This window comes from Pinus tabuliformis, chromosome 7 (assembly GCF_031772625.1).
Source record: "Pinus tabuliformis cultivar Carrire ecotype Pingquan chromosome 7, CPIR1, whole genome shotgun sequence".
Classification (NCBI taxonomy): Eukaryota; Viridiplantae; Streptophyta; class Pinopsida; order Pinales; family Pinaceae; genus Pinus; species Pinus tabuliformis.
In genome coordinates, this window is record NC_142293.1 from 1953143292 (window position 1) to 1953287470 (window position 144179).

Below are 144179 nucleotides of genomic sequence, written 5' to 3' on the forward strand. Positions count from 1 at the left end.
CTGATACCACATCCTTGGTGATTGTTTTAACCCATACAGAGACTTATTTAACTTGCACACAAGTTCTTTCTTACCCTTCAACGCAAAGCCTTCAGGTCGCTTCATGTAGATCTCCTCTTCCAGATCCCCCTGAAGAAATGTTGTCTTCACATCCATCTGTTCTACCTCAAAATCAAAAGCAACATCAACAGATAAAAGTAATCTAATAGAAGTCACCTTGGCAACAGGAGAAAAAATATCACCAAAATCAATTCCTGGCACCTATGAATAACCTTTCGCTACTAACCGAGCTTTGTATTTCTCCACCTCTCATTCTGCATTTGTCTTCTTCTTGAACACCCATATGCTGCCAATTGGTTTCCTTCCAACTAGCAACTCCACCAAATCCCAAGCCTCATTTTTGTGCAGAGATGCCATTTCATCAACCATGGCCTCTTTCTAGAGGTTTCCATCCTCTGAATCTACTGCTTCCTTCACAGTTCTGGGATCATCATCAGTAATAGATAAAGAAAAATTTGAACAGAAAGCAGATGGACTATACATTTATGGCTACCTTCTTTCTCAAATTGATCTTCTCACACCCAGAGTTTGTGGCTCTTTATCTTCTGATTCCTCCTCTACTATAAAGTCTGATTCTTCATCCTTTAGCTCAATCTCTATCTTCTCAGGTTCATTTGGTCGGAATTCATATTTAATAACATATTTTACCTCTCTGAACACCACATCTCAGTTGTACACAACCTTCCTTGTTACTAGGTTCCAAAGCTTATAACCTTTTAAACCATTCTTATACCCAATAAAGATGCATTTTTCAAATTTACTATCCAACTTGGTTCATTTATGCTTTGGAACATGTACATATGCATCACATCTAAATACTCTGAAATGTGAAGGAGAGGGTTTCTTACCAGTCCATACCTCTTGTGGAGTCCTATCCTCCAACACTGATGAAGGTGATCTATTGACCATGTAACATGCTGTCTCCACCACTTTTGCCCAGAATTCCTATCCTAACTCGACACCACTGAGCATGCTTCTTGCCCTTTCCATCAGTGTCTTGTTCATTCTTTCTGCAACGTCATTTTTCTCAGGTGTGTATGGAGTAGTATTCTACCATGCTATACCACACTTCTTAGAGAATTATTCAAATTCCTTACTACAAAACCCTCCACTGTTATCTATCCTCACCACCTTTATCTTCTTCTCTATCTGGTTTTCCACTAGAGCCTTAAATTATTTAAACATGTCAAAGGTTTCATATTTTTTCTTAAGGAAATATATCCATGTATTCCTTGAGAAGTCATCTATAAAGGATAAATAGTACATAGATTTACCCAGTGGTGGAACCTTCACAGGTCCAAACACATCACTGTGCACAAGCTCTAATATCTGTTTCGCCCTCTTACCACCAGAGGGGAAACTCACTCGATTTTGCTTCCCATATACACAATTTTCACAAAAATCAAAATCCAAAGAGCTATTACTCATACCTTCTACCATACCTTTACCATGAAGTATTCGAAGGCCCTTCTCTCCAATATGTCCAAGCCTTTGATGCCACAACATGGTCTTCCCTCTAGAGACCACTAGATTTTTTACTCCACTTTCCGAAACCACAAAACTGTTGCACCCATCAACAATAGTGCCACCTTGCAGCTTGTACAAAGTTCTAATTCAAACTCCTTGCATCAATACCAGTGCCCCCCGAACCATCTTGTAGGTATCCTTCTCGAATAATTTTTTTACACCTGCATCATCCAGCTTGCTTATAGAAATCATATTTCTGGCTAATGGAGGAATATGCAGAACACCTGAAAGTGTTCTAACCCTTCCACCTTGCAATTTCAACTTTACTTTTCCATAACCAATGATTCTAACCTTCCTGTCATCCCCTAGGAAGACATCACCATCATCATATTTCTCATACTCGCAGAACCACTCTCTATGGGGAGCGAAGTGAAAGGATGCACCTCAATCAATCAACCATTCCTCGTGATCTACTTGTTTACTTAAACAAGCCTAGTACACATCCCCACCTTCATCTGAGGTGGTTTTCGCCTCTACAAAAGGAGCATCATCAGATCCCTTTCCTTTATCAGGAGCTTTAGATTTACAGTCCCTTTTGTAGTGCCCTTCCTTTCTGCATTTCCAGCACACCACGTTTACAGGTTTTTTTGGAGATTTATATCTCCCTCTAGATTTAGACCTCCCACTCGATGACTTATTGTTGTTCCTGTTTTGGAACCATCCTCGTACAACCAAGGAATCACCGTTATGACTCTCCATATTTTTTTTCTCATTTCCTCCGTCAGCAAGGATGAGACTATTTCATCAAACTGAAAGGCAGTTGCATTGCTACCTATTGCAATAACAAGACTATCCCACGAATCTCGTAGAGAACACAACAAACCGATGCACTTATCTTCATATGAAATTTTAATATCAATAGATGATAACTGACTTACCACAGTATTAAATTTGTTCAGATGCTCTATCACCAAGTCTCCATCTTTCGTCCTTAGGTTATATAGCTTTTTCCATAGGAACAATTTATTCACCAGAGACTTAGATTAGTACAAAGTCCCTAACTTGTCCCACAAAGCCTTCACCGTAGCTTCTATTGATACATTCAACAATCCTGAATCTAAGACACACAATCGTATTATGCTCTTTGCCTTCCAATCCAAATTCTTCCATTCTTCATCAAACACTCTCGTTGGTTTAGTACCTAGAACTACTGTGATTCACTGATCTTTATCCACCAACACATCCTCCATCTTCAGTTTCCATAACTCAAAACTCTGACCATTAAAGTTCTCGATCTCTATCTTTCCACTGCTCGCCATATTCTTTCACCACCAGAATCGATCCCGTAGATCTCCCACTGAATAGGATCTACCACAGGCCTAAGCAAAACCCCTCAGCAACAAAGGTGTCCCCTTGAAGCCAAAACAGCTCTGATACCAAATGTAGGTTTTAACCCTGTATAGAAATTACCTGCATATGATTTCTAAACCACATAAAATAAACAATGCGAGAGCATAACACATAAATCACATATACACAGAGATTTTCTCTTGGATCCAAAAACTGGGACTACCAGCTTGATTTTTCATTATGTTCCATTCAATGTTACAATACATATTTATACATGTCGAAACATCCAATACCATGGAACAAAAACCATCGCGTCCAAAACCATGCACCGAAAACCATCGCGTCCAAAACCATGTTTGAAAAATCATGCAGAAACCATAGGTAGGTTCGTCCAACCTAATATAGGGTCCAAAAACAAAATTTTCTGGGGCGCTACACCAGACCCCATAGAGTGGGCTCACTTGCACCCCTCAAACACCGTGTGACCCCCCCCCCCCCACTACGCAATTGGCACAACGAACAGGCAGCTCCGCCACCCTTCTAACCCCCTGGTTAACTACGTGGGCTAGTCGTGGAAAGAATATAACATGGGACATATGTTTTCCTTCAAGTGAACGGACCAAGATGATTTGGGAGGTATAGTACAGTTGGTTCGTTGGATATTTCGGAGTAGAGAAAACAGTGGCGGTATTGCAGAAGTATTTTTATTGGTCGAAACTTTGTCAGGATGTTGGTAAGTACATTAGATCCTGCATTGTGTAGGCCATTGCCAAACCAACCATCATGAAGCAAGGAATGTATACTCCTCTACTTACTCCTACTCAACCTTGGGAATTTGTCTCCATCGATTATATGTTGGGAATTCCTTCTACTAAGCACGACAATGATTGGGTTTTTGTGGTCGTCGACAGATTCTCTAATATGGCCATCATGGTAGCCTACAAGAAGAGTTTCACAGCAGAGGCCACTCCTTAGCTCTTCTTTGGGCGAGTGTGGGTACACTTTGGGATCCCACAGTCCATTATCTTAGATCGGGACAACAGATTCTTGAGTGCATTTTGGTCAAGTATCTGGTCGATGATGGATATAAAACTCACTAAGTCCATGACTTTCCATCCCCAAACTAATGGTCAAACAAAGGTTGTCAACAGGATGATCGTACACATTTTGCACATGTATAACTCAAACCATCCATGCACATGGGATGAAAGTCTTCCCTATGTCCAACACACCTACAACAGAGTTATCCACAGCTCAACAAACCACAACCCCTTTCAAGTAGGGCTGGGATTTTAGTCATTATGCCTCATGGATGTCGTCATACCATTTGTAGCCACTCATGTAGATTTGGCTCACGTGCAGTCCGAAGGTAAAAGGGCTAACAACTTCATTGAGTGTATTCAACACATTCTCCAACAGGTCCATGATATACTGTATAGATTCGATGCTAAGTACAAGCAATGCCATGATCAACGTTTAGTGTCGCACAAGTTCCAGGTGGGTGACAGAGTTTGGCTTCATTTGCAAAAAGAGCACCTTGCTAGACCCCATTATAAACTTCGCCCACTTCGATATCGGCCATAAACCATCACTAAGGCCATTGGTGGAAATTCTTTCGAGCTTGGCATCACATCATTCCTTGGTCTGCACCTAGTGTTCAATGTAGATCACCTTCGATCATACTTCCCACCATTGTTGGAGACATCTCATAATGCATAACAACTCACACCAACAGAGCTCAACTTGGACTACATGGAACATGACACAACTCATCAGATCATGGACACATAGATAAATAACACTCAACAATATAGGACACAACTATATCGAGTTGTCAAAGTAGGCCAACTTCGTCACTAGGGCAAGTGGTTCACCAGGGACCAGGTTCAACAAAAAATTCCTCACCTAATGGAGGATCTACACGCAATGGGGACCATTGCTTCCTAAGGGGGCAAGAATAATCGAGGTGAATATTGGTGGCCACCGGCCTATTCCACCTAGACCCCCCAGTCAGTCTCATTTGTTTCCTTAATTGTAGCACAATTTACTATTTATGGCATTTTTTTGGGTCCTGAACTTCCGTAGCTGTTTTAAGGCCCTAAACGATGTTTTTTTCGGAAAATTTCTTTAGATATTACTATGGAAATTGCTTTAAAAATTGTAGTCCTTGGAGAGATCTTTCCAACGAGCTATCATATGCATCAAATAGAGATAATATGACCAAGTTAGAACCCCATGAAGTTGGCTACCTAACTAAGCCCAACGGGGCCCATAAAATGTTGGTGTTACATCTCCTCGAGTTAGGGTTTTGGTTTTTTAGGGTTTTCCATTATTGTTCAATAATAAAAAGGCCACTGAGCCTCATTGTAACTCAGTTCAGAGGCATGTAACCTCCACATCTCTTCTCGGAGATAATCTACCATCACCCGAGCTATCTTATTTCCATTTTTTTTGTACACATATTTCAGAATTTTTCTATTATTGAAATGAAGTTTTTTTTTGTTGCATCTATGTGTTTATGATGATATTTGTAAGTTTTTTTGTTCCTGTTTAAGCTCGAATCATCTATCACCAAATTATGTCATGAACCACTAATTTACTTATATTTCTATGTTCGTTAATTGGTTCTGCACCTTTTACAAACAAAATAAAAACTACTTAATAAAGAAGTTAACAAATCTCATAGCAACAAAACTAATAATCATGAAACTATCCATTGTCATCTGAGGAGAAAAATGTTTCCTAATCCCTCCCTAGTTCATCATATATAAGTGTCTCAATGTTTCATCTTGTCTTAATATTTATCTTGGAGTTTCTCTTCTTAAAAAAGAATTTCTTAGAGTGATCCATTCCAACAAACTTCCACTCACATATTGAGTTGGCCAAACTCAATATGTCTAAAATACAAACTCCAAATAATTCTGAAATTCAAAAGCATACCATTTGTTTCCATAGAGATGATGAACAACCAAGAACTGGTCCTCTTCCTCTTCACTAAAAGGGTTATAGTTGATTTTGGGGCCAACTAGTTAAACCACCACAGCTTGCAAATTTTATGAAGAAGCAAAAAACACACTCGAGATGGGAGAGTAAAGGGATCAGTGGAATATACATCAAATTGTTCAATGTCAAATCCAGATCCCCAAATACAAAGAAGATTCAAAGCAAGGGAACGAGAAAGGAAGAAAATGGCTTGAGCCAAAAAAATTTGGTGCCCCACCACCACTATCTTGATAGGAAGTTGTAGTGTTCAACAATTATGGGATTATAATGAGTCATTTATAGATAGTTGTTAGGCACCTAGGTTCCTCATTCTCTTCATACAGATAGTTGTTATGCACCTAGGTTCCTCATTCTCTTCAAAATAACTCTCCAAAATTATTTCTCGCCTTTGCCTAATACCTCTACTGTTCACGTAGTTTTGGGAATTTCTTGTTTTCAAATCTATGAAATGTCAAACTTTGTTAATCCAATCCTTCATAGGGAGCATTCAGAGATGATACGGTGGATAGCATGAGCTCTATAATCAATATTTTGTCAGATAATCGGCTTCTGTCAACTAGAAATCCTATTGGATATTTCCCCTCCTATGATCTTCATTCAGGGCCATTTTCACATTGGCAAGAAATAAGGCACCGCTATGTCTTGGAATGAGAGAAGTCCTCAAAAAAAATTATCTATACTATCAATGGTAGATAACCATTTGATTAGATTGTGTAGAATGGGCCACCTTGGGTGGTTTTGTTTCCATTCTTACATGCGCACAAAGGACTCATTCCCTACAACCATCACTGCAACTGCATGGAAAATGCGAGAGGAAAGAATGGGCACTAGACTTACACAAAAAACATATAGGCACAGTAAAAAATCTCACAAAATAAACTAATTTAATCTCACATTCTATCCTACTCTATGTACATAATATGAATTTAGTCCAAATTTCTTCGATCTTCCTAGACCCTCCCCTGAGGGAGTCAGACCGATATAGGCTTCGATACTAGAAAAGAAATTGAATTTGGAGACATAGTACTCATAAATTCACAAAAAATAATATTATTTATTGCACTCTTGCATCTAATCACAATACAATTATATACCTGGGCTTAGATCCAATTAATTCTAACATCAGAGATAGGAGTTGAGAGGAACTCTCAACAACCACTTACAAATCTCAAACCAACTCCAAACTTAGCATGGAAGCATTATCTCCAAGCATGTGCTTATTGAAATAATTATTTATTTATTCATTGATATTTTTATTTGAATTTATAGATTTAGAATTAGAATTAATAAATTTAAGTTAATTTGTTTTTTAAATGTTGTCTCTCTCTCTGTAACACCTATTTTGGAGTAGAGCTTTTAGAATTTAAATTTAATTATTAATAATTACTAGGTGGAAGTAGTAGGCATTTTAAACTCCACAAAATATGCATGGAATATTTTTAATAGTAGTAAGAGATAGATTGTTTAGGTTTATCTCAAAAGTAGTTACACATTTTTCTCTTTTGAATATAATTAAAAAAATGTCATATCCAACGGTCAATTGCAAGGTTGAAGTATCCAATGCTAGACTTCACTTCTTTCTTAGTGACATCAAGGAGGTTGCTAAACTAAATGTGGAAGCTAATGCTCTGTAAGAGGAAGTTTTAGTTGTTCTATTTGGAAATGTAGTCTTATATGAATTTGCTTATTGAGTTTATGGGTACTAATCTCTCATTTCAACATTTGTTCTTTCTTTAACTATGTAACCACTATGATATAGGTTGTGTTGATCTATACACATTGATATCATGGTAAAACCATCCCCTTTTGAGTTTTAATGATTATAGAACTTCATGTATAAATATTTTTAGGATTGTCTAGACTAATAGATGTTGTGAAAATATATCTATATATAAATATAGATATATTTTACTTCACAAATATATATATAATTTTTTCTTATATATATATATATGTAAATTTGGTGGGACTACATCTTTATCATGTCCAATATATCACTAAAAAAGAGATAGAGAGTAAGAATTGAACCCTTGACTTCACATCAAAAAATTCCTTAACAAAACACCCAATCACCATTTATCTAAAACTCCATAAACTCAAAAAACAATAATATATTAAAATTCACTTCTAACACTAATTAATTCAATTAAAAATAATATATTAAAAAATATCATATTTGCAACGAGAAAGATGCTTTAGAAATTCTTTCCCAAATATCCTTACATAATAATGTGGGCCTAAATTTCACCCATTGCAATGAGAAATATGCTACCTAGGTTCTTTCTCGAGTATCTGTACTTAATAAGGTGGGCCTACATTGCAGACATGCTTTCCTTGTTTGCTTATGTTAATAAACTTGCTTTACCTAGGCTTCATTTTTCTCATGTGTTAGTTTGACTACACACTTGTTAATACGTTGATTCGAAGTTCCGTACGTGATAATACATGGAGAAGAGTGCAGATTTCAATGAAATTTTGGAGCGTAGATTACACAGCAAGTTTTTAATGAAATTATATTTATACAGTGACTTGTGATGTATATCAACCGCTAACGAAATTATATGTATATACATGGAGTAATTTATGGCTTTTTGATGTATACCCAAAGTAATAATTTAGTGGCGTTTATGATATAAGAGTTGTTTTTGAGATTTTTTTGGACTTTTTAGTATGGGAATTTTGTAAAAAAAATTTATGGTGAAATTTTGACTTGTGTTATTTAAACTGGTTTTTTGGTGCTGAAAATCTCTTACAACACTTCGATTGTGTAGGGGTTACCATCAAACTTGTGATTTCCATAAATTCCTTCCAGATTTTAGAGAAATTAGAGTCGCAAAAAACCCACCAGAAAAGCTTCCAAAAAATCGCACTAAAGACAACTAGGATAATATATACCAAAAGCTAGAAAACTACAAAATAAGTTATTGTTAATTTTAGAGAAATTAGACTAGGAAAAATCCACCATAAAAGTTTCCAAAAAATCACACTAAAGACAACTAATATGATATATTCCAAAAGCTATAAAACTATAAAATAAATTATTGTGAGAATTAACATTAGTAAAACTGATATATGTGTTATTTTTAATTTATAAATTAATAATATGTAAATAGATATGAAATATATTTATCAAATTTAAATAAAAAAAAAATTATAATTATTTTTTATATTATAAAAAATAAAAAATATTATTAATTATTATAAAATAGAATTTGTTTTGATTTTCCATAATCAATATATATTTTGAAAAAATATTTGCACGTGCATCATATATAATTCCATTCTAAATATAAAATGCATTATGATATGAAATTTATATGATATAATCCAGAAATTCAATTTATATTAAATATCATATTATATAATTTATAACGTATAGTTGATTATATAAAAGAACATTAAAAAAAGTGTTATTTTAAATATAAAATTATAAGTTGTGTGGTTATAAAAAATTTCACATGTTATTTCAAATATAAAATTATAAATTTTGTTTTTATATATACTTTTATTTGAAACAATTTTTAAAGAGTTTTTGACTTTGTAAATATTATAATTTTTCTATTTCAAATTTTTGAAATATTCAGAAATATATAATTAAATAATTGTAAAATATATATTTTTTCAATTTCCTAATAGAATTCTAATTCAAATTTTATTTTAAACTTGTAACTATAGTTTATTTACTAATAAAATTTTAAAATTTCCATAAATTAAAAATTACAAATTAAAGAAAAAAAAAAAAATACAAATTTAAAAAAACTATGAATAATCTAGATTTAATCTTTGAAAATATATTTTAAACTGTCCAATCTATTTCAGTTTTTGATAAACTGAAAGATTCCAAACTATTTTTCATTTCAAAACTGATGTCAACAAAGCCATTATGGTGGTATTCATGGGCGGTGAAATCATGGGTACCGTATCGTCAGTCTGGCAGAAAGCCATAGATGCAAAACGTTTTGAATGTTTCTGGAACATTGCATGAGTGATACAGAGTTTTGCGTATAAATTTGGATTGCCATATCCCACGGAACTGTCATCGGTGACTCTTAATTTCCTCGTGAGGTTCACAAGCTCAAGTGCAGAACATTGAACGCATGAAGTTCCTATCATCATCTTAAAAGAGAATAATTTATCGATTAGCGTATTGTTCCGGGCGGCGATTCCTATTTCCAATCCCATAGGAAATTTATTGCGCCCTGACACGCGCCCGAGATAGCCATATATAACACACCGGTGGTGATGGGTACAGAGAAAAAAAATACTGGCGTGTTATATATGGCTATCTCGGGCGCATGTCAGGCGCAATAAATTTCCTATGGGATTGGAAATAGGAATCGCCGTGGGCGGAGGATTGTTGAGGTGAACCACTTTCTCTGACGCTTCTTTCAGGACTTATTGAAGAAGGACGGCTTCCAGGCCAGTGTACTCTCATTTACAAGGTATTATTGGGGAACGAGATGGGCAATGCCGACCGACACGACATCCCACTATCAAACAAAGTCGATGGGACCGATCGCAAGACTTAAATCGACTGACACGAGATACCATTCTCAGTCCAAATTCTGTCGGATCAATGCAACACCCATAAAATTTGAATTCCTAAAATGTTGATTTTGTGGGGGCTTTAGGCAATCTCTATCTGCATTAATAACAAAGAGAAAGGTAACAAAGAGAAAAGTAACGAGTTATATATATATATATAATTAGAGTTATCAATTCATGATAAACATCACTATATATATTAAAATTAACTAAGTTATATATTTATTTTAAACTGTTATTATTAATTATAAAGGTGACATTATTCACACTTGTAATATCTATTTACTGCATAAAGGTTGTTTTTGTTTTGTTTTTTCAGCTTTTTAACATTGTCTCTCATTATTAACTTACCTTCGGCTTACACCCGCGGAGCATATGTATAAAGATTCAACCAGAGTATGACTATACTCTTACAAGATATGATGCTCTAACAACATACCATGATATTATTTGGCGGATTGATTTTATAGTTTAGACTTAAGTATATAGAACATTCTCGAGTTCGATGAGTTGTCAACCTTCCTACTGTCGATTCCTCAAATGATAGATAAGGCGGTCGTGGGTTTTTTTGACCCATCTTCCTAGACCCTCCCTTGAGGGAGTCAGGTCCATATAGGCTGGGATACTAGCTAAGAAATTGAATTGGGAGACATAGTACTCATAAATCTATAAAAATAATATTCTTTATTGTATTATTGTAGCTAATTACAATACAATTATATAGCTGGTCTTAGATCCAATTAATTTTAACATTAGAGATAGTAGTTGAGAGGAATTCTTAACAACCTCTTACAAATTTCAAACTAACTCCAAATTTAGCATGGAGGCATTAATCTCAAACTAAGTCCAAACTTAGCATGAAAGCATTATCTCTAAGCATGTGCTTATTGACATAATTATTTATTTATTCAATGATATTTTTATTGGAATTTATACATCATGACATAATTATTTATTTATTCAATGATATTTTTATTGGAATTTATAGATTTAGAATTAGAGTTAGTAGATTTAAGTTAATTTGTTTTTTAAATATGTTCTCTCTAACACCTATTTTGGAGTAGAGTTTTCAGAATTTAAATGTAATTATCAATAATTACTAGCTGGAAGTAGTAGGAATTTAAACTCCACAAAATATGCATGGAATATTTTTAATAGTAGTAAGAGATAGATTGTTGAGGTTTATTTCAAAAATAGTTACACATTTTTCTCTTTTCAATTTAATTTAAAAAATGTCATATCCAAGGGTCAATTGCAAGGTTGATGTATCTAATGTTGGACTTCACCACTTTCTTAGTGACATCAAGGAGGTTGCTAAACTAAATGTGGAAACTAATGCTCCGTGAGAGGAAGTTTTAGTTGTTCTATTTGGAAATGTAGTCTGATATGAATTTGCATATTGAGTTTATGGGTACCAATATCTCCTTTTAACATTTGTTCTTTATTTAACAGTGTAACCACTATGATATAGGTTGCATTGATCTATACACATTAATATCATGGTAAAACCATCCTCTTTTGAGTTTTAACGATTATAGAACTTTATGTATAAATATTTTTAAGATTCTCTAGACTAATAGATGTTGTGAAAATATATCTATATATAAATATAGATATATTTTACTTCACAAATATATATAATTTTTCCTTTAAAAAATAAGTATGTATTTTTTGTAAACTTGGTGGGATTATATCTTTATCATGTCAAATATATCACAAAAAAAGAGTGAATTGAATTCTTGATTTCACATCAAAAAATTCTTTAACAAAACCCCAATCACCATTTATCCACCCAACATAAACTCAAAAAAAATAAATATTAAAATACACTTCCAATAAATATTAATTAAATTTAACATGGATTAATTCAATAATAAAAAATAAAATATTAGAAAATATCATATTTACAACGAGAAAGATGCTTCAGAGATTCTTTCTCAAGTATCCGTACATAATAATGTGCGCCTAAATTGCACCATTGCAATGAGAAATATGCTACCTAAGTTCATTCTCAAGTATCTGTACTGAATAATGTGCGCCTACATTGCAGCCATGCTTTCCTTCTTTGCCCTTCCCTTTCATTGATGATATTAAAAAACTGGCTTTACCTAGGCTTCATTTTTCTCATGTGTTAGTTTGACTACACACTTGTTAATAAGTTGATTCGAAGTTCCGTACGTGATAATACAGGGAGAATAGTGCAGATTTCAATGAAATTTTGGAGCGCAAATTACATAGCAAGTTTTTAATGAAATTCTATTTATACAGTTATTTGTCATGAATATCAACCGCTAATGAAATTATATGTATATATAAGGTAACCTGTGGCTTTTTGATGTATACCAAAAGCAATATAATCTAGTGAGTTTATGATATAGGAGTTGATTTTGGTGTGAGTTTTTAGATTTTTTTAGTGTTGGAATCTAGCATAAAAATTTGAGGTGAAATTTTGATTTGTGTTATTTAAATTGGGTTTTTGGTGCTGAAAAACTGCTACTGCACTTCCATTATGTAGGGGTTACCATCAAACTTGTGATTTCCATAAATTTTTTCATTTTAGAAAAATTAGACTAGAAAAAACTCACCAGAAAAACTTCCAAACAATTACACTAAAAACAAATGATATGATATATACCAAAGGCTAGAAAACTATATAATAAATTATTGTGAAAATTAACCTTAGTAAAAATGAGATATATATCTATATATATAAATTAATAATGTAGAAATATGTATGAAATATATCTATCAAATTTAAACAAAAAAAAAATTATCTTTTTATATCATAAAAAATAAAAAATATTATTAATTATTATAAAATAGAATTTATTTTTATTTTAGATAATCAATTTATATTTTGAAAAAATGTTTGCACATACCTAATATATAACTCCATCCTAAATACAAAATGCATCATAATGTGAAATTTATATGATATAGTGCAGAAATTCAATTTATATTAAATATCATATTATATAATTTCTAAAATATAGTTGATTATACAAATTAACATAAAAAATTTACGTGTTATTTTAAATATAAAATTATAAGTTTTATGGTTATAAAAAATTTCACATGTTATTTTAAATATAAAACTATAAATTTTGTTTCTATATAATTTTATTTGAAACCATTTGAAGAGTTTTTGACTTTGTAAATATTATAATTTTTTATTTCAATATTTTAAAATATTCAAAAAAATATATATATATATATACTTAAATAATGGTAAAATATATATTTCTCATTTTCCTAATAGAATTTTAATTAAAATTTTATTTTAAACATATAAGATAATAAATAAATTTAATTTTTATATATAATTTTATATAAAAGAATTTTTAAAGAGTTTTTGAGTTGGTAAATATTATAATTTTTTATTTCAAATTTTTAAAATATAATTAAATAATTAAAATTTTATTTTAAACATATAAAACAATAAATCAATTTTGCTTATATATAATATTATTTGAAACCATTTTTAAAGAGTTTTTGACTTTGTAAATATTATAAATTTTTCATTTCAAAATTTTAAAATATCCAAAAAAAAATATAATTAAATAATTGTATTATATATATATATATATATATTTCTCAATTTCCTAATAAAATTATGTTTAAAATTTTATTTTAAACTTGGTAATTATAGTTTATTTACTAATAAAATTTTAAAATTTCCATCGATTAAAAAATACAAATTTAAAAAATTGTATAAATAATCTAGATTTAATTCTTGAAAATATTTTTTAAACTGTCCAATCTACTTCAGTTTTTGATAAACTGAAAGATTCCAAAATATTTTTCATTTCAAAACTGATGTCAACAAAGCCATTACGGTGGATTCATGGGCGTTGAAATCATGGGTACCGTATCGTCAGTCTGGCAGAAAGCCATAGATGCAGGCAAAACGTTTTGAAAGTTTCTGGAACATTGCATGAGTGATACAGAGTTTTGCGTATAAATTTGGATTGCCATATCCCACGGAACTGTCATGGGTGACTCTTAATTTCCTCGAGAGTTTCACAAGCTGAAGTGCAGAACATTGAACGCATGACGTTCCTATCACGATCTTAAAGAGAATAATTTATCGATTAGCGTATTGTTTCGGGTGGAGGATGTTGAGGGGAACCACTTTCCCTGACTTATTTGAAGACGAAATGATTCTGACTGCGGCCAGGCCAGTGTACTCTCATTTGCAAAGGTATGGTTGGGGAACGAGATGGGCAATGCCGACCGACACGACACCCCACTATCAAACAAAGCCGATGGGACCGATTGCAAGACTTAAATCGACTGTCACGAGATACCACTCTCTGTCCAAATTCTGTCGGATTCAATGCGACACCCATCAAATTTGAATTCCTAGAATGTGATTTTGTGGGGGCTTTAGGCAATCTCTCTGCATTAATAACAAAGAGAAAGGTAACGAGTTAGTTATATATATAAAAGGTTACAGAAATATATAGAGCTATCAATTCAGGATAAGTATCACCATATATATTACAATTAACTAAATTATATATTTATTAAAATTAACTAAATTATATATTTATTTTAAACTATTATTATTATTGTAATATCTATTCACTGCATAAAGGTTGGTTTTCTTTTTGTTTTTCCGGCCTTTTAACATTGTCTAACATTATTAACTTATAATGGCAATAAGAAATTTCGCCAATTGTGGCAAGCTAGGGTCATCTCCTCTCAACTCAAAACATAAAACATTAATCATTGAATTTATGATTATAGGCTGAAGTAATTTTATAATGGATTGATTGCTATATTCTCATGCATAGTTATGTAACACTTTTGGCTTACACTGGGGAAGGATATGTATAAAGATTCAAGCAGAGTGTGACTATACTCTTACAAGATATGATGCTCTAACAACATCCCATGATATTATTTGGCGGATTGATTTTATAGTTTAGACTTAAGTATATAGAACATTCTCGAGTTTGATGATTTGTCAACCTTTTTACTACAGATTCCTCAAACGTTAGATAAGGCGGTCTTGGGTTTTTCGAACTGGTTAAGGGTAAATACCCTTTTTCCCATTTTTCCCATCCACACTTCGAGTCATTTGTGCCCTAATGGTTGCTCGAAAGCGCTTTGCATCAAACCGTTATTGATCTTAGGGTTTGTCCCATCATCACTGTAATATTCTCAAAAAGCTGTAAATATTTTATTTACCGCAGTAAGAACAAATTGAATAATTGGTGTTATTATTTGTTTGAATTAAGTAATATTTTTATTTATTGAAAAATGAGAAATGATTTCTAGTGGCAGAAGATCATGTACCTTCTCCCCTAACTGTGCAAGGCTTTCAGAGGAAAAGGAGGTAAGGGGAGGAAAACGTGCCCTATAGGGACAGGCAGTGAGAGGGAAAAACTTGCTATGTCTGGTGATGATCAGATAGCAAGAGCGTTGTGCGCAAGCAACGTGGAGAAGACTGAGGGTCTTATGAGCAAGCTAGGGGGGAGATTTGGTCCTAAAAGACAATCTCATGGACGAGAGGTTTGACTAGCTACGAAACCAGAGGTGACCTCTTCCATTGGAGTTACTTACTTAAAAGAAACTCAGGTATGAGGTACCTTCTGGAATTTACACTAATACTTCGAACTGAATTAGAGGTTTTCTACTGTGAGTGAAAGGTTGTTAAGATGATAACTGGAAAAAGTATAGTAGGACTCAATTGCACTTTTATTTATTGTCTACAGAAGAACTTATTGATAAGTGACTGCTATTTTAAAAGAACTTAGAAAATGAAACTGTTGAAGCGAGACATTCTCACTGTAAAATTAGTTAATTTTTATTGTTGAAAAACTTAGTTCCTACATTTTATAAATGCAGGAAGAATGACAAAACAATTTTACAGTTCAATTAAATGATGGAATAAGAAAATAAGACCACAATGGAAAAGCACGGTTAAGCCCCACCTCGGCTAAAATTTACAAATTACAGAGGAAATATAAATTGTTATAGCAATAGTAAGAAATTATAGAATTGTGTACAAACTTTAAAACACCAAAGAAAAACGAAGGAGTTTTTGTACATAACCGTAGAAAGAACTAACAATTAAACTTCTTTAATTATATGAATCCTTAAGATTATTTATGGAATAATTAAGTTCTAGAGAAGTCGCCAGGCCCCAAAGAGTGTGCATAGAAGGGGTCGCTCAGGCCAGGGTTCACAGATAAAAACCCTAGGCAAACCCAGTCAAAATTCCTGAGTTTGGACTGTCAATAACAATACCTACCTGGCTGTACTAAAACCCTACGAGGAGTTGAATCCCTTTGTCAATATTTTCATAGAGCTAGCAAACAACGAACGAATACACTAAAAGAAATGGTAACCAGAGAAACGAATTACATTATAAACATGCATGGGTAATACTCAGTAAATTATAACCCAGAATCAGGCAACAACATGCGTAATGGTAGAAACCCCAAATGCGAGTTTCCGAAACAACTCTATTTCTAACATTTGGAATTTACATCTTAAGAACAAATTAACATGTTGGTCCGAGGGCCACATTACAAGCAAGGAAACCATGAATCTAACAAAAACGCTTCCCTAGAACTGAATAAACTTTACACAACAATCATACAAGGATATTGTTTGACCAATCAATGAATTATATATAAACAAAGGAAAATCATTCGATTCATGACGGCATCGTTTTGGCTACAAACCCAGGTAACCAAAATGAAATTAGGAAAATACAATTCAGTTTTGTGAGCAAAAAAATAAATAAATCTTTAGACAGTCCAGTGCTGTAGGAAGTTCAGAACCCGCATCCGGTAGCAAAGCCCTCTATTTTCAGGGAATGTACATAAGAATACCCCAACACCACGGAGGGTGTTCGCATGAAAAGCTTAAAGGAAAACCCCAAAATACCCTTAATCATACTTTGAATGCAATATAAACATCTGGAAAGGAGCCATAAAATTTGCAGAGAGACAAGACCTAGTCAATAGTCTAGGGCAATATTCCTCCAGGTAGTGAGCACCAATCCGGGATGGATTCTTACCCAGAAGCCTTTGAACACAGAAGCTTGAGAAGAGCCTCCCCACCAGGTGTAATAGAGAGCCCTGAACCTGGAATCAAGCTTCCTACAAGGTAAATCAACCAAAGATGACGATAAGAGTGCCTAGCAACATAATTTATGCATAACTGTGATATACAAAGAGATATAGCAAGGAATAGCTTCAAACACTAAACTTACCCAATGGAAGCTCACCAGAAACCAGGCCATGAAGCTGAGACTACAAAGCCTTCCGCATCGTGGATCTAGTTGTCAAACTAAAACGGAACTGCAAAAGGAAGAGCGCCACTAGAGCAGGCTCTAAGGAAAAGTTGCCTAACAAATGAAACCACCTTCAACGCTAACTGGAGAAGAGTAAAACCCCATGAGCAGTCCAACCATTGGATCGTGAGGCAGGCTCTACACCGTCGACAAGGATGGGAGTTCTGAGAGGTGTAGGCGAGGCAGGACGGCCTGCCTGTGCCACGTGCAGGACGGAGAAGAAGGATTAATGACAGACAACATCAAACGAAGTAAGACATTTGAAGGCAGTGAATTCGAAAATAGAAAGAGAGTGGCTGGAAGCTGCCTGGCTCACATGTCATTAATAAAATCCACCTCAATATCAACACAAATCAACTAATTAAGCATGACAACCAACCTTTAATCAGGAAAACAAAAATCATGGGTATGATGGTACTGAAACCATTAATAGTAAGGCATAGAGTTTTATCATCTCGAGATAGGAGCAAATGAATGAACTATGTAATATATATATATATTGCAATTATTGTAAATGTGATATGTCAGAGATGTTACAAGTGGTATCACAGTCCAGGTGATAAAATCTATGGCCTCTGGCAAGTATATCCAATGGAGATAAATAGATCATGTGTCATTCCTTTGTTTTCCTAAAAAAAAAACAGTTATTGTGCTTTTTTTTTTATATTTAACTTGTGTGTAGCTTAGGAAACAGACGACAGCAGATTATGAGGAGAATAGACAACATCCCACACAGAATTGTGACCGGACAGGGACCTGCAACAGGCCCTGAAACTAACCCTGAGATATGGGTACAGCTAGGAGAAGATACCCGCAACACTAATCTGGTGATATTAGAGACAGTCCAGGAATTAAAGAATGAGATGGCTCGCCTACGGGAAGACAATGCGAGATTAACTATGGAACAGGAAAAGATCATGAAAAGCCTATCTGACAAGCAGAATCAGCGCCCGCCGAACCCCAGCCCTGAGCAGCCACGAGTGTCAGAAGAACAAGGCTACCACATAGATCAGGAAGAGTCAGAAGGAAGGGAAGAGAATCGAGAGGAGAAGTCAGATAATGCCTCCGAGCACCAGACATCGAAAAGACAATGGATAGAATTACAAGGGGAGTTCCGGAAAATAAAACCACCACACTTCGATGGAGAGCTGGAGGAGGCAGTTGAAGCTTGGTTGATTAACATGAACAAATATTTTCAATTATATGAATACGATCACAATCTCAAGGCACGGCTGGCCATTTTCCAATTGCAAGGGAAGGCCACCCTGTGGTGGGAAGAGGTCAAGATTGTACGGGGGTAAGTGAACAAAATATAACTTGGGAAAAATTTCAAAAGTACTTCAAGGAAAGATACTTGACTGAGCGGTTTTACGATGAGAAAGTAAGGGAATTCCATGACCTGCGACTCGGACAACAAACTATGGATGAGTTTATCACCCGATTTACCTCATTACTCCGCTATGTGCCTTACATACGAGAGGAGAAGGCTAAGGTACAGCGGTTCGTCAGTAGTTTACCCTTGGCGATGAGGGAGAGAATTGAGTTTGATAACCCAAAAACGATGGATGAGGTGATACGAAAGGCCAGGATTTGTTATCAGAAAAGTAAGCATAAGGGAGAGATTCTATGAAATAGGTGGGCTGACAAGAGAGGTAATAAGGTGACTGGGAACACTAAAGGGAATTTTGGCAATGTTAATAAAGGATTTTCTAGAGGGTGGAATAATAGAAATCTGCAAAAGAACCTACTCAGATTAAAGCCACCCATTGAATCTAGAATCAACGAACAATCTAGAAAAATTGACAATGAAGGGACAGCAAGGCCTCCAGTACAATGCTGGGGTTGTGGAGGGCCTCATTATGTCAAAAATTGTCCTCATCGAAAAGGTACTGAACAAGTTTTGCAGATCCATGAAGCATCTACATTTGGCGACATGGGCCGGAGTTTACCAAGAATTAATGCTGCTCTAGAAGATTGTCAAGCAGACTACTAGCCGACTATGGTGGAATTTGAAGGTAAGATCTTTGATTATACTATAACTGTTTTAATTGATCCTCGAGCTACATTAAGCTATGTTATTCTTAAAGTTATGGAACAATGTAAGTTTCCAACTGTTAAGTTTAAAGACCCTTGGCTAGTACAGCTGGCAATAGGGGCAAAAAGACGTGTGATAGCTAAGGTCAATAACTGCCCCTTGAAGATAGCATGTCAGCCGATAATGGCAGATCTAAATGTACTTCCCCTTGGTTTGTATGACATGTTGATAGGCATGGACTGGTTGGAAAGGTGCTGGTCCATTATAAATTGTAAAACAAAAACTATCTGTTATAGGGATGAGCTCGGGGAAAAGCAGGAAATGCAAAGTATTAAGAGGCCAGTGCAAATTCGGCCAATAATTGCCTCGCAGTTGGCAAAATGTATCAGAAAATGATGTCATATTTATGCCTTCCAAGTGGGTTATGACAACACAAAAGAGAAGACTGCCACATTGGAAAATATTCCACTAATACGAGAATCTGTAGATGTGTTTCCGGAGGACATACCGGGATTGCGACCCAAGAGAGACATAGACTTCACTATCGAATTGGTGCCAGGGATAGCCCCGCTATCCCAAGATCCTTATCAGATGAGCACGCCAGAATTAACAGAATTGAAAATGTAGTTGCAGGAGCTGTTGGATAAAAACTACATCTGCCCTAGTGTGTCACCCTAGGGAGCCCCTGTGTTGTTCATTAAAAAGAAAGATGGGACCCTTCGTATGTGTGGGGACTATCGTCAATTGAATAACTTGACAATCAAGAATAAATATCCTTTACCCCGTATTGATGAACTTTTTGATCAGGTAAAAGGGGCAACAATATTCTCAAAGATTGACTTACGATTAGGATACCACCAAATCAGAATTAAAGAGGAAGACATAGCCAAAACGACTTTTAGAACACGATATGGACACTACGAGTTTGTGGTGTTACCATTTGGGTTAACCAATGCCCCCTGCAACCTTTATGTGCTTAATGAACAACATATTTCATTAGTATTTAGACTAGTATGTGTTAATTTTATTGAAAATATACTGATATATTCCCGGAACATGGAGGAACACAAGGAGAACCTCAGATTGGTATTGCAAACCCTCGAGACCATAAATTATATGCTAAATACAACAAGTGTGACTTCTTTAAGGAACATATTCAATACTTGGGGCATATAATCAGTAAAGATGGGATCGCTTTGGATCCTTAAAAGATAAGAACCATAATGGAATGGCCAGTGCCAAAGGATGTGACGGATATAAGATCGTTCATGGGACTAGCAAGTTACTATAGGCGGTTCGGGGAAGGATTTTCAAGAGTGGCTTACCCCATCACTTCCTTGCAGAAAAAGGGGAAAACTTTTAAATTGACAGCAGAATGCCAAAAGAGTTTTGAACAGCTCAAGCATCTTCTCATCACTATGCCTATACTAAGCATAATTGATCTAGGAAAGGGCTATGTGGTGTGCACAGATGCAAGTAAGGAAGGGATAGGGGGAGTACTTATGCAAGAGGGAAAAGTAATCACCTGTGAGTCTAGGAAATTAAAAGAACATGAGAAGAAATATTCCGCTTATGATTTGGAGTTGACAGCTGTTATCCATCCCTTCAAGATGTGGTGCCATTATTTAATGGGTAAAAATTTTCTATTACTGACGCACCATCACAGCTTGACTAGCTATTTTAGTCAGCCTACCTTAAATGCTAGGTAGGTAGGTGGGTAGATTTCTTAAGTGGTTTTGAATTCAAGATTAAGCATCTGAAAGGGAAGGAGAACCTAGTGGTGGATGCTTTGAGTTGAAAAGTACAATGCCTCTACGAGATTTCTTGTAGTAAGGGGCGAAGTGCCTTTGATGAAATGATTAAAAATGTAGCAGAACAAAATTCAAGATATCAACGAATAGGATAGCAAGCTCAGAATCCAACCAGCAAGGATATACTATGGATGCTGCTGACTTGCTGAATTATAAAAAACGTTGTATGTGCCCAACCAAAGTAGCATTAAAAGCTTGATTTTAGATGAATTTCATAAAATTCATTATGCTGGGCGTCTGGGGTATCAGAAAATGATTACTACACTCCGAAAGGAATACTATTGGCTGGGGATGAAAAAAGATGTAGCAAAATATTTAACACGCTGCCTGGAATGCCAACAAGTTAAATTGGAACACCAAAACCCTACTGGGTTATTACATCCGCTACCAATCCTGGAGTGGAAATGGGAAACCATTTCTATGGACTTCATAACAGGATTACCCAAGTAAAAAAGAAACAATGATTCCATCATGGTAGTGGTGGACAAGTTAAGCAAATCAACTCATTTTATACCAGTGTAGTCTACCTACAGAGCTGTGCAGATTACCCATATCTTTATGAAAAATATTTTTAGGTTGCATGGGTTACCAAAGACTATAATCTCTGACCATGACGTAAAATTTACGTCAGTCTTTTGGATAACTCTGTTTGGGGAATTGGGGACACAACTGAACTTCAGTACTACATATCATCCTCAGACAGATAGAAAAACGGAATGGGTGAATCAGGTGGTAGAAGACATGCTCAGGGCATATGTAATGCAACAACCATCTAAGTGGGAAGATTACCTACATTTGTTCGAGTTTTCATAAAACAACGACTATCATACGTCCTTGCAGATGAGCCCATTTGAAGTGTTGTATGGACGGAAATGCTGCACGCCCTCAAGATGGGGGGGGCTAGAGGAAAAGTTGATGCCGGGCCTCGAAATGCTTAAGGAAATGGAGGAAATGGTCAAGAAAGTAAAAACAAATTTAAAGCCAGCCCAAGATAGGTAAAAGAATTTTGTCGACCGAAAGAGGAATTTTAAGGAATACCAAGTAGGAGATCATGTGTATGTGATAACTTGAGCTAAAAAGAGCACACTGCAATGGAGTGGGAGCGCCAAACTGGCACCCCGGTTTCGCAGACCATTTTAGATATTAGCGAGAGTTGACCCAGTCGCATACCAGCTCGCTCTGCCAAGTCATATGTGGGTCCACAACGTCTTCCATGTGTCAGTACTAAAAAAATATGTTTATGATCCTAAGCATGTAATCAGTTGGCAGGATATACAGGTAAGAAAGTATCCTAGGTAGACCAATTAGATTTTTTGACTAAGGAAAAACTGACCTAAATTATTGTATGTTTCAGGTCGAATTACAAGGAGAAATCTTGGTCAAGCCACTGAATATACTAGATCATAGAGAAGTAACGTTGTGGAAACAAGCCATCACCCAGGTTAAAGTGCAATGGCAGCACTTTGGGCCAGATGAGGTCACCTGGGAGGATGAACAACTCATGGGAGAAGTTTATCCCAGACTATTTGTAGCTGGAAAACATCGGGAAGATGTTTGATTTTAGAAGGGGGAGATGTAAAATCCACAGAAAACTATAAACATTTTATTTACCGCAGTAAGAAAAAACTAAATAATTGGTGTTATTATCTGTTTGAATTAGATAATATTTTTATTTATTGAAAAATCAGAAATGATTTCTAGTGGTAGCAAATCATGTACCTTTTGAGCGAAGGAAGTTAAAAGAAACAGTTGCTAGGAAAAACCCTAACTACCTCCCCTAACTGTGCAATGCTTCCAAAGGAAAAGGAAGTAGGGGGGAGATAAAACTACGTTGTAGTGACAGGCAGTGAGAGGGAAAAACTTGCTATGTCTGGTGATGATCAGATAGTAAGAGCGGTGTGCGCAAGCAACTTGCAGAAGACTGAGGGTCTTGTGAGCAAGCTAGGGGGGAGATTTTGTCCCAAAAGACAATCCCATGGACGGGAGGTTTGACTAGCTATGAAACCAGAGGTGACCTCTTCCATTAGAGTTACTTAAAAGCAACTCAGGTATGAGGTACCTTCTGTATTTACACTGATACTTCGAACTGAATTAGAGGTTTTCTACTGTGAGTGAAAGGTTGTTAAGATGATAACTGAAAAAAGTATAGTAGTACTCAGTTGCACTTTTATTTACTGTCTACAGAAAAACTTATTTATAGTGACTACTGTTTCAGAAGAATTTAGAAAACGAAATTGTCAAATAGAGACATTCTCACCGTAAAATTAGTTTATTTTTATTGTTGAAAAGCTCAGTTCTTACAGTCTATAAATGCAGGAAGAATGACAAGTATTCTAATTGTAAAGAAAACAATTTTACAGTTCTATTAAATGCAGGAATAAGAAAATAAGACCACAATGGAAAAACATGGTTAAGCCCCACTTGGGCTAAAATTTACAAATTACAGAGGAAATATAGACTGTTATAGTAATAGTAAGAAATTACAAAATTGTGTACAAACTTTAAAACACCAAAGAAAAATGAAGGAGTTTTTGTACATAACTGTAGAAAGAACTGACAATTAAACTTCTTTGATTATATGAATCCTTATGATTATTTACATAAGAATTAAGTTCTGGAGAAGTCACCAAGCCCCAGAGAGTGCGCATAGAAGGGGTCACTCAGGCCAGGGTTCAGGGATAAAATGTTGGGTCCTTATAATACTAGTGAATACCCCATTACTATTGTAGTTGTACCCCTTATTAATATTGTTGTGCCCCTATTGTCCCCGTATTGTTATTACTGTGCCCCATAGAATCCCTCTATTGTTATTTTTGTGGCTTTAGATTATTATTGTTAGGTTGGCTGGGCTATATTGTGACTCCTTAGACTCCTATATATAGAAAGGAGGTTTCGTCATTTGAATCATCGAAGAATTGTCCATTTTTGTAATGTAAAGGAGGTTTTTCCTTTGAAGAGGCTGAATTCTAAGGCTTTGCTCTATCTTTTCTATCTTTTTCTTGAGTTGGTTTCATAACATTTGGTATTAGAGCTTTGGATTCTAGGGTTTCGTTGCTCCAAACAGGTCATCGTGGAATTTTCGCTATAACTTTTTTTCTGCAATGTTTCAGAAGCTAAAAAAAAACCCATTTGAGAAGACATCGCGCTGAATCTTGGGTCTGAATTTCAGAGCTTTGCGCACTATATTTGGGAGATATAATCTAAGGAAGTTGGTCTTTTTGCAGACTCCTGAATTACATCCCAAAAAGGTGACCTGGTGAAAATCATCATAACTTTCTCTCTGCACATCGGATTGAAATTTATTAAGAAGTTGCAGAAAGAGGATGGACTACAGTTTCTTGTATATATTTTTCAGTGCCAAAGGTCGAAACAGTGACTCGTGGCACGTTGTACAAGTTTGCTCTACTGAACTAGTCTATAATCAGGTCACTGTCGGAGATTTCACATCTCTTCCTTGGAAAATCCACTTTAGATCAAATTGGTGGTATTGGAAAGAGGAACTAGAGGGCTACTACAAGTCACAATTTTAGAACTGGATGATTTTAAGGTACAAAGATACATCAGAGGCAATATCGAGCTCCTACCAAGTGAAAAAAGGTGTGTAGATTTTTTTAAATTTTTGCTTAAGCTTGGTTTGAAAATTTATTTTGAAGGAATTCAAAAGTCTTAGTAGAGCATTATTATCGGTAACTGGTGCCCTGAGGAAAGAAAATGCAAACACCTAGTAAGCAACATAAAAGCTCTAGCATGACTCATGAAGAAGAGGAAGAAATTCTACATAATATATCAAAATTACAAGACCAAGTGCAACAAATGTCACTCTCACAAAAGCTAATAGAAGCTAAGATAAAAGGTGTGGAAGCTAAGACGAACGATTTGAAAATAGATTTGAAGACAAATTTGAAGAGAGACATGGTAGATTTGAAGACAGATTTGACAAATTTTCTACAAGAAATACTTACTAATGGTGAAAAGGTAGTAAAGGAAACTCATGATGCGAACAAAAGAAATGTTAATCATGATTTCATAGACTCTAATGTGGGATCAAAGACCCACCATATTCCAAAAATCGATATGAGGAAGTTTGATGGCAAGGATCCCGCAACATGGATATTACGTATGGAGCAATCTTTCGATCTCAATAATGTGCAAAACACACAAAAGGTACATATTGCAACTTTATATTTGGAACCAAATTAGTTTGTATGGTATCAATGGCTTTGCTCTCATAAACAAATTATCAGTTCGGAATTTTTTACGGAATAATTAATAGCACATTATGAGGATACAAAAAGCAACACTTTTTTTAGCCAATTGTTAAGTCTCAAACAAAAGGGTTCAATAATGGAGCACATTGAGGAGTTCCAAAAATTGAACATAAGGTAAAAAATATTCCAGAGGAGCATAGGATTGATGTGTTCATAGGGACTTTAAAGGATAATATTCAACATGATGTTCGCCTTTGGGAACTTGATTCATTAGAGAAGGCATTCTGGTTAGCAAGAAAAATAGAAAGTAGAATTATGGAAACTAGGAAGGATACCACTCAAAACTATAAAGATGGAAGTGTTGTTGCCCCTAGTCTTCCACAACCTATAATGTTGACACCACAACAATTGGAAGAAAAAATAGAAAAAGGGCTTTGTTACAGTTGTGATAGCAAATACACTAAAGGTCATAAGTGTGATGAGAAGAAATTATTCTACATAGATTGTGAAGAGGAAGACGAAAAGCTGCAAGAAAGTTCAAAAGAAGAGGATATACTCCAAGAAAAAATCCTAGATAAATAAGAAATGAACCCGACCATATCTTGTAATGCATTGGAAGGAATTACCACTCCTCAAACCATCAAGATAGAAGGACAAATCAAGAAGAAAAAGGTAATAGTGTTGATTGATTCCGGAAGTACCCACAATTTCATTCATTGTAAGGTAGCAAAAGAATTGAATTTCTTCTTATATCTAGCACCAGAGTGTCAAGTGATGGTTGCAAATGGACGAACAATAAATTTCTCTGGAAAGTACCATAATATCAAGCTATCCATGGGAGAATATGTATTGACTAGCCCAATGCTTTCCATTCCAATGGGAGGTGCTGATGTTGTACTAGGAGTCCAATGGATATAATCCTTGGGTACAATAGATTTTAATTTTCAAGAACTTTTCATGAAATTTTCTATGGAAGGAAAGGAAGTTGAATTAAGTGGTATTGCAGGGAAACCGGGAAAGATAATTAGCTCTAACGGTATGACAAAGCTTCTAAAAAAGGAACAAAGAGGTGTAATTGCACAATTATGTTTGCTAGATGTTTCCACATTGGAATCATCTATTTCTCTAGATCTCCAAAAAGTCTTGGACAATCATTCCAAGGTATTTGAGACTCCCAAAGGTCTCCCACCTATTCGTGATCGTGATCATTCTATTCATCTGATTCCAGGAAGTGTTCCTCCAAACATCAGGCCGTACATATATCCATATGCCCAAAAGAGTGAAATTGAACGTATGGTTGTAGAAATGCTAGAGGCTGGTATAATTCAATCGAGTCAAAGTTCTTTCTCTGCTCCAGTAGTATTGTGCACAAGAAGGATGGATCATGGTGCATGTGTTCGGATTATAGGGAGCTCAACAAGCTCACTATTAAAGATAAGCTTCCCATTCCTGTCATTGATGAATTACTGGATGAATTACATGGATCAATTTAGTTCACCAAGTTGGATCTTCGTTCAGAATATCATCAGATCAGAATGAAGACTGAAGACATTCCAAAAATATCATTTAGAACTCATGAGGGTCATTATGAATTTTTGGTCATGCCTTTTGGCCTTACCAGTGCACCTTCAACATTTCAAGGTTTGATGAATTCAATTTTCAAACCATTCCTTAGAAAATTTGTGTTATTATTTTTTGATTATATACTAATCTACAGCAAGTCTTGGAAGGATCATGTTGAACATGTTGACAAGGTGCTACAACTATTAGAGGAGAAACAATTATATGCAAAAGGATCCAAATGTTTCTTTGGAGTACAAGAGGTGGAATATCTGGGTCATATTGTATCTCATGAAGGAATTAAGGTAGACCCTAACAAAATTAAAGCCATTAAGGAATGGAAAATCCCCACATCCATAAAGCATCTGCGAGGATTTCTCGGGTTGACAGGGTATTATCGCAAGGTTGTTAAGAATTATGGGAAAATAGCAGCACCTCTAACAACATTATTGAAGAAAGATATAGTTTCATGGACTCCAAAAGCAACAAAGGCCTTCAAACATACTAAAGAGGCAATGTGCCAAGCACCGGTCTTAGCTACACCGGACTTCACAAAAACCTTTATTGTGGAATGTGATGCTTCAGGAACTGGAATTGGTGTTGTTTTAATGCAAGATGAAAGACCCATTGTTTTTGAAAGTTGTCCAATCAAGGGAAAGTTTTTACACAAAGCTATTTATGAGAAGGAAATGTTGGAAATACTCCATGCACTTAAGAAATGGCAACCCTACCTAATGGGAAGACACTTCAAGGTAAAAACGGATCATGATAGCCTTAAATACTTCTTAGAACAAAGATTATCCTCTGAAGAGCAACAAAAGTGGGTCACAAAGATGTTGGGTTATGACTTGGAAATCATCTACAAAAAAGGGAAGCAAAATGTGGTGGCAGATGCACTCTCAAGAAAGGATGAGGATGTGGAAGCATTGTTCTGCGCCATTTCTATTATCCAACCAGATTGGATAAACGAAGCAAGGGAGGAATAGAAGAATGACGAAGAAGTTTGGGCACTTATTCGAAAGTTACAACAAAATTCTAGTACATCTGATACATTTAGCTGGCAATGGTACAAATATCGCTTATACCTCTGTAAGAATTCCCAGCTAAAACAAAAGATTCTTGTGGAATTTCACACTTCTCCCTTAGGAGGGCACTCAGGATTTTTAAAAACTTACCACAGGGTTAAGAAGGAATTTTTTGGGATGGCCTTAAATCAGATATTCAAAAGTTTGTGGTGGAATTTTTGGTTTGCCAACAAAATAAAGTTGAAACAATTAAGACACCGGGTGTATTACAACCTTTAATCATTCCAAGCCAATGTTGGGAGGAGGTTTCAATGGATTTTATCATAGGTTTACCCAAGTCTAAGGGAAAGAGTGTCATCGTGGTGGTAGTTGACAAACTTACCAAGTATGCACACTTTTGTGCATTATCACATCCATTTAAAGCCAGTACAGTTTCTACTGCATTTATGGAAACAATTCAAAAGCTACATGGAAACCCAAAGATTATTGTAAGTGACAGAGATCCCATTTTCACTGGAAATTTTTGGACATAATTATTTTATTGTCTTAGTACTCAGTTAGCTCATACCTCACCTTATCATCCTCAATCTGATGGGCAAACTGAGATAGTAAACAAATGTTTGGAAGGATATCTTCGTTTCTTTGTATATGATAAACAGACACAATGGGTCAAATGGTTGCCTCTGGCTGAATGGTGGTATAACAATTCCTTCCATACAACAACAAAAATGACCCCATTTATGGAACTTTATGGGTAACAGCCACCATCCATCACATCATATTTAAGAAAAAATTCTAAGGTTCAAGCAGTGGAACATCACATCGCACATCAACAACAAGTCCTCCAACTCTTAAAAGATAACCTCGTGTTGGCACAGAATAGAATGAAACAACAGGTAGATCAACATCGTAGCAAAAGAAGTTTTGATGTAGGTGATTGGGTATTCTTACGGCTACAACCATACAAGCAAATGTCCCTCAAGAAAGCTAAGAAGGATAATAAATTATCACCAAAGTATTATGGTCTGTACAAGGTGTTGCAAAAGATTGGTACGATGGCATACAAATTGGAGCTTCCTGCAGCTTCTTAATTGCACCTAGTTTTCCATGTTTCATGTTTAAACAAGGTTATAGGTGACAAGCTCCCAGTTGAAACAATATTGCTAGAACTTGACGAGGAAGGAAAAATTATATTGGAACCGGAAGTAGTCACAGAAACAAGAACTCGACAGCTACGAAATTGATCAATTTCGGAGTATCTTATCAAGTGGAAGAACTTATCCACTGAATATTCCACATGGGAGGATGAGAATTTTATACATAAGCATCCAGAACTACTCAAGCGTTGTGGACAACACTTTTTTGAAGGAGAGGGGCATGTTGGGTCCCTATAATACTAGTGATTACCACATTACTATCGTAGTTGTACCCCTTATTAATATTGTTGTGCCCCTATTGTCCCCATATTGTTATTACTGTGCCCCATAGAATCCCTCTATTGTTATTTTTGTGGCTTTAGATTATTATTGTTAGGTCGGTTGGGTTATATTGTGACTCCTTAGACTCCTGTATATATAAATTAGGTTTTGTCATTTGAATCATCGAAGAATTGTTCATTTATGTAATGTAAAGGAGGTTTCCCCCTCGAAGAGGTTGAATTCTAAGGAATTGATCTATACTTTCTATATTTTCCTTAAGTTGGTTTCATAACACAAAAATCCTAGGCAAACACAATCAAAATTCCTGAGTTTGGATTGTCAATAACATTACCTACCTGGAAGTACTAAAACCCTACGAGGGGTTGAATCCCTTTGTAAATATTTTCATAGAGCCAACAAATAGTGAATGGATACACTAAAAGAATTGGTAACCAGAGAAATGAATTACATTATAAATATCCATGGGTAATACTCAGTAAATTATAACCTAGAATCATGCAACAACCTGCGTAATGGCAGAAACCCCAAATGTGAGTTTTCGAAACAACTTTGTTTCTGACATTCAGAATTTACATCTTAAGAAAAAATTAACATGTTCGTCCGAGGGCCACATTATAAGCAAGGAAACAATGAATCTAACGCAAAGGCTTCATGGAACTCAATAAACTTTACACAACAATCATACAAGGATACTGTTTGACCAATCAATGAATTATATATAAACAGAGGAAAAGCATTCGATTCATGAAGGCATCATTCTGGCTATGAACCCAAGTAACCAAAATGAAATTAGGAAAATACAATTCAGTTTTGTGAGCCAGAAAAAAAAAACAAATATTTAGACAGTCCAGTGCTGTAGGGAGTTCAAAACCCACAGCTGGTAGCAAAGCTTTCTATTTTTCAAGGAATGTACATAAGAATACCCCAACACCACAGAGGGTGTTCGCATGAAAAACTTAAAGGAAAACCCCAAAATAACCTTAATCATACTTTGATTGCAATATTAACATCCAGAAAGAAGAGCCATAAAATTCGCAGAGAGTCGAGACCTAGTCAACAGTCTTGGGCAGTATTCCTCCAGGTAGTGAGCACCAATCCAGGATGGATTCTTACCCGGAAGCCTTTGAAGACAGAAGCTTGAGAAGAGTCTCGTCACCAGGTATAACTGAGAGCCTCGAACCTAGAATCAAGCTTCCTACAAGTTAAATCAACCAAAGATGTCGATTAAAGTGCCTAGAAAAATAATTTAAGCATAACTGTGATATACAAAGAGATACAACAAGGAATAGCTTGAAACACTAAGCTTACTTGATGAAGGCTCGCCAGTAATTGGGCCATGAAGCTGAGACTACAAAGCCTTCCGCATCATGGATCTAGTTGTCAAACCGAAATGAAACTGCAAAAGGAAGAGCGACACCAGAGCAGGCTCTGAGGAAAAGTTGCCTAACAAATGAAACCACCTTCAATGCTAACCAGAGGAGAGTAAAACCCTAGGAGTAGTCCAACTGTTGGATCGCGAGGTAGACTCTACACCATTGATAAGGATGGGAATTCCGAGAGGTGCAGGCGAGATACGACGGCCTGCCTGTGCCACATACAGGATGGAGTAGAAGGATTAATGACAGATAACATCAAACGAAGTAAGACATGTGAAGGCAGTGAGCGCGAAAACAGAAAGAGAGTGGCTGGAAGCCGCGTGGCTCACATGTCATTAATAAAATCCACCTCAATATCAACGCAAATCAACTAAATTAAGCATGGCAACCAACCTTTAATCAGGAAAATGAAAATCATGGGTACGATGGTACCAAAACCATTAATAGTAAGGCGCAGAGCTTTATCATCTCGAGATAGGAGCGAATGAATGAACTATGTAATATATATTTTTTATTTTTATTTTTTCAATTATTGTAAATGTGATATGTTGGAGATGTTACAGTCACCCCCCATCAGTCACAGGTATGCGCAAGGTTTCTAGTTTTGATTGTATTATATTCCATTGTGTTTTATTTACACTAATTTTATCATTTGGTTAATTTGATGAGCTCGATTTTCAGATCTAGAGCTATGGCAATGTTAATATAATTAATAATTTCTCAAGAGCAAGTTATGGGATACCAACACCCCAGGTATGAATAAGAAGGGTTAATTCTAGTTCGCTTTTTCCGTTGCACCTAGCATTATGAGAATTCTAATTTTGTTCTTTATTTTTCTTGAAGCGTGGGGTTTTTTGGCTCAATGGCAGACTATTATAAGGTAAACTGCGCAATAGTTTTGTTTAATGTTGTTCAATTATTCGTTTAATAAAATTTACTCAACCCTTCACTAATTCCCATCATCGACCCCCCATCAGTCACATGTATGCGCAAGGTTTCCAATTTTGATTGTATTATATTCCATTGTGCTTTATTTATAGTAATTTTCTCATTTGGTTGATTTTATGAACTCGATTTTCATGTCCAGAGCTATGTCAATGTTAATCTATTTAATAATTTCTCAATAATTTCTCCAGAGTATGGTTTTGGGGTACCAACACCCTGCGTATGAATACGAAGGCTTAATTCTAGTTCGCTTTTTCCATTGCAACTAGCATTATGAGAGTTTTAACTTTGTTCTTTATTGTTCTTGAAGCGTGGGTTTTCTTAGCTTGATGGTAGGCCATTACAAAGTAAACCCGACAATAGTTTTGTTCCATGTTTTTCAATTATTAGTTTAATCAAATTTACTCACCCCTTCACATTCACTAATATTATTCCTATGTGATTGTTTGTGGAGGTTAGGGTTAGGGTTCATTTCTTAAGCGATGATTTACAAGATATTTATAACTTGTAGCATCTTACTCTTTTCATTCTTTTGTAGGTTCACAACTTCTTTCTCCTCATTTGGACCTCCTCTAACCAAGTACCAAGCCTTAAATATTGTTTTAGGTTTTCTCTCCTCTCACACTCTTGGTTTCCTTGTCCCAACTAAGATTATTTATCTCTAGAGAGAGGATTAAATGTTTTTTAACTCTCTGGAGAGTGAAAACTTTTTCATTCAGTGTCTTTTCTGCTTAAATTCCTTGGCTGATCATAACCAAGTTTTAAATAAAATCAAAATAAACTTTAAACATTTAAATTTTCCACCAGGCTTCCACACAACCCACAATTTACCAAGTTACCTCAGTAAAAGTAAATTAAATATTTATTTTTCACTGATGGGTATTACATCTTTCCCCCTTGAGTGAAACATCATCTCGAGTGTTTTGTGGAATTTGCTTCACACATAAAATATTTATTCTCATCTTCAAGAGTAGCCTCTCCAAGTTATCTTGCTTTTATAGCATGATTTCTCTCCAATTGAGAATACACAAAAGCTCCACGAGGAAATCTTTGTCAAGTTCAACCTACATTTACAATTATCAAGGTTGTCATTAGTTTCGATCATTATTTAAGTTATCTCTCTCTCTCTCTCTCTCTCTCTCTCTCTCTCTCTATATATATATATATATATATATATATATATATATATATATATATATATATATATATATATATAACTTAAATAAAGATCGAAACTAATGACAATCTTGATAATTGTAAATGTATATATTATTTCAAACTTTATCGTAGATATCTTCAATTGTTATTTATGTACCCAAGAAGGGTCAGCAACCTAATCCCAGTAAGAGTTAACAACATCATTATAAACTCATCATTCTAAATTCTTTCACTTATTGAATGACTAACATCAAGTTTTAAAAGCTAAAACTAAGATAAACCTAAAAATAAAACTAAAAAATCATTTTTTTAGAAAATCAACTTTATCTTACCTAATTATTTGATCCCTATCCATTATTTTCTATCCATATCACCAACATCATAATAGCAAGTTCCAAAACTAGCTGAAAAGAAGAAAAAACTTAAATGCGTTGCACAACAATTCCACAGTAGGCTCCAACTTAGCATCAACACAGGCTTCACTAAGTCAAACTAAGTTGATGGGAATGATGACAAGGCTCTTGAGTTTGAGTAGGACCCATATGCTACCTCTTTCCATGCGTGCAAAGCTCAGGACTACCCAATCAACACTTGCACATCAAAATTTTAAAATTTTGAGTTTGACTATCGTTTCCCACTCCAAAATACAACAATGTCTAATAGATTATCATGTGTACCTTATGACTCCCAACAAGCATCAATATACCAAAATCCTCCAATGTTTTCCTCAAAAGCATGTAACCCTGGGTAACTACAAAATGAGCTTAGCTACACAAATTGAACTTTCAGTAAATGAGACAGAGTATGTTATGAGGCACCCAAACTACATCCTTCTCTTCTTGCTAGATGATGGTTTGGCATTGCTAGATGATGGTTTGGCCTCTTTACTAGAGGTTGCTTCAACTTCTTCAGTTGGATGTGCTAATTTAAGGAAGTCACTAGGTGGTTGTTTTGACTGTTTGAATTTCTTGAGATGTCTCCTAGCCTTTTCCAGTTTCTGCTTCATCATCCTCAATATTCTCTTCAAAATCAAATTTCTCATGTAATAATTATTTATATTTCTATGGAGGGGAAGAGTCCATTTCATGAATTGTTTGGCTCCATTAACTACATCAAAATCTTCTAAAATTTGAGTATCAACTTCTTTGATAGTATCATTGATGGCCTTCTTGTAGTTTTCACTATTCTCTTCTATATCGTTAGCTTGCCTTTGGCAGACTTAAATCTCTTCCTAAAACCACTGATACTCCTTCCATTCATCAAACGCTCGCTTCTCTATTGTTTGAAAGGTTTCTTCCATCTACTCTTTCCCTTTAGTTGTTGACCTTGTGATAGGTATCCTTAGTGGCATGCTGGTTTCTTTTATCTCCTCCACATCAATTACATGCTTTTGTTTTTCTTAAGTTGTAGGCTTAGAAGGCCTCTTGGACAAATCCCTTTCTTATTGTTGGGCTACCTATTCTGTTGTGTGCCTAAGTTGTCTATTTTACTTTTGGAAATAAGAAATATGAAGGTGGGGTTTGGCAAGATTTTCTTGCAACTTTGTGAGTTCAATATCTTTGTCCTCCTCCATATGAACATATTGTTCCTCCTCTGTACCTTTTTCTGTCTTATCCTTTGAGATATCAAATTGAGGAGTTGGCTCCTCAATCAATTGCTTCGCAGAAAATCTAGTCCTCTGTCTAGTCCTTGGCATATGTATAAGTTGTGCTTCTTCCAATGCTAAATTTCTTTTTTTTTGCTTGCTTATTTCTTATCCCTCCTTGTTTCCTTAACTATATCTGCATCTTTAGGTACCTCTACCGCTTCCACTATCACTTTGGATTTAGATGCCCCTGTCTCTTTAGCTTTAGGTTTTTTTCATGTGATTCCATTGGAGAAATGTATATAGTAGCCAACAAACCCAAGGATGACAAGAAGATATCCCAAGACATATATCTCTTCTCTATCTCATGAAAAGCCAGCAGTTTGATCAGTGAAAAGTGAAATAGGCTAGGCAAGTGTTTGTCTCCTTTTGAATGAACCCTCTCTGCCATCCTGCCTAATCTTTTAAATAGGTAATAGGGAAAATTCAATCTCCTTTTACCATCCCTCTGGTAACAACATTATCCTTTAATTGCAACACCTTCAATTCTACCCCATGTTTGTTCAATTCTTCTTTGATCTGATTTATAAAAGTTTCTCTCTCATTTTCCTCCCACCTATAGTCATTTTCAAACCGCATGTTGGAAAATTCTTCTTTCATTAACAAAATTTTTTCCAACTGCTTATCATTCTCAAAAACTTTCCAAGCTTGAATTTTCTCCCAAATCACGTCCTCCAAGCTCCAAATCATGCAAATATCATTTCCTAGTAATTTTAACATTCCTAAGTGCCATTGCAAGAGTTTTCATCAACTTTGATGGTGTGAAAATAGGTGAAAAGGAAAACCCTAGTTTGTTGCACAGTTTTATTTAAAACGGGCTAGGGTTTGCAAAGTTGTAATTTTTGTTGTTGTCCCTTACAAATCATTTTCATTTCCCTCCATTACACTTATATAATTTCATTTTCACATCTCCTCACTACATTTCCCTCATTTCATTTTCCCTCCCCTTTCTCATTTACACCCATCCATTCCCCTATCCCCAAAACTATAAACCCTAATACGTAATCCCACTACTCCCAAACCCTAATTGGCATCTCTAAACCCTAATCCTCATTCCCCAAACCCTGTCACTTCCCAAAACCCTACAAATAGCATCACAGTCCCTCATTCATAGTCCCCACTCATCAACCCCTTTCATTTAACAGCAAACACCTATTGTTGATATAAAATCTCTTCATAGTCATCATAGAACATCAAACAGTGGAAAACATGGAGACAGACTCACCTTATGACAAATATGAAGAAACAGTAAGTGATTCCTCCCAAGAAATTCAAGCACCAAGAAAACCTCACAAGGGAGGAAAACACATCCGGGAGGAGCCCACTACACTTACTGAGCCATTGGCTTGCCCACTTGCTATATCATGTTTCAAACATCAGTCTTGCTATCAGTTTTGTGAGATGGTGGAAAGAGTCAAATACCATCATGAGCTTGCCAGAATTTTTGTTCTTCATCTTCACAATGGTCAGGTCAATTTGGCAGGTGTTACATTCACTTTGACACCTGAAACTATAGCTGAAGCAACAGGTATTCCGAATGTGGGTGAACAATGGAACAAGGGACAGCTGGTGGACAAAGAGCATTATGAGCCTTATATCAAGGCTGGCTTTCAGAGGCATATTAGTAGGGTCTTCCCTTTCAGATACCTATAGGATAAATATGCTCCCCTTATGAAACTCATAAGCAAATATTTCAGCTGAGAAGGTAGATTTTCTTGCTTATACACCTATCATGTTAGATTATTGATGCATTTCACTAGGGTGAGAATGTTGAACATCCCCTATTTCATGTGCTGGAATATTGAGGAAATGACCACATTGGTGCAAAGGAAACCTCCTCATCAGTAGTATAACAATATCTATCGCTTTGCATTGATCAAGATTATGTTTTTGCATCAGCTAAGTTTGCTGAATATGTCACGGGATGATTTCATTTCACATGAGGTTTTCACAAGTCCTCAAATTCCCCCATCAGTTTTTCATGAGGCAGGAGAGCGTTCACATCAGCAAGAGGTGCATGAAACTCAAACGACCAGTGTGCTAGTGTTTGTCACTCACCAAAAGGGCACAAGAAGATTATTTGCAGTAGCAAAATGAGTACTATCTCCACCTGGGGTGGAAGGGGTCTCGTTTCCTTCAATAGCAGAGCAGGTATAGGACAAAGGTAAACAAATATTATATGATGAAGGGCCTTCAGAAGGTCATGAGAGGGAGTTAATTCTCATTCAGGATGATGACATTGATTTGGGCTCCCAAAGCTCAAAGCTCAAGGAGATCATCTAGGAAAAAGAAGCTGACATTCACGACTTGTCTCTCAACTTGGAAAGAAACAAGTGGGTAATAAAATATTTTGAGCAAAGGAACAAGCAGTTGGAAGACCAACAGACTATCATGGAGTTGCAAAACATAAAAGGAAACTGGCAAGCAGCAAAGAGGAGAAAAATCAAATTTCCACCGCTAGAGCAAGAGATTGAAGATGATTGAGAATCTTGGCTTGAAAGGGAAAATATGCACTTGGAGAAGAAGATGGAGAAGGCTAACAAAGAGAAAAAGATGTTGAGGCACATGGCCTATCACTATTTGACAAGAAACAAAGTTTGCAAAGCAAGAATAAGGACGTTGAAGGTGAAGTTGAGGAAAACTTTGAGGAGGAAGAAAGAGCAAGACAAGCTCAAGATTTTGGCTGAGTCTTCCTTAGCTCAACATAGCACTTGATGCAGGTCACTCAACCCAAATTTCAAGAAATTTGGCACACTTTTTGTCAATTTTGAATTTTTGAAGCGAAACACAGATTTTTCTGCTTGGTGTGTAGTGCCACCCGGCGCTCGCTTTTGCTAGGGACCTCCTCTGGATGAAAAATCTACATTTTTGGATTCCTCATGAAAATTATGAATGCCCAGAAATGTCTAGAAATTTTTGTCAAGTTTTGAGCTTCCAAAAGGGTCAAAACACCTCAAAAATGCCCTTTCTGCCCCTTTTTGGCTACACAGGAAGTAGTGTTGGGAGAAATCATGTTTGGAGGGGAAAATGGACACCAAATTCAGAAATTATACCTGTTATGAAAAGTAGACAGATAGACCTTTCTAGAAAGCCCACTTGGAGCAAATTTGGTGCAAAGGAAGGCCTCCAAAATTATCTGCAAAAAGGTGCTACGCACAGGGAAAGTGGTGTGACACAGGATGGAAAATTGTCATTTTTGCCAGAAACTCTGTTTTTCACCTAGTTTTTCTCAGTTTGACTTTTCTCTCTGTCATAGTCAAACTCATGATGTAATTTGATGTAATTTGATGGAATTTAATGTAAAAATGTGAAAAATTCACTCATGGAGGTAGATACGTCATGAAAAGGTAGTTTTGAACTGAATGAATCAGTTTCCTAGGTTTTAGAAGTAAGCTGTTCCACTGCATACTTTTTAGATATTAGTTTAGATCTTATTGAAATAGCTCCTAAACTCATGAATTCAACCCCTAAAGCCTAGCATGATTTTTTTGTGTCATACCAGGTAGTAACTCCATAAGGAAAAAACGATTCGTGTATTATTCCATCATGTAGGTGTTTGTTATATACATGAGGGAGAGACTGTTCAATTCATCTCCCGATGACTGTTCATATTTCTAATTTATTTATTTACATAAATTCACCCAATCACAAGTATTAGGTGTCAAAATTCCCCCCCTTAATCTGAAGGGATGTTGGTGAGTACAAGCATCATTCTGAATCGTTCAAGATTTTCTCTTCCAAGCTCTTTGGTGAAGATGTCTGCAATTTGCTCATTTGTGGAACAATGATGGAGATGGATTGTTTTGGACTCAACATGATATCGAACTAGATGATATTTAGTAATGATGTGCTTCGTTCGATCATGGAATTTTGGGTTCTTGGCCAACTTTATTGCAGAGGTATTGTCAATCATGAGTGAAGTTGATTGTACTTGTTTTACCTGCAAGTATTCAAGAATTTTCCTGAGCCACATAATTTCTTTTGTTGCTTCAGTTGCTGCCATGTATTTTTCTTCAGTTGTGGAATCTGCTAGAACTGATTGTTTGCGTGATCTCTAGGAGACAACTCCTGATCCAAGACTCATAGCATATCTTGAAGTTGATACCCTAGTTTCTTTGCCTCCATCAAAGTCTGAATCAGAGTATCCAATCAAGCTGAAGTATTCCACCTGTGTATATTTGATTCCAAAGTCTTGAGTTCCCTTCAAGTACCTTAGAAATTATTTTACAGCAGACCAATGTCCCTCACAAGGCTTTTGCATAAGCCTGGAGAGATTCCAACATCAAACAAAATGTCTGGTCTAGTAGTAGTTAGGTAGTTGAGACTTCCTACAAGTTGTCTATACTTTGTTGCATCTTCAAATTCTTTTCCTTCAATAGATGTGAGCTTTAAGTTTTGTTCCATTGGAGTAGTAAGAGGATTGCACTCTGTCATGCCAAACCTATTCAACAGATCTCCAATGTATTTCTTTTGAGAAAGAAATATGGACTTTGGATGTTGGGTTACTTCAATGCCAAGACAGTAATGAACATATCCCAAATCAATCATTTCAAAACATTTCCCCAATTCCTTATTTATGGATGCAATGTAGCTTTCATTGTTCCCTCTCATCAAAATATCATCTACATATACCACAAGATATACAACTATTTTGCCAACTTTCTTGACAAATAAAGTTGCATCATTAAGATCAAAATGTTTGAAATTGAGTTTCAGAAGATGTTTAGTTAGTTTTTCATACCCGGCTCACGGTGCTTGTTTGAGGCCATACAAGGAATTCAAAAGTTTGCATACTTCATTTTCATGTCCTTTCACAGCAAATCCTTCAGGCTAGGACATAAAAACATTCTCTTTTAGATCTCCATTCAATAAATAATTTTTTACATCCATTTGATGGACTTTCCAACCGTTCTGAGCTGTTAGTGCAAAGAGTGTCCAGATGGTGGCCCATTTTGCTGTGGGAGCAAAAGTATCCTCATAATCGACCCCTTCCTTCTGTGCAAAACCTTTTTCCACAAGCCTAGCTTTGTTCTTGTCAAATGAGCCATCAGCTTTATACTTGTTCTTGTAGACCCACTTGCAGCCAATTGGTTTGGTTCCTAATGGAGAATCAATTAGCTTCCAAGTGTCGTTCTTTATGAGGGAATCATACTCCTTTTGCATCACTTCTTTCCATTCATCATGAGAAGCAACTTATTTGAAGGAAATTGGTTCAAAATCTGTAGGCAATTTCAATTCACAATCATAAGAAACATCCATATCAACAGGTGAATTAATCATCTACATCACCTCCATTTTGCCGGTTTTAATTTCTGGTTCCTGTCCTTTTAACTTCATCATGATGAACACTTTCAAGTGTCTTTGTCACCCACTTTGGGGGACCTTTTTTATATGGTCCAAGCTTCTCCGCTGATGGAGTTGGGACTTAATCAAGATTGAGTCTCCCAATTCTATCAATCACATCACTTAAAGCATCATCCGTAGTTGGAGTTTCATGCGGGGGAGAGTGTTCTTAAGAAGAAGATTCCACATGTTGATCTAGTATAGGAATCCGCCCTTCAAGATGTGGAATCTAATTATCAAATTCTTGAAATGATTTTGCTTTTGAGAAGCTATCCAAGCGATCAAGTTGCCGCTCAACAACATTGTCAGTTTTGGATGATTAAAGAAAAATTACATCTCTAGATACAACAAACTTCTTATTTACTTCATCATAGAGGTGGTATGCTTTGGAGGTGTTTGAGTACCCCAGGAAGATACACTTATGACTTCTAGCACCAAGTTTGTTTCTATGTACCTTTGGTATCAAGGCATAACAGGTGGAACCAAAGACCCTGAGATGCTTTACCGAAGGAACATGTCCATACCACATTTCATATGGAGTCTTGTTTCTTATAACATTAGATGGACATCTATTCTTTATATATCCAACACATAGAACAACATCAGCCCAAAACATTATCTTTACATTTTTTAAGAAGAGCACGGATCGTACCATATTTAAGATTGTCCTATTCATTCTTTCAGCCACACCATTTTGTTGAGGATTATAAGGCACAATTGTTTGATGTTTGATCCCATGTTGGTGAAGATAGTTTTCAAATTCATTTGATGTGTATTCTTTTCCATTATCAGTGCGAATAGACCCAATATGAGATTGTGCATCATTTCCAATCCATTTATGAAAATTCTTGAATGTTTGAAAAGAATCAGATTTGTTCTTCAATAAATAAACCCAACACATTCTGGTGTAGTCATCAATAAATTTCATGATATATTTATTTCAATTTGCAGAAGGAACAGGCATTGGACCACATAAATCTGAATGAATGAGTTCAAGTTTTCTATGTGCTCTTGAATGTGAATCATGAAAAGACTGTTTGCTATGCTTTCCTAGAATGCAAGCATCACATTGCTTAAGTTTCCTAGGAATTGTATGCAAACCAACAACGCCATTTTTCTTCAACAAGTGGAGACTTTCAGAGTTCAAATATCCAAATCTAGCATGCCATAATAAACTTGATGGAAGTGTACCTTCTTCATGATAAGAATTGTATGAGAAATTTTGTGCATGAGCAAAGGTTCCTTGCAGTTTGATAAGCCTTTCTTCTTCTATTCCCCTCATGACAATTGAGTGGTCAGATGCTTTTCTTACCTCAAGCTTGCCATCAAACATATGAATGGAGTGACCTTACTGGCGGATGTGGACCAAGGAAAGCAAGTTTCTCTTGAGCTGTGGGAGATATAGAACATGATCCAGAAGAAAGTCTGGAAGACCAGGCAGTTTTAGATTGATTGTGGCAAGCCCTGATGGCTTGATTTTTGATTGATCTGCAAAGCATACTACTCCATCAACATTGTCAGTGAAATCTTCAAAAAAATATTTTCTATGAGTCATGTGGCAGGTTGCTCCTGAATCAAGAAACCAATCATTTTTCTAGGAAGAAAGTGAAGCATTTAATAAATCTTCATTTACTCCAATGTTACATTGTGCCACAACATAGTGAGCGAATTTAGGTTCTTTACCTTTGTCTGTATCACCAGTTTTACCTTTCTGTTGGTTTGTTTTCTGCTCAGTTTTTTCCCATGGTAGCTTGCATGTAGAGGCATCATGTGATCCATTTCTTTTGCAGCGAATGCAGTGAAAATCTGTCTTTTCTCCTTGAGAATGTCTGCCCTCCCTGCCTCTGAAATATCTTCCTCTTCCTCTTCGACCACCTCTTCCTATTGTAGAATCTTGAGCAGGATGATTTTCTTTATGAGCAAGGCACACAAACTCTTTATAAGATTCAGGGGCTGTCTTCTTTCCAAAAGCTTTCTCTCTTTCAACAAACTCTTCATTTACAGATGTTGCAATTAATGCATAAGCTTTGTTGTTCTTGTTTACCCAAATGACAAGCTCTCTGTCTGAGGTAGGCTGTACTGGTTCATTGTCTCCATCTCTGACACACACGCCTTTCCATAGCTCATTGAAAATGAGGGTGTTTTTTATCATCCGAGACCATTCAGGATAGTTCTCCTTGCCAGTGAGAACTATTCCCATCATGTATATGATTGAATGCATTCAGCATTCAACAGAGCAGCGTTTAAATCAGCGGAGCAGTGTTCTTCACAATTGCTGCTAATCTCATATATCCAGCGTTCTTCAAAACAAGAGCAGTGTTCTCCACCGGAGCTTCCTCAAAAAAATATTTTAGAAGTTGTCCCTCTCTCAATGCCTATTGAATTTAGGCAGTAAGAATAGTGAACAGACTATGAACACACTGCATAGTAGACAGAGAGGAAAAAGGGCGCAGTAGATAGAGAGGACAGAGGGCACAGTAGACAGTGGAGTTACATCTATTTTTGGAGATGGCTCTGATACCATGTTAGACCAGGCAGTAAATCCATAAGGCAAAAATGATTCATGTATTATTCAATCAGGTGGGTGTTTGTTATATACATGAGGGAGAGACTGTTCAGTTCATCTCCCGATGACTGTTAATATTTCTAATTTATTTATTTACATAAATTCACCCAATCACAAGGATTAGGTGTCAATAGTTTTATGCCTATATCTAATAGTTTTTTAGTCATTTGTAATGGTTGGAATCTTGTGAATGCTTTGAGCATTATTGTACATTCATCTCTGCAGTTTAGCAAAGGAATAGACTAAGGTTTGCAGCATTTTGTGGGATTCTTGTGGTAAGTTGATTTGGTATTGTTTTTCCTTCTGTAATTCAAGTTTACATGTGTTTATGTATGCCATCATCTCTCTCTGTTCAGCTTAACTAAATGAATCAAGGATAAAGGTAGAATTCATTGATGTTTTAGTGCCCTACCTAGGATTTGTTTAGTTTTTCATGTTTTCAACTGTTTGAAGAAGATCCCTGAGACTTTCATGCCCTCTCCAACTCCTCACCAGTCTTAAGACTCTCCATCTCACTCAATTCAAAGTACTAAACCATTTTCCTACCTCACCCCATAGAAACCTCTGCAAGACTGAGTCCATTCCCTGGACCCAAATCTGCCTTTCACAATTGAGCTAGCAAACCAACATAAAATTCAATCAAATCCCTCTGAGAATATACCTAGAAAATTAGTCTTTATATTAGTCATCTCAAACCTCATTGATCATATTTTCCTAAGATTGACAAGGAGAGAGCCCTCTCCAAACCTAGTAGGGCTAGCTACTAGGTTAAGCATGGTTTGATGTTACCCTAGATCCTGCCTTTCTCAGCCTGAGGTAGATTTAGGCCATAAAATATTGGTGATCGTACTAAGGAAGAAAAGTTTATTATCATTGTTTTGCTTTGTAGACTACAGACGGAGCCTGAAGTTAGCCAGGTAGCCTTCGAAATGCTCTTGTTTTGAATTATCAAAAGTCGATGAATGCCTCTTCAAGAAATCTCCAGTCTAGTTTATAAACTGAACATCTGATCTAAATGATTACCCCAGTATCATAAAGCAATTCTAGACTTTGGATGATGAGTTTAGAATTTGATAGGCTAAACAAGTTGATATTGTTCATTTGATTTTTGGGAATAATTCAACACACTGGCTTCCAGACGATACACCAGGGCCAATCCTGATCCTGATCCTCCTCCTGTGTATGAAAACCCAAATCTCATCCCAAGAATTCTCCGACAAGAAAGTTTTGTGATTCTCGTGTTCAGATCTCATTCATGTCCAATTTTTTTTAATATCTTGAAGTTCTTGAGTTTGAAAAACATTTTGATCTATCGTTGTTTGAAACTAAGTCTGAAAGTGTTGTTGGTTCTACTATTCTAAATCCATAATTTGTCAAAGATCTTGAAACTAAAAAGACCAATAGATCAATTGACAATTACATCTTGAATCTTCAAACTTCCATTGTGGCTACAAATATTCCTGAGTTCTTAGAATCCACATCTGCAACTCTTGGTTCATCTACTATTGCATCTAGTTCAGAAATTCCTACTGAAACTCCTTTCATTCCCACCATTCCCGTGCAACCCACTATATCAGATGAGAGACCTCCTGTCTCTTCTCCTCCATCGACCCCTTCAACACCTCAAACATCTCATATTTCCTCCCCTCCTTCTACACCTCATACACTAATTACATCATCTGTTATTGTTGCTATGACTCCTCCTACATCCCCAAGGCCAGTTTCAAATCCACCTAGAGCAATGGCTGCCCAATATGCACCTCTTGTTTTGCCACAAAACTTGGATGCCATGCCCGCTGATTACCAAAGAAAAATTCCATTGTTTGATGGTACCCCCCAAGGTATTAGGGCTCAACAGCATGTGGATAAGATGACTGATTTCTTTGACCTTCATGAGATTGATGAAGAAAATGTGACTATGAGACTATTTGTACAAACTTTTGGAGGAGAAGTGCGGAAGTGGTTCAAAGCTTTGCCAGCTATAAGTATCACTACATTGGTTGTTCTTCAAAGACAATTCTTGGATCGTTGGGAGGTAAAGAAAAGTACTCTTCAAATTCTTTCTGAATATGAAAACATAAAGAGGAATGCTGGTGAGAGTGTCCAAGATTATTGTGTTAGATTCAATACTGTTTACAATGCAATTCCTGTTGATATAAAAACACCTATGGGGCTGGCTTTGATTAAATTTCTTGATGGCATCGATCCCGACATGGCATATCAATTGATAGAAAGAGATCCAACAATGATTTTACATTTTGTGGTTTGGTGGAGGAGAGCAATGCTAGAGAGTGTTAGCCTCCTGTTGCAACAGGTTTCATATTTCATGATTGACAGTGGAAGTGCCAAAAATGTTCATCTTTTCCATACTGCAAAAGTTCCATTTTTGAAAGATTCCTCGATTAAAGGAAGGCCATACAGCATAATCTTGGCTTCCTTAGGTTTAAATTTCTTGTTTTAGAGATAGAGAATAAGGTGCCAGGCAGATCAGTAGCCAGGTATAGAAAATAAGGTGCCCAACTGTCTAATCTAGGCCCCTAGAAGCAATAAGGGTAGTTTTAGATAGGAGGATAGTTAATAAGAAAAAAGCTATCAGGATCTGCAAGTCCAAGTGCACCCTTCCTGAAGTAACAAAAATGTTAGGTGTATTAAGCTGGGTAGGTAGCCTGGGGTTGCAGAAGCGAGATTATCTTCAGTTTGGCCTTGGCAAAGAAAGCTCATCTCATCAATGGCAGAGATACCAAAGTAGTGTTTCGATGACAGAATTATGAAAATCATGTCTAACTTCCCTTCACTCCCCCAAAAAATTCTCTTACTAATATCCCCTTAAAAGGACCTTGGAATCTACCCAACAAGTCCTAGTTTTACTTCATTTTTGTGAAACATCAAGTTAAATGTTGACTTTCCTCAAAGAAAAGAAACCACATTTCTTGTGTAAAATCAGTCGCCCACTCTCATTCACTCCTATGTCTGAGTTTTACTTTTCAAACTTGGCCTTCTGCCCTACACTTCACCCCACAAATTCATATTAACTCCTAGTTTCTATTATATAACTCCCTACATCATCTTCCCTATCCCTATTATACTAAAACCATATAAAATCCCGAAAATAATAATATCCCAACCCCTTGGAATTGTAGCCATATATCCTAAAAATCTGGCGAAATGTCAAATCCATCTGGGACTTGCATTTAACCCTTCCCCGTTTGTCCCTTGGGATCAGTCAGCCCCTGGTTGAACTGATAACCATTTATTCCCCCCTCATCAACCATTTTCTATCACACTTCGCGCTCACATTTTGGAATATAACTGCCTTAACTCCCACCCATGCCGCATTAACCCAAAACCCGCTTTACTAAGGTTTCCCCCCCCCCCCCCCCCCGTCGGATTAAACAACTACTAATAAAGCGCTATGGGCCCCGTATCTATCCATCCACCGCGTTAACTGTCCCACCGACCGTCAGATCTGGCGCGCCCAAGATCTATGGTGGGCGGGTCTTTTTGTGCCCGAACATGTCGAGGGTTAGCGTCCGAGAGATGGGCGGTTTTCCCGTCGTACTCCCACCACGTGTCGCCCTCCCATTCTGTGGCAGAGTCCCTCCCTTCGAAACCGCCTACGCACAAAAGCGGTGCGCCTGAAACCAGATACCGCCCTCCCCTGCGTAAACGTCGGTGCTACGTCTCCCCATGACGTCACCTCCATGCCTCCGCTACTCTGCCCGATTGCTGCCATCTCATCTCTTTCGTACCAGTTCCCTGCCACCATGTCATTACCACGTCACCACCCCATTAGCTCCCATGTCACCTGTCCGTATCCGAGACCCACCGATGACGTCGTGCTGAAATCATCCCGAAAAAGTGCCAAAAGTGCCAAAATGTCATTTTTTGCATAAAAAGCGCGCAAACGACCGTTGTATTTCACTTTTATTGGTTCATTTGCAAAGCTCTGGCTCACTTTTTTTACCATTTTCTCATTCCCAAAGCTTGAAATCGACCAACCAAGCTGCTGCGACCTATTATTCGATGCCATAGCTTGCCATTGCACCAGCTCGTCCCCTCTCGCCACCGTTTCAACCAGGTATTTGGCAATTTCTCCCCTCTTCACTCCTGTTCTTCCATGTTTTTCCAATGTACATGCTGCAAACCTGCAAAATTCCTCAATAAGCAATTCTGCTACACCTAATACTTCACTAAAATCCACTAGTAAGCCCTTATTTCAAAAGCAATCTTGTAAACCCGCACCGGTTTACAGTTTCACTGTCAAAAACTCCATTTAAAGCTTGGCCTCCAGACAAAACCTTGTAAGAGCTCAGCATTGCACAATTTTACCTCATTCCACTGTATAAATCAGTCCATTTGAAATCATAGTAACTCCTTCCCCTTCTGCATTGCTCCTCGCATTCCTTAACTCCAGAAATTTCACTAAGAGAAGGGAAGTTGGCGCACAAACATTGCAAAGATTGTCTCTCTCATAGCATAAGTGCCAAGCAGTCAAGCTATCGTTACATTTGAGTTCAGTCCTAGGTTCCTCTGCTACTCCATATAGACAACTTTGTTAGCCAGCTATTGCATTGATCTTCCTTCCAAGCTCAAATAGTGAAAAGTTACATAATGGCCACTCCATTGGTTCTGAGCATCACTCCCATGAATCCAGCAAGCAAAGAGCTTGAGTCAATGGCCTTGGCTGACACATATTAACTCATTCAAGACCTAATTGAGAACAAGAATCATTTGCATACCTACTGCCAGCTAAGAAACAGCTTTATAAACAACACTAACATCTATGGCATATGGGAGTCCAATTTGCCACATTATTTCCTCCCCTCTGTCAATATTTTTCTTGAGATTATTCACCTGTGTGCTACAAACTATGATCCAAATCAGAGGGCTGTTAATTCTCCATCTAGGAGCATACTTTTCTACATCACTCCTGACTCCATCAACCAAATGTTACATATCAAACAGACTGAGCTACTATTTCCCTTGTCCATGAAGCACTTGCTGGATGAGGCCTCCTGGCTCCTTGGCCCCAGGATTGAGAGAATTGCTAAGACATTTATGAGGGCAGATTGCCAACCTAAGGAACCACCTTCATTCCTTTATGTCCATTTCAATGAGGTGGGCAAGATACTTGTAGACATGATATCCTATGTGTTAGGCTCCCAAACAAGTGAACATGTGGACGAGACAGTGTTGGTTTTGTTGTCTTCATTAAGCCAAGGACAACCTCCTGCTATCAAGTGCAATTATGCCAAGTTCATAGCAAACAAAATTCATGACCAGCTCGCTAAGCTAGATAGGCAGGGAGTTTTCAAATATTCCTCATACATCTATCATTTGTTCATGTATTACCAGTCTGAATGTTTCCAATGCCCTATCAAGAAATTGAATTCAAAGGGAGAAAGAAGATCTGTTGTCTTCTAGTCATCAGTATTCCATCAAATCCAGCATTCTCCTTACTCTTACTGTGAGTTCATTGACCAGTTTGTTTATCCAGTCTCTTGCCTCTTAATGAAGGCACCTCATCCCAGAATAACTTATGAGATGCAGAAGATATTGCAGCTATCTAAGAGCTACAAAGTAGGTGATTGGTACCTATACCAGAATCACACTGTCATTAGAATCTATGGCTGTGCGCTTTGTCCCTACAGGCTCCCAAGATATGTACCAATGAGGTTGTTTGCCTTGGAATACTACAGGCAACTTATCAATTCATATCTGACTCATTTTCACAGCACCAAGAAGAAGGCTAGACTGAAATTTAAAGACCACCTAGGCCCCTTTATCATGAACAAGAAGGAAGGGTGGCAAGATGCTGACCTGATACTCAAGGATCAACTTAAGCTGAAAAGAAGTTTCTGGTGGGTCCCTTATGACCCACTTGGCTTTATTAATGCCAGAAGAGTCAAATATAGATTGACACCCTATGATCACTGCAAAACCCCACACATTGAAAAATATGCTAATCAAGATGCATGGGCACAAGGAACCTTAGTTGAAGAATTCACTCAGGAGGAAATTTTGGAGCAAACTACTAAAGATCTTGAAAGAACTCTTGACTTGGATTCTGCTGACCAGGTAGCTTTCAAACTGCCATACCAAGTTGAAGAGGGTGCATCCACAGCTGCAGCTTCACAAGCTGCCCAAGGAGCTTCTACATCAGCAACATATATAGCTAAAGGAAAAGAACCAATGGAGACAGAGCAAGAAGTGGTCACAGATCAGCCTGCCACTTTAATAGAACAAACTCAAGGGCAGGCCCCTCCTCAACAAACAGAGGCGCTACAGGTGCCACCTTTGCAAACTCCTGTCAATGAAGAAAGAAGCAAGAAGTGAGATAGGGAAGAATTTACACCAGCTAGTGGCTCTGCATAGCAGCTCGAAGCTAAAAGGAAAAGAGTTGATCCTCCATTTGAGGAGTGAGTCAAGAACTCATAGAAAGCCCGAGAAGGGAAGCAAGCTAGCATACAGCTACAAGCTCTTTCCAACAAGAGCAAGACAGACAACATGCCATGGAGGTATCTTCCTCCACACAACAAAGCAAGAGACCAACTAGCGTCAAAGCCAACTTTAAAGAAATTAAGGCTCAAAATGAGTTGCTGAGAGTGCAATTGTATGACCAATTCCTAAAGGCAACACCTGCCAGGCAGGAAATATTGATGGCAGCATATGACATTAAAGAAGAAAGGATGATTCTCACTCACTTCAAGCCCAAGGTTCAACAGCCACAGTCAGTTGCAGACTATGTCAGGACAAGATTAGAGGTCCTAGCCAAGGACATTCACCCCATGGATCAAATAGAGTTACATAAGTAAACAGGGGAAATGGTTTATGCCACCCAGGTAGACAAGGCCACATTGGCCCATGAGTTGAAAGAATCTCTAAAGAATACAAACACTCAGCTGGATTTAGAAAGAATGTCCTCCACAACTAAATAGAATAGAATTGAAACATTGGAGGATATCATTATTGACTTCGGAAATGATCCTAAGGATCCTAAAGGTGTGAGGGCACTTGTGAAAAGGAAGGATGATGATATTGCTACATTAAAAAAGCGATTGAGGTTGCTTCCCACTGAGCACCCTCAAACAAGAGAACTAGTGAAAGAGAAAGAAACTGAGGATACATTGGACCTGCTAATGCAAATGAACCAAAGAATAGTTGAGATGGAAGGGGAGTTGGAGAAAGCACTACAAGGAAAGCAGGGAGAGTCAATTTCCCAGCCACCTCAAACAGTTCCAACTGTTGTTATTGTTCCTCCTATGCAAGCTGTAGCGACCCCTCCAATTATTCCAGCTACTACAACAGCTACACAAGCTACAACAAAAACAACAGCTCTTGACTCCAGCATGAGCATGGATGAATTGACAAAAGCTGTCAAGGAGCTAGAGGTTCAAGCAACAGAGATAAAAGAGGCCAAAGAAAAGTTAGCCAATCTTGAAGGAAAATATGATAAGTCCAAAATGACAGTGGCTGAGCAGACAAGGGAAATTAAAGCCCTAAAGGACAAGGTAAAGGCCCTGGAGAAGGATCTATCTTTGGACAAAACCCTGGCTGAAATAAAAAAGATTCTGCGGACCAAGGTTAATCAGTCAATCACAAGCCAATGGAGGTCAATTCAGGCCATGTATGAACAGGTAGAACTAATTGGCCTAGCTCAGTTTGAAACTTAGAGAGCCAAAGCAGCATTGGGAAACATGACTGAGCAGGCCAACAAAATGATCAACTTTTTAAATCATCAGACTAAGGAAGAGCTGGTAGCACTACATATCATGAACAAAATAGATGCCATATTGATAGCAAAGAGGGTGCTAGTATTAAGAGGCTTTGTGCAAACCCTAGAAGCAAGATGTCGGGAAATACAAAGGGATGTAGACAATTTTGAAGTAAAGCTTGCAGCACTACAGACTAAAGGATTGCCCAGCCTACTGACCAATGCTAGGAAATTATTGACACGTGACCAATATGCAACCATGCTCAATAATTATATCACAAATCAGCTTAATGCTTCATCAGGTTCTCCAGCACAAGCACAACCTCCTTCAGGACAGACTCTCTATGACAAGCTGGAAAACTTATTTTACATAGAACATGAAGTTAACCATCTGTTTGAGATGCCACCCAACTATTACAAGTACACAGAGGTTGATGAGACACTCGTCAAGATACAAAAGCACCAGTTGCCTCCCGAGGATTGGTGGCAGGCAATGCTGGCCATTTTGCCCAGGTAATTTCATTTTTTGCCCCTTTTTGTTTATTTCAAATCTCGGTCAGCTATGAGTCAGCGAAAGGAGGCACGAGAGCACCGGATAGAGCGGTCAAGGAACGCGCAAAGCAGATTGGAGTAGTGGAAAAGCAAAGAGTTGGGACGGCAAGCCTAAAGGTGCGGGTTTTTGAAAGCGTAGCCCAGCCGACTCAATTGGACTCAAAAGTCAAATTTTTCTGATAGAATGAACAACTGTTACATTCATAATTACTGCGGCACTTATTCTTTCAGCTACTACTCCTTAAAAGTTGGTGAAGACGTTATGAGCTATTAATTCATCATCTAGATATTTTGTATATATACCACCCTCTGCATTGTAAAAAGGGTTGGTTGGTTGTATAGCTCCAAGAGAGACTCGCTCTATATACCTGATGTTTTACTTAATCAAAGACTGCCGAAAAGCTTGGAGGAATGACTGTGTGTTGTGTATTAATGTTTTGAAGAATTGAATGTGGAATTCTTGTGCTGCAACATGACTCAATAAGTGTTTCTTACCTTTGTTTTCCATTGATGTACCATCTAAAATAGTAGAAAGAATGAATAGTTTAGAATTGGTTTAAATTGCCCTCTATGCTCAATTTCAACTGTTTCTTTCTGTTTTCATCTGAATTAGTAATGAATATGAATTCCCTGTGGCTCATATTTACCCTAATTCACCCATGTTTGACATTTATCTAGGGATTCTTCATTGCTCCTAGGTAGAGCTCATTCACCTTCCCTCTGCTAAGTTGAACAAGAGATTCTTAACTGCCTCTTATTCCTGGCCCTCATTCCATCCTTTTAGCTTGAATCTTTGTTTCATGTGCATCTAGCTTGCTCCATATTCCCTCTTATGACCAAGAAAACGCACCATCAGTCTTACTCCTTGACTCCACGCCCAATGGCTCTAAAACTTTCATGCTATCCCTGCCTCTCTACTTGAAAGCATCATCCTTCCCACCAAAACTCAAACAAAACCCCTTGAACCCAAAAACTAGCCTAAAATCATCATCAACAAAGCTAAATTCTAAAGAGAGAGCCCTCTCTGACTGCTGGTGGGCTAGCACCTGCAGTCCAAAGATTGGTTTGTGGTTACCTCGGCCGTATCCCTTGAGGAGCCAAGGGACAACCTGAGTGATAACATAATGGCGACTCCACTGGGGACTATCCTCAGTTAAATCTCACAAATCAAGTTTGAAAGCTCCACTGAGAAACTTCTAAGAGAAATCCAAGAAACAACTTGGAAGGATGCTTCAAAGAGGAAATCTTGTTATTTGATCTGTGATGGTGGACAGGGATCAGACACACCAAAAGGTAAATCATCCACCTAGCGACTCTACTTCATTTTCAATCAAGACGCCACTGGAGGAGCGAACCTGAAAGAGAGATATATTCCAGAGCTTCAAGTTTTTTAAATCAAACCTACAAATAAACAGTTCATATGCCAAAGAATTAATAGGCAAGACATGATGATCGGGTGTGTGGAAGATCTTGCAATAGATCAAGCTTTAGATGAATTCAGGAAGCTATTATCTGAATATGAGCTTGATGAAATTTTTTTGAGATTGGTGTTGTTAAAGGTCAAAACAATACAAAAGCCTCAAATCAGTATGTATTTCCTTGATTTAGTTGTGGAAGAACATGAAAATGAAATTCAACTTGTGCATTCTCAAATTAAGTCGTTTGACTTTCATGATCCTAAAGAAATCTTCCAAAATCTTCCTTCTCCGAGTCATGAGGAAATTGTACTACATTGTGACTTACACATTGAGGATAATATAGCTTTCAAGACAAAGACTGAGGTGTTGGTTGCAAGATTTGTTACTGAGGATGTAGCTGTTCCATCAGACCAAGAAGGTCCATGAGAAACTATCCCACATAATGCTTTTGTGGATCCTGTAGCAGATTACATGGAGGATCTCCTCAACTCAAAATATTTAATATGTTTTCTCTATAAGGACCAAGTATATCAGCAGTGGCCTTTATATGTCACAATTTTGATTATGGGGGCACATGGCTGAATAATGTTTCTAATTCCACCAAAAGTTGATCAAGCATTTTGTTTCTTTCTACAATTGCTTAAGTGGTTGCACTGGTTGTTTCATTTTACCTAACCAGCAAACAGAAGGCTGATTAGTGTAAATAGGTAGGATTTTGGTTTTTTGTTTAGATAGCAAATTGTTGTGGTTGAAGCCCGAAGTGAAGGCCCTAAGCTCTTCAAGTCTGCTGTCATATACATAAATAAAGCAGCCAGCAAAGGAAAGTTTTCAGAGTACAGAAACAGTTGAAGATCAAGGCAATCTGACCTGTTGTTCTTGACTTTTCATAAGGAAAGTCATCCCCAAGTGGAGCCACTGTTAGCCTCCTGTTGCAACAGGTTTCATATTTCATGATTGACAGTGGAAGTGCCAAAAATGTTCATCTTTTCCATACTGCAAAAGTTCCATTTTTGAAAGATTCCTCGATTAAAGGAAGGCCAAACAGCTTAATCTTGGCTTCCTTAGGTTTAAATTTCTTGTTTTAGAGATAGAGAATAAATATCTGTCCAAATAGTTTAAACTTGGCAGATCAGTAGCCAGGTAGAGAAAATAAGGTGCCCAACTGTCTAATCTGGGCCCCTAGAAGCAATAAGGGTAGTTTTAGATAGGAGGATAGTTAATAAGAAAAAAGCAATCAGGATCTGCAAGTCTAAGTGCACCCTTCCTGAAGTAACAAAAATGTTAGGTGTATTAAGCTGGGTAGGTAGCCTGGGGTTGTAGAAGCGAGATTATCTTCAGTTTGGCCTTGGCAAAGAAAGCTCATCTCATCAATGGAAGAGATACCAAAGCAGTGTTTCGATGACAGAATTCTAAAAAGCATGCCTAACATCCCTTCACTCCCCCCAAACAAGTCTCTTACTAATATCCCCCCAAAAGGACCTTGGAATCTGCCCAACAAGTACTAGTTTTACTTCATTTTTTTGAAACATCAAGTTAAATGTTGGCTTTCCTCAAAGAAAAGAAACCACATTTCTTGTGTAAAATCAGTCCTCCACTCTCATTCACTCCTATGTCTAAGTTTTACTTTTGAAACTTAGCCTTCTGCCCTACACTTCACCCCACAAATTCATATTAACTCCTAATTTCTATTATATAACTCCCTGCATCATCTTCCCTATCCCTATTATACTAAAACCATATAAAATCCCGAAAATAATAATATCCCCACCCCTTGGCATTGTAGCCATATATCCTAAAAATCTGGGGAAATGTCAAATCCATCTGGGACTTGCATTTAACCCTTCCCCGTTTGTCCCTTGGGATCAGTCAGCCCCTGGTTGAACTGATAACCATTTATTCCCCCCTCATCAACCATTTTCTATCACACTTTGCACTCACATTTTGGAATATAACTACCTTAACTCCCACCCATGCCGCATTAACAAAAAACCCGCTTTATTAAGGTTCCCCCCCCCCCCTAGCCGGATTAAACAACTAATAATAAAGCACTGCGGGCCCTGTATCTATCCATCTGATGCGTTAACTATCCCGCCGATCGTCAGATCTGACGCACCCAAGATCTATGGTGGGCGGGTCTTTTTGTGCCCGGACATGCGAGGGTTAGCATCCGGGAGATGGGTGGTTTTCCTGTCGTACTCCTGCCACGCATTGCCATCCCGGATTAAGCGGAGTCCCTCCCTTCGAAACCGCCTGCGCACAAAAGCAGTGCGCCTAAAACCAGATACCGCCCTCCCCTGAGTAAATGTCGGCGCTACATCTCCCCATGACATCACCTCCACACCTCTGCTACTCTACCCGATTGCCGCCACCTCATCTCTTTCATACCAGCGCCGTGCCACCGTGTCATTACCACGTCACTGCCCCATCAACTCCCATGTCACCTGTCCGTACTTGGGACCCGCCGATGACGTCGCATTGACGTCATCCCGAAAAAGCGCCAAAAGTGCCAAAATGTCATTTTTTGCATAAAAAGCGCGCAAACGACTATTGTATTTCACATTTATTGGTTCATTTGCAAAGCTCTGGCTCACTATTTTTACCATTTTCTCATTCCCAAAGCTTGAAATCAACCAACCAAGCTGCTACGACCTGTTATTCGACGCCATAGCTTGCCATTGCACCAGCTCGTCCACTCTCGCCATCGTTTTAACCAGGTATTTACCAATTTCTCCCCTCTTCACTCCTGTTCTTCCATGTTTTTCCACTCTACATGCTGCAAACCTGGAAAATTCCTCAATTGGCAATTCTGCTACACCTAAGACTTCACTAAAACCCACTGGTAAGCCCTTATTTCAAAAGAAATCTTGTAAACCTGCACCTGTTTACAGTTTCACCGTCAAAAACCCCATTTAAAGCTTGGCCTCCAGACAAAACCTTGTAAGAGCTCAGCATTGCCCAATTTCACCTCATTCCACTGTATAAATAAGTCCATTTGAAATCATAGTAACTCCTTCCCCTTCTGCATTGCTCCTCGCAGTCCTTAACTCCAGAATGTTCACTAAGAGAAGGGAAGTTGGCCCACAAACTTTGCAAAGAATGTCTCTCTCATAGCATAAGTGCCAAGCAGTCAAGCTATCTTCCTTCCAAGCTCAAACAATGAAAAGTTACATAATGGCCACTCCATTGGATCTGAGCATCACTCCCATGAATCCAGCAAGCAAAGAGCTTGAGTCAATGGCCTTGGCTGACACAGATTATCTCATTCAAGACCTAATTGGGAACAAGAATCATTTGCATACCTACTACTAGCTAAGAAACAGCTTTATAAACAACAATGACATGTATGGCATATGGGAGTCCAATTTGCCACATTATTTCCTCCCCTCTGTCAATATTTTTCCTGAGATTATTCACCTGTGTGCTGCAAACTATGATCCAAATCAGAGGGCTGTTAAGTCTCCATATGGGAGCATACCTTTCTACATCACTCCTGACTCCATCAACCAAATGGTAAATATCAAACAGACTGAGCTACTACAGCCCTTCTCCATGAAGCACTTTTTGGATGAGGCCTCTTGGCTCCCTGGCCCCAGGATTGAGAGAATTGCTAAGAAATTTATGAGGGCAGATTGCCAACCTAAGGAACCACCTCCATTCCTTTATGTCCATTTCAATGAGGTGGGCAAGCTACTTGTAGAAATGATATCCTATGTGTTACGCTTCAAAACAAGTGAACATGTGGACGAGACAGTGTTGGTTCTGTTGTCTTCATTAAGCCAATGACAACCTCCTGCTATCAAGTACAATTATGCCAAGTTCATAGCAAACAAAATTCATGACTAGCTCACTAAGCTAGATAGGCAGGGAGTTTTCAAATATTCCTCATACATCTATCATTTGTTCATGTATTACCATTCAGAATGTTTCCAATGCCCTATCAAGAAATTGAATTCAAAGGGAGAAAGAAGATCTTTTGTCTTCTGGTCATCAGTATTCCATCAAATCCAGCATTCTCCTTACTCTTACTGTGAGTTCATTGACCAGTTTGTTTATCCAGTCTCCTGCCTCTTAATGAAGGCTCCTCCTCCCAGAATAACTTATGAGATGCAGAAGATACTGCAGCTATCTAAGAGCTACAAAGTAGGTGATTGGTACCTATACCAGAATCACACTGTCATCAGAATCTATGGCTGTGAGCTTTGTCCCTACAGGCTCCCAAGATATGTACCAATGAGGCTGTTTGCCTTGGAATACTACAGGCAGCTTATCAATTCAGATCTAACTCATTTTCACAGCACCAAGAAGAAGGCTCGACTGAAATTTAAAGACCACCTAGGCCCCTTTATCATGAACAAGAAGGAAGGTTGGCAAGATGCTGACCTGATACTCAAGGATCAACTTAAGCTGAAAAGAAGTTTCTGGTGGGTCCCTTATGACCCACTTGGCTTTATTAATGCCAGAAGAGTCAAATATAGATTGACACCCTATGATCACTGCAAAACCCCACACATTGAAAAATATGCTAATCAAGATGCATGGGCACAAGGCACCTTAGTTGAAGAATTCACTTAGGAGGAAATTTTGGAGCAAACTACTAAAGATCTTGAAAAAACTCTTGACTTGGATTCTGCTGACTAGGTAGCTTTCAAACTACCATACCAAGTTGAAGAGGGCGCATCCACAATTGTAGCTTCACAAGCTGCCCAAGGAGCTTCTACATCAGCAACAGGTACAGCTAAAGGAAAAGAACCAATGGAGACAGAGCAAGAAGTGGTCACAGATCAGCCTGCCACTTCAATAGAACAAACTCAAGGGCAAGCCCCTCCTCAACAAACAGAGGTGCTACAAGTGCAACCTTTGCAAACTCCTGTCAATGAAGAAGGAAGCAAGAAGTGAGATAGGGAAGAATTTACACCAGCTAGTGGCTCTGTACAGCAGCCCGAAGATAAAAGGCAAAGAGTTGATCCTCCATTTGAGGAGGAAGTCAATGAAGAACTCATAGAAAGCCCGAGAAGGGAAGCAAGCCAGCATACAGCTACAAGCTCTTTCCAACAAGAGTAAGACAGACAACATGCCATGGAGGTATCTTCCTCCACACAACAAAGAAAGAGACCAACTAGCGTCAAAGCCAGCTTTAAAGAAATTAAGGCTCAAAATGAGCTGCTGAGAGTGCAATTGTATGACCAATTCCTAAAGGCAACACCTGCCAGGCAGGAAAGATTGATGGCAACATACGACATTAAAGAAGAAAGGATGATTCTCCCTCACTTCAAGCCCAAGGTTCAGCAGCTACAATCTGCTGCAGACTATGTCAGTACAAGATTAGAGGTCCTAGCCAAGGACATTAACCCCATGGATCAAATAGAGTTACATAAGAAAATAGGGGAAATGGTTTATGCCACGCTGGTAGACAAGGCCACACTGGCCCATGAGTTGAAAGAATCTTTGAAGAATAAAAACACTCAGCTGGATTTAGAAAGAATGTCCTCCATAGCTAAAGACAATAGAATTAAAACATTGGAGGATATCATTATTAACTTAGGACACGATCCTAAGGATCCTAAAGGTGTGAGGGCACTTATGAAAAAGAAGGATGATGATATTGCTGCATTAAGAAAGCGATTGAGGTTGCTTCCCACTAAGCACCCTCAAACAGGAGAACTGGTGAAAGAGAAAGAAACTAAGGATACATTGGACCTGCTAATGCAAATGAACCAGAGAATAGTTGAGATGGAAGGGGAGTTGGAGAAAGCACTACAAGGCAAGCAGGGAGAGTCAATTTCCTAGCCACCTCAAATAGTTCCAACTGTTGTTACTATTCCTCCTATGCAAGAAACATCGACCCCTCCAATTATTCCAGCTACTACAACAACTACACAAGCTACAACAACAACAACAACTCTTGACTCTAGCATGAGCATGGATGAATTGACAAAAGCTATCAAGGAGCTAGAGTTTCAAGCAATAGAGATAAAACAGGCCAAAGAAAAGTTGGCCAATCTTGAAGGAAAATATGATAAGTCCAAAATTACAGTGGCTGAGCAGACAAAGGAAATTAAAGCCCTGAAGAACAAGATAAAGGCCTTGGAGAAGGATCTGTCTTTGGACAAAACCCTTGCTGAAATAAAAAAGATTCTGTGGGCCAAGGTTAATCAGTCAATCACAAGCCAATGGAGGTCAATTCAGGCCATGTATGAACAGGTAGAACTAATTGGCCTAGCTCAGTTTGAAACTCAGAGAGCCAAAGCAGCATTGGGAAACATGCCTGAGCAGGCCAACAAAATGATCAACTTTTTAAATCATCAGACTAAGGAAGAGTTGGCAGCATTCCATATCATGAACAGAACAAACGCCATATTGACAACACAGAGGGTGCTAGTATTAAGAGGCTTTGTGCAAACCCTAGAAGCAAGATGTCGGGAAATACAAAGGGATGTAGACAATTTTGAAGTAAAGCTTGCAGCAATACAGACTAAAGGATTGCCCAGCCTACTGACCAGCACTGGGAAGTTATTGACACGTAACCAATATGCAACCAGGCTCAATAATTATATCACAAATCAGCTTACTGCTTCATCATGTTCTCTAGCACAAGCAGAACCTCCTTCAGGACAGACACTCTATGACAAGCTGGAAAACTTATTTTACATAGAACATGAAGTTAACCATCTGTTTGAGATGCCACCCAACTATTACAAGTGAAAAGAGGCTGATGAGACACTCGTCAAGATAAAAAAGCATCAGTTGCCTACCGAGGATTGGTGGCAGGTAATGCTGGCCATTTTGCCCAGGTAATTTCCGTTTTTTCCCCTTTTGTGTTTATTTCAAATCTCGATCAGCTATGAGTCAGCGAAAGGAGGCACGAGAGCACCGGACATAGTGGTCAAGGAACGCGCAGAGCAGATTGGAGTAGTGGAAAAGCAAAGAGCTGGGACAGCAAGCCTAAAGGTGCGAGTTTTTGAAAGCGCAGCCCAGCCGACTCAATTGGACTCAAAAGTCAAATTTTTCTGACAGAATGAACAACTATTACATTCATAATTATTGCGGCACTTATTCTTTTAGCTACTACTCCTTAAAAGTTGGCGAAGAAGTTATGAGCTATTAATTCATCATCTAGATATTTTGTATCTTTTTTTCTGTATATATACCACCCTATGCATTGTAAAAAGGGTTAGTTGGTTGTATATCTCCAAGAGAGACTCGCTCTGTATACCTGATGTTTTACTTAATCAAATACTGCCAAAAATCTTGGAGGAATGACTGTGTGCTATGTATTAATGTTTTGAAGAATTGAATGTGGAATTCTTGTGCTGCAACATGACTCAATAGGTGTTTCTTACCTTTGTTTTCCATTGATGTACCATCTAAAATAGCAAAAGAATGAATAGTTTAGAATTGGTTTAAATTGCCCTCTATGCTCAATTTCTACTGTTTCTTTATGTTTTCATCTGAATTAGTAATGAATATGAATTCCCTGTGGCTCATATTTACCCTAATTCACCCATGTTTGACAGTTATCTAGGGATTCTTCACTGCTCCTAGGTAGAGCTCATTCACCTTCCCTCTGCTAAGCTAAACGAGAGATTCTTAATTGCCTCTCATTCATGGCCCTCATTCCATCCTTTTAGCTTGAATCTTTGTTTCATGTGCAGCTAGCTTGCTCCATATTCCCTCTTGTGACCAAGAAAATGCACCAGCAGTCTTACTCCTTGACTCCACGCCCAATGGTTCTAAAACTTTCATGCTATCCCTGCCTCTCTACTTGAAAGCATCATCCTTCCCACCAAAACTCAAACAAAACCCCTTGAACCCAAAAACTAGCCTAAAATCATCATCAACAAAGCTAAATTCTAAATAGAGAGCTCTCTCTGACTGCTGGTGGGCTAGCACATGCAGTCCAAAGATTGGTTTGTGGTTACCTCGGCTGTATCGCTTGATGAGCCAAGGGACAACCTGAGTGATAACAGATAGCTTGAAGCTTCTGAAATGGTTCTCCTTGTTTGTACACCTGCCTCTTTCTGCCCCAAAATTTGAGATTTTGGATTATTCTTCTGAATGTATCTGGATGGAGTCTTTTCTTCTATTCTTATTTGTTCTTCTGGTGCCTCATGGGTTTCTTCTTCATCATGAATATGATTTGACGTTGAGGGATAGTCCTCATCATCTTCGAAAACTTCAGATCTTTCCTGCCTAGAGGTATTTCCTTCTTCATCAATCACTACATCAATATTTTCAATAATTTTTCCAAGTCTTTTATTGTAACACTTATATGCTTTGCTATGGGAAGAGTAACCAAGGAGAATGCCTTCATCTGCTCTAGGTTCAAACTTGCCAAGATTGTCATCAGTCCTTTTAATGTAGCATTTGCTTCCAAAAATTTTGAAGTATTTTACTGTGGGAGTCTTACCATACTAAAGTTCATGAGGAGTTTGAGTGCCGTTTACCTGGACATTTGTCTTGTTAAGAATAGTTACTGTAGCAAATGCGCCTTCACCCCAGAAGGTTGCAGGAATTCCAGATTCATCGAGCATAGCATGAGCCATTTGTTGAACCGTTATGTTCATCCTTTCCACTACTCCATCTTGTTGAGGTGTCCTTGCAGCAGAAAATTCCCTTCTTATGCCATTTTCTTCACAAAAATTGAAAAAATCATTTGAGGTAAATTCTCCTCCTCAATCAGATTTGAGGCATTTGATTCTGCGATCTGATTCATTTTCAACCAAGGCTTTGAATGATTTGAAATTTTCGAAAGCTTCATCTTTATACTTCATGAGTCCTATCCAACACATCCTTGAAAAGTCGTCAATGAACAATATGAAGTACTTTTCACCTTGAGGTGACCTTTTCCTAGTTGGACCACATATATTAGTATGGACAAGTTCAAGTGGCCTGCTAGCTGATCCTTCCTTCTAAGGGAAATTAGTTCTAGTTTGCTTACCAAACTGACATGATTTGCATACTGTATTGTCTGGAATTCTGATGTCAGGAAGATCACGAACCACCTGATATTTGCATGCTTTCCTTATCTAAGAGAAGCTAAGATGCCCCAATCTTCTGTGCCATAGCCAATGTTCATCATTCTTTCTTAGATAGCGTTGATGTTGTCCTTCTTTGAATATGTATAAATTATTTGGAGTTCTTATGCCTTTGATCATTGTTTTTCCTATATCAAGATCACGAACACTACATCCATTTGATCAAAATATTACCTCAGTTCCTTGATCGCACATCTGACTAAAACTCAATAGATTATGCTTTAATCCATCAACATACATAACATTTCCAGCTTTGACCTTTCCTTTCAACTGAATAGAACCTTTACCTTTTATGAACGCAGGGGTGTCATTTCCAAATGAGACCTTCTTTTCCTTTTCTAAGGCACTATATGATTGAAGTTTTTCTTTATCACCTGTCATATGTTTCAAACATCCACTGTTGATGTACCATTGATTTTCCTGTCCTTCTGCATATAAGGCTATCCCACAACTTTTTGGTTGTGGTCCTTTCTTTCTCCATGTTTTGGGGTTCAATGAAGCTTGCTCGTTCTGAGTTGTTTGACGGAACCTGCTCCTGCATTTAGACTCTACATAACTAAAGTTGTTGCAAATAGAACATTCTATTTCATTTTGAAGAGCAGTAAAGTTATTGTAGGTCCTTTTCATGTTCCCAGTCATACTCCTTTGTTTTTGAGCTTCCCTAGCCATGATGGTCTTGTAGGAAACACATTGAGCGGCTTTATGACCAAAGTTATGACAAGAAAAACATTGGCCATTGAAGAAAGTCCTGTGATTATCAAACATACCAACCAATTGACTGTAGTTTCTATTGACATCCATTCTTGAGAAAAATTGAGAATGATTTACCTATGGTTGATTGAAGCTTCTATTCATCCTTGAAGTAGATTGGCCCCGACTTACTTGGTAATCTTTTTTCATTCGTGAACCCAATGGTCCCTGATTTACCTGGTAGTCTTCATTATGCTTTTGCTGTCAATTTTGAACCTGTTCACTTCTCCTTGCTGCATCAAGATAACTTTTAGAGGTGGATGGTTTCTGTGCTTGCTTCTGTGTGTGAGCCGTTTCTTCAGAATATCCGAGACCTGTCTTGATTAGAGGAGAACGCTGTACTTTGATAATCTCATCTAGAGTTTCAGATCCTTTAGCATATCCGAGATTAAGGGATTTTGTTTTGTCAGTTTCTTTTCTAAGTCCCACAATTTCACATTCTAACTCTTCATTGTGTTTATCCTTTTCAGCAAGTTGGAATGTTAGAGTATCTATAATCATATTATTTTCCTCTAAACAAACTTTAAGTTTAGAAATTTCTTCATAAATACCTTCTTCTTTTATAACATCTAAGAAATCATCATCTTCAAAAGCCATCAAAAGTTTATCATCATTACCTTGTTCATCTTCATCACTATTTGACAATCCATCACTTTCTTCATGCGTGTAATATCTCTTCTTATTTACATTTTGTTTTCTGTTCCATCTAACAGGGTCCTTACCTTTGTCTAGTTTATCTTTCTGAGGACATTTTGCAACATAATGACCGACTCTTCCACAAGCAAAGCATTTGAAAGGCAGCTTACCTTTGAATCTTCCAGTTCCCCATTGAAGGTTCTTGACAAAATTTGGTTCTCCTCTTCTTCTGACATATGTCCTGACTCATAGTAATCTCCTTCACCTGAAGCCTCGAATGCAGCTTCTCTCTTGTCTGATGGTCCTCCTTTCCTCATTTCGTAAGCAATTAGAATTCCATGCAGTCGTGACATGGTAAGGCTCTGTAGATTCTGATTTTCTTCTATGGCAGAAACTTTTGAATCAAACTTAGGAGACAAAGATCTTAGAACCTTTTCAACCAAAACAACGTCTTTTATTTCTTCACCCAAGTTCTTCATACAATTTACGATCTCATCTATACATAGGAAATAGCTAGCCACACTTTCATCATTATGCATTCTGAGACTTTCATATTGAATTCTAAGAGTTTGTAATTTTGCTCGTTTTACCTGTTCATCTCCTTCATAGCTCAGAACGATCTCGTCCCATATTTCTTTTGTGATTCTGAGCTGCATAACCTTGACAAATTCTGATTGAGATAGACTTGCTAATAGAGTATTGACAACTTTTTCATTTGTTTCATACTGCTTTTTACCAGTTGCATCTGTAGGAGTTTCTGATGGAAATGTGTATCTTGTTTCCACAATATCCCAAACTTCTGTACCAAGAGATTGAAGATAGGCAGTGATTCTTACCTTCCAATAGACGAAGTTGCTCCCATCAAAAACGGTGGCCTGATAGATGCTTCTTTTTCATAGTTGCTCATGATGATAGATCTTCATTCAATCGATCAACCTTCTTCTGAACGACCTGCTCTGATACCAATTGTTGGAAATAATACTAAGAGGGGGGTGAATCAGTATTATCAAGTCAATTATTTTTCAATTCAACCACAGATCTGTATACGCTACTTTAGTTAGAGAAACCAACGTATATACGCAACTTCAGATAAGGAAAACAATGTATAACTCACAGACTTGTAATTTAGTTATTCTTCAGATGTTAATCTTAAATTTGTGTGTCAGAACCATATAGACATCAACCAGGAACAGAAAAATAGTGCAGACAGTCACACACAAGAACACAAGATATAAGGTGGAAACCCAATGTGGGTGAAAACCACCTGCTGCAATTCGTCTCTATCTTCTTTCAATTAGAAACTTCTTTTTACAATGTTTCTGTACTGGTGCAGTCTTATACCAGTACGCAGGCTGCTACCTGCAGAAGGCTCCAACCTTCTCTTGTTCTCCAGCTTCACTTGGAAGGGAGCTACAACCCCCTTAGCTCTTGTACTAGCTGAGGTACTAGTACGCAGGCTACTACCTGCAGGAGGCTACAAACTTTTCTTCCGGGGACCACATTTCATAAATTTTCAGACTGGATCCATGAATAGCATCAATCAAAAATCAAGAATTTCTGAATCAAACAATCTCCTTTTCACTAATCAAAACTGAATCAAATAGATACTTCTCTGACAGCTGTACCCAGAACACAATAACAGTAACCCTACACCAATTCGGAACCCAGATCACTGCAGTAATCAACAGAAGCAGCTAGAACATAATTTAAGAGACATACGCTACTTCAATATTCAGAAACCTGCATGCATACGCTTCTGTGTTAAGATCAACCTGCGTATACGCACTTTTGACTTACAAAAATAGCGTGTATACGCGCCTTCGCTTCACTGAACCTGCGTACAGAACTATAAAGATAATTCACTGCAAATATTTAGACATTAGTTAACGCAGATTATCAGATTTATAGATCAAGCGTGCGCCACATATAATAGATCAAAATCATACAAAGATACTATTATTCAAGCCTTAAGATTTTGACCCATCAATAGAACTTATCCTTTTCCTTGCGCTTAGGTTCCTCCTCCATTCAGGTCCAGCTCTGCACCATAACCCAATCACTAGTATTCCAGATCTAGCACTTTATCAGATATTCAATAATCCAGATCATAACCTTGCCTAATGATGTTGAAAAGTGTGCAACAAGAAATTCTTGTTGAGATTGCAACAAGATGATGGAGCTTAGTGAAAAGAGTCGCCTTCACTAAGTGGGCCCGTAGGCTATTTTTGGCACAAGTCTATTTTTAGACTATGTCTATTTTTAGACATATGGATCATGTCTATGGATTGCAGGTTGCTGTTTATGGATGATTGGTCAAGTTGGGAAAAATAGATGGATTTCTATTTTTGATCAAAGCGTGAGTGATCACAGTGTGAGTGATCAAAGTCTATTTTTAGACTGGTTGTCAAAAATAGAAAAGTCAAATATTATTGTCTCATAATAATATTTGGACTATAAACTTGATCTTATTCTCTTGGAGCACTTCAGGATGAGCTACGGATGTGGTACATGCAGATCCCAGAGGGAAATACGTGGTTACCTATGGGATGACTAATATTTGCATGCAGGACTTCAGTTAGAACTCAAGTGAGTTGAGTTTAGTGGACTGGAGGTGCAGTTGATGGAGTTGTGTTCAGTTTAACCTTGTTAAACTAGTTGTATTTAGTCTAACTGATCAATAGACTAGAGATGAGTTGGGTGAATTAGTTATTAATTAATTCACAAGTTATTAACTCATAATGCAACTATAGAATACATCAGTTAACTCAGTTGCATGTCAGTGCATGTTCACTTCAGCAGAGACATGTGTTAGAGAATCAGATTGCTATCAGTTGTGACTATAGTTGTGCATCAGATCTTGCACAATCAAGGGATTGAGTATGCCAATGAGTTTTCTCACGTATTTGCCCAGTATTGTAGCCTGTGCTCACGTCCAACAAAGTGTGAGTGATTATTTTGAGGTGAAATACGAGTTTGGGAAGCCATTCTCATCAGTTCTTGAGCAGGTATTGAGCAGTGGAGGCAGGCAAGCAGTGGAATAGATTTGGAGATCAGATCTGAGCTGTATTGTGTGTAACAAGTGGAGATACTTGTGAGAAGTATTATGCTTTGTAATGTTAGATGATTCAATCAATATAATATACAGATAGTTGGGGTTTTTAGCGAGATGCTTTCCCCGGGATACATACTGTGTTTATGAGTTTGATTGATGCTTCTATGTCTGCCTGTGAATGTTTCTGCTTCTGTAAATTGATGATCAACATAGAGGAGATTATGTATTATACATGTTCTGCTTATAATTGTATGATCAGGATAATCTCTGTGAATATGTGTTAAATTATTCAAAATTTCTACATGGTATCGGAGCTGCTTGATTTGTAGAAGAGATTTTTACAGGATATCAAGCGAGGATTGATCATCTGATCTACTATTTAGGAAGTGTTTACATTCTATTTCTTCAGGCAAAGTCTATAATCAGGCCAGGTAGCCTCGGGATTCATCCTTCTTTTGGAAGGTGAAATATCCGGTGAATGCCCATACAGTCGATCTCTGTGCAAGAAATATTGTGTTCTCACGAATCTTAGATCTGAGGCGGTTGAGTTTTGAGCTGGTGGAATTCGAATTTAATTCCAAAGCAAGAGATAAAACTCAGAAACATTCAGTGTGAGAATGGAGACAGTATGCCCAGGTATCTCACGAAGTTCACCCAATGCCTGGATGAGCTGGGAAGTATGGGGGTGACTGTCGGATGAGGATGGTGAGTCTAGCACTCCTTGACCTTCCTAAGAGTTGGAATAGCTACCAGGACTCGGTGAATGGAAGGGAGAAACTGCCAAATTGGGAACGACTATGGTCGGATTTGATGCAGGAGGAGATTAGATGGTGCACCAGAGACGGTTCTTCATTCATGCAGGATGAGGAGAACTGTGCCTTAGCGAGTAAGGCGAAGAACGGGAAGGGGAAGGTTTCTCTTTCCGAATTCAATTCTTCTAATGATGGGAAGAAGGTTGACAAGGCGAAGGTGAGATGCTTTTGTTGTCATGAGTTGGGTCATTATGCTACTAATTTCCCAAAGAATAAGTCCAAGAAGGGATCCGGGGAAGGATCTGAAGGTGAGGCAGCCTCACTTGCTTCACAGTTTGAGTTGGACTTCACACTCTTCGCATGCATGGTTTCATCCATGGTGGGAAGTGGTTGGTTTCTTGACAGTGGAGCTTCTTTCCACATGACCGATGACAAAAGTTTGTTCAGTACTTTGGAGGAGAAAGATCTCCAGATACTCATAGGGATGGGTAATGATGAGAATTATAGTGTCTCAGGTGTAGGCACGTTTTTTTTCAGAGGGAGCATGGAGCTTGCCTTACCTTGACCGATGTCAAGTATGTACCAGGACTGAAGAGAAACTTGGTGTCGATCGCGATGTTGGAAGACAGAGGCTATGATGTGGTCTTTAGTAAGGGAAAGGTTTTCCTTAGACACATCATCACTAGACAGGTGAAGCAGATTGGTTCACGGGTCAAGAACCTGTATGCTCTTGAGGTTCAAGATGCATGCAAAGCCTTGAGCAGTGAGGCAATTGATGGAGACTTGGTGGTTGAGAGGGAGCGTATATTACCACTCAACATGCAGAGCCAGAAGAAGTCTCAGACGATTGTGGAGGAGCCACGATTGGTGCAGCAGCTTCAGGAGGTTGTGGAGGAGCCACAACAGGGGAAGCTGAGAGGAGATAGAGTAGAGACATCTACTCATCCAGAGATCTCCAATAGCGGGAAACTTCGAGCCAGGTGGGCTGGAGGATCGCATGCAGCCATACCTCGAGGTAGGAGGTGGGGTGATGTGGATTGATTTCCCCAAGGAGGAGGGGTAGGATCCTTGAGGTACCCAACCTCTTGGATGAGACCTTGCTACGGGAGCCCCGATGTGTAGTAGCAAGAACTAACTGATTGGGTAGAGACAGATGCGGATGGAGCGACAGAGAGAGCGACAATGTAGGGAATCCCAGGACAGCGCATAGCTAGCAAGCTGCAGCAATGCGAGAGGCACAAGTGTTTTGCACAGTGCTAGGTGGCACAAAGAGGTGTGCAATGGTGCGAGATGCATGGAGATGTTGCAGTAGCGCAGATGTCAGAGAGGGAGCACTTGTTAGCAGTAGGTAGAGCTTCAGCATCAGAGGATGTTTCTATCCCAACAGGGAGGTCAGTTGGGAGGTGCAGTGCGGATGCAATGCTGGGAGATAGAACCAGCAACAGCACGGATGCAGTCAGAGATCAAAGTGACAGAGGCTAGAGCAGTCAGATACTGAAGAGCGCAGAGATGCAGAGTTTTAGTCGACAGAGGCAATAGCAGTCAGAGACTTTGATGACAGAGAAAGTGGACCGGCCAGATGTGTTGCATGGAGAACATTCCAGAGTTACAGGAGCGGGTTTGAGAGGAAGCCTTTCTTGTTGAGAGGGAGTGTTGAAAAGTGTGCAACAAGAAATGCTTGTTGAGATTGCAACAAGATGATGGAGCTTAGTGAAAAGAGTCGCCTTCACTAAGTGGGCCCGCAGGCTATTTTTGGCGCAAGTCTATTTTTAGACTATGTCTATTTTTAGACATATGGATCATGTCTATGGATTGCAGGTTGCTATTTATGGATGATTGGTCAAGTTGGGAAAAATAGATGGATTTCTATTTTTGATCAAAGCGTGAGTGATCACAGTGTGAGTGATCAAAGTCTATTTTTAGACTGGTTGTCAAATAGAAAAGTCAAATATTATTGTCTCATAATAATATTTGGACTATAAACTTGATCTTATTCTCTTGGAGCACTTCAGGATGAGCTACGGATGTGGTACATGCAGATCCTAGAGCGAAATACGTGGTTACCTATGGGATGACTAATATTTGCATGCAGGACTTCAGTTAGAACTCAAGTGAGTTGAGTTTAGTGGACTGGAGGTGCAGTTGATGGAGTTGTGTTCAGTTTAACCTTGTTAAACTAGTTGTATTTAGTCTAACTGATTAATAGACTAGAGATGAGTTGGGTGAATTAGTTATTAATTAATTCACAAGTTATTAACTCATAATGCAACTATAGAATACATCAGTTAACTCAGTTGCATGTCAGTGCATGTTCAGTTCAACAGGGACAGGTGTTAGAGAATCAGATTGCTATCAGTTGTGACTATAATTGTTCATCAGATCTTGCACAATCAAGGGATTGAGTATGCCAATGAGTTTGCTCACGTATTTGCCCAGTATTGTAGCCTGTGCTCACGTCCAACAAAGTGTGAGTGATTATTTTGAGGTGAAATATGAGTTTGGGAAGCCATTCTCATATGTTCTTGAGCAGGTATTGAGCAGTGGAGGCAGGCAAGCAATGGAATAGATTTGGAGATCAGATCTGAGCTGTATTGTGTGTAACAGGTGGATATACTTGTGAGAAGTATTATGCTTTGTAATGTTACATGATTCAATCAATATAATATACAGATAGTTGGGGTTTTTATCGAGATGCTTTCCCCGGGATACATACTGTGTTTATGAGTTTGATTGATGCTTCTATGTTTGCCTGTGAATGTTTCTGCTTCTGTAAATTGATGATCAACATAGAGGAGATTATGTATTATACATGTTCTGCTTATAATTGTATGATCAAGATAATCTCTGTGAATATGTGTTAAATTATTCAAAATTTCTACAAATGATCTCCTTCCTCTTTTATAGTCTTAGGCCTTTCACAATACCATGGTCCAAAACCATAACAAATCAATACCATGGACCCAATACTTGGGATCAACACTTCGGACGAGATACCATGGTCCAAAACCATAGGTTCAAATACCAAGGACTAAATACCATGGACCAAACATAAGTTCTCCCACATGTACGCACTTTTCCTTGTGTGAAAGTGTGTGTATACGCATACGCATCTTTGGAATGTCTAACCCGCGTGTATACGCGGCTTGGTCATGATGAACCTGCGTATATATATTTTTCCTTCATTCTGAGAGCCTGAACTGAGATCTGTCACCAGAGTGAGTTGCCATCAAGGACAACACCTATGCCATAGTGCCAAACCTGTGTCATAATGCCAACAAATGGATCACAAATTTGTTAGAATATGAAGTGGAGATCAAACCAACAAAGCTCATCAAGGGTCAGGGGTTGGCCAAACTGATGGCAGAGTCTAATTTGCATGCCTTGGACATAAATCTGATTGCTGCTATGTTCGAAGAAGATGAAGAAAGTTCACTTGTTCAGGTATCTGAAATGTTTCTTCTTTCTCCTTGGTATTTGGATATTGTCTATGTGCTCCAACATATTTCACCGCCACCTGGGATGGCTAGGAATAAAAGTAGGACTCTGAAATTAAAGGCTGCCAAGTTTTGTATTATGAATAATGCGCTCTATTGGAAAGATCCTGGCGGTGTCTTGCTTAATTGTTTGGTTGAGGATGAAGGAAAACAGTTCATGGATGATTTTCACAAGGGAGATTGTGGAGGTCATCTATTTTAGAAGACAACAACCAATAAGATTTTGAGAGTGGGATATTATTAGCCAACCCTCTTTCCTGATGTGTATAAAACTATTACAAGCTACCACAAATGTCAGATTTTTCAAGGTACGAGAAAATTACAGCCTTTGTGCCTCAAGCCGGTTGAAGTAAGTGCTATGTTTCAGTAGTGGGGTTTAGATTTCATTGGTGAGATCCATCCTACTTCTTCAACACAGCACAAGTGGATCGTCACAGTGACAGACTATTTCACTAAATGGATTGAGTTGATTCCCACTCAGTAGGCCACTGATTCGGTAATAATTCAGTTTCTTGAAAATAATATTTTGTCACGTTTCGGCTGTCCTAACAAGCTGATTATAGATAATCTAGAAGCTTTTAAACCTAAAAAGATGATTGATTTTTGTAATAAATATCAAATTACCTTGGGGCACTCAACTGCATACTATCCACAAGGTAACGGATTGGTGGAATCCTCAAATAAATCATTGGTCAACATTATCAAAAAGCTACTGGAAACAAACAAGAAGAGCTTGCATAAGAAATTGGTCAATGCACTATGGGCACATAGAGTAAGTCTGAAAAAATCAATAGGCATGTCCCCTTTTGAGATCGTGTATGGTGTTGACATGGTGTTCCTGACATCTCTCGTAGTCTCGGTTGTTAAAATTTTGTAGGAAGTTGGCAGCAAGGAAGATCATTTACAACGAAGAATGAACCAAATGATCCATTTACAACAGATGAGAGAGGAAGTTTTTTAAAATACCTTCAGGCTGCAAGAGAGAATCAAGAAAATATATCATCGGAAGGCATAGGCAGACAATTTTTAGATTGAAGACATAGTGTTGAAATGGGATTCTAGAAATGAATACAAAGGCAAGCATGGCAAGTTCGAGAATCTATGGAAGGGACCTTTCAGAATTGCTGCATATCAGGGTAAAAATGCTTTTGTGCTAAAAGAGATGAATGGAGAAGATTGTCTCGGTGGGCCGGTCAATGGTCGGCTGCTGAAACGGTACTATATTTGAAATGTTTTATGCTGTCATATGTATCACTGTGCATACCATTTTATTTCCTTCATTGCAAGTGTGTACTGTCATCATTCATTTATTTTGGGGCCCGAACTGAAGGCTATAAAACTGAAAGTCTGATTTCAGTTTTGGTGTGGATTGTTTAAGTCAGTTTTCAGTCAATTTCAGTCTTGAAATTGAGTCAGTTTTGTGTTAGATTTCAGTCTTGAAATTGAGTTAGTTTTGAGTCAAGATATTGCTTTTGGTTTGTCGAAGTTATTGACTCCATAGCCCAATGGAAGAAGGCACTGTCTACTTTCCAAATATCTATAGTTCTTAGCACCACCAAGGAGCTACCATCCCCATTGGAGCCAATGTTAGTGTCGGTATCTTCATCCCTCCATCAATGATCAAATTCTCTTGTTGCATTGCATTTTAGGTGTCCCATCCAATTAGTTGCATTCCATTAGGGTCATGGATCATCTAATGGCAGTGGCATATTATCAATTTTCCCTCATTGTCTTTACCTGCTAGCCTATTTTCATGAATTCAGCTCATTTACAGTCATTTTTTGTCTTTACAACTACAAAAGTCATTTTTAGGGTTTTAGGTCTCATTAGGTCTAGGGTTTTGTCATCAAAGTCTTGTAAAAGCTCAATAATGGTCAACAGGCACATGAGGAGGTCAAATAAAGTCTCAGCATCAAAAATTTCAATAATCACATGCTCAGTGATTGATTTTTCCTCAAAACCCTGTTTTGAGGAAAAACAGAGTTTTATTGTTTTATGTATATAAATTTCATGTAATTTCATTTTCCTATATGTAATAAGTCCGAGATGCAGCCCTGGTCACCTTGCCAAGCTCTTGCACTCTAGCTCTTGCAAAAGAGTCAAAAAGTCAAAGCATTTAGTCCATCAAAGGCAAAAAGCAATTCAAACTACCAAAACAGAGTTTTAAAGAGCAAGTGAATAACAAACTTTAGAAAAGTGGGTTTTTGTAAATAAAAATTAAATTCCAAGCATATATAAAGTGTTTCTTATGTTCAAGAGTTCATTTGTGTGCCTAAGAGAGAGAAACAGAGCCAAATCATATTTTTGAGGTGAAGAAGGTGATTTGTAGCAAAATTTAGCAGTCACACTAGGCGCACCTGGGTTGAGGTGCGGCGCACTTGGTCAACGCGGCACACAGGAGCTCAGAAATCACACTGAACCTTCAACTGGCACTATGCACTAGTGTGGCGCGACGCACCTGTTAGTGGGCATGGTGCACCTACCTCCAAGCCTAAATTTTCTACCAAATCACGTCCTCCAAGCTCCAAATCATGCAAATCTCATTTCCCAAGTAAGTTTAACATTCCTAAGTGCCATTGCAAGAGTTTTCATCAACTTGATGGTGTGAAAATAGGTGAAAAGGAAAACGCTAGTTTGTTGCACAACTTTATTGAAAACTGCCTAAGGTTTACAAAGTTGTAATTTTTGTTGTTGTCCCTTACAAATAATTTTCATTTCCCTCCATTACACTTCTCTAATTTCATTTTCACATCTCCTCACTACATTTCCCTCATTTCATTTTCCCTCCCCTTTCTCATTTACACTCATCCATTCCCATATCCCAAAAACTATAAACCCTAATACCTAATCCCACTACTCCCAAACCCTAATTGGCATCTCTAAACCCTAATCCTCATTCCCAAAACCCTGTCACTTCCCAAAACCCTACAACCAACATCACAGTCCCTCATTCACAGTCCCCACTCATCAACCCCTTTCATTTAACAGCAAACACCTATTGTTGATATAAAATCTCTTCATATTCATCATAGAACATCAAACAGTGGCAAACATGGAGACAGACTCACCTTATGACAAAGATGAAGAAATAGTAAGTGATTTCTCCCAAGAAATTCATGCACAAAGAAAACCTCACAAGGGAGGAAAACACATCCGGGAGGAGCCCACTACACTTACTGAGCTATTGGCTTGCCCTCTTACTGTAGCATGTTTCAAACATCAGTCTTGCTATCAGTTTTGTGATATGGCGGAAAGAGTCAAATGCCATCATGAGCTTGCTAGACCTTTTGTTCTTCATCTTCACAATGGTCAGGTCAATTTGGCAGGTGTTACATTCACTTTGACACCTAAAACTCTAGCTGAAGCAACAAGTATTCTGAATGTGGGTGAATAGTGGAACAAGGAACAACTGGTGGACAAAGAGCATTATGAGCCTTATATCAAGGCTGGCTTTTAGAGGCATATCAGTAGGATCTTCCCTTTCAGATACCTACATGATACATATGCTCTCCTTATGAAACTCATAAGCAAATATTTCAGCTGTGAAGGCAGATTTTCTCTCTTATACACCTATCATATCAGATTATTGATGCATTTCACTAGGTTGAGAATGATGAACATCCCCTATTTCATGTGCCAAAATATTAATAAAATGACCACATTGGTGCAAAGGAAACCTCCTCATCAACAGTATAACTCGCAAAGATAGATATAATTTCTCAACTTGTCCTGATGATGAACCACACTTGTTTGTTCGAAACACGTCGACAATGATTTTCTGAATGTGATTTATGCTGAAATTTCTTCTTATAAGTATCTATCACTTTGCATTGATCAAGATTGTGGTTTTGCATCAGCTGAGTTTGTTGAATATGTCATGGGATGATTTCATTTCACATGAGGTTTTCACAAGTCCTCAAGTGCCCCCATCAGTTTTTCATGAGGCAGGAGAGCCTTCACATCAGCAAGAGGTGCATGAAACTCAAACCACCAGTGTGCCAGTGTTTGTCACTTACCAAAAGGGCATGAGAAGATTATTTGCAGCAACAAAACGAGTACTATCTCCTCCTGGGGTGGAAGGGGTCTTGTTTCCTTCAACAGCAGAGAAAGTATAGGACAAAGGTAAACAACCAGTGCATGGTGAAGGGCCTTCAAAAGGTCAAGAGAGGGAGTTCATTCTCATTTAGGATGATGACATTGATTTGGGCTCCCAAAGCTCAAAGCCCAAGGAGATAATCCAGGAACAAGAAGCTGACATTCATGACTTGTCTCTCAACCTGGAAAGAGCCAAGTGGGTAATAAACTATCTTGAGCAAAGGAACAAGCAGTTGGAAGACTAACAAACTATCATGGAGCTGCAAAACATAAAAGAAAACCGACAAGCAGCAAAGAGGAGAAAAATCAAGTTGACACTGCTAGAGCAAGACATTGAAGCTGATCGAGAATCTTGGCTTGAAAGGGAAAACATGCACTTGGAGAAGATGCTAGAGAAGGCCAACAAAGAGAAAAATATGTTGAGGCACATGGCCTATCACTATTTGGCAAGAAACAAAGTTTGCAAAGCAAGAATAAGGACCTTGAAGGCCAAGTTGAGGAAAACTTTGAGGAGGAAGAAAGAGCAAGACAAGCTCAAGATTTTAATTGAGGCTTCCTTAGCCCAACATAGCACTTGATGTTGGTCACTTAGCCCAAATTTCAAGAAATTTGGCACACTTTTTGTCAATTTTGAATTTTTGAAGTGAAACACAGATTTTTCTGTCTGGTGCGTAGGGCCACCCGGCGCTCGTTTTTTGTAGGGACCTCCTCTAGAGGAAAACTACAAATTTTTGGGTTCTTCATGAAAAATTATGAATGCCCAAAAATTGCTAGAAATTTTTGTCAAGTTTTGAGCTTCCAAAAGGGTCAAAAACACCTCAAAAATGCCCTTTCTGCCCCTTTTTGGCCACACAAGAAGCAGTGTTGGGAGAACTCACTTTTGGAAGGGAAAATGGACACCAAATTTAGAAATACCACCTGTTTTGGAAATTAGACAGACAGGCCTTTCTAACAAGCCCACTTGGAGCAAATTTGGTGTACGGTAATGCCTCCAAAGTCAGCTGCAAAAAGGTGCTACACACAAGGAAAGTGGCGCGACGCATAGGATCGAAAATTGTCATTTTTGCCAAAAAACTCTATTTTTCGCCTAGGTTTTTCTCAGTTTGACTTTTCTCTCTCTCATAGTCAAACTCATGATGTAATTTGATGTAACTTGATGGAATTTGATGTAAAAAAGTAAAAAATTCACTCATGTAGGTAGATACATCATGAAAAGGTAGTTTTGAACTGAATTAATCAGTGTCCTAGGTTTTAGAGGCAAGCTGTTCCACTGCCTACTTTTTAGTTCTTAGTTTAGATCTGTTGAAATAGCTCCTAAACTCATGAATTCGACCCCTAAATCCTAGCATGAGTTGTTTGATGCCTATATCTAATAGTTTTTCAGTCATTTGTAATGGTTGGACTCTTGTGAATGCTTTGAGCATTATTGTACATTCATCTCTACAATTTGGAAAAGGAATAGACCAGGGTTTGCAATATTTTGTGGGATTCTTGTGGCAAGTTTATTTGGTGTTTTTTTTCCTTCTATAATTCAAGTTTACATGTGTTTATGTATTCCATCATCTCTCTTTTTTCAGCTTAACTAAATGAATCAAGGATAAATATAGAATTCATTGATGTTGCAGTGGTCCACCTAGGGTTTGTTTAGTTGTTCATGTTTTCAACTATTTGAAGAGGATCCTTAAGACTTTCATGCCCTCTCCAACTCCTCACTAGTCTTAAGACTCTCCATCTCACTCAATTCAAAGTATTAACCATTTGCCTACCTCACCCCACAGAAACCTTTGCAAGACTGAGTCCATTCCCTTGACCCAAATCTGCTTTTCACAATTGAGCCAGCAAACGAAAATAAAATTCAATCAAATCCCTCTGAGCATATACCTAGCCTAAAATTAGTCTTTATATCACTCATCTCAAGCTTCATTGATCATATTTTCCTGAGATTGATAAGGAGAGAGCCCACAGATATTATACTCATCATACACTTATAAGTGGAACATGTATAATACATAATCTCCTCTACATTGATCATCAATTTACAGAAGCAGAAACATTCACAGGTGCACATAGAAGCATCAATAAAACTCATTAACACAGTATGTATCACGGGGAAAGCATCTCGCTAAAAACCCCACACTATCTGTATATTATATTGATTGAATCATGTAACATTACAAAGTACAATGCTTATCACAAGCAATCCAGTACCATCTCCACCTATTACACACAATACAGCTCAGATCTGATCTCCAAATCTATTCCACTACTTGCCTGCCTCTCCAGCTCAATACCTGCTCAAGAACTGATGAGAATGGCTTACCAAACTCGTATTTGACCTGCAAATAATCACTCACACTCTATTGGACATGAGCACAGGCTACAATTCTTGATATTGGCCAATTCATTGGCATACTCAATCCCTCTGATTGTGCAAATCATCATGCACAACTATAGTCACAACTGATAGCAATCTGATCCTCTAACACCTGTCCCTGCTGAACTAAACATGCACTGAAATGCAACTGAGTTAACTTATGTATTCTATAGTTTCATTATGAGTTAATAACTTGTGAATTGATTAATAACTAATTCACCCAACTCATCTCTAGTCTATTGATCAGTTAGACTAAATACAACTAGTTTAACAAGGCTAAACTGAACACAACTCCATCAAATGCACCTCCAATCCACTAAACTCAACTCACTTGAGTTCTAACTGAAGTCCTGCATGCAAATATTAGTCATCCCATAGGTAACCATGTATTTCCCTCTGGGATCTGCATGTACCACATTCATAGCTCATCCTGAAGTGCTCCAAGAGAATAAGATCAAGTTTATAGTCCAAATATTATTATGAGACAATAATATTTGACTTTTCTATTTTTGATAGCTAGTCTAAAAATAGACTTTGATCACTCACATTGTGATCACTCACACTGTGATCACGCACACTGTGATCACTCATACTGTGATCACCCACACTGTGATCACTCATACTATGATCACCCACACTGTGATCATCCACACTGTGATCATCCACACTGTGATCAAAAATAGAACTTGTGCCATAATTTTCCTGCGGGCCCACTTAGTGAAGGCGACTCTTTTCACTAAGCTCCATCATCTTGTTGCACTCTCAACAAGCATTTCTTGTTGCACACTTTTCAACACTCCCTCTCAACAAGAAAGTCTTCCTCTCAAACTCGATCCTGAAACTCTGGAATGTTCTCCATGCAACACATCTAGCTGGTTGACTTGCTCTGTCATCAAAGTCTTTGACTGCTATTGCCTCTATTGACTGAAAACTCTGCATCTCTGTGCTCTTCAGTATCTGACTGCTCTAGCCTTTGTCACTTTGATCTCTGACTACATCCGTGTTGCTGCTGGTTCTATCTCCCAGCATTGCATCCGCACTGCACCTCCCAACTGACCTCCCTGTTGGGCTATAAACATCCTCTGATGTTGAAGCTCTACCTGCTGCTGACAAGTGCTCCCTCTATGACATCTGTGCTACTGCAACATCTCCATGCATCTCGCACCATTGCACACCTCTCTGTGCCACCTAGCACTGTGCAAAACACTTGTGCCTCTCGCATTGCTGCAGCCTGCTAGCTATGCGCTGTGCTAGGATTCCCTGCACTCTTGCTCTCTCTGCCACTCCATCCACATCTGTCTCTACCCAATCAGTCAGTTCCTGCTACTACACATCTGGGGCTCCCATAGCAAGGTCTCATCCAAGAGGTTGGGTACCTCAAGGATCCTGCCCCTCCTCCTTGGGACAATCAATCCACATCACCCCACCTCCTACCTGGAGGTATGGTTGCATGCGATCCCTCAGCCCACCCGGCTCGAAGTTTCCCGCTACTGGAGGTCTCTACATGAGTAGATGTCTCTACTCGATCTCCTCTCAACTTCCCTTGTTGTGGCTGCTCCAAAACCTCCTGAAGCTGCTGCACCAATCGTGGCTCCTCCACAATCATCTGAGACTTCTTCTGGCTCTTCATGTTGAGAGGTAATATACGCTCCCTCTCAACCACCAAGTCTCCATCAGTTGCCTCGCTTCTCAAGGCTTTGCATGCATCTTGAACCTCAAGAGCATACAAGTTCCTGACCCGTGAACCAATCTCATGACAACGAAAGCATCTCACCTTCGACTTGTCAACCTTCTTCCCATAACTGGAAGAACTGGATTTGGAAAGAGAACCCTTCTCCTTCCCCTTCTTCACCTTACTCACTAAGGCATAGTTCTCCTCATCCTGCATGGATGAAGAACCATCTCTGGTGCTCCGTCTAATCTCCTCCTGCACAAGATCCGACCAAAGTCTCTCCTATCCTGGCAGTTTCTCCCTTCCATTCACCGAGTCCTGGTAGCTATGCCAACTCTTAGGAAGGTCAAGGAGTGCTAGACTCACCATCCTCATTCGACAATCACCCCCACACTTCCCAGTTCATCCTGGCATTGGGTGAACTTCGTGAGATACTGGGGCATACTGTCTCCATTCTCACACTGAATGTTTCTGAGTTTTATCTCTTTCTTTGGAATTAAAACCGAATTCCACCAGCTCAAAACTCAACCGCTTCGGATCTAGAAGTCGTGAGAACAAAGTATTTCTTGAACAGAGATTGACTGTCTGGGCATTCACCAGATATCTCACCTTCCAAAAGAAGGATGAATCTAGAGGCTACCTGGCCCGATTACAGACTCTGCTTGAAGAAATAAAATGTAAACACTTTCTGAATAATAGATCCGATGATCAATCCTCGCTTGATATCCTGTAGAACTTTTCCTACAAATCAAAGGGCTCTGATACCATGTAGAAACTTTTTCTACAAATCATCTAGCTCTGATACCATGTAGAAATTTTGAATAACTTAACACATATTCACAGAGATTATCCTAATCATACAATTATAAGTGGAACATGTATAATACATAATCTCCTCTACGTCGATCATCAATTTACAAAAGCAGAAACATTCACAGGCGCACATAGAAGCATGAATCAAACTCATTAACATATTATGTATCCCGGGGAAAGCATCTCGCTAAAAACCCCACACTATCTGTATATTATATTGATTGAATCATGTAAGATTACAAAGTACAATGCTTATCACAAGCAATCCAGTACCAGCTCCACTTGTTACACACAATACAACTCAAATCTGATCTCCAAATCTATTCCACTGCTTGCCTACCTCTCCAGCTCAATACCTGCTCAAGAACTGATGAGAATGGCTTAACAAACTCGTATTTGACCTGCAAATAATCACTCACACTCTGTTGGACGTGAGCACAGGCTAAAATTCTTGATATTGGCCAATTCATTGGCATACTCAATCCCTCTGATTGTGCAAATCATCATGCACAACTATAGTCACAACTGATAGCAATCTGATCCTCTAACACCTGTCCCTGCTGAACTAAACATGCACTGAAATGAAACTGAGTTAAATGATGTATTCTATAGTTTCATTATGAGTTAATAACTTGTGAATTGATTAATAACTAATTCACCCAACTCATCTCTAGTCTATTGATCAATTAGACTAAATACAACTAGTTTAACAAGGCTAAACTGAACACAACTCCACCAACTGCACCTCCAGTCCACTAAACTCAACTCACTTGAGTTCTAACTGAAGTCCTGCATGCAAATATTAGTCATTCCATAGGTAACCACGTATTTCCCTCTGGGATCTGCATGTACCACATCCGTAGCTCATCCTGAAGTGCTCCAAGAGAATAAGATCAAGTTTATAGTCCAAATATTATTATGAGACAATAATATTTGACTTTTCTATTTTTGACAGCCAGTCTAAAAATAGACTTTGATCACTCACACTGTGATCACTAAAACTGTGATCACCCACACTGTGATCACTGATATTTTGATCACCCACATTGTGATCATCCACACTGTGATCATCCACACTGTGATCAAAAATAGAACTTGCGCCATAATTTGCCTGCGGACCCACTTAGTGAAGGCGACTCTTTTCACTAAGCTCCATCATCTTGTTGCATTCTCAACAAGCATTTCTTGTTGCACACTTTTCAACATGTTGCAGTGCTCCACCTAGGGTTTGTTTAGTTTTTCATGTTTTCAACTATTTGAAGAGGATCCCTGAGACTTTCATGCCCTCTCCAACTCCTCACTAGTCTTAAGACTCTCCATCTCACTCAATTCAAAGTATTAACCATTTGCCTATCTCGCCCCACAGAAACCTTTGCAAGACTGACTCCATTCCCTGGACCCAAATCTGCTTTTCACAATTGAGCCAACAAACCAACATAAAATTCAATCAAATCCCTCTAAGCATATACCTAGCCTAAAATTAGTCTTTATATCAGTCATCTCAAGCTTCATTGATCATATTTTCCTGAGATTGACAAGGAAAGAGCCCTCTCTTGACCTGGTAGGGCTAGCTACTAGGTTAAGCGTGGTTTGATGTTACCCTAGATCTTGCCTTTCTCGGCCTGAGGTAGATTTAGGCCATAACAACTCACAAAACTTAACATAAAACTAATCACAAGACTATTTGAAAGTTATTTTTCTACCTATTGATGCATAGAAACCTATCACACACAGGTTTGGGATATAGTTCTCAAAATGATGCATCTTCCCAGGGAAAATTTGACTTTTGATTCACTGACAATGCTGCCACTATGTTATCACCCTATAATTGAACCTCTAGGCTGAGAAAAGGTTTATAGGGGTAACCAAAAACCTCTTTTGGCTAGAAAATTGGCCTTTCCCAACCAGAGGGGGCTCCCTCACTTGAAATAAAGGTCAAATTGTGTAAACAATAATGCTCAAGGACATTTGACAGAGATCAGATCTGTAAAGGTAAATAGGATTTAATGATGATGGTTGATAGAATTGAGAGGGAGGGCCACTGAGCATGGATCCATGATTCATATTTTTATATAAAATTATCAGAGATTTACATGAGACACTTATGAAAACAGAGGCAAGGCAGGTACTATTTCAAGTCACAACATTTGTCATAGCATAGGATGAGTTTTGAAAATAACTTGAAATTACATAGAGATATCCAACCACATGTAACAGAGCATGAATTGAATTATGAAACATATATTTCATGATCAAATATCTAGAAGAATACCATAAAGGAGCACATAGCTAAAGGTGAATTCCATTATAGTTTAGAAAGGAGAGTAGTCATTCAGAGCATCAACATAGATGAATTCTGAAAAATTGTTTTAGAGCCAATTTAAAAGTGAAAAATTGAAAAAAAGACATAATGAATAACATACACATAAGAAAGGTCACAGAAACTTGAAATCCATACCACAAGAATCTCTAGTCAAGTGGCAAATTCACTGCACTGATAATTTTATTTCAACAAAAGAAAATACATACACATGCCTTCTCCCAAATCTGAACCCTTTTCTCTTGTTTTGTTCAGTTTAAATACATTTAGGCAGAATGAAAAATAAAAAATTAGATACAATGTATCTTTCATCCATTAAGAGGATCAAATCATCTCAACTTAGAAACATCAAGTTTTAAAAGCTAAAACTAAGATAAAGCTAAAAATAAAACTGCAACATCATTTTTTAATAAAATCAACCTTATCTTATGTACTTATTTTATCCTTATCCACTATTTTCTATCCATATCACCAACATCATAATAGAAAGGTCCAAAATTGATTGAAAAGAGAAAAAAAACTTATGATGAGTTGCACAGTAAGCTCCAACTCAACATAGACACGAGTTGCATCGAGTTAAACTGAGTTGATGGGGATGATGACAAGGCTGATGAGTTGGAGTAGGACCCATCTGTTGTCTCTTTCCATGTGTTCAAAGCCCATAACTACCCAATGAACACATGCAGAGTAGTTACGTAGGAAAATTTTAAATTTTTGAGTTTGACTATCTTTTCCCGCTCCAAAACAAAACAATGTCTAATAGTTCATCACCTGTACCTTATGACTCCCAACAAGCATCAAAATACCAAAATCCTCCATAGTTTTCCTCAAACCTTGGGTAACTGCAAAATGAGCCTACACAAATTTAACTTTCAATAAATGAGACAGAGTATGTGATCAGGCACCCAAACTACCTCCTTCTCTTCTTGCTGGATGATGGTTTGGCCTTGCTGGATGATGGTTTGGCCTCTTTATTAGAGGTTGTTTTAACTTCCTCAGCTGGTTGTACTACTTTAGGCAAGTCACTAGGTGGTTGTTTTCACTGTTTGACTTTCTTGAGCTATCTCCTAGCCTTTTCTAGTTTTTGTTTCATCACCCTTAATCTTCTCTTGAGAATCAGATTTCTCATGTAATAATTCTTTAGATTTCTATGCAGGGGAAGAGTCCATTTCATGAATTATTTGGCTCCATCAACTGCATCCAAAGCTTCTGCAATTTGAGTATCAACTTCTTTGATAGTATCATTGATGGCCTTCTTGTAGTTTTCAGTGTTCTCTTCTATCTCGTTAGCTTGCCTTTTGCAGAATTCAATCTCTTCAAACAACCTCTGATACTCCTTCCATTCATCAAACACTGGCTTCTCTGTTGTTTGAAAGGTTTCTTCCATCTTCTCTTTCCCTTTAGTTGTTGACCTTGTGATAGGTCTCCTTAGTGGCACACTGGGTTCTTTTATCTCCTCCACATCAATTACATGCTTTCCTTTTTCTTGAGTTGTAGGCCTAGAAGGACTCTTGGACAAGTCACTTTATTTTTTCAGAGCTAAATTTTTTGTTGTGTGCCTAAGTTCTCTATTTTCCTTTTACAAATAGACAATTTGAAGTGGGGATTTGGCAAGATTGTCTTGCAATTTTGTGAGTTCAAGATCTTTCTCCTCCTCCATATGAACATCTAGTTCCTCCCCTATATGTTCTTTTGGCATATCCTATGAGATATAAAATTGAGGAGTTGGCTCTTCAATCAATTTATTTTCATAAAATCTAGTCCTCAACCTAGTCCTTGACATATGTATAAACTATGCAACTTCCACTGCTATCTTTCTTTTCTTTTTTGTTTGCTTCTTTCTTATCCGTCCTTGTTTCCTTAATTATCTTTGTAGCTTTAGGTACCTCTACCTCTTCCACTTTCACTTTGGCTTTAGATGCCTCTGTCTCTTTAGGTCTAGGTTCTTCTTCATGTGCTTTCATTGGATAAATGTTTGCATGAGCCAGTAGACCTGAAGATGACAAGAATATATCCCAAGACATATTTCTCTTCTCTATCTCATGCAAAAACAATAGTTTGATTAGTGGAAAGTGAAATAGGCTAGGAAAGTGCTTGTCTCCTTTTGATTGAATCCTCTCTGCAATCTTGCCTAGGCTTTGAAATAGGTAATAGGGAAAATTCAATCTCCCTTTACTAGTGAAATTCATAAACAATCTAATTTGGTATTCATACACCTTGTTAAAGTGGGCTTCACATGTAAAATATCTTTGTATAACCTTCAATAATTGACTGTAGTGATCCAACAAATAATTCCTTAGAAATGTGGTATCATATTTGTTTTTGAACTGAGGCTTTACAAAATATTTGAAGTGTGAGGCATCTAATTTCTTCCCTTTGAAACAACTCTCACTCTGTAAATGAATTTCTCTTACTTGAGAAATTGTTTCCTCAGACACTATAAACTCTAGGTCACTAATTTTGACATTATCACCTTTGAAGTTCAGAGAAAACGTGCTTGCAAGTTGAAAATGATGGCCATGAGCATGGAGCTTTTCACAAAACGGTATGCACCCTATTTTCTTAAATGTTGCTTTAATGGTTGGGTTAGATTTAACCATTTCTAGACTCCTAGGCTCAATATGAACCACTTCACCTCCTATTGTTTTTCCTCTGCTAGCTGGGCTTTCCTTGTGGCCTTTTAAAAACTACAACAAAAATTTCAACTATAATTTCATGGGACACCTACTTTATGGAGTAATGACCACAAAATGGACAAAATGGAACTTTTATGAGGAATGAAAAAAAATGAACAAACTAACAGCGCAATGCAAAGGTGACTAATGGGGCTTTTTCAATATTTAAAGGGTTCTTCCTATTAGTGCTCTGAAAATAATTTTAATCATGTAGTGTATACAATCTATGCGATATGTACTAGAAAAATTTCATGCCAAGTTTATGAATCAACAAATTTAGACACCAGACAAATGACACACAAACCCTAAGCATGTGATACTATCCCAAACTCAGACCAAGTTGTGAATAGGGTTTGTGTAGCGATTGTGCAAAAATGAATACAATGATTATGAACTAATATCTATCTGAGTTTTAACAAAGAAAACTATGGATGGAAGTGATGTATCCTACCTTTGGCATTAGAAAGACCTAATTTGAACTCGTGTGAAATCTTTGCAAGGAGTTGGAGTTGGTTGTACAACAGTTGTGCAGTGATTATGAAACTCCAAAACTTGTGCAGCTATTGCATAATAATTCTCGCATTGTCAAAACCAAACTTGTACTCACACCATTGTTAGCCTACCCTCGGCCCTATTTTGTGTGACTATGAATTTCCCTTAGAGAAGAGTGCTAATTGCAGAGTGGAGAGAGAAATGAGGGTGGTATGAAAAGAGATTTGAAAGTGTGACTTTGTTTTGCTTTGGTCATGAGTATGAACTTAGAATAAGGGTTATTATGATTATTATGGTCATGAAAGATAAATGATAGTTATGAGTTGTGAGGGTGTAATATCAATCACGATAAAATGAGTTAAGGAATAGAGGTGATAATGGTGAGAGGTAAGTTTAGTAAGGGGTGTGTATATGCATATGACGTTAGATGTAAATGTAAGTGTAGGGGGTAGTGTATGGAAGGGATTTGTGAAATAGAATAAATAAAAATAGTATAGGAATGGAAAAAGTTTATAATCACGATATACAAATGGGGATCACGAGTTATAAACGGTGGAACTACATGATGAACCATACTCAACAAAGCCTTAAAAATATAAACCACTTTTTTTTTCATGGTTCTGACCAATGACCAATGATACATAACCTTTCGAACCCTAAAATAATTTATATGACCAGATGGCCCAAGGAACTTCTCATTGACTCAAACTATCTTCATGTTTTGCCTTATCTTTATGAACCCTTTATGAAATACTTGTAGTGATGTAGGACATTGACTCTTTAGCCTATGTCAACAACACTTCATAGGATAAACTGCTACAGAAAATTTGAAAATGAATGAAAGAGACAAATACATTTGATCTCTAAAACCTTAGACATTAACATTGGCTCCAAAGGGGATGAAAACCTCTTAGTTAGGTGCCAAGAACACTGCAGACTTGTAGCCTAACCATTGGGAAAATGTAGTCAACATGAAAATTTTAAAATTAACTAACTAACTGACTTAGGGACTTCTCTTCGGGCTTGAAGTTCCAACAATAACCGCCCACATTTTTCGTACTGAAAGTAAAGTGGTATGTACAATGGTGTTTTTGGTCGACTAAATTTCATGTAAGAAAATGTTTCAGTAGACTACCATTGAAAAGCCCTCCTCCAAGTAGTTCATCTATCAGATCTTTGAGAAAGTAAGCATTGTTTCCATGGAAAGAAGCAATTTTGAAGGGCCCCTTCCACAAATTTTCAAAATTCACGTGATTTCATTTCTCCTCATTCCTATCATCCCATTTCAACACCAAGTATTCAATCTAGAAATCAGCTGCCTTAGTCTTCCTGTCATAAATTTTCTTAATCTAGTCCTATAGCACCTGAGTATTTCTGAAAATTTCTTCCCTAGTTTGTTGCAATTGGATCATTTGATTGATTCTTCTTTGTACATCATTGGGTTCCACTTCAGCTTCCTGCATCAATTTCATCACCGAAACTCCTAATGAAGAAGGAAAAACAACATATGTGCCATAAACTAACTGAAAAGGGGACATGCCTATTGATTTTCTAGTTCTTACCCAGTCAGCCCATAGTACATTCACTAACTTCTTATGCCAACTCATTTTGTTTTCCTGCAACAACTTCTTGATTATATTGACTAGACTTTTGTTGGAAGATTTGGCCAAACCATTACCATGGGGGAAATAGGTTGTTCAATGGCCAAGGGTAAAGTTATACCTAAGACAAAAATCCACAATATTCCTTGATTTTAAAGCATCAACATTGTCTGTGATAATTTTCTAAGGACAACCAAGTCTAGACAAGATATTCCTTTCCAAAAATTGAATGATAACTGCATCTGTAGTCTGTCTAGTTGGGACTACTTCAATCTGGTGAAATAATCAATTGCTGTCAAAATCCACTTATGGTGTCCAAATGAGGCCAGGTGGATTTCACTTATGAAATCAAGTCCCCACTGCTGGAAGGGTGTCTCAACTACAATAGGTTTCAGGGGTAATAGGAGAAATTTATTCTTCCCTTCAAAAACTTGATATTCATGACATTAGGAAACATTTTTATATACATCAGGGAACAATGTTAGCCAGTAAAAACCATTCCTTAAGATCCTATTAGCAGTGGTCTTCCATATCAAGTGTCTACAACAATCACCTTTGTGAAAATCCTCTATAGTTTTATGTGCCTCATCTTCAAGTAAACAGTTCAACAACATACCACCAAGATCTTTCTAATACAAAAAGTGATCTATGACATAAAACTTGACAACTCTTAGTTTAAGGAATTGAGTTTTAGCCTTAGTCAAACCTAGAGGAGCTTGCAAGTGCTGGAACACATACAAAATGTCTTCATACCATGGAGAAACAACAATTTTTTCTAATACTTGTTGAATTGAGCTTGATTCATCCTCTTTCGACAAAGAAAACAAGAAATTAATATCAAGTGCATGTAGATTTCATTATTCTATCATCTTTTCTAGTCCTTGCCCTTTAATTAACTTCATGTGTTTAACTTCCACATCATTCTCAAGTATCGAAGAAATCCACTTGCCTTTCCTTTCCTCTAGAAAATTTTGAGTGAGTACGTATTTCACAATAGAGCTTGGTACATGTTAACACCCAGGTTGTTCCCTATGACTCCCAAGGGAATACGGCCGGGGTAACCACTAACCAATCTTTGGATTACAGTTTCTAGCCAAACTGTAATCAGAGAGGGCTCTCTCTTTATGATTTATCTCTGTTATGATGATGTTTTTAGGCTAGCTATTATGCTCAGGTTTTGGTTTATGTTTTGGTTGAAGGATTTCTTTCAGGTCTTATGATATAGTGTTTAGATAGTGAAATACCATTGGGTAATGGAGTCTGGAGTTGTGAAATGATTTGATATGCAGGATTGGTGGTGTTCAAACTGCAGGGCCTATTGTGTATTCTAGACAAACAAAATTAGCTTAAATGGTGATGTATGTCAACCAACAGAAAGCAATTAAGAATTTTCCATTAAGTTGGTGAGGTGAAAGTGAACACACTGCACAGGAGCATAACTTGAATTCCTATGACAAAAGGAGCATAACTTGAATTCCTATGACAAAAGGAGCATAACTTGAATTCCTATGACAAAGGCCACTGTGAAAGGTGTATTCTGAAAGTGCAGCAATTAAGAATTACACTTATCTAGATTACAGCTGAAGAAAACATTCGTAAACAACACAGATTGAACTCAGGGTACTCAGTGAATAAATCCTGAAAGTTATTATTTTTCTTTGTTGCTTAGTATTGAAAATCAGATAGCATATATGGATTTTAATAAAACAACTAATTAACAGAGAGAGTTACAGAGACTTATTGTATGGTGAAATACACAGGAATCCAGCAGTTATCAACAGACACCAGAACGCATTCGACACTTCAGAAATCCGAGAAATTCCATCACTTTCTTTATTAAACTTCTAAAAGGATTACAGCATAAGAATTTCTTTAGGAGAAATCAACAACAACCCTTGCAAGCTCATGCAAAGGGGACTTTATAGGAATGTTTATACAAAATATCTCAGGTATTGAGTCATCTGAGAGAGAAAATATCTTCATAACTTCGTACAGAAAGTAGAGAAGAAGTTATTACAACTTTGAATGCAGCATAAATGCTCTTTATGTCTGTCAGAGGATAATTTTGACCTTTGGAGGTCAGTGAGTCGGTTGAGCCACTTTGCTTTAATGCTGGAGAACACGTCTTTATGCTTGCTGCGTTGTATTTTCTCGGGTTTGCCACCTGTGATTGTGATTGCTGCTGTGGTGACCGAATAGCCCTGCTGAGTTGGCTCAGCCTTTATCTTTCCTTTTTATGCTTATCTACCAAAATTCTACCTGTGTATGACTACTTATAAACTGGACAAAAATTAACATTTACAGGTTCTGGCTTGACAATATTATCTATGTCAAATTTTTCCAGACTTCCTGTGTGGGCAATTGGTGCTTCACAATTGCCTCTATGGTTTCATCTGCTTCTGTATACTTAAAGAAATTTGGAGGCACATCAAACAGATGATTGATCTCATTCATAATAAAAAATAGGTTGTCCACCCTATTGTATAAAGTTTGCCCTGATGCTGGCCCTGATTCTGCTGAGGTGCTGGGCTGTCTTGCAATTTGTCCTGCAGCATGGGCATCAACCCTTTTGATGTAGTTTTCAAGGGTAAGCAGTCTTCCTACACTGCTTAATATGCTGGGGAGGCCTCTGTTCTGTAATGCCTGAAATCTGTCCATGAACTTGTTGATTTCAGTCTGCATATCCTGGGTTCTTCTTTCCAGTGTTCCAATCAGGTTTCGTAGTGTCAGGACCCTTTTAACCATTGAGATTGTCTCAGTCCTGTGAGCAATTCCCATGGTGGCCAGTTGAGAGCTTGTCCTGTTATTTAAAATATTTATCATTCTGGTGGCAGCATCAGGCATGTTGCCAAGACTTGCTCTAGCTCTGTGTATTTCCCTATTTGCCTTTGTAATGAGTACTGTTTGTTCATCTATAGTCTCAATGTACTGCCACTGATTGGTGATAGACCGGCCAATATTGCCCCAAAGGACTGCTTTTAGCTCTGCTGTTACCTTTTCTAGTGTGAGCTCCTTCTCAAGCTCAGTTATCCTCTTTTTTAGAGCTTTTATTTCTCGATCTTTTTCAGCTGCATTCTGTTTGCTCTTATCATACCTCTCATTTATTTTAGCCAAAGATTCTTTGGCTGAATTGAGCTCTAGCATTTGAGCTTCCAGGACTTGAATTTCATTTTGGAGCTTCTGCATATCCAGACTATGAGTCTGTTCTATTGCTGGTGCAGTTGTTGATGTAGTTGGTGCTGTAGGCCCTGTTTGCTGAGAAGGATGGGCAGTTGTTGGAGCAGCTTCTTCAAGATTGATTATTTCAGGAGGAGGCTGAGAGGTTTGACCCTCTTCTTTTTGTTTCAATGCTGCCTGTAGTGCTGCCTTTGCAGCCTCTGATTCTCCTAGTTTGTCTTGAGTCCGGATTAGCTCCTTGTATAGAGACATCAACAGGGTTGTGGCCTCTTGATCATGCCTTTGCTGGGCCACATCATCTGTTTGAGGGTGGATTGTGGCAGGGAGTTTCATCTTTCTCCTCAATGCCGCCATGTCAGCATCCCTCAACTTCAATATCTATTGGATCCCTTTGATATCTTTGGGATCATGTCCAATCTCAATGATTATTTCTTCCAAGGACCTTATTCTGTTGTCCTTTGCCTGGGATGATGCCCTCTCTAACTCCAGTTGAGAGGCTGTATTGTTAAGGCTATTTTGTAGCCTATAGTTATCCAAGGTCTGGTCTGCCAGAGAAGCATAGACCATCTCACTCGTTTGCTTGTGCAGTTCTATTTTGTCCATTGGGTGGATATCCTTGGCAAGGACTTCCAAGTTAGTCCTCAAATAATCAGAGGCAGTTTGGGGCTGTACTGCTGTTGGCATGAAATGACTCATGATCATTTTGCCTTCCTGCACATCATATGCAGACATGAGTCTTTGCTGATTGGTGGGAGCCAAGTTTAGCAGATGGTTGTACAACTGTCTTTTGATGGGCTCATTTCTCATCTTAATATCGATGAACTGTTGTTTGATACTAGGCCCACCTTCCCTTTGCTGCCTGGAGGAACTTACTTCTCCTCCCATTGCCCTATCCTATTCCTGTTGAAAGGAACTTGCTGATGTTTCCCTGCTGGGTGGGACCATACCCAGCGGCTGCCCTATTGGCATATCTTCCTCTGAAAGAGGATTGATTCTCTGCTTCTTCTCCCCATGAGTTGCTGACGTTGTAAGGGGAGTTTCTCTGTCCCTTTTCCTGCTTGTGTCCTCCTTTTGTGGTGTCTGGAGTATAGATGCCTCAGCTGAAGTCTCTTGCCTTGGAGGCTCAGTTTGTTCAGTGGATTTAGGGGCTTCCACTGTTTGCTCTTGCTGGGCAGGCTGTTCCTGCCTTTGTTCTTTTTGTTGTTGCTGCTGTCCTTCACCCTGCTGCTCCATCTCTTCTTGTTGCTGCACTAGGGTTTCCATTTCTTCTTCGGTCATAGGAGGTGGCTGTTCCACCTACTTTTATTTGCCCTTGTTGACCGTCTGTGGAGGATTCATGGCAGCTTGATGATGCTTTGTTGAGGACGAGGCAGCTGCTCCAAGTTGTTTTTTGTATGAGAGGGGAACCTGTCCACAATTTTCCAAATCAGCATTCTTTTGAATATCTCTAGCTTCTTTTTCTAACAGCTCTTCCTCAGTAAATTCCTCTTCTAAGGTGCCCTCTTCCCAGCTTAATGTGTTGGCATACTGCTCAATCTCAGGCTGCCTCACGTGTGAATAGCTGCCCAATTTGTATTTTATCCTCCTGAGGGAGACAAAGTGATTGGGGTCATAGGGTATCCATTCAAAGCTAGTTTGTAGTCTGAGGCCCTCTAGGATTCTGTCTGCCTCTCTCCATCCCTCCTCTTTTCTGTTGTATAGGAAAGGGCCCAGCTGGCTCCTTACTTTTAACTGTGACTTCTTGTTCTTGCTTTGAAAGTGGAGGTAGTCGGCATTCCCAAACTGCCTGAAATATTCTAAGGCAAAAAGCCTCATGGGGACATACCTTGGCAACCTAAAAGGCTTCAACTCACAGCCATATATTCTGATGACTGTGTGGTCTTGGTAGAGGTACCAATTACCAATGCTGTAGGTTTTGTTCAGGTGGAGAATTCTCCTCATGTCATCAGTTAACCTTGGAGGAGGAACACCATGCAATACTGTCATGGCTGGATGAATGAATAAATCAATGAACTCGGAGTATGTATATGGTGATACAGAGGGACAATGAAAGACAGAGGTCCAAAACACAACTGACCTTGGATTTCCCTGGGCATTGACTTGCTTCAAGGGAATAGAGAAGCTAGCTGGCTGATAAAACAAGAATAGGTGGTATATGTATGAATTATACCTGAACAGTCTTTCCCTCTTCAAATTCATAAACTGGTCATGAATCTTATCTGCAATGTATGTAGCATAATCATAATGTACAGCTAGGGGCTTACCAGGAGAGAATATAGACAGCATTGCCATTATGATTTCATCCACATCCTCCAGTCCCTTGAACCCTAGGACATAGCTGATCAAATCCACTAACATTCTGCCCAATTCATTCAAGTACTGATATCCAATAGGAGGAGTTCTGATGGCTTCAGAGCCTGGTTGTACAAACAGCTGGTTGATTTTGATGAGTTGGTCATTTGACAACTTGTTCCCCTTCTTTATCAAGTTCTGCATGTGGAGGGGGGTCAATGAATTTGCAGTATGGAAGTGCAACATCTCATTTATACTCTCAGTGGTGATATGGAACAGGACTGAGCCTGTAGGGCTGAGGACAACTCTTTGGCCTGGGTCATAGCACTCCTGGCATCTGTAGATCAACTCTGGCATAGGATTTACCTGGGGGAGGTTGTAGATGGGCAAGTTTGAGTCCCAAATCCCTAAGATGTCTCCTCCACTAAGGTGCTGGGCTTTCAACTCATTCAGCATCTGAATATTATATTTGGAGCCCAATGGAAACCAGTCTATCATTTGATAATCCATATCTCCCAGGGCTTTCCATTCCAATTCCTGGTGAGGTTTAGTGCAATTGGAGTCTCCATGGTCTATTGAGTTTCTGTCTTGCAGGTGAATTAGTTTCAAGTGAGCAGTACAGCACAAAGGTGAGTTTTTGCAATGCAACTGTGAATTATGGGGAGCAGAGGGTGGAGTGGACACGCAGCAATTGAAATACTGCTCGAATTATAAATAAGACCAATGCCTGGTCTCCTTCTGTTACTTTGTGGTAGGTTTTTAATGGATACCTACTGTCTCACGATTGCGCGAGCAGTTTTCAATTGTATGCTAAAAACTCGGGAATTTAAGGCTCAACTAGTGTTTTTCGAGGTGGTAGTTGAAAATTAGAGGCTTTGTAGAGGAATTCACCGGTGAACTTATTAGTTTTACCGTCCTTTAAGCTTTCTGAGTGATTTATAGAGAATTCCAGGCGTACGAAGGATAAATGATGAAAAATACCTGGTAAAACAACGAGCAGAGGTTGTATGAGCAGGCAGGATTGGTGCTCTGGAGGTCTCCTGGTTGATTTAGCAGGTTGGCGGTAAGTCGGACGTGAACAGCATGTAGCAGAGAGAATAAAAAATGAGCGAAAAGAACGTAAAAACATGTCTTTCGGCCATAATATAGACTTTTTGACAATTTGGCGCCCTTTCTGTGATGACGTCAGTGGTGGGGTCAAGGTCGGATGACGTCAGCTGACGTCATCGGGTGACGTGGCGAGCTGTCATTGGTCCATGGGGGACGATGCGGTGGCAGCCACGTTGGCGGAGGGGCGGACAAAGGACCGAGGCAACGGTAGGGTGGAGGTGACGTGGTGCTGACGTGGGCCAGCTACCGGGCGGTGAGTGACCTAACGGTTACGGTTTAGCCCTAGCCGCCACGGTTTCTCGGGGCGGTTATGATACGGCCCCGCATTTGTCAGAGATTGCTCCGAGAGCCCTCAATGGGCGACGCGTGGCCGCGCCCTGACGTAACGCAACGTCACTTTCTCGGGCGCTAAACCTCTGTCGCGGGGGCCGCTCCGATATTAATACGGACCGTCAGATCTCTTGGTTCTGATCCGACGATGGACGGGGTAATGATATGCTCGGGGGATATGCATGCGGGCGGATACCTTTTTTATTATTTATTTTTGGGAACAGCGTCTGGCGGAGACCTTAGGATATGGGTTTTCATAATGTTCTCAATGTATTTCAAAAAATAAACCAAATGCATGCGCCAACTTTGGTTTAGGCGGTCAAAAAGTGGGTTTTTTAGGTCTTTTCGTGATTTGAAAGGGGTTATGGGTAAAAGGGGCTTGTATAGGGTTTTCCTTATGCACAATAAAACAGCCCCAATACTTTGGATAAGAGAGTGAAATAGGTATTTAGGAGTTATTTTGTAAATGAAGTGGGTATAGACAAAACCAGGTCATTTGTGAGACTTTTTAGCAAATGAAGTTTTTCAAGGGGCCAACTAAATTCAGAGGATGGGGTTAGGGTTAGGTTCATCAAAGTGACCAGATGCCACTTGATCCCTGACAGAGAACTTATTGGCTATAATGCCAAAAGGAGGGATATTTATACAAATTTTGGGGTTTATACACCATGGTGTTAATACTAGTAGGGGAAAGGTGATATAGGGATTTACATAGTAAAGTTAGAGTTTAATATGGATGGGGTAAATGAAGGGGGAAAATACTGAAGTTGTTTGTAAAACACTTGGTTTAGAGAGTAGATCAAAATGAAAAGATTTTTACATAAGAAATGTGGCTTTTGAATGAACAAGAACCATCATGAAACCATGATCTTCTTTCATGAATCTCAGCTGATAAGGGGATGTTAGTAATGAAAAGAAAGGGGGAAGGAGGGAGGTTAGTCATGCTCCTTGCTGTAACTTGATGAAGATGAACACCTTGTCAATTGATAGACTTTGCCTTGGTAAGCACAGTTAACACATCTGCAATGGTAAAGATAACCTTTCTGCAACCCCAACTACTTACCCAACTACTTGCCTAGCATTTTTTATTTCTTCTTAGAGGGCGCACTTGGACTTGCAGACCCTTACTTGCCTTTTCTTTTCTTTGGCTTTTCCTTTGTGTTTTTCTATCTACTTCTACCCTTATCTCATCCAAGGTCCCAGATTAAGCTGTTGGGAGCCTTTTCTTCTCTACCTGAACTACTTGTCTGCCAAGATTAAACAGTTTGGACAGACTCCTTTCTCTATTCTACAACTGCAAATTTAAACCATGGAATGATCCAGATTAGACTTTTGGACCATCCATCAAAACTTTGAGTCCTTACCAAGCTATAAGCATAGATTGGATTCTCTTGGAAATATGTGATCTTTGAGACCTCAAAGCAGAGCATATTTGGACCTTTCATAGCCAATCATGAAATATGAAACCTATTGGTATAGGTAGCTAACAGTACATAAGAAATGATATCTGAATGTAGAATGTACAACCGAAAATCGTTTAAGTCTTTCACCAAGGCAAAGGCCTACTTTTGCATAATCTTGTATTTAAGGGAAACATCTCTGAGACTATCGTTGAAGAATGCAATTGGCTTCTCTGTACCTTACCAATTCTTTTTCATTATGACAATTGCTATAGTATGCTCTGAAGAAAATGGAAAAACAATAAAGTATTGAGTGTAATCTAGACTAATAAGAACAAGAGCATGGGAAAAAGAAGATTTTACCTAATGGAAGGGGTTTTTGGCTTCTTCGGTCCACTTGATATCGCTATCCTTTTTCAACATGTTTGTAATTTACCTTAAAATATATGTTAAATTGGGGATGAACCTGCTTATGAAATTGATTCTGCCAATAAAAGACTGAATTTGTTTCTTGTTTCTCAGAAAGGTCCATTTTCTTAATTGCTTTGATCATTCTAGGATCTATTCTGATGCCATCTTTAAAAATGATATGTCCTAACAACTTTCTTTCTTCCAACCCAAACATATACTTCCTAGGATTTAGGGAGATGCCATATTTTCTCCATTTTTCAAAAACAACCGTTAGGTGCTAGAAATAGTCCTCATCAGACTATGAATACATAGTGATATCATCAAGATATATCAACAAAAATATATCCCACATTGATCAAACCGAAAGGAATTTTAGCATACTTGAAGGTACCCCACAGTGTAGTAAATGAATTCGTGTCCTAATCTTTTATATGAACAAGAATCTGGTTGTATCTTGAAAAACCATCTAGCAACGAAATCCTCCTTGAACCCACCACTTTTTTAAGAATATTGTTGGGTTGTGTTATATTCTTTCCATGACTAGCTCCCCTAGTTAACTGGGGGGTTAGAGGCGGGGCGAAGCCCCCCCTTTGTTGCGCAGATTGTGCAGCGGGGGGGTCACGGGGGGTTTGAGGGGGGCGGGTAGCCCCCCTCTGCGGGGTCTGAGGTGGGGGTCCCGAGAAATTTTTTGGGGACCCTATATTAGGTGGGTGAACCTACTTATGGTTTTGTGCATGGTTTTCACACATTATTTTGGGCGCAATGGTTTTCTGTCCATGGTATTGGATGCTTCAACATGTATAAATATGTATTGTAACATTGAAAGGGATGTGATGAAAAATCAAGCTGGTAGTCCTAGTTTTGGGATCCAGGGGAAAATCTCTGTGTATATGTGTTTTATGTGTTATGCTCTCGCATTGTTTATTTTCTGTGTTTTTAGAATTCGTATGTAGGTAATTTTCTGTGCGGGGTTAAAACCTACAAATATGATTCATCTTGGGCAATGGTTAATTATCCTTGAGAGATATCTTATTCAAATTTCTAAAATTGACAAATCAACTTTATTTATAACTTGAAATAAGTTAGATAAGCACTTAGAGAATCTGAGAGGTAATATGATGCCAGCAGCAAATACATTTCTTACCACTTTTTCGATCAAAGGTAGCAAAATAGGATTTGTTCTCCACAGATTATGTTTGATTGGATTTGGATCCTCTTTGATTGGAATTGTGTGTTGGATGATACTCTTATCATAAACCTTCAAATCCTTGTATCCCCAGGAAAAAACATCAGAAAATTATTTCAAAAGATCCAAATATTTCTGCTTCATTTCCGAACTTAGAGTTTTGGACAACTTGACCATTTTGGGCTTGTCTATTGTACCTATGTTACACTCATCTACTCCTGTCTCAGTAGGCATCAACTTTGGCCTTTTATCTACATAATTTTTGTTAAAAATATATTCAAGTGGTACCAACCCTCTCGAAATGACATTATCCTTTAACTGTAGCACCTTCAATTATGCCCCATGTTTGTCCAAATCTTCTTTGATCTGATTTATAAATTTTTCTTTCTCATTTTCTTCCCATCTATAATTATTTTCAAATCGCATCCTAGAAAATTATTCTTTCATTAACAAAAAACTTTCCAGTGACTTATTATTGTCCACAACTTGTCAATACTTCATATTATCTAGGACAGTAGGCTGTTACTTAATTTCAATTTCACATTTTTCACTTGGGTGAGTTGGAATTTTAAAACCACAAGTGGATGTAGCCAAGGCATCTGCAACAACATTCTGTCTCCTGGGAATGACATACAAATTGCACTCAATAAAATATTTCAGATAATCTAGCACAACATTATGATAAGCTCGAATCCGGGGGTGTTTTTTCCGATACTCACCCTTGATCTGGTTGACAATTAATTTTGAATATCCAAAACTTGCTACCATTTTAGCCCCTACATTTTTCAAGGTCGGTAAACCCAAAAGGAGTGCCTCATACTCCGCTACATTATTGGTGCAATCAAAAACCAACTTGTAGGAGTAGAGCTTGGTCTTTCCAACTACTAGGCTGATGATCCACACGCCTACACCAACACCTTCTCTACTTGCTTCCCCATCAAAATACATACTCCAAAGGGACTGTTCCCCTTTTTCTTCACCCATCTTGGCCTTCAAATATTCAGATTTCTTATCATCTGTCTTATTGTCTTGGTTTTTATCTTCCTTGTTGTCTTATTTTTGGTCTTCTTCTCCTTTCAACTCTGTTATAAAAATTGAACGTTTCTTCTCTTCTTGAGGACAACCAACATTGAACAAAACAAAAGAATCTAAATCAGAGTGTACTGCATAAACAGGGTGGTTTGTAGGCTTCTCCTTGCTGCTAATCATGTATTGCATCAATGGTTCCCAGTAAAGTCTTCTAGTTTGGCCACCAAAAACTGAAACAATGATGTATGACATGTCGGTATACACTACTCCTTGTAATTTTTCTATCCATGACCTAGATAAGAGCATGCCAAATTTAGGAGGTATATCTTCCACTACAATATCCATTACCATGCTCTTAGAAGGAATTTGAGTCAGGGAAACTGCTAGATCCTTTATCAATCCCAAACACTTCAATTTGCTAGAATCAAAAGAATAAAGATCTTTGTATGGTCTAGTGATATCAAGTCCAAGACTTTCCATGACTATTTTTGGCATCAAGTTATGGGAAGCCCCTGAATTCAGCATAGCATTATGAAGAATTTGATCATGTACATTCAAGCTCACATAGAAAGGAGGCACTTCATCATATTCCCCCCTATCATCAATATTTGGCCCAAATATGATGGCAAGATGATCATCCATCACACTGACACTATCAGAAGTCTTGAAAATTTTGAAGCTTTTAAAATCTGAACCCTATATGGGTATTTTTTCAGAAGCTCACCTAGAGGAATAGAAATCTTGATTTTAGCAAGTTCAGTCTCAAAATTGAAAGGATTCTACATTTTATCTACCTCCTTAGGCGCTGAATCTTTCTTGTCTACATTGTCTCTAGTAGAATCATCTTTCCTCTAAATAATGTTGATTGGTGAATCTTTTTTCTGACTGCTGCTACTTGGAACATCCTTCTTTTGCTTCTCAAATTTTAATTCCTTTGGACCTGAATGATGGCATTTTGGTAACCCTTTTTATACTCTTCAAATTCAGCCATCATGATATCATCTTAGGACTGAGAAAATAGAAATTACTCTTCTTCTGTCACAAGATCTTCAAATTGTTCTTGATCTTCTTTAGGCAAATAAACAATTTTTTGTCCTTAATCAAAAAAATGGATTTGGTCTTTAGGTGCTTTCTCATCTTCCTCATATTTATCTTGTGCATAGTTCTGTTGGAAAGGGGGTATCACCTATTATTGTTGTTGTTTGGACCATTTTGTTCCCCTTTGTTAATCTGAACCTGTGGCTACCTCCTGAAGTTTACATTTTGAATCTGTGGACCTCCTTGGGGTTCTCTAGCAGTAACTCTATCACAAAAAGTAATATTTTCCATCATTCCCTCTAGGTTCTTGACTAAGGTATCCAAATGTGCATCAGATGAGTGATGAGCCTCAGTATGGGAACAAGAATGACGCAACTCCCAAGTCTACCAAACTTAATTATCAACTTGGGGTTCTTACAGACTTAAGAGGTATCGACACTATATGTGCAACATTCATTGTGTCCTTCATTTGATTTCATTATGTAATAGAGTGAATGTAAGGAAATCAAATCCTAAACTAATTTCATAAACGGAAATTTTACTTTGGAAAAGAAATTAATCCTAGGAAATAACAACAAAATGTAATTGAAATCCTAAGAGCATGAATTGAAATAAATAGGCCTAATCTACATTGTAAAAAGGCATGTCCTAATTGGTGTTTATTCTTCCTCAACCATTGTGTTGGGTAAGATTAATTGCTTAACAAATAAATAAAACAACTAATCACGGAGACATTAATTATCAACTCGAGGAACGCCTTTTTATTTCAAGGCAATCGGAAAAATATATGCATAACAATACCAACAGTTAACACTAGTTCTATATGTTTGTATTCTATAATATCAAGCTCATTTAATAACAAATAAAATGTAAGACTTGAATAATAAAACTAAAATTAAAAGAAGAAAGTAAATGAAAGGAGAAACAATTATGGTAATCACACAACTTGAGTCATTGCTAAATTAAACCACACATTGTTGAATTGGAAATTTAATCTAATGCACTCAACAGAATTCAAATGCTAATCTAGAGTAAAAAATCAAATGAAATCTAGTAATTGGTTGAAATAATATTTCAAATCTGGAAAATGCAGCAAACAACAAATTTGTTAAAGAAAGGAAATTTACTTCAAAGAACAATGATTGAAATTCAAAGAAACAAGCACACAAATAAACTATTGTAGATTTTCAAGGTAGCATATCATCCAAGATAGTGGGCCCAACTTCCCAAGACTCAGCTCCACCTTGAAAAGTAACTCAGATCAGATTAAAAATAATTGATGTAGAGCTCAATGGATAATTTCCTTCATTAAAACATATGAGAGAAATAATTATAGCATAATGAAGCTCTTAGCTTTGCCTCAAATTCAACAATTGTTCATCTTCTCATCTCTCATCTCTTATCTCTTCTCCTACATCCTATCTAACAATTTTTCATCTCCTATCTCCTAATTATCTCCTCCTATTCTTCTCATTCCTTTGATCTTTGTTTTCCTTTAAATACACATAGAGCAAAGGGAAGTTACAACAAAGCTGATTACAAAATGATTTCCATTACAATTTTGGATTGATTACATAATATTAATAAGGAAGATCATATTTGAAATATCTTCCCATCATGATTCAGTTGGAACAAGTCGAATCTGGTACTGCAATTGGAAGCATTTGGAAAACGGTCTCAATAACAAATTTGAGAAAATTGTCTTCTAAGAACCTTCCGTTTCTCTTAATACAAACCAAATTTGGGAAAACCGCTCGCTAAAGAACTAATTTGGTTTGTTCTGGACAAAACCCATGTTTCAGATTTTCCACTTTCTCCTTCGTTTTTCTGAAACTTCCAATGAAAAATTGGCACTTCTTATTGCAACAAATTTCTTAGTTGGAATATTTAATTATGGGCTGGAGAGAAAATTTGCAATCTGGAATAGGTCTTGGAGGCTAAAATCGCGAGTGATGTTACAAACCATAATTGGTAAAATCACACATAATAATCATCAATTTATTAAAAATAAAAGAGAAAATTAGTATTTATCCATAAGAGCATAAATAATTATAAAATGGAATTATATGATAAATTATGATAAATAATGTGATAAAGAATGGTAGAAATTGATGAAATAGACGTTAAAAAGTGATATTAATAATGAAAAATTAGTGGCCCAACATACCCCCAAACTCAATATGTTGCATGTCCTCATGCAACCCAAAGCCTCTATATTAACCAAGCTATGATACAAAAATGTTCATCCCAACTCATTGTTAGCCCCCTAATTTTCTCTCTTTTTGGCATTTCCCCTTCCTAAATCATAACCATTTACCATTGTTTTACCTCTTTTATACACCCTCATCTTGCACCAGTCCAAGCACAATGACATATTTTGTATAAACTTTATTTTTCATACTTTTAATTTAACTTAGCATTAATTAATCATTTATTACATGATTTCTTACTTTTAATCACTCTTTGTAACTTATCGATATCTCCAATGTTTATTTGGTAATTAGAGTACTTACCATGACCATTGGTCCTAGTGTAGGATCAGATCTTGCATCGTTGCGAGCACAACAAATCCTTGCAGCAGATCCGAACCTCCTTGATCACCGCCTCGTGTTGAGCAGCTTCAACCACGATAGCAAGATCGATCCAAAGGCATCCAAGATCAAATATGTGAAGGACGAAAGTTGGAGATTGGCTACGACCAATTTTGCTAACTGTCTAATTTTGAAGGCTGAAAAGCTAAATTCTGTGTTTGGTTATGTAATTGGTTGAATGATCTATTTTGGCCTTTGGCCAAAGATCTATATAATGTAGAATGTAAATAGGACTAAGGGGAAGTTTTTGATAGTAGAAGAGAACAGAGACACAGCCAGAGAGGCGGTAATAGGTTGTTGTATTTTGCTATTGCCCTAATCTGGGCTAGATGATGTATTAATGTATGTACTTGCCTCAGTGAATTAATAAAAGGGAGCTGCACCTCATGTTTCACAAATTGCATTTCTGTATTTAAGCTGATGAGTTGATTAAGGTACTGAGAAGCATTTTTACTTAAAGGGGAAACACGCTAGTTGGCTAGGGCCCAGTAGACCCAGCATGTTTACCCCATTTCCCATTTTCCTATAAATTGTGTTTACATTGTCAAGTATGATTTAATTTTAAGCACATACATTCCTGTCTAAGTGAAAGCGGATCTGTTGTGTGAAGTAGATAAATTACCTTTCCTGCACTTGATTTCAGATTTGTTTTCCTCCACCTGGTCCAAGTAGGAGAAATAACCTTGCACCAGTGCACGTTGGTGTGATATCTCCTTTTCTACAATTTTGTTTGATTGGCTTTCCTCACCTGGTCCAAGCAGGAGAAATGAACCTGCACCAGTGCATGTTGGTGTGATGCAGCAAGCCTTCTTAGTCTACTTCCCGCAATCTTCTTTCTTTCATTAAATGTTTATGATAGGATAAATGTATATTGATTGTTTCTTTATTCATTCATTCTGTTAAGATCAGAAACATTCACTTTTTATGTGTGAAATTTGATTTAACAGTATAATAGCACTTGCAATAATTAAGCACTCATTTGAAGAATTAAATGCTAAGTGCAAGAAGCTCTGATCTGGTACAAGAACTAGTTTCTTGCCACGAGATATAAGTGCTTTGAACCTAGAAAAGTTCAAGCCCTTGTAGGAAGTAAAAATCCTTTAGTAAATACACCATTTATACGTTCTTCATAAATCTTTGTTCTTGCACTAGTGCAAGAAGACTACGATAGTACATGACAAATTAGTGCAATAAGGAAATCTCTAAAGGAGCAGGTTTAAGGGCCCATCTGATGAGACTGCTAAGTGTCTCTGCTAAATAAAAACACACACTCAGTAGTTAAATAATAATTAGCTAGAGTGATTTCCCTTTATCTTTAATTTCCTCTTGCAAATGCATTCTTCCTTGTTCCAGTCTTAGATTATTTTGATGGTTCAAGTTGCCTTTTTCTCCTTTTAATTTGATTATGCAATCTTCCCTTTAAAGAAAGTGGGGATTTATATTAGAAAGATTCATACCATCTCTAGCATTCTCTATGCTTTGTCTCTAAGTTTACGGATCCCACGGGTTGACAAATTAAGTTTTGAGGAGTTTTCTTAAGTGTAATTCCCACACTCAACATTTTGGTGTTGTTGCCAGTGAGGCGATTTGATTTGGTAAGAATTCTCTGATTATACAATAGAGGTAATTTTTCCTTTATTTTTTCTGTATTAGTTGGAAAAGCTTCTTTGAAGGAATTTTAATGGTGTTAATTGATTTCTGACAATATTTTTTATTAGAATTTGTTTGTTATTTTTCTTTCTTTTTTGAAATGAATGCCTAGAAAAGGTAAGGGTTTGAAGCCCCCTAAGGGCCGAAAGAATTCTGAAAAAAATTCTCATATTGGGTCTCCTTCTGTAAGAAGGAAGCCCAATTCAATTCAAACCCATCATGCAGGAACAGTCCACTTAGATTCTGGTGACAACAGCTCATGTGTCGTTCAGCCTGTCGAGAGCGGTTCAAGTAAAAGGAAAACAATGGTGGACCATGAATATCATGTGGAATAGACTGGTGAAACCAGGTAAGTGGAGAACAATCCACTTTTGTGTTTCCAATTGTGGACCCTGATACTGTGGTGCAAATGAAGAATATTCCACCATGAGCTCTCCCTCATTTCCATGGTAAAATTCATGAAGATGCTGACTCTTTTCTATTCAAGTTTGATATTATCTGTAGAAGTTATGATTATTCAACTGACACTCAGAAGTTAAGTTTATTTCTTGTTACCGTCAAGGACTCAGCTCTACGCTGGTTTATGGGGTTAGGAGGAAACACTATAACCTCTTGGGATTAGATGAAGATAGTGTTTTTGTCTAAATATCAAGAATATTGCAAAACTGGGGACATAAGATTTTTACAATCATACAGGATGATGATGAAACTCTTGAAGATTACCTAGAAATATTTCTATATATTTTACAAAGGTCGAAACATAAGTTTGATCCTAGTACTATTAGAACATTGTTCTTAAGAGGACTTACTGATAATTCTAGAAATAATTTAAATCTATTAGGACAAGGTGATATTTCTCAACAATATTTTGAACAAATTTGTGAATTATGCAGGAAATTTTCAAGAAATCAGTATAGATCCAATAGAGGAACTCCAAATAGAAATAGAAAAATTGAATCTACTGATGCTATGATTATTGGACTAGAAAATAAAATAGAAAACATGAAAATTGATATAATGAATACTGTTACCAAACAGTTGGACTCTTTAAAATTTCAGCAAGAACTCATGAAGGAACAAGAGTCATTATGTATTTTCTGTCCTAAATGTAGAGACAATCATCCTCCTAAAGAATGTCCTCTTAATTTGAAAGAAACTAATAAGTTTTCTATTTGTGCAGAAGACCATGCCATAGAAAAATGTCCCTCTATACCAAGACTTAAAGTTGTATTTATAGAGGGACATCCTGAAGTTGAATACTTGTATGCTATGGGAGCAAGAAGGAATTTGCCTCACGTAGGTGCAGGTATGGCTCCTGAATTTTCTCCACACTATTTTGGTTATAATTCACATGCATATTCTTATCCTAACACTAATCAGCAGTGGTAGTATGGGAATGAATATCAGCATGGAAAACCTTCTCAACCATGGCAACAAGGTTGGAGAGGGTCAACTCATTCTCCATATTCCTACCAGCCACCTATGCAGTCATATCCACCTACGCATACACCTTATTCAATGCCTCAACTTCTGAGTCAGTCTACTCCACCATTGCCTTTACCTCCACCTTTTCGACCTCCTCAGTTTCCTACTCAACCTATGCCCAATCCTAACAATAATAAAGCAGTGCAAATGATCTATGTAACAAACCCACCTTTACCATTCGGGTACCAATCTATTCCAGTTGGGGTTCATGATATTCAATTAATATTGGGAAGGACTGTAACATCAGAAAATCAGAAGAAACCTATAGTGATTGTTGGAAAGAAAGGAGAAGAGGAAACTCTTAAACATTCCCCGAAAACTTTCACTAAGCAGCCCTTACCCTTTGAATCCTTGCCATTTCTTCCTACCAACCTCCCTTCCCAGACAAGCTAGTAATGGAAAGAAGTGAGCCTATTTATGAGACTAGCTTAGCATCAAAACTTCAGAATCTTTTCATTAAGATACCTTTGCTTCAAGCCATCAAAGAGATCCCCATTTGTACCAAGATTATTAAGGAACTATGTCTCAAGAAAACTGGGAGGAAGAGATTGAAACCCCAAACCATTCAATTTGTTGGTAGGGCAGCAGAGTTGATGATGGGATGTGTGTCTATGGAAAAATATATTGATCCCAAAAACCTTATTGTCTTAGTTAAGATTGGTAATGTCCTTGTCTCTAATGCTCTTATGGACCCGGGGGCAGCCATTAATGTCATGACTAAGCAAACCATGAATTAACTTTGGTTATATCATCTTTGTCGTACTCCCACTATGCTTGAATTAGTGGATAGATCTAAAATTAAGCTAGAAGGAGTATTGGATGATGTGATCATCTCATTAAATTCTTGGGAATATCCTGCTGATTTCATTGTGCTTCCGCCAAAGAACCTAGTAGGAGGACATCCCTTGATCTTGAGTCAACCATGGCTTGCTACAGCTGATGCATATATTGGATGTCGTTCTGGATGAGATGTATATTTCGTATGGATATTCTAGGAAGAAAGTTACCTTATACCCCCTTTCTAGATCCATTCAGGACCTTCGAGATACTTTATGGTTGGATCAAAGTAGTGATGAGGAGACTCAGCCCATTTCCCTTATCCATCATTATACTAGGTCTTCACAAGAAGATGAGATTCAAGATTTCCTGAATAATCTAGAAACTATGCCTAATTTTGAGCCTTTGAGCCAGATTTTCAGCCTAGATTTTCAAGATAATCATGATTCTCATTATTCTGTACCACTGCATTTGACCACTCCCTTGACTACTCCTGAGCCTAATACTACTCTTGTTGAGATTATCCCTAGTAAATCCTTTCATATTAGTTCAAATTTGGACTCATCTCAGTAGGAGTTGTGAATTTGTTGCAAAACCATCTTAGTGCCTCTGCTTGGGGCTATGAAGATATGAATGGTATTCCTCTTGAAACTTGTACACATCATATCTATATTTAGGAAGGAAACTGACCTGTCTGACAACCTGTTGAAGGCTCAAAAATCGGGGTGAATTTGTTGCAAAACCATCTTAGTGCCTCTGCTTGGGGCTATGAAGATATGAATGGTATTCCTCTTGAAACTTGTACACATCATATCTATATTTAGGAAGGAAACTGACCTGTCTGACAACCTATTGAAGGCTCAAAAATCGGGACTCCAACAAGGGGGATAACCACCCGGTCCAGACCTTAAGACAACTCCTTTTCCATTTGGAATAGTGGCTTTGAATGGGTATGATGGGACTAGTTTCCCAATCTATTTATGATGTGTGTGCGCTAATGGGATGATGTCTTTATTTTTGGGGTTTTATGGGGTGAACACTTATTCTAAATCTAATCTATCTTCTAACTATCATATGCAATCTATCATACTCAAAGAAAACATCTAAGTTTAAGACCATCCCGGGAGTAATGCTCACATATCCGATCTAAAATAATTTTTGAGAGTGACTAATAATGGAGATCATTCAATCATAATAAGAATAGAATCCATTTAAGAATGATTGTTTCATATAAAAAGTTAAATGAAACAAAATGAGAAATATATCGCATAAAGAGTCATTCACATATTCAGCATAAAGAGTAAGTCATCACCATACAAAAGTGCAATAATGATAACTAAACATTTAAACTTTCATATATAAATAATTGAAAATGACTTATTGCTTAACACATAAGTAAATAGAATTAGGAGATAAAAATACCATTTGTAATACGTCCTACTCATGAACTGGAGAAATATCGATCTATCTTCAAATCACTTAACATCAAGTAAGAGTACAAAAGTGCAATTTCAGTAGCAGATGTTAAACTCAAAAAGAAGATAAATCTCATTTCATTGATTTTATCAAAACCTCCTCAGGGGGGGCAAGATGCACATTCTAAAGAATGTTTTTGATAAAACTCTGGACCCTTCTCTAAATGCATGAGAGGGTTTTAAATACTACTCTATGAAATCTAAAAATAAATATTACAAAAATAGATGAGGAGGTTTAAACAACCTGCCTCATTTTAAGCAAAAATAAACAAAACAAAAATAAATTATATCTATGACTAATCCTGCATCTGATTCTTTAGATCGTAAATATCCAGCATCGGTTTTAAGAGTGTTGGTTGGCTGACTTTAGCTTTTAACTGTCCTGCAAATACGACGTTGGTGAGAGCTGGCACTATCTTCTCGGTCGAAGTCATCAGGTACTTCAGGGTCATCCATTGGCTATGTGGCTTCACCAAGTACTACTAGTATGCTTCCCAATTCAATCTGTTTACCTATTTGATTGTCTTTGTCCTTTCCTCCACTACTTGTTTCCATTCTTCTTGAAGCTGCTATGCTTTTGGAAGAAAGCCACAGGTAGTTTCCATCACCAAATTAGCCTTTTGTAGATTTTCATTTATGCATTCAATGACATTGTTTTTTGTTGTTGCAACATCTTCCATCGCATGTTCTGCTTCTTTTAGCCGAGAATCCAATTTTGCAAATAAAATCTCTTTGTGCTATTCATCAATTTTTGGCATGACTGCTCTTTTCCCTTCTTTGAATTTCTGCCAGTTTAAGAAGTCTTAGACTTTCTTAAAAATTGAATCATATTCAAGTCACAATTCTACGACTTTATTTGTAATATTATCGCTCATTTTGCAATGGGAATCCATTTCAAAATTTTCTGGCATAATACTTCTTTCTATTGCAAGAGTTGGGAATTGAGGCCAAGTGCCTCTGTGATAACTCTTCAATTTTGGGACCATATTTATGAAGTTCTATAATACCTTGTAATTGTTCTTATTTACTAGCTAAACTTCTTTGATGTGCCAACTGCATCTGCTCGAAGTCTTGATGAGGTTTTTCCAACTGTGTTTTTGCTTGTTGATTGACGTTGATTTACTGTAACTGTTGTTCTACAAACAAAATCTTATCTTCTTTTTCTTTAAGTAGCAATTGAACCTCTACTGCTTTATCAATAGTTGGTGAAGCATATGCACCTATGACCTATGAGAGCCTAGTGAGATTTGCCGATGGATTTGTAGAGGGATATTTCCAAAGAACATCTAGAGGTTCATCCTCGGGAGTGAGCACGAAATCTAATTTTATCTTTTTTCTTTGCCTTCTGACGACAACTTTATGTTGAGGGCTATAAAATACATCTAAAGGAGGAATTTCCTCTATTCTTAGTACAATCTCAAATGAGGGAGCAATGGGAATGTGCTTCATTTCCTCAGTGTTGACAACCCTTTCTATTACCATTTCCGTGGTCATCTCTTTTGGATTTGTTAGTGGCTCTCCACTTTGTTCTTCTGTGTTAAGTATCTTGTTAAAATTTTCCCATTCCCCTTCTAGATCAATTACTAGTGGCTCTGTTTGCTTTGTAAGGGGAGTTGAAGCCTCAATTTGTTTTATTGATGAAGTTTGCCGATCAGAATCTGCTGTAGACTGAGTTGTGTCCTTTATTGATTCCTCATCCTTACTGTGTTCATCCTGGGATTGATTATCAGACTTTTCTTCTGATTCTCTTTTTAAAATTGTTTTGGACTTTTCTTTTGAATCATCACTTATGCTAACGCTAGGAGTGGGTTCTCTTATTCATTCAATGCGTAATTGGTTCAATGGGACCTTAGATAACCTTTGTTTTCTATAATTGTCAAAATTATGGAGACTTTCTTGGTCAAAAAGAATTCGTGCTATATGCTGAACCTCTTTGAAGGTGTTTTTCTGTAGGAAAACATCATCAAATGGATCTTCTTCATGGGAAAATACTTTTGTTTTAACCATTGTAGTCAAATTACTTACAACACCAAAGGGATCATATTACCTTCCCGGGAACTTTGGTAGTTGTAAAGATAATACATTATTAACTTATTTAAAAGTATGACCTAAGTCATGCAATGCAAATGCTCCGCATACTATAGGAAATTGATGCGAAATGACCTTCTTGGAATCTTTCAGTAATTTACTCATTCCCCCTACGCCACAGGTCTGATAGGCTATCTCCCTAGCCATCAGTTTGTCTAGGACATAAAAAGGTAGCACATAGGGTGAAGCAATGCTACCGAATACTCTGATATACGTTAAAAATTCTTCCCCAAACCATCTTGCCACGAAGAGAATATCTACCTCCACTTCTTGGGAAAACCTTGGGGCATCTCTGTTGTAGATTTGTTTATGGATCGGGAATATAACTCCGTGACAACTTTTGAAGAAATGTGGCACAAAATTTGATTCCCATATGACTTTGTGATAAATTTGAATGGGAAGTGGATTTTGTGTCGTCCACTTCCATCCCATAATAGGAAATTCGAAAACAAAACAAATAGATTCCATAACATAGGCGCTGATAAAAGATGGAAGGTAAACCCTTGAAGCAATGCTTCTTTTTCTTCTATATTCTAAAATTGCAGTGGCTAAATTACCTGACAGGATTTGGGTCCAATTCATCATTATGGAATTGATAGATGCATCCACTAGTGGTAACCATTCTATTGGGTTGTGTTATATTCTTTCCACGTAGATAACAGGGGGTTTGAAGGGCACCAGTAACACCACTTTATGGGGTCCGGGGTAGCGCCCCGGAAAATTTTGCTTTTTGACCCTATGTTAGGTTGGGTGGACCCACCTATGGTTGTGTGCATGATTTTCGCACATGTTTTTTCTGGACGGGATGGTTTTCAGTCCATGGTATTGCATGCAATGTTTTTCGGTCCATGGTATTGGACGTGATGGTTTTCGGTCCATGGTATTGGATGCTTCAACATGTATAAATATGTATTGTAACATTGAAAGGAACATAATGAAAAATCAAGCTGGTAGTCCTGGTTTTGGGATCTAGGGGAAAATCTCTGTGTATATGTGTTTTATGTGTTATGCTCGTGCATTGTTTATTTTCTGTGTTTTAGAATTCTTATGCAGGGAATTTCTGTACATGGTTAAAACCTACATTTGGTATCAAAGCTATTTTGGCTTCAAGGGGATGCCTTTGTTGCTGAGGGGTTTTGCTTGGGCCAGTGGTAAACCCTGTTCAGTGGAAGATTTGTGAGATAGATTCTATTGGTGAAAGAATATGGCGAGCAATGGAAAGATAGAGATCGAGAAATTTAATGGTGAGAGTTTTGAGTTGTGGAAACTCAAGATGGAGGATCTATTGGTGGATAAAGATCAGTGGATCGCGGTAGATCCAGGTACTAAACCAACGGGAGTGTTTGATGAAGAATGGAAGAAGTTTGATTAGAAGGAAAAGAGCACAATACGATTATGTGTCTCAGATTCAATATTGATGAATGTATCAGGGGAAGCTACGATGAAGGCTTTGTGGGACAAGTTAGGGACTTTGTACCAATCTAAGTCTCTGGTGAATAAACTGTTCATGTGGAAAATGTTGTATAACCTGAGGATGAAATATGGATACTCGGTGACATAACATCTAAACACATTTAATAATATGGTAAGTCAGTTAGCATTTGTTGATATTAAAATTTCAGATGAAGATAAGTGCATTAGTTTGTTGTGTTCTCTACCAGATTCATGGGATAGTCTGGTTATTGCAATAGGTAGCAATGCAACTGCCTTGCAGTTTGATGAAATAGTCTTAGCCTTGTTGACAGAGGAGATGAAACGGAAAAATATGGACAACCAGAATGGTGATGCCTTATCTGTATGAGGACAGTCCCAGAATAGAAACAAAAATAAGTCATCGAGTGGGAGATCTAAATCTAGAGGGAGATCTAAATCTCCAAGAAAACCTGTAAAGCTGGTGTGTTGGAAATGTGGAAAGGAAGGCCACTACAAAAGGGAATGTAAATCTAAAGCTCCTGAAAAAGGAAAGGGATCTTATGAGGCTCCTTCTGCAGAGGCAAAAACCACCTTAGATGAAGGTGGGGATGTGTACTTGGCTTCTTCAAGTACACATGTAGATCATGAGGCATGGTTGATTGACTCAGGTGCATCCTTTCACTTCACTCCCCATAGAGAGTGGTTCTGCGAGTATGAGAAATACGATGGTGGTGATGTCTTCTTAGGGGATTACAAGAAGGCTAGAATTGTTGGTCGCGGAAAAGTAAAATTGAAGTTGCAAGGTGGAAGGGTTAGAATACTTCCGGGTGTTTTGCATATTCGTGCATTGACCAGAAATCCGATTTATATAAGCAAGTTGGATGATGCAAGTGTAAAAACAGTGTTTGAGAAGGATACTTGTAAGATGGTTTGGAGAGCACTGGTATTGATGCATGGAGTTCGGATTGGAACTATATACAAGCTACAAGGTAGCACTGTTGTTGATGGGTGAAACAGTTCCATGGTTCCTGGAAGTGGAGTAGAAAATCTAGTGGTCTCTGGAGAGAAGAGCGTGTTGTGGCATCAAAGGCTTGGAAATATTGGAGAGCAGGGCCTTCAAATACTTCATGGTAAAGGTATGGTAGAAGGTATAAGTAATAACTCTTTGGATTTTGATTTCTGTGAAAATTGTGTATATGGGAAGCAAAATCAGGTGAGTTTCCCCTCTGGTACTAAGAGGGCGAAACAGATATTAGAACTTGTGCACAGTGATGTGTTTGGACCTGTGAAGTTTCTATCATTGAGTAAGTCTGTGTACTATGTATCATTTATAGATGACTTCTCAAGGAATACATGGATATATTTCCTTAAGAAGAAATCTGAAGTCTTTGACAGGTTTAAAGAATTTAAGGCTTTGGCGGAAAACCAAACAGAGAAGAAGATAAAGGTGCTGAGGACAGATAACAGTGGAGAGTTTTGCAGTAAGGAATTTGAAGAATTCTGTAAGAAGTGTGGTATAGCATGATAGAAGACTACTCCATATACACCTCAACAAAATGGAGTTGCAGAAAGAATGAATAAGACGTTGATGGAAAGGGCAAGAAGCATGCTCAGTGGTGTCGGGTTAGGACAAGAATTTTGGGTAGAGGTAGTGGATACTGCATGTTACCTGGTCAATATGTCACCTTCATCAGTGTTGGAGGATAAGACTCCACAAGAGGTATGGACTGGTAAGAAACCCTCTCTTTCACATCTGAGGGTATTTGGATGTGATGCATACGTACATGTTCCAAAGGAGAAATGAACCAAGTTGGATAGTAAATATGAAAAGTGCATCTTTATTGGGTACAAGGATGGTTTAAACGGTTATAAGCTTTGGAATCCAGTCACACAGAAGGTTGTGTACAACCGAGATGTGGTGTTCAGAGAGCTGAAAGATGTTATTAAACATGAAGTCCAACGAATGGAACCTCAGAAGATAGAGTTTGAGCTAAAGGAGGAAGAATCAAACTCTACAACGGAGGAGGAATCAGAAGATGAAGAGCCACAAACTCTGGTTGTGAGAAGATCAGTTCGGGAAAGAAGGCAGCCTGAAAGGTATAGTCCATCTGCTTTCTGTTCAAATTTTTCTTATCTATTACTTATGATGATCCCAGAACTATGAAGGAAGAAGTAGATTTAGAGGACGGAAAAATCTGGAAAGAGGCCATGGTTGATGAAATGGCATCTTTGCACAAAAATGAAGCTTGGGATCTAGTGGAGTTTCCGACTGGAAGGAAACCCATTGGCAGTGAATGGGTGTTCAAAAAGAAGACAAATGCACAAGGAAAAATGGAGAAATACAAAGCTCGGTTGGTAGCAAAAGGTTATTCCCAGGTGCCGAGAATTGATTTTGGTGATATTTTTTCTCCTGTTGCCAAGGTAACTTCTATTAGATTACTTTTATCTGTTGCTTCTGCTTTTGATTTTGAGGTAGAACAGATGGATGTGAAGACAACGTTTCTTCACGGGGATCTGGAAGAGGAAATCGACATGAAGCAACCTAAAGGCTTTGCAGCGAAGGGTAAGAAAGAACTGGTATGCAAGTTAAAGAAGTCTCTGTATGGGTTAAAACAGTCACCAAGGATATGGTTTCATAAATTTGATACATTTATACAAGGACTTGGCTTCACCAGAAGCAAAGCAGATCACTATGTGTATTTTAAATTAATTGGTGACCATGTTATTTATCTGGTCTTGTATGTGGATGATATCTTGCTGGTTGGAAATAACAAAGAAATTATCCAGGATTTGAAGAACCAATTGTCCTCCAAATTTGACATGAAAGATCTTGGTGCTGAAAACTATATTTTTGGCATGGAAATTAAAAGAGATCGGGCAAAGAGGAATCTCTAGTTAAACCAGAGGAAGTACTTCGAGACAATACTAGGGAGGTTTAATATGCAGGATAGTAAACCGGCGAAGGTTCCTATTCCTGTAGGTGTGAGGTTATCTGCTGAATAATTCCTAAGACATTAGAAGAGGAAGAGGACATGTCTTGTGTTCTATATGCAAGTGCAGTCGGTAGCCTGATGTATGCAATGGTCTGTACTAGACCAGAAATTGCACATGTAGTGGGAGTATTGAGCAGGTTTATGTCAAAACCAGGAAAGGAGCATTGGATAGCAGTGAACTGGGTTTTCAGGTATTTGCGTGGCACTAGTGATTATGGTCTGTGCTACCAAGGAAGACCAGAATTGGACAGAGTGTTGGATATTCGTGGCTTTGTTGATGTAGACTGGGTTGGAGATCTGGATCAGAGAAGATCTAAAAGTGGGTATGTGTTTAACCTATTTTGAGGTGCAGTCGGTTGGATGAGTAAGAAAGAATCTGTAGTGGCACTATCAACTACAGAGGCAGAATACATGGCAGCCACTCATGCAAGCAAGGAAGCAGTATGGTTGCAGAGATTGTGTTCACGTATGGGGTTAGTATAGGAAGCTATAAGGATAGACTGTGACAGCCAAAGTGCAATTTTCTTGGCAAAGAACCCTGCATATCATTCAAAGAAAAAGCACATTGATGTTCAGTATCACTTTGTGAGGGATATGATAGAAGAAAAAAAGGCGTTGCTGGTAAAGTTGGACACTTTGAAGAATATTGTAGATGCATTAAAAAAATCTGTGAGCTCTGAGAAGTCCTCTTGGTGTAGAGAGACAATGGGCATTTCAGGGCTGGGAAAATGACTAAGCTCTCTTGTGGCCCCCTGTGGAAAGAAAGCAACAAGTGGGAGAATGTTGGGTTGTGTTATGTTATTTCCACGTAGTTAATAGGGGGTTTGAAGGGCACCCGTAACCCCACCTATGGTTGTGTGCATGATTTTTGCACATTTTTTTTTTGGACATGATGGTTTTCGGTCCATGGTATTGGATGCGATGTTTTTCGTTCCATGGTATTGGACGCGATGGTTTTTGGTCCATGGTATTGGATTCTTCGGCATGCATAAATATGTATTGTAACATTGAAAGGAACATAATGAAAAATCAAGATGGTAGTCCCGGTTTTGGAATACAGGGGAAAATATCTGTGTATATGTGTTTTATGTGTTATGCTCTTGCATTGTTTATTTTTTGTTTTTTAGAATTCATATGAAGTTAATTTCTATACAGGGTCAAAACCTACACATTCTAATGAAAATTTGTTTGTGTCTAGTTTACCGAATAGTCTACATAACATAACAGTGGAAAAAAAGTAAGAGGAACAAAGAGAACCAATGGCGTACATACCGTTTTTATCCTTTTGTAATCTTTCCTCATTGTTTGAGGAGTGCTTTCTGCATTTTTCTAAGTCTTCATTCTCCTTGGCTAACTTCTTGACAAATTGCTTGTTGTAGCTGGCTTGGGGTTTTGGTAAGTGGTACATATGCCTCAAATTGTTTGGAGTAAATGACCCCATGACTTCTTGGCTTTCTGTCTTGAACTGTCTATCAAATATATCTGTGTCATCTATAATCCATTTCCCATAATGGTGTAGGGGAGTATCTTTGGCCTTGCTGCAATGTGGTCTAGAAATGAACATGCAAGTTTAGTTATGCATGCATCAGAAGAGCCGCGTCCATCTGCTGTAACTGTTACTGCCATCATTCTCGATTTTTCCTCCTCCAACAATTGATACATAGATTTCGACATAGATGTTCTTGAATCTCGATTATAGGTAGTGTCTGTGAACAATGGGGTCATTTCTGACTTCTCAGACACGGGAGCCTTTCCTTTCTTACCCATTTCTTCGTATGTTGTGTTCTGTGCGTTCTTTTTGAAAGTTGCAAGCAGAGAGCAAGACATGATAAAAATGATAGTGAATATAGGAATAATCAATATAAAGACGAAAATAAGGTGAGGAGAGGTCTTTAATTCTGAATCACATCAAAAGATATCAACTTTCGCCAAATAGTCCTTTACACTGATCCTAATTGTTCTTTTAATAAATGACCACTAATGAACCGTTACGCTTAACTTTAATGTTCATAACTTCACATCGAAAGTTGGGAAGTACTTTCCTAGAACCCTAAGCCCTTTGAATTGCGATAAAAGCAATCTTGCGATTTGCTTTGCAATATCACGGATCGCTATATCGCAAAACCTATTTTCATTAAAACCCACCACTACATGAATCGTTGTGATATGTGATTTGCGAGATGCTATCGCATTTCGCGACATTTTCATTGTTAAGTAATGGCGTGGGTTTGAAAGTGCAATGCGATAAGGTTATAGGACTTACGATCTCACATTCTCTCATATCACATTTTCAAGGGGTAACTTTTATAAGGGATGTCCACGGTAACTTTTTGCGATGCGTGAATAATCTTTTAGAAAGCAGGTTTTTCAAGGTTTACCTTAATGTTCACGACTTTCCGTTATAAAGTTATTCTAATGCTTTTCATCATGTAGTGTTTTTATAAGAAATTCATTGTTTGTGACATTTTATGCACTTAAAGTATGAAAAGGTAAATTTCCATGTTTTAGCAAGCTCCACTTTGACATCTTATTTTATTCTAAAAACAAGAAAGGCATGATTAAATGCTAAGTTTTGATTTTTTTTGGAAGGGTCCCCATTTATTAATGTTATTACTAACACTAATAAATGGGGGGTTGTTGATAAGCACAAAAATTGGCGATTCACTTGGAAGAACCAGTTATCTCTGAGGGTTTTTTGAATTTTCTAAAACTTCCAAAATAGAAATGGTTTTGAAAATGAAACTTCATTGTACAAAATATAAGGCAAATAGTGCTTATTTATTAATAACAACATCTTGTTCTAACTATCTTTATTCTGATTATCTTCTTCCCAGAGTTAGTCATTTTAATGACATTAGTCATTAGTTGGTCGTAAAGATAAAAAAAAACGTCCCTTTAGATCAGTTTTGGTGTACTAATTTGTCGTAGGTAGAGACTCTGTTGCCAGCAAGCGTGTATAGCCTCGACAGGGTTACCTATTAGCTAGTAATGACCTAGTGTTCCACTTGAGAAGCATGCAATTTTCAAAGATAAATCCTCATATCCACTTATTGCTTTTTCTTTTCTTATTTCTCTTTTAATTCTTAAGGAACAATGTCTTGGTTTGGTAGCCAAAATTTACAATGCCATTCACTTGATTTATAACTTAACTGAACAAGCTAGCTCGTTATGAGACCCCTTGTCTTTTGATTGAAACAATCTCCGGCCATTACCCTGTTTTGATATGCAATATAGCAATGTCAGTTAGTTATAATCTTATGATCATGATAAGCTGGATCTTGATGAGATCTCTTATTCTTTAAGTTTTAAAGTGTATAATTGAATTACTCCATGAATCTTGCAAATTCCTTGAGTGGTGGGGAAGTCATTGGTTCCTTAAGAATTCTCCTAGATGACAATTGTAGAGTTTAAAGATAGCCTTTCCAAAGAGTCTTTATTTTGTTATTGATACCTTTTGTGACTGATGTAAGGAAAACTTCTTTCTAAGGTTGATTCTTTCCAAAAATTTAGATAATTGAAACAAAAGAACATGCAAAGCTTTTCGAAATAATAGCACTTACCCATATATCTCATAAATGGAGATTAATTTTCATAATCACTCCCACTTATACAAGTGAAAAAACAAAATTGAAATGAGACACTATTCTTTTCATGGAAACCAAAAGTGAACACTCTCAACTTGTTTTATTATTAAAAGGAAAACTTAACTAAAAACTATAATCTACAGAAAATAGAAGAGATCATCTTCTATGGGAAATATTTTTTTAGGATCTATCTGTTAACAGGTAAAGATTCTCTTTTCCCTGCTAAATCTTGTAACATGAAAGTTGATGGGCCAATGAGTTCGACAATCTGGAATGGTCCAAGCCACATCCGTTGGAATTTAGTATGCTTTCCTTTCTTTTCATGGGCTTTATCCCATTTTAATACTAAGTCTCCAAGTTGAAAGTATTTTTTAGACACTGAGTTTGAATCAAAAGAAGCTTTTACTAATTGTTGATGATGCGTGCGGGTAATTCTGGCCTTTTCTCATTCCTCTTCAAGTTTAAGAATCTGTAATTGTCTTAATTGCATGGATGAGGAAGGGGTTTATTTAATGAATTGAACTAAGGCTAAGGAAGGAATAGCTATATTTGTTGGTAAGACTGCTTGTTTCCCGTAAACTAAATTAAAATGAGAAGTGCCAATGGAGGTTTTCTGAGTTATTTGATCTACCCATAGAGCATACATTAAAGAGTTATGCCAATTTCTGTGATTTTGATCAATAGTCTGTTTAATGATCCTAATAAGGTTTTTGTTTGTTTATTTGGCCAACCCATTCCCTCGTGGATAATAATTAGCAGAATATTTGAGTTTAAAACCCCTTTTGAGAGTGAAATCTTTCATAGCATTACTTGAGAAATATGATGCATTATCAAACATTAAATAAGAAGGTAAATCAAATCTGATGATTATGAATTGATCTATAAATTCGATGATACTTTCGAAGTTGGATGTCTTGAGTGGCACTTATTCTACCCATTTGGTAAAGTAGTCGGTAGCTGTAAGGATGTATTTATGCTGTTTAAAAGAATTAGGTACGATCTCACCTATTATATCTAATCCCCATTGTTCAAATGGTTGATCAATTTTGACCAGTTGTAATGGAAAAGATGGTTTCTTTTCTCTTTCGGCAGTAGTCTGGAAAATTTTACATCTCCTTACATAGCTATGTGCATATCTAAATAAAGTTGGCCAGTAGTAACCAGCGCACAAGATTTTGTGTGTTGTTGCATCTCCTGCATAGTGTCCGCCTGCTGGCCTATCATGAAGTTCCTGCAATACCTTTTTTGCTTCATATTTCTCAAGGCATCTAAGGAGAACAAAATCATAATTCATTCTAAAGAGTATATCATTGAAAATTTGATATTGTTTAGCTTTTAACCTGAGTCCCTTTTCTTTGTGTAATTCAAATGTGGAGGAGCATATCCATTTTCTAAATAGAACATGATATCAGCTTACCTTGATTCAGAGTCATTTAGGCTTACGTCATACACTTGTACTTCACTGTTTGGAGATTGTGTTTTTGATATGTGCGATGCTCCTGCCAACATCCTGCAAAAACCTTGACCTTTCACAATGTTTGCTGGTTTAATTTCAACATCATATTTTTGTAGGGCTGTGACCCAATTTGCCCTCTGTTCGCCCACATATTTTTGTACCAAAATATTTATTACCACTGGAAATGGTACTATTGTTTTGGTGTGAGTCTTGAGAAGGAAAGGTCTGAAGTGTTTGATTGATTTGAAAACAACATAAGCCCATTTTTCAACATCAGAGTAATTTAATTTAGCTCCTTGTAAGTTTGAACTGAAAAAGGAAATTGGAGCCTCGACTTTATCTTGATTTGCTTGTGTGAGTATGGCAACATACAATTTCTCGGAGGCGAATGTATATAGAGTGAAAGGATCATAAAATTTTTGAGTTGCTAGAGATGGGGCATTTATAATTGCTTGTTTTATCAAGCCAAACACTTCATATTCTACATGACTCCATTTCAAGAGAGAGTTTTTCTTTATCATGGCTTGGAGAGGTGACACGATCCTTGAGAAGTCAGGGACAAATCTTTTAACAAAATTGATCTAACCAAAGAAAGATTTCATTGCTTTCTTATTATGGGGTAAGGATATCTCGGAAATTTCCTTGATCCTATCTGGGTCAATATGGATCCCTGATTTGGAAACTATGAATCCAAGAAGTTTTCATTCACTCAACGCATTTTTTTTTTTGGATTGAGCGCGATTCCATATTTTTGACAACATTGGAAGATCTATTTTAAGTCCCTGAGATGATTACTTCATTTTTTAGAATATACTGTTATGTCATCTAAGTAGATCACCACTGACTTGTTTACTAAGCCTTTGAATGTAATGTCCATGTCTCTTTGAAATGTGGCACCAGCATTGATTAGCCCGAATGGCATATTTTGATATGCGTAAGTGCCCCATTTGGTTCTAAATGTAGTTTTTAATTGATCATCGGGGTGGACCAAGATTTGATTATACCCTGGAAAAGCATCTATAAAGGACATTATTTTAGACCCTGCGATTTATTGTAATATCTGCTCCATAGGGGGTAGTGTAAAATTATCATGGCAAGCTTTATTGAGATTTCGAAAGTCAATACAAATCGAAATATCACCATTTTTCTTTTTGACTGGGACCAAATTGGAAACCCATCTAGAATGCCAAAAGGGAAAAATAATCTTGGCTCTTAATAACTTGTTCAACTCATATTTAATCTAGTTTTCCAGATTAGGATGTATTTTCCTCAGTTTCTGTTGAACAGGCTTTTCATCAGAGATCATCGGAATTGTATGTTTTATAATCGAAGTTTCATAGGTTTTAAAATCATCATAATTCCAGGCAAAGACACTCTTGTATTGTTTCTGTCAGGAAGATAAATCGTTCTTGCGGACAAGATCGATTTCCATAGTATCTATGGATATCTAGCGACAAGCAAACCAAACAAATTCTATCTTTCTCTAAATATTGTGATTTATAAATAAAAGCCAATAGATGTTTTAGACCCTACCTCAAGTCCAATGCCAGTTTGTGGAAGCCATGCTCCATTCGTCCAAATGATCTCCCTTTTAAAGAACCCGCAAACACAAATAGGCACACATCAAATAACACCTGCATAGCCAATATAATAAACCATATTTATCATGATGATCAAGGAATTCATGAAATAAACGATAGAAGACAATTTATTGAGAAAAGTGAATCTGATTGTATTAACTTTAAACAAAGAAGAACTTTACAACCTTGGTGCCTTGATGTTGTACAATCTCCTCCCAGGGTCCAGCAAGAATCTCCTCTACTTTGACAAGTTTCACTCTCTTCCCAAAGAGATCAAAAGGTATGTAATCTCTCCTCTCAAGCTCAATTAGGAAGTCTAAATTCCAACATCATTTACCCTCAAAAACATTCAGCTTTCAACCTCTATAGCAACCAGCCCAATGCCTCATTTTATAGTGAAGAGGAAGGAAGTTACCAGGTCCACCTTCAAAGGGATAGAGTCCTCCTTCAAAGGGATAAGCTCCTCTCATCAAGGGGTTAGCTCCTTTAGTTATGGGATGCATGAACCACCTAGGAGCGAACTTGCCACCTCAAGATTCCTTCTAGAAGCATCGAGAATTAATCCAAAGTGAGTTTTTAATAATAAAGTTGCGCCTTTTTTACTTTTACAGGGGTCCGCACCCATTCCTTTAGAGACAAAGCGGGCAGGTTCGCAGGAAACATGAGCAAGGGGTGCGGGACCATAGGTAATGCTAAGAGAAAGTGTGGAACCAAAGTTTTAGAGATTTTCAAGGACTTTCTCTCATTTTTAAAGCTTGAAATGAAGAGATGAGGTTTGATACTTGCAAAGGAGGACAATATGAGTGGTGATAGACTCACACTGACTGCAGAAAGTCATGGTGACAATATTTTGTGTAACAGTTTCAATAATCGAATGAAAGCTGATTTTTCCTCGGATGTTAGGCCAAGACCTAGGTTGATGTTCTATGGTTTTATGTCTATCCCTAGATTCACTAATTCATATCTCAGAGTTGAACTCTGAAGTTTTGAATTAGCGGACCGTTTAAATCTATCCTTTAATTCATATAGGTCCTCTAACTTGACTACGGATTTTGGTATAATGTTATTGCTATTTTCTTGTTCCAGTTGTTTGTCATGTTGGTCTTCATCAATTATCTGATTATTGTAAGAGCCTTCTGAAGTCAGAAAACTCACAATATCAAGGTCATTGTTGAAAACCCTCCAATTGGTAATGTTATCAGGAATAGAGGGTCTAAAGATTAATTCAATCGAGAATCTGTTTGGGCTATAATCCTCTGATGGAATAAGCTTGGAAGCTACATTAGCAAGGAGATTAGAACTGGCATTTTGGAGTCTCATAATGGATGAAATATTAAATGCTGTAAAGTGTGAGGTCAGGTCTTGTACTAAAGATTGATAGTGCTTCAAGTGTCTTGACAGACAATGTATAGTATTTCTTACCTGTTTAATAACAATCTCAGAGTCTCCAAATACTTGAAAGTATTTGATATTAAGCCCTATTGCTTTGTATAATCCTTGAACTAATGCTTCATATTTAGCAATATTGTTCATGCAATTGAACTCAAGTCTACATGTTAACATGGTTTTTTCTCCTTTTGGACTAACTAATATACAACCTGCTCCTACTCCATCATTAGATTTAGAACCATCAAAAAATAATTTCCAAAACAAAGTTTTATTTACAGGTTTATCTACCAAATTGATGCATCTAGAAGTGTTCATTTGAGAGAAATTTTCTATCTGAGATAAAACAAAATTTTCCAAAAAAGGTGAAGTATGAGCATTGAAATTCCCTAAGAATGAATCAACAAAATAGTTTCCAATTATGTTGTTGCTATATGCTACAGGCTCATTTTCTCCTTCTAACTCTGTCACTATATACTTTTGATGTCTTTCTCGTTCAACCTTGATCTGATTAGGTTTTCCATTGTAAGGGAGCCACATATGAGACCAGTCGGTCGCAAAGTAACCGTGAAGATTTTTCTGACCAATCCTTGCTAAGGATTAGTCCATAAAACTCAGGAATATCAGCTACAAGTATATCAATAACTTGACATAACTTTGGATTTGATGAAAGCCTTATGGTTACATGATTAAGTTCATCGATGACCTCGACTTGAGACTGATCTAGCTGTACGATTCGTACTGTAGATTTTTGAGGTTGTACATTTAACTTTGCGCAAACTGTCTTAGGTAAAATGTTAGATGAGGCACTAGAATCTACCAAATAGTTATGCAATTTTTTATTGAAAACTTCAAAGGTAAGGAGAAATGGCGGAGTATGGGATTTTTATCTTCCCCCAATTAGAGCAGTGTTAGTCGGATCGAATTTATTTGAAATACCAATTGGAGGTTTCCCCATTTCATGAGTAGCTTGTGAAATTACAACGGTAGGTAGAGGTGTAATAGGTAATACATTTAGCTCTTTCAAGAGAAATTTCCATTGATGCTTCAACTTGCTGAGCTCATGAAAAGAAATTTTTGCTATAGTTTTCTTCATATATTCAACAATGTTATATTCCATTTCATCGGAAATGATAATCATTTTGGATGAAGGTGTGGAATCATATTGGACTGGGTTTGTCTGAATAGACTGTGGAGAGGATTTCTTACCCACGATTTTATGCTTGGGAGTCGGACTTGGATTTTTTAGTTTAGCACTGGATTGTGGAGGATCAAGTTGATTTCTACTTCTAGTAGTAACAAGTAATGCATCTTGATCTTCCTCATCTGGAAGAATGAAGTCCCACATTCCTTGAAGTTCTACGACTTTATCATCATCAGTTTGTTCCTCAATTGAAACTTCTTCCTCTTTTGATTCTGCATTTGTTACAGCATTTGGAGGTTTAGGATCGGTTGTAGGATTCCTTTTAAAGGGTTTAAAATGCTTCTTGGAAGAGGTTTTTGCTACTTGTTTCTTTATATCAACCATTTTATTTGACATGGTTTTCAAGACTTTCTGTAATCCTTCCAGGTCAAATGGGTCCTTCAGTTGTTTTTTCTTAGGATCATCTCTAAAAGACACTTTTTTAGACTTTCTTTCTTCTACAACATTTTTCTTTTCTACGGCTAGGATACGTTTTTCTACAACTATTGCCTCTTTCATGTTTTCTTCTAACGTTGGCTTGGAAACTCTATCTACAAAGATAGCTGAATTTGAAGGCAAAGCAGAAATATACCACTCATTTTGGACTTCATCGCTAGGTTTAGATGTTGTTGGTATTTTGTTTAACAATTTATTGAAGCGAGAGTTGAAATCCTTAATTGGTTCCTTTGGTTCGGCTTTTAAATTGGAGAGGTCATTTATTAAGGTTTTTGTTGACTTATCATCTCCAAATTTTGTTAAAACTGATCTTGAAATGTATCCCAGTTATTAATGGAGCCTACTAGTAAAGAAAAATTCCAAGATCCTGCTGCTCCTTGTAACTTATATGGGAATAATCTTACAACTGCGTCCTCTTCTGTCACTCCATTTAAATTAATAGATAGCATGAAATTATTTATGTGTTCCTCAGCTAGTTGGCCATTGTTAGGATTGAATTTGGGTAACCATTTCTCAGGGTGAGCTGGTAACTGAGATAAAGGTGCAGGCATTCTTACAGCCCCTAGATTGGCCCATGGCCTTGGTGGTGGATTTCCTGCCATTATCGGAGTATGAGTAGGAGGAGGTGTGGTAGTAGTGGAAGATGATTGGGTAGAGGAGGATATTACTCCTGTACCTGTATGAACCACGATATGGAGTTGAGGGATGGATGAATGACCTTGTGATGATATGGATGGGATGGTAAGTGAAAATGATAATAGAACCTCACTCTGAGATTCTGTTGGTGATTTCCTAGCTTTCTTACGACTCAATATAGGAAACTCAACTGGTGGGATTCCTAACTTTTCGCTTTGTGCTCTAGTCAGTCATTGAGATGGGGTCAGATGGGAAGTGACACTACCTTGGGATAACTCAGAATCCTCATGAGATATAGAAATACCCTGTAAATTATGAATTAAAGTTTGTAACTCAGGGCAATCTGAAGAAGAATGATCTGGCCTGTTTGGGATTTCAGTAGTGTGCTCTGTATTTTTCATTTCAACTTCTGGTTCAGAGATGGAAGATTTAGAATGCGAATGAGAAGTTGAGGCTGATGGTGAGGGAGTTTTAGTCTTAGAATGACGCGAAGATGTAGATTTAATTTCCATTCACGGTCAGGCCCTCCTTCTAGCGCCAAATATGTTGAAGACTTGAAAATCGGGACTCCAACAAGGGGGATAACCACCTGGTCCAGACCTTAAGACAACTCCTTTTCCATTTGGAATAGTGGCTCTGACTAGGTATGATGGGACCAGTTTCCCAATCTATTTATGATGTGCGTGTGCTAACGGGATGATATTTTTCTTTTTGGGGTTTTATGGGGTGAATAATTCCTCTAAATCTAATCTACCATCTAACTATCATATGCAATCTATCATAATCAAAGAAAACATACAAGTTTAAGACTACCTGGGGAGTAATGTTCACATATGCGATATAAAATAATTTCTGAGAGGGATTGATAATGAAGATCATTCAATCACAATAAGAAGAAAATCCATTTAAGAATGATTTTTTCATATAAAAAGTTAAATGAAACAACATGAGAAATATATCGCATAAAGAGTCATTCACATATTTAGCATAAAGAGTAAGTCATCATCATACAAAAGTGCAATAATGATAACTAAACATTTAAACTTTCATATATAAATATCTGAAAATGATTTATTTCTTAAGACATATGTAAACAGCATTAGGAGATAAAAATATCATTTGTAATACATCCTACTCATGAGCTGCATCAATATCGATCTATCTTCAAATCACTTGACATCAACTAAGAGTGCAAAAGTGCAATTTCAGTGGCAGATGTTAAATTCATATAGAAAATAAATCTCGTTCCATTGATTTTATCAAAACCTCCTCAGTGGGGGGCGAGATGCACTTTTTGAAGAATGTTTTTTATAAAACTCTGGACCCTTCTCTAAATGCATGAGAGGGGTTTAAATACTACACTATGAAATCTAAAAATAAATATTACAAAAATAGATGAGGAGGTTTAAATGATCTACGTCATTTTAAGAAAAAATAAACAAAAAATAAATAAATTATATCTATGACTAATCCTACATTTGATTCTTTAGATCGCAAATATCCAGCATCAGTTTTAAGAGTGTCAGTTGGCCAACTTATGCTTTTAACTATCCTGCAAATATGGCATTGGTGAGAGCTGGCACTATCTTCTCGGCAGAAGTCATCAAGCACTTCAGGGTCATCCATTGGCTGTGTTGCTTCACCAGGTACTGCCACAATGCTTCCTAATTCAATTTGTTTACCTATTTGATTATCTCTGCCCTTTCCTCCACTGCTTGTTTCCATTATGCTTGAAGCTGCTGTGCTTTTGGAAGAAAGCTAGGGGTAGTTTTTGCTACCAAATTAGCCTTGTGTAGATTTTCATTTACGCATTCAATGACATTGTTCGTTGCTGTCACAACATCTTCCATCGTCTGTTCTGCTTCTTTTAGCCAAGAATCCCATTTCTCAAATAAACTCTCTTTTTGTGATTCGTCAATTTTGGGCATGTCTTCTCTTTTCCCTTCTTTGGATTTCTGCCAGTTTAAGAAGTATGAGACTTTCTTAAAAATTGAATCATATTCAAGTTGCAATTCTATGACTTTATTTGTAATATTATCGCTCATTTCACAATGGGAATTCCATTGCGAAATTTTCTGGCATAATAGTTATTTGGGATTTAAGAGATCCGTGGTTTGTATCTTTCGAATTATTGACCGAAGAATCCACAGTATGAACATTTTTATTGCCACCCATCCTTATTCTGCTGTTTAACATGCAGATCTGCAGCTCTTCTTGTTATCCTCACTCTAAAACTTTCGAGTAAAAGGATTTCACTCCAAGTGTCCCCTCCGTACAGGGACAAGATTTTAGATTTAAGAGATCTTTGGTTTGTATCTTTCGAATTATTGACCGGAGAATCCACAGTATGAACATTTTTATTGCCACCCATCCTTATTCTATTGTTTAACATGCAGATCTGCAGCTCTTCTTGTTATCCTCACTCTAAAACTTTCGAGTAAAAGGATTTCACTCCAAGTATCCCCTCCGTACAGGGACAAACCACAGATCTCTTAAATCCAAAATCTTGTCCCTGTACGGAGGGGATACTTGGAGTGAAATCCTTTTACTCGAAAGTTTTAGAGTGAGGATAACAAGAAGAGCTGCAGATCTGCATGTTAAACAACAAAACAAGGATGGGTGGCAATAAAAATGTTCATACTGTGGATTCTCCGGTCAATAATTCGAAAGATACAAACCACAGATCTCTTAAATCCAAAATCTTGTCCCTCTACGGAGGGGATACTTGGAGTGAAATCCTTTTACTCGAAAGTTTTAGAGTGAGGATAACAAGAAGAGCTGCATATCTGCATGTTAAACAACAGAATAAGGATGGGTGGCAATAAAAATGTTCATACTGTGGATTCTCCGGTCAATAATTCGAAAGATACAAACCATAGATCTCTTAAATCCAAAATCTTGTCCCTGTACGGAGGGGATACTTGGAGTGAAATCCTTTTACTCGAAAGTTTTAGAGTGAGGATAACAAGAAGAGCTGCAGATCTGCATGTTAAACCGCAGAATAAGGATGGGTGGCAATAAAAATGTTCATATTGTGGATTCTCTAGTCAATAATTCGAAATAATAGTTATTTCTGTTGCAAGAGCTAGAAATTGAGACCAAGTGCCTCTATGATAAACTCTTCAATTTTGGGATTAACTTTATGTAGTTCTATCATACCTTGTAACTATTCTTCTTTACTAGCTAAATTACTTTGATGTGCCAACTGCATTTGCTGGAAGTCTTGCTGAAGTTTTTCCAACTATGTTTTTGCTTGTTGATTGACGTTGACTTACTGTAACTGTTGTTCTAAAAATAAAATCCTATGTTCTTTTTCTTTAAGTAGCAATTGAACCTCTGCCTCTTTATCAATAGCTGCTGAAGCGTATGCACCCATGACCTGTGAGAGCCTAGTGAGATTTGTCGATGGATTTGTAGAGGGATCTTTCGAAAGAACATCTAGAGGTTCATCCTCGGGAGCAAGCACATAATCTAACTTTCTTTTCTTTCTTTTCCTTCTAACGACAACTTTATGTTAAGGGTTGTAAAGTACGCCTAGAGGAGGAATTTCCTCTATTCTTAGTACAATCTCAGATGAGGGATAAATGGGAATGTGCTCCGTTTCTTGAGTGTTGATAGCCCTTTCTATTACCATTTCTGTGGTCGTCTCTTTTGGATTTGTTATTGGCTCTCCGCTTTGTTCTTCTGTGTTAAGTATCTTGTTAAAACTTTCCAAATGGCCTTCTAGATCAATTACTAACGCCTTTGTTTGCTTTGTGAGGGTAGTTGAAGCCTCAGTTTGTTTTATTGATGAAGTCTGCTAATCAAACTCTGTTGTAGACTGAGTTGTGTCTTTTATTGATTTCTCATCCTTACTGTGTTCATCATGGGACTGATTGTTAGAATTTTTTGTTGATTCTCTTTCTGAACTTGTTTTGGACTTTTCTTTTGAATCATCACTTATGCTAATGCTGGGAGTAGGTTCTCTTATTGGTTCGATGAGTAATTGGTCCAATGGGACCTTAGATAACCTCTGTTTTCTGTAATTGTCAAAATTTTGGAGACTTTCTTGGTAAAAAAGAATTCGTACTGTATGCTAAACCTCTTTGAAGGTGTTTTTCTGTAGGAAAACATCATCAAAGGGATCTTCTTCATGGGAAAATACTTTTATTTTAACCATTGTAGTAAAATTACTTACAACACTAAAGGGATCATATTGCCTTCTTGGGAACTTTGGTAGTTGTAAAGATAATACATTATTAACTTCTTTGAAAGCATGACCTAAGTCATGCAATGCAAATGCTCCGCATACTACAGGAAATTGAGGCCAAATGGCCTTCTTGGAATCTTTCAGTACTTTACTCATTCCCCCTATGCCGCAAGTCTGATAGGCTATCTCCCTAGCCATTAGTTTGTCTGTGACGTAAAAAGGTAGCACATGGGGTGAAGCAACGCTGCCAAATACTCTGATATACATGAACAATTCTTCTCCAAACCATCTTGCCATGGAGAGAATATCTACCTCCGCTTCTTGGGAAAACCTTGGGGAGAACCCTGAGCCATTTGAATTATGATAAAAGAGATGTTGCGATTTTCTTTGCAATATCGCAGATTGCTATATCGCAAAACCTATTTTCGTTAAAACCCACCGCTACATGAATTGCTGCGATATGCGATTTGTGAGATGCTATCGCATTTCGTGATATTTGCATTGTTAAGTAATGCCACGGGTTTGAAACTGCGATGTGATAAGGTTATAGGATTTATGATCTCGCATTCTCGCGGATCACATTTTCAAGGGGTAACTTTTATAAGGGATGTCCGCCATAACTTTTTGCGATGCGAGAATAATCTTTTCTAAAGCGGGTTTTTCAAGGTTTACCTTAATGTTCACGAATTTCCATTATAAAGTTATTCTAAGGCTTTTCATCATGTAGTGTTTTTATAAGAAACTCATTGTTTGTGACATTTTATGCGCTTAAAGTATGAAAAGGTAAATTTCCATGTTTTAGCAAGCTCCACTTTGACATCTTATTTCATTCTAAAAACAGGAAAGGCATGATTAAATGCTAAGTTTTGATTTTTTTGGAAGGTTCCCCATTTATTATGCTATCACTAACACTAATAAATGGGAGGTTTTTGATAAGCACAACACAACCCCACAGGCGAATGAATCCAGCTCTAAGAGATATTGTGAAGGAATAAGTACAGAAACTCTTAGATGCCGGTTTTGTCTTTCCTATTTTCGACAATCAGTGGGTCTCTCCATTAGTGCTAGTACCTAAGAAAGATGGAAGATGGCGTATTTGTATTGATTATCGAAAATTAAACAAATCCACTCTAAAAAATTATTTCCCTCTTCCTTTGATTGACTAGGTGCTTGATACCCTTGCAGGAGAGAAATATTTTTCCTTTTTTGATGGCTTCAGTGGCTATAACCAGATACAGATTGCACCCGAATATTAGGATAAAAATACTTTTACATGTCCATATTTTCTTATAAAGTGCTTCCCTTCAGTTTATGTAATGCCTTGGCTACCTTTCAAAGGGCAGTCCTGGCCATTTTTGTTGATCTAGAATTTGCAGAGATTTATAAGGATGACTTTTCTTTGTTTGGTGATTCTTTTCAGGAAGCTCTCAAAAATCTGGAGAAAGTACTTCTTCTTTGTCAGGAAGCCCATCTCACCTTGAGTGACAAGAAATGTAGATTAATGTGAGAAGTGGGAGTGGTACTTGGCAATTTGATTTCTGGTAAAGGTATCTAGGTTGATCCAGCAAAGATTGAAATCATTCTGCATCTTCCTGCACCCAAAACTCAAAGGGAAGCAAGAGGTTTTTTAGGACATGTTGGTTACTATAGAAGATTCATTGAAAATTTTTCTAAGATAGCTACCCCTCTTTTCTGACTTCTAGCTAAGGATAGTGCACTCTCTTGGACCACAGCTTTCCAACAGTCTTTTGAAACATTGAAGGAATAGGTAGTACATGCACCAGTTTGAGAGGTCCTAACTGGTCCCTGCTTTTTCACAGTTCCTCTATTTGTGCAGCTTTAGGAAAACAGGAAAATAGGCAATCCTATGCTATTTATTATATTAGTAAGAATTTGTCTTCCATTGAATTAAATTATATAGTTATAGAGAAAGAGATTTTAGCTGTAATTGTTGCAATTAATAAGTTCAGGCACTATACTACAGGATATGAATTATTTGTACATACTTATCATTCTGTGATTAAATATTTGATGAAAAAACCATTGACTACTAGGTGGTTACTATTGTTGCAGGAATTTAATATTACTATTGTTGATAGACCAGGAAAATATAATGTTGTAGCAGATTTTATTTCTAGATTAGATAATCCTGGTGAAGCAACTCCTGTTAATGATGATTTTCCGGATGAACATATTTTTTCTATGTCAACAGATTTTTCGTGGCTTGCTAACACTACTAATTACTTGGTCACTGGGAAAACACCACCCCACTTGTCCGCTCATGAAAAGCGGAATATTATTCAGAAAAGTGCTGCATAATCCTGGATTCAAGGAGATCTCTTTTACATTGATCTAGACCTGATTATCCGTAGGTGTGTAAGAGAGGAGGAAGTGTTTGACATATTGAAATCCACTCATGATGAACCTTGTGGAGGCCACTTCGCTGATAAGCAGACTGCATATAAAGTATTGTGTGCTAGTTAATTTTAGCCTTCCTTGTTTAAGGATGCCAAACAGTATGTCAAGCGATGTGATAGTTGTCAATGAATGGGCCAGCCTAATAAAACCAATGAAATGCCTTTATGCCCCCAAGTTATGATTGAGCTATTTGAAAAATGGGCTATTGATTTTATAGGGCCAATAAATCCAACGTCATTAAGTAAAAAATCATATTTTTGTTTGTAAATATTTTGTTACAAAATGGGTAGAAGCTAAAGTTGTTTCCATTGCTATAGAAAAAGTTCTTGTTGATTTTATCTTTACTAGATTTGGTGTGTCTAGAGAAATTGTTTCTGACAATGGTCCATAGTTTATTTCTAATCTGGTACAGGGTGTGATGGAGCAATACAAGATCCGGCATAGGAAATCCACGCCGTATCACCGGTAAGCAAATGGCCAGGTGGAATCCACAAACAAAGTGATCGAGTCAATTCTTGCAAAGACAGTAAATATGCATTGGAAAGACTGGGCTAAAAGATTACCATAAGCTTTCTGGGCATACAGAACCACTTGGAGAAATAGCACGGGACATAGACCATATGAGCTGGTATATGGCAAACAAGTTTTGTTACCAATTCAATTCCAGATCAAAACTTTCATAACTATAGTTCAGTTAGGACTAGATCTCTCTGAGGCACAACAATAGTGTCTTCTCCAATTAAATGAGTTAGATGAATTTTGTAGGGATGTTGTTCAACAGAGCATACTAATTCAGCCGCAATGCAAAAGGTGGCATGACAAGTCTATTTAGAAAAAGCAATTCCAACTAGGTGATTGGGTGCTCCTTTATGATTCTAGATTTAAAATTTTTAAAGGGAAATTTCATACACATTGGATGGGACCTTATGAAGTGATCCGAGTATTCGAGAATGGAGCAATAGAAATTAAAACTATTTATGGACAAAATTCAATATTCTTGGTAAATGGACATAGATTAAAGAAGTATTTTCAGCCACTTGTCAGGAAAGATTTTACACAACAATTCCAACAGTAATTCGGGATGGTAGTGGTGATTGGTAATACCAACCTTTTGAAAACATGAATTCTTCTTCTTCTTAAAAAAAAAATTAATGCAAAAACTAAAATAAAAAAGTAAAGAAAAAATATTTTCCTGTAATTATGAAAATTAGTTGGCTCACATGATTGTAGAAGGATCAAACTGAAAGCAAGCTTGCTAGTAGGAAGAACAAAAATTTCTAATAAAAAGAGAATGTTGCCTGACCTTTAGATATGCTAGCGACCACCAAGTAAAAGTAGGTTCAGCAGAACCAACCTTTACACAATTGGGGTAATTAGCATGGATATTTTTATTCAATTAATGCTTAATTTTCGCTACAGTTATTTTTCTGGCACCAGTGCAGATGTCCTTCTAGAAAATTTTCTGCCTTTATTCATATTCCACTTTCATAATATTCCCTCTGTTTTCTTCTTCAATCCCAGAATGATAACCTTCCCATATTCTTCTGAATTTACCCTGTCCGTTTCATAAAAACCCCACTTTACCCTTGAATTTTTTTCCTATCTCACTTCTGTTTATCTCCTCTTGTGGTACTATTCCTAGAATCCCTATAACTGAATTCCTTCCCATTCTGAAATTTCCCTTTTCCCACTTCTTTGTTCCCTCATGAATTCATTACAGGATCTCATGCACAAAGAGAAAAAGAATATGCTCTGAAGCATCAAGAAAGGGCGAAGAAAATTTCTAGTATAAATTGAGGAAGCCATGTTGGAAGTCCAACCTATATTTTACTTAAATTCCCTGTTCTTTTTTTTCAGATATTATGGTTGCACTAGTGCAAGCATGTTTTCCTATATAATAATGCAAGCAGAATGGTACCAATAGAATAGCATAGTTTAAGCGGTGCAAGTAGACCGGTGCAAGTATGCACCCTGTTAGAAACATAGTACAATTTGTACTTTTCATAGCATAATAGCATATGTCATAGGAAAGTGGTCATCCTGAAAGTTTATAAGAAGTCTGTTACACTAAAATTTGTCACCATGACTATTTGCAGTTAGTATGGCTCCATCAACTGTCATACTATCCTCCTTGGCAAGTCTTATACCTCTGCTCCTCATGTCAAACTCCAAGAAAGAGAAAAAGTCCTTAAAAAAGTCAATTAACTCTGGTTACGCAGTTTCTCTTAGCCTTACCTGCGTGTACGCACCTAAAGTTCGCAATACCCGTGTACTTGTACGCTCTGTCTGTAAAGGGGTGGGTGCGTACTCCTGTAAAGGTCAAAAGGCGCGAGTTTTACTTCAAGAAAGTTACTTGTGGTCGATTCTAGAGCATTCTAGAAGTTGGTTTGACGTGTATTGAGCGCCTCCAGATGGTTCATGTATCCCTATGAAATAGGAACTTATCCCATCAAGAAGGGATCTATCCCACTCAAAGAGGGGCTTATCCCATTAATGGTGGACCTGATTAACTTCCTCCAAAGCACTATAAATACAGGCATTGGGCCAGAGGGAGGGGAGGTTGAAAGCTAAACATTCCTAAGGGTAGATGCTGCTGGAATTAGGACTCCCTTATAGAGCTTGAGAGGAGAGATTCCCATCCTTTCTTAGCTTCATTTGGAAGTGGGTGAGCTGATCAAAGTAAAGGAGAACTCTTGCTGGACCCTGGGAGGGACCTGCACAACACCAAGGCAATGGTCGTAATGGTTTCTTTTGTTTCCACTTAATACAATTAAGCTCATTTTTCTCAACAAGTTGTTATACATAATTTGTTTCATACACTCCTTGGTCTTTATGATGAATATGTTTTATTTTATAAGTTATTTAGGTGCTATGTAATCGTTTGCTTGTTAGTGAATGCAGGTTTCGAAGAGAAGGAGGATCTCATCTGGATCGGCGAGGCTGGACTGCTACAAAGCGTTGGACTAAAGGTATGTTATAAACACCCGATTGCTTGTATTCTAAATGCATATTTAGGGAAAGATAGTGTTTAATTGTCTTGTTTGTCACTAGAAAGCCTTAGCTTCTATGGAGGTTGGTTTTGTCCGCAAAATTGACTCTTTCCACATGACAGAATGGCGACTCCACTGGTGACCCATGTAGCCTATATTTTACTTAAATTCCCTATTCTTTTTTTTCAGATATTATGGTTGCACTAGTGCAAGCATGTTGTCCTATATAATAATGCAAGCAAAATGGTACCAACAGAATAGCATAGTTTAAGCGGTGCAAGTAGACCGGTGCAAGTATGCACCCTGTTAGAAACATAGTACAATTTGTACTTTTCATAGCATAATACCATATGTCATAGGAAAGTGGTCATCCTGAAAGTTTATAAGTAGTCCTTTCACTTAGTCGATGAGTACTTGTGCTATCATATTAACTAGGAGAAAATTATTTAAAGTACAAGGTGTTTTTAAGTTAAGAATCATGACCATTTTGTAATGAATGCTAAGCTATTTTTTGAATTATGAAGGAGTGCGGAAGTGTTTAACCGTTGCTTGGATATAATTACCCCTTTCCGCTATAATCATAGATGTACTTCACTCATAATGATTACCTCACCTACCCGTTAAAACGCCACCGCAAGTACCAATTCGGCATGATCTCAAAGATGTCGCGCATCCACGGCTATTTCAGTAGAATGAATGGGTGATAAGATGGAAGGGATGGTGGATGGTTGGATCCCTATCTATAAGAACCAATTTTCTGGTGTTGCATGTAAATTCTTGACTATTAATAACCGTTAAGTAGTGATGCTGCCTATTCGAAGTGAACCTTCGTCTCTCAGTAGGGTAGAACAGACTGCTGAGTATCACAATAGTCTTGTACTATTGCGAGACTCGGGCTTTCTTCAATTCTTGTAAATGTTTGACAGGAACAATAGTGAAGTGGCCTTACAGTTTGCCAGAACATTCAAAAATGGCCAAGTAAAAATTGGGCCTCTAAAATTTGAGGTTACGGAAGAGTTTTTAGCAGTAGAAATAGGCTTGGAAAATATTGGTGAGCACTGGTTTAAAAATCAGAAACTAGAAATGAAGTGATGACAACGTTTCGTCGTCGACAAGAAGATGAAGGTAGATTGGAAGGAAGGAATTCTATGCAGTGCCCTGCTCGGACAGTGGCGAGACCTCCTTTTCATCCTATAGAAATTTGTAACCTGTGAGAGAAGGTACTCCCACACTTTTGTGTACCATTTTAGGATGTTGTAGCATTTTGAAGCCACCCAACACATCCGGTGGAGGATGAATTTCCCCCATTTTTTGCTTAAGAGCTTGGAAAAGATGGCCAAGGGTGTGCAGGACAGACGGGCAAACCGGGCCAATAAGAAGTTATATCACCACGGCCTGATAAATATTCTAGTCCAGAAACAATTAGAATTTAAAGGCATGACTTAGGAGGCACTGTTAAAATATCTACATTAAAAGGAAACTACTAGAAAGGAGACAGAGGACCCTGCCAGCACAAGCAAGGTTTCGAGTAAGAATGTAAAGGGGGGTCCTTCTTGCACCAATGCAAAAAAGAAATTACCTGAAAAATCAATAGAAGAAAGGGCCCCATATCCAAATAAGAATACAACTAGTGCACCTGTTGAAGAGACTCCTTCTACACCACCAGTACAGGCACAGACCCCTGAAGAAGACAAACTGTCATTCCTTGTGGACGTAGAAAAATTTTTAGAGGTCAGAGATGACACTCTGTTGGTTGATTTCATTAAAAGGCCCCTGAAAAAGAATGAAGAATCTAGTGCACGCAAAGAACCACAGTCCCCACAGAACGTTGAATCCCCTTCTGCACCAGTGCAAGAAGAAGAACTAGAAGAAGAAGAATTTCTTAATGTAACCATGAGGGATACTGAGGTCCCTCATGAAGACACATCCCTTGTTGAGATAGAAAAAGAAGAATATTTGGTAACTCCTGCTATTCAGATAGTTGAACTAGAGCTTCAAGTGCAGAACTTAGAACAACTCATAGCTAAAGCACAAGAGGATAAAGAACAGAGTAAAGAAGAATTAACTCCAGAGATCTAGAAAAAGAAAGGAGAAGTTAGAGTTTGGAAGTACCGAGCTGCACAATGTTTCAGGAGACTTAAAAATATGACAAAGAAACTAAAGAACATCAGAAAGAAGAAGTCTGAAACATTGCAAGCTGATGTCAGTATGTTAGAGAAAGATTGAGATGGAATGCTCAACGTTTTGAAGGTTTTTTGCAAAGTTAAAGAGTTTTGTGAGGACACACAACAACTTAGGGATGGGAGGATGTTAGCCCCCCAATTTTCTCTCTTTTTTCCATTCTCCCCTTCCTAAATCATAACAATTTACCGTTGTTTTACCTCTTTTATACACCCTCATCTTGCACCAGTCCAAGCACGGTGACATATTTCATATAAATTTTATTTTTCATGCTTTTAATTTAACTTAGCACTAATTAATCATTTGTTACATGATTTCTTACTTTTAATCACTCTTTGTAACTTATCAATATCTCCAATGTTTATTTGGTAGTTAGAGTACTTACTGTGACCGCTAATGCTAGTGCAGGATCAGATCTTGCACCGTTTCCAGCACAACAAATCCTTGCAGGAGATCTGAACCTCCTTGATCACTGCCTCATTTTGAGTAGCTTCAACCATGACAGCAAGATCGATCCAAAGGAAGCCGAGATCAAATCTATGATAGCTAAGTTTTGCTAACTCTCTAATTTTGAAGGCCGAAAAGATAAATTTTGCGTTTGGTTATGTAATCAGTTGAATGATCTATTTTGGCCTTTGGCCAAAGATCTGTATAATGTAGAATGTAAAATAAGACTAAGGGGAAGTTTTTGATAGTAGAAGAGAACAGGGACACAGCTAGAGAAACAGGGACACAGCTAGAGAACAGGGGGTGGATGATGTATTAATGTATGTACTTGCCTCAGTGAATTAATAAAAGGGAGCTCCGCCCCCTCTTCACAAATTGCGTTTCTGTATTTGAGCTGATGAATTGATTAAGGTGTTGAGCAAAATTTTTAATTAAAGGGGAAACACATTGGTTGGCTAGGGCCGAGCCAACCCAACACATTTACCCCATTTTCCGTTTTCCTATAATTTGTGTTTACATTGTCAAGTGTGATTTAATTTTAAGCACATGCATTCCTGTCTTAGTGAAAGTGGATCCGTTGCGTGAAGTAGATAAATTCCCTTTCCTGCACTTGATTTTAGATTGGTTTTCCTCCGCATGGTCCAAGCCAGAGAAATAACCTTGCACCAGTGCATGTTGGTGTGATATCTCCTTTTCTGCAATTATGTTTGATTGGTTTTCCCCACCTGGTCGAAGCAAGGGAAATGAACCTGCACCAGTGCACGTTGGTGTGATGCAGCAAGCCTTCTTAGTCTACTTCCTACAATCTTCTTTCTTTCATTAAATGCTTATGACAGGATAAATGTATATTGATTGTTTCTTTATTAACGCACTTTGTTAAGATTAGAAACATTCACCTTTTATGTGTGAATTTTGATTTAACAGTATAATAGCACTTGCAATAATTAAGCACTCATTTTAAGAATTAAATGCTAAGTGCAGGAAGCTCTGATCTAGTGCAAGAACTAGTTTCTTTCCACGGGATCTGAGTGCTTTGAACCTGGAAAATTTTAAGCCCTTGAATGAAGTAAAAAGCCTTTTGTAAAGACACCATTTATACCTTCTGCATAAATCTTTGTTCCTACATTAATGCAGCCAAACTGCGATAGTACAGGATAGATTAGTGCAAGAAGGAAATCTCTAAAGGAACAGGTTTAAGGGCCCATCTAATGAGACTGCTAAGTGTCTCTATTAAAGAAAAACACACACTCAGTAGTTAAACAATAATTAGCTAGAGCGATTGCCCTTTATATTTAATTTCCTCTTGCAAATGAATTCTTCCTTGTTCCAGTCTTAGATTATTTTGATGGTTCAAGTTGCCTTTTTCTCTTTTTAATTTGATTCTGCAATCTTTCCTTTAAAGAAAGTAGGGATTTATATTAGAAAGATTCATACCATCTCTAACATTGCCTGTGCTTCATCTCTAAATTTACGGATCCCCAGGGTTGACAAATTAAGTGTTGAGGAGTTTTCTTAAGTGTAATTCATGCACTTAACACTCATGAAATTGATGGAACAAATGAGTTCTTCTTCAAATAATGAATATTTAATTTTAGAAATGTTGAACAAGGTGTAACAATTTTCACATTGAATTTCAACTATATGTATATGAAGTTGTAGCAAAATATGGTATAATTAATGGCGAACTTCATTAACCATTTTCTCAAAAACTACAAATTAGAACGTTTTGATGCACAGATCATGAGTTATAGGAAAAATGGCTGTAGGTGACAATGCATGATTTCTGAAATTTTACATACTAATTTAACTTCAAATTTTCTAGGTTTGTGTATTTTAATGATACCTCTTTTTTGTCCAAAAATCACAAGAATTAAGTTTGTAGTTTTAAAGATATAAGCAAATCAAGTTCTGCACTGTATAAAAATGAAATTGTATGCCTTAAATGAGAAAGAAAGTAGAAAACATCCATCATGTGTAGAAATTCCTCCCCAAAACTAGAGAATTAGCATGCCCTGATGCAAAACTAGAAAATAAATTGAGGTGGTTGCTACAATTGTAGTTGAAATCTATGCCTGGTGTAAAACAACATGGAATAGGAGAGGTTTTGAAAATTAATAAGGAGATCGATGGATGATTGTGTGGTCATAATAAATGAATGAATGAAATTAACACTCCCTCAAACTGAAAGCTTCTATGTCTCTGAAAAATGGGAAGTGGTAAAGATGTGGAATGAATGATGATAAATAATGCTCAATGGATTTTCATGTAATTCTCCCAATCCTTTAATAAATTTTTACGTCAATTATTGCCTCCGGAAAAATGTGGAATGCCATGTATGGACTGGTATTTGTTGAATCTGATGTAGGTTGAGCTGATGCTGAAAGTGATGCAAAATGTGGAAGCCATGCAAGCACATCTGGTCTGTGAGTTGCTCGAGCCTCTTCTGGTAGTTGCAATAGTGTGGACTCGCTACAAATAGAGTGGCCCCCCATACATGCTATTCTCCTGTGAATAATTCAATATTCACTATTTTGTATGCAATTGTTTTGAATCCACAGTTTTAGTTTTGAACAACAACAGATAAGACGCATGCAAAAATTTCAATCGGAAAAAGCTTTTGTATAAATGCAATAATAACATTTTGTCAAATCAGCAAGTTATGGCGGAGTTCGGTAATTATTACACACGCTATCCCATAATGCATATCTTCCCCCCTGAAATTAGAAAAGGACGTCTATGACCATAAACCATAGGAAAAAGTGAAAGGACTTTGAGGATTCATAATGCAGGTGACCAATCAAATAAAAGAGGCATAAAATACGACAAAGGCAATCAAAGCATTAGACATCCAAAGATTTGAAATTCCCAAAAAAGAATAAAACAGATATTATATCATTATGTAAATAGATATTTACCTTAGGTAGAAAAGTGACGAACGCATGACTGACGATAAATGTTAATGACTGGTGGTAGAGTGATTGGATAATAATGATATAATGCGTATAAAGATATAGTTTACCATGCATGTTGGCTAACTGAATTAGAAATGTTGTTCAAATGGCAAATTCCCCTTTAGAAATGAATCCATAGGGGTTAATAGGATAGAGAGTATTTGGCAGTGTAACAATACCACAAGTAGAGCCACTACTACCAGCATGCGTTCATAGCGTCAACAGGGGTGCTTTTTAACCCCAAAAATGAGCCAGAGTCCTCCATTTAATATTTAGATGATTCTCCTTTTCTTGCTATAAATAGACCACTATGCTCGCATGGTAACCAGATAATCATAGTGCCATTCACTAGGATATAACAAAGTGATCAGGTTGGCTCATGATGAGACCCCCTATCCTTCTGATGGTTTTAACTATCAATAAGGTCATTACCTTGGTGTGGTGGCCATAATGGAATGTCACCTGTTACACCCTTATGATCATGGTAGGTTGGCTCGTGATGAGACCCCCTATCCTCGCCAAGACAATGCTGGTTACATTTTCATATTTTTATATTTGAATTATTTTTTTTGTAAAGGGAGGGAAGCTCATTTACTCCTTAAGAGTCAGGGATGGTGTAAGAAGTAAAAAAAATGCCAATGAAAGTTATGCTTCCCCCCATATCATCATATCAAAGGGATTTATCCATTTGAAAGTGTAAAAGAAAAACTAGCATGGTATTAGAATAATAAATCATTTTATTATGTGTCCAAAGAGAAAATATTCAACCAATCATTATATAGGTGCACCATGTCAGCCTAAAATGAAGATGAACATCAGAAGGTTTTATAAGTCATAATGGTATTAATATTAATGTTTTTCTTTATCTTAGGCACAAATCCAACTAGATGGTTTTTTTTTTCAAAACATAAAAAAGAAAGAAAAATGACAAAATGACTAGCGATGAAACAACAAAGAGAAATCACATTTATTCCTACAACAATGCAAAAAGTGTTGTTCAATTTATTGAACAATAATTGTTCAATTGATTGAATAACAAAATCGAAAAGAAAAACACGTAAAAGTGTTTTTCAATTGATTGAACAACAATCATTCAATCGTTTGAACAACAAAAGTAAAAAAACACAAAAGTGTTGTTCAATCGATTGAGCAACAATCGTTCAATTGTTTGAATAGTAAAAATAAAACATGAAAATGTGTTTTTTAATCAATTAAATAACAATCGTTCAATCGTTTGAACAACAAAAGTCAAAAACGCAAAAGTGTTGTTCAATCGATTGAACAACAATCGTTCAATCGTTTGAACAAAAAAAATAAAACACGCAAAAGTGTTGTTCAATCAATTGAAAAACAATCATTCAATCGTTTGAACAACAAAAATAAAACACACAAAAGTGTTGTTCAATCGATTGAACAACAATCATTTAATCATTTGAACAAAAATAAAACACGCAAAAGTGTTGTTCAATCAATTGAATAACAATCATTCAATCGTTTGAACAACAAAAATAAGACATCCATAAGTGTTGTTCAATCAATTGAACAACAATCGTTTAATCGATTCAACAACAACACACACACAAAAATAAGTGTTTCTCAATCACCAATGGAGTAGAAACTACAAATTTGAAGGAAGCAACCTCTTAAATGCAAAAACATAAGAGAAATCAGAAAATAAAGAACACTTTATTTAAAAACAGTAAATAAATAAATAAATAAAGTTACAACAACTATGATGTTATTTCCTAAGGGAATGTTGATTTGTCAATGGAAAAAAATGATCTCTTGGAAAAATGTTTTGGCAGTAGTGACATGAATCTTCAAATGGAAATCAATTCTCCATTTCTTTTGTTATGAATCCGTTAGGTAATGAATTGGATGAAATGCCCTTGTTTTATTAAAATTTATTTCAAGAATCGCTCGTTCATAAATTGACCTTCTTTATTCTCCTAGGACCTGCAAAAAACGAGTGTCTACCTACAATAAAACATTAAATCATGGAGAAATTATGAAAAAAAATAACAACTAGTTACTCTATAAAACAAATACATGGAAAAAATAACAAAGTAAAATTAATTTATTACATGTGGGAGAGCAGTGGCCAATCATGCTAACCTGCAGTGTTTTAACCATAACTTCTTTGTTTTTCGTCCAATTTGAGTGATTCAAAATCCAAATGAAAGTAAATTCAGAGGTATACCTCCAATAGAAACAAGTTTTTAAAACTTCATGAGATTATTTGTCAAACTTTCTTAAGACGACCTTCATAACAGAGTCATTTTCGATTTCCCACCTTAGACCAACAATGGATATTTTAAGCATACGTTTTTCATTTGATGATGGATTGAGATGATTAAAATTGGAAATGAACATGAAATATTTTTTTTATCTCCAATATAAACATGTTTTTAAGATAATAAGAATTGATGGGTCAAATAGTTTAATGAACAGCTAGAAAAACAAAGTTTTAAGAGTGTTGATTTACGATAGACAGTTAGTATTTGGGTCATAACTTTCTCATACAAAATCAAAATCGAGTGATTCAAATTGCCTTGTAAACTAGATTTATAGAGGGATATAACATAAAAGAAATTTTTATAAATATAGTCATTTAGACTCCAAAAGCTAACTGTCCCAACTCTGTTCCTGAGCTACCTACTAGACACCCGGTCAATGTTTTTGTTATAAATTTTCATTTCAAATCCAAATGAAGTGATTCAAATTGGTTTGGAAAGTAGAAATAAAGGGATATTTCGGATATAAATATGTTTTAAAAATATTCCCTTTTGGTCCTTCAAAACATGACTGTCCCGACTGTGTTTTCAGAAATTTCGTAAAGTCCATAAGCCAAAAAATATGATATTCAAGAAATTTTTCCAAATTGCTGATAAAAATTAATATGAGTGTTTGTAGAACTATTATTTTCAATATAATACATCTACATACACAAATAAATTAAAATATTTATCACCTATGTTGATTTCCACAGCGTGTTGCAACAAAAACAACTATTTTTACATAATAAAAAAATGTATTTATTTATGTCCTTATTTATTTTATTTTCTACACTAACCTAATTTTCTTTCAAAAATGAATATGATTATATATAAGAGTACTTCCAGTGGAGCCATTTTTGAAATAACGCTTCAAGTATGTACATACCCAAATTTGAAAAATTCATGTTAATAAATAGTAGGTTATGAGAAGCCAACTTGCCTTGAAAAGATAGTGTCAAAAATTGTTGAAGTATGGAGTGATGTTGTAAGCAAATGATGGAATGAAACAAATCTTCAATATATCCTTTACTTTCTTGATTTACCATAGCCTTCATATCATGAAGTTATTGAGTTTTTAAAATGGCTTGTTGATGCAGACTAGAAGAAACCTCATTTTATTTCATAACTTCTACAATTTTTGAATTTGAAACATTCCCAATCTCAATATAAGTTTTCTGCAATGACGCATGTGAGATAGAATGAGTGGGAAGGGTAGGTAAATTTTGCAGTTCAACACTGTAAGCATGTTTTACTGGTTTCTTATGGTGAGGGTGTGGACTGAGTTGAGAAGAAAATTATGTAGGGCATGGAGGATTTTGATGATGTCTTGATTGGGATGTGTGCATGATTTTAATATGAAAGCAAGATGCTGTGGAAGAGTTGGTGAAGAATATCGATGATGTGTCTGTGCTACAAGATGAGGGAGAGTAGTCATGCAATCATAATATGAACCATGCCAAACTTGTATACAAGATTGGTGGGGGTTATATTGAGATTGACATGGCTGCCCTAACACATGAGTATTCCATAATGGATTATGCAAGTAAGAAAATGGAGAGGAAGTGTTTTGAACCATACATGTAGGCCACAATTTCCATGGTTTTTACCTTGTTGCAGCTTCTCCATCTCTTTGATATGCTACTTCCATCCTAGATAAGGAAGAGTGACTATTTATGGGATGCTCCTTTTGGTAATGAGGGAAAAATGCTTCATCGAATTCTGCCTGATTTTTCTCAACCTGTAAAACATGCAATTGTGAATTTAGAGAGCTAATAAAATCATATCTAAATTTTTCGAATAAAACATTGATTCCAGCTCTTATGTCTCTTATTCTTGTAGTAGAGTTGGAAAAGAAAGAAGGAACTTCTTTAGAATTCTTACTAGCCTTGGAAATTCCTCTTGAATACCTTAAGCATAAATCGCAAACATCATCATATGATAGCTAAAAAACATCACCTTTTCCTATCAGATTTTAAGAGTTCTAAAAATTCATCTTTGATTCCGTTAAGGAGAAGTGTTTTTAACATCTATTTTTTCAAATGCTTATGCTTTGATTTTTTGAAAATGAAATCACTCTACATAGTCCTCCAAGATTTCATCTTCCCCTTGTATCATATTGAAAATATCATCACCGACCTTGCAATAGTATTGGTACTTCTTCAAGGATACATTCTTCATGTCCACCCATGTTTGGATGCAGTTCCCACCAAGTCTCATGAACCATCGGAGAGCTTCTCCTTTTAGAGTAAGAGGAAACACTTTCAATCTTTAATCATTAGTACAATAATCATATCCTCTACAAGTTACTTCAAACTCAAGTAAGAATGTATCTGGATCTTCATTTTCCAAACCATGAAAATTTGGTAGAGTAGATGGGGGAATGATGTGCATTTGTGTCACTCCTAGATCTTTGATAGGGAATTCAAATGTAGCAATGTGAGCCATTTATTACCATAATAGAAGATGTTCTTCATGTCCTACTTTGGGGATCCTTCTTCAAATTTTCCTGTCAATTGGTTAGTTGAATGGGTGGTGCTTAAATCACCATTTGAGTGGAATGATGAGATTTTTTTCAAAATTCTACCTCTAAAATTCCTACTTCTATCAATGCATGTTATATGACCTAAGTCTAACTACTGAGGGTGGACCCATTATTGGTTCCCCAGGATGCACATGTAGGTTCTTACCTTTCATCTTCAATATCCAGTTCTCACGAAGTCAGGTACGCATGTACAACCAGATATTAGTGTGGTAGTGAAATTTGATTGTCTCCCTGACAACGACGCCAAAATGTTGGGTAAAATTAATTTCTTAATAAATAAATAAAACAACTAATCACCTAGAAATTAATTATCAACCCAAGGAGCATATTTTTATTTCAAGGCAATTGGCAAAATATATGCATAACAATACCAATGGTAAACATTGGTTCTATATGATTGTGTTCTATACTATCAAGCTCATTTAACAAGAAATATAATGTAAGACTTGAATAATAAAACTAAAATTAAAAAGAAGAAAGTAAATGACAGCAAAAACAATTATGCTATTCACTCAACTTGAATCATTGCTAAATTAAACCACACATTTCTGAATTGGAAATTTAATCTATTGTACTCAATAGAATTCAAATGCTAATCTAGTGTAACAAATCAAATGAAATCTGATGTTTGTTTGATTGATTGAAGGTAGGTTAGTTGGGGGGACGGTAGCGAAGCGCAGGTGACTAGGGTTGCAGTTTTCTAAAGGGGATTTTCTCCATGGATGGATGCAGAGGAGGGAGCTCCACTGCATCCTACAAGGAGGCAGTGGCCAACAAGGGCAAGAAACCTCCGAAAATAGGTAGAAGTAACGCTGAGGAAGGAAGAAGAAATAGGGAAGAGGAAACAAAAAGCACCAAATCGAAGGAGAATGTTGGCACAGAAGACAAGAAGGAAAATGACAAAAATCATGGAACAAAAGACAAGAATCAGAAGGGACCGTGCAAACCCAAAGCTGAAATCACTCCCAGAGTAGTTTTAAATGATCTAGCGCTGCAAGTGGATAGGGATCACTTGCAAACTTATGTAATCATATGCAAATTCGTGGGGCTATGGCCCACTAAAAATGCTTTACAAACATGGATCAGATACCACTAGAAGCCTAAAGGGAGCATTGATCTTCATCTAGGATCCAAGGGATTCTTCACTGTGGTGTTCACTAACATTGAAG